We start from the raw sequence: 121,896 nt of genomic DNA, 5'->3' as shown, positions 1-121,896 counted from the left end.
ATGACAGGTGGTATTTGCCAGGCCAACCAAATCCACTAAAGAAACCTTGCCACGTTATCATAACAGTTTTGCAATTTGTATTTATTATGAGAAGTTTTGTGCATTGAATTCAGAAGCAATGAGTCCATTAACACCTTTAGAGGTTTTAAAAATTAAATTAAAACATTTATTAGCAAAAGCAAATAATTAAAATATATACACAAGATTATGGTTACACGGTTACTTAATATTATAACAAATTACAAAATTCCTAATTAACCTCACTCTCAACTACACAACCCCTTTAAGGCAACAGTCCAAAATAAATTTTGTATATAGAGAGGCAATCCAGCAGGGTTGCCACAGCACCCACTCAGCAGTGGAATTCCAAAGGCTTTTAAACACAACTTTGGTTACTGGAACAGCAGGCTTCTGTAAAGTGGCTAGAGGCTATTTCCCCAAATCTGTTTCACACACTGTGTATCTTTTAGATCTTACATGACCACCACCCTGATACAATCTTCCATCCTTCTTTAATTACATTCCTTCCTCTTTAATCTGTAAATGCTGTTGTTTCCATTTGTCTTTGGAATTTACTTTTCTCATTCTATAAAAATTTTTCGTGTTGTCAATATGTCCTTTTCCTTTTGGGAAAAATAAATGACATAACCTTGCCCTATTTATCCTGTTAGTTGTACAACTTTATCAAATTTCTTTGAAAACCAAACACTTATCTTAAAATGCAAATTTCATTCACACCGTATCTACTGATTTTACCCTAGATCACTCATTTGCTATTCAAATACCCTTTTTACACCTAACTCTTTTGATAATTTCAACCTTGCAGTCTATCCAACTCTAATTCAATTAAATCAGCCACACAGACAGAACCATCTACACACACAAACATACCCCACAATAATATGAAAATATGGTAGTTTTGTGACAACAACTATTCAAGAAATAAGGGAGACTTGGGCCAGTTAGTCTAACTTCTGTCATTGGGAAAATGGTAGAATCCATTTGGTAGAAATGGACCAATGGTAGAAATCATAATACATTCAGGCAGGGTCAACATGGTTTTGTGTTTGACTAAGTTATTAGAGTTCATTGCAGGTGTAACAAGCAGGGTGAATAAAGGGGAACCAGCAGATGTGTATTTGGATTTTCAAAAGGCATTCGATAACATCCCACTGAAAAGTTTACTGCACAAAATAAGAGCTCATGATGTTGGGGGTGAAATATTAGCATAGATAGAGAATTGACAAACTAACAAGAAACAGAGAGTTGGGGTAAATGGGTCATTTTCAGGTTGGCAAACTGTAACTAGTGGAGTGCTGTGGAGATCATTGCTGAGTTTTAACTATTTAAATCTATATTAATGACTTTGGTGAAGGACTGTAGACAAATTTGCTGATGATACAAAGATAGATAGGAAAGCAAGTTGTGAAGAGGATACAAAAATTCTGCAAAGGGATTTAGATGGGTCAAGTGAGTGGGCAAAAAATTAGCAGACGGAATATAATGTGGGAAAATGTGAGGTTGTTCACTTTGACAAGAATATAAAAGCAGAATATCAGTTCAATTGAGAGAGTGTAGAATGCTGTGGTACAGGGGAATCTGAGTGCCCTTATACATGAATCACAAAAAGGTAGCATGGTGGTATGGCAGGTAATTAGGAAGACGCATAGACTGTGGCTTTTATTGCAAGGGGAATGCAGTATAGAAATAGGGAGGTCATGCTACAGCTATAAGAGCATTGGTGAGACCACACCTGGAGTACTGTATACAGTTTTGGTCTCCTTACTGAAGGAGGGATATACTTGCATAGGAAGTGGTTCAGAGACAGTTCATTAGTCTGATTCCTGGGATGAAGGGGTTACCTTATGAGGGAAAGTTGAGCAGGTTGGGCCTATACTCATTGGAGTTTAGAAAAATGAGAGGTGATCTTATTGAAACATATAAGATTCTGAATGGGCTTGACAGGGTAGATGCTGAGAAGGTGTTTCCTCTCTTGGGGAGTCTGAACAAGGGGAACAGTTTACAAATAAGCAGTCTCCTGTTTAAGCCAGAGGTGAGGGGAATTTCTTCTCTCAGAGGGTCGTTAATCTTTGGAATTGTCTTCCACAAAAAGCAGCAGAGTTTGGGTCATTGAAGATATTTAAGGCTGAGTTAGACAGGTTTTTGATGGACAAGGAGTTAAGGGTTAAGGGGGACAGGCAGGAGAGTGGAGTTAAGGCCACAATCAGATCAGCCATGATCTTATTGAATGGCAGAGCAGGCTCAAGAGGCTGAAAGACCTACTCCTGCTCCTTTTTCTTAGGGTCTTATGATCAATTCATGAATATGAAAGATTACAAAATTCATTTTTCTTATAAAAAATTGAAATCTTTTCCAATGATGCTCACTTCCTGCTATTATGCCTGCACTGATTTTTATAACATTTTCTCATGTTCAGGAGGAATGTTTTATAATCATAGAATCATTACAGCACAGAAAAAGGCCATTCACCCTATTGTGTTTAGTGCCAGCTGTCTGCAAGAGCAAATCAGCTAGTCCCACTTCCCAGCCTTTTCCCTTTAGTTATGTTTTTTTTTCTACAGATAATTAGCCATTTCTCTGTTGAAAGCCATGATAGAAATTGCCTCCACCACATTGTAAGGCAATGCATTCTGGGTCCTTACCACTTACTGTGTGAAAAGGTTACCCCTTATGTCGCTTTTGTTCTTTTGTCATTCCCTTTAAATCTGTGTTCTCTGGTTGTCGACCAGTCCACCGATGGCAATAGTTTCTCCCCATCTAATCTGCCTAGGCACCTCTATAAAATCTTCTCTTCTCTGAGGAGAAATGGCTTTGTTTTCAAATGAAGGTTTCTGCTTACTGTATTTCAAAATCATTGGTTCACGCCATGTGTCTTCTCATATTTTGCATCTAGCAGCAGGCTTGCTCCTTGTAAATTAATTTCATATTCTCTTCAGTCATCAGGCAGTTTGTCCACAAGTTCCAAGCAGAGAACAGTATTTTATTTCTCTTTTCCCCATGTTGCCAGCTGCAGGCTGGTGCATTCTTGACTCTGTTCACTTAGCTGCGGGCTGATGGCATTGGCTTTTCTTCTGTAAAAAGTCACCTCCTCCTTCAGAAACTTATGAGGATACTATACTGACAGGGATTTAAGGTGAGGACACTTCTAGCAGTGGCTGAGGTCCCTCGCTTTGCATGAAGAAGGTGTTATGGAGAAATAGCTGGTGCTGCAGCATAAGGTTTTCTCATGCATTAGGTCCTTAAAAATGCTCTGCTAAATTTCACTATCTAGATTTGAAGGAGGGCATTATATTGTAGGATGGGACACACTGGATTGTGGCCATAGGCACAAAAACAACTTTATATTTGTAAAGTGCACCTCTCTTACTTTTCCCTTTCTGCTTGCAGCAGCCCATTACTTCCACCTGTATAAAGTGTATGAGAGAAAAATGGAGATGAGTTCAATGATCATAAATGGGAAGAAGTGCATACTTCCTCTGGACAATTGCGTTGCGCTGGGAACTATCCAAAAATGCGGTTTAAATTACATACTTCAGGTGGTTCCGCCAGGGTTATACCAATAGTTACCCAGAAAAGGTTAGAAGAATTAAAACAACTTCTAACTTATCAATAACTATTGTAAAGACCCAGGATGACCCCACGGGACTCCCCAACAGCCTGAAACCCCCTTGTCCCATGGGACTTCCCCAAACACCTGCGGGCACTGAAATGGAACAATGATCCTTCAGGAGGAGATGCTTCTAGTGGAGGATAGGTACATTCCAGCAAGGGGAAAGGTAGTAGAACCAAAGCCAAGGCTCTTTGTATGATGAGAGAGATAGAGAATATGATGAAACAAAAAAGAGGGTGAATAATTCATGTCAGGTGAATTCTTCAAGTGAGAACCAAGTCAAATACAATAGATTGAGAGGGGAAGTGAAAAAGACAATAAGACTGGAAAAGGGAGTTAGGAGAATAAAATGGCAGTCAACATAAAAGGGAACAGCTGGTATTTTACTAGTGGTGAGAGGTGTCCGCACCAGATGTTGAGACCACTTGTTACCAGCTTTGGGGGGGGGGGGGGGGGGGGGGGGGGGGGGGGGGAGGAGGAGGGGGGAGGGGGGTGGGGGTGGGGGGGTTGGGGGGGGCGGGGGGAAGCTGGTGTGCGTGCGTTATTTTTGGTCACCCTGTTTCCAACAGAGACAGGTGGTGCTGCTGGGACGAGAGAGCTGCCAGCACTTGAGGTGGGGCCTCTTCCTGTATTGGGGCGGAAGTCCTGCCCTGAACCAATTCACTCCCTCCGTCATTGGTGCACAACAACAGCAGTTTGTACCATCTGCAAAATGCACTGTGGCAACTTGCCCAGCCTCCTTCAACAGCATCTTCCAAATCTACAACCACTATAACCTAGAAGGATAAAGACAGCAGGTGGGTGGGAACATCACCACGTGCAATTTCCCCTCCAAGACACTCACTATCCTGACTTGGAAATATATCGCCGTTCCTCCACTGTCACCGGGTCAAAATCCTGGAACTCCATTCCTAACTTTCTTCCAAGAAGTTGTATATATGCCATCATGACATTACAATCACTGAATCCCCTACGATCAACATCCAGGGGGTTATCATTGACCAGAAACTGAACTGGACTAGCCATATAAATACTATGGCTACAAGAGCAGGTCAGAGGCGAGGAATCTTGTGGTGACTAATTCACCTCCTGAGTCCCTAAAACCTCTCCACCATCTACAAGGCATAAGTCAGGAGTGCGATTGAATACTCCCCACTTGTCTGGATGAGTGCAGCTCCAAAAATAATCAAGAAGCTTGACACCATCCAGGACAAAGCAGCTGCTTGATTGGTACCTCTTCCACAAACATTCATTCCTCCACCACCAACGAATAGTGGCAGCAATGTCTATCCTCTACAAGATGCATTGCAGGAACTCACCAAGGCTCCATAGACAGCACCTTCCAAACCCACAACTGCTACCATCCAGAAGAACAAGGGCAGCAAATACATTGGAACACCACCACCTGGAAATTCCCCTCCAAGCCACTCACCAACCTGACTTGGAAATATATCGCCATTCATTGTTGCTGAGTCAAAATCATGGGACCCCCTCCCTAACAGTACTGTGGGTGTACCTACACCACATGGACTGCAGCAGTTCAAGAAGGCAGCTCATCACCACCTTCTCAAGGGCAATTAGGGATGGGCAATAAATGTTGGCCTAGACATTGAATTCCATGAATAAATAAAAAAATTAAAAACAGTACTGGTAATGTAGTGCATGGTATAAATCAGGGAATTAGAGGTGGATATAACAAGAGTAATACAATAATCATGGGGGATTTCAATCAACATATAGACTGAGTAAACCTAATGCTATGGAGGGCAAATTCCTGGAATGTATACAAGAAGCTTTTCTGGAACTGTGTGCCGATCAACCAACTAGAGAATGGACTATTTTATATCGAATATTGCGCAATGAAAAAGGAATAACTAATAATCTCATTGTAAAGGAGCCTTTAGGGAAGAATGATCATAACATGATGGAATTTTCCTTTAAGTTTGAAAGTGACATAATTCAATCAGAGGGTCTTAAACCTACAAAGGTATGAAGGGCAAATTGACTGTGATAGGTTGGGAAACTACATTACAAAGCATGATGGTAGATGTGCAATAGCTAGCATTTAAAGAGTTTACATATATTTTACAACAAATTTACATTCCTTTGAGGCACAAAAACCCAGCAGGAGAGATTATCCAATCATGGCTAACAAGAAGACTTAAAAATTGTATTTGATCAAAGCAAGAGGTTTATAAAGATGCCAAAAAGTAGTAAGCCTGAACATTGGGAGCATTTTAGAATTCAGCAAAGGAGGATCCAAGAAACTCATAAATAAAGAGAAAATAGAATATAAAAGTAAACTACCGAGAAACATAAAATGAACTGACAAAGCTTCTATAGATATGTAAAAAGGAAAAGATTAGAAAAGACAAATGTGGGCCCACTGTTTCCCCTGGGGACCGGGGTGGGGTGGGGGGTGGGGTGGGGGGGTGGTCTAGAACCAGGGGACACAATCTCAGAAAAAGAGGTAGGCAATTTAGGACTGAGATGAGGAGGAATTTCTTCACTCTGAGAGTGGCAAATCCTTGGAATTTTTGACCCCAGAGGGCTGTGGAGGTTCAGCCATTGAGTATATTCAAAACAGAGTTTGATAGATTTCTAGATATTAAAGATATCAAGGGATACGGGGATAGTGTGAGAAAATGGCTTTGGGATAGAAGATCAGCCATGTTCTAGTTGAATGGCAACCCAGGATCAAGGGGCTGAATGGCCTACTCCAACTCCTTTGACCTATGTTCCTAACAGCATTGCAGGTGTACTTACATTACATGGACCATAGTGGTTCAAAAAAGTGGCTTACCATGACCTTCTCAAGAGAAATTAGAGATGGGCAACAAATACTGACCTTGCTAACGATGCTTTCAACCCATGAAAGAATTTTTAAAAATGCTCACATGAGGGTCACTGAGAGGCTCATGGGTGATGACTGCTTGGAGTTCAAGTTTGAAGAGTTCCACCGCAGACTTCAGCATTTCAACTGCTGACAGGGCAGTCTAGCTCAGCTAGTTTTATAACACCATGGCCATTGGTTGAATGTTTGGTCATGAAACAGATCTACTGTAATGATCTATTGTAATTTTGATTGAGGACAAAATGTAAAACAACTATCATGGGTCTGTGGTTCCTCAATCCTAGAGATCTGTGGGAGGGTGGAGTGTCAAAGATCCATAAAGTAGACAAAGTGGATCAACACATTCACAAAACCATTCAGAAAGTACGCTGTTCTGTCCTTTTAGGTCCAAAGAGGATGATTTCACACTGCCTTTATTGACATCCATTTACCACAGCTTTTCTCGTTTACTTAATCTATTAATACCACTTCATAATTTGATGCTTACCTTAACTGGGTTGTGGTCACCTTCAAGGCTGAAGGGTGTTGATGTCTTGCAACAGAACACTATACAAGTTGAAAGCAAGTTCTTTTATACTCTCCAATATACTTCAGCAGTTTCTTGGACACCCTTTTCAGTATTTTATACAAACACAGCTGTGCATGAAGGTTTCTTTTGCTCACTTGTGCTCTGTGATTCCCCATGTGGTGATCCCTTTAATTGTTATCCATCCCCCAGGGATGCAAATTATTGTGCTGCTGCATGGGACGGATGGAGTAAATGCCTGTGTAGGAAAAAATGATCATAAATTTTAATCTTGAGTTAATTATTTTATTGATAAGATTTTACTTTTGTGTTTGACATTCACATTAAAGCAATATAAATTAGAGAAATTCTTTTAGGTCTACATCTAACATGAAAAACTCAGATCTGATTGTATAATATTCCCTCCATAAAGCACTGAAGTGACAACCTAGTGCTTGAACCTTCTGACTCTGGTCAGAATACTACAGCCTGAGCTATGGCTGATATTCTAAGGGAGATTTCCCTAACACTTATACTGTTTGGTACATGTGAAGTGGGTATAACTAACCAATGAGAAAAAAATGGTTGGAGATCTGTTACATCACATCCAATTTTCATTTGGAATTTGTACTATAGCACGGTATGATAGCATTGCAGTTATGGGTACTGGACTAGACACGTCAGTCTAGGAATTCATAATTTTACCAGATCACCAAGTTATGAAATTGAATTCCATCTAGTTATTTGCAGGCTAGCATCAGAAATAAACTATAATGCTACAGCCCTAAATATTGAACGTGGTTCACTAATGTCGTTAAGAAAGAAAACTTAACTTACATGCCATGACCTACATGTGGCCCAGTCCACACTATATGGTTGACTCTTAATGCCCTCAGGGAATCTGTAATTGGGTAATGAATACTGATGTTGCCCACATTTCAAGGGGGTGGGGGTGGGGGCGGGGTGGGGGAGGAATAAAAGGAAATTTGATCCTAGAATTATTCATCAGTAGAATTACTCTCTAGTCATTCACACATTTCTGGTGTTTATGCCAGTAGGGCAGCTATATTATCAATGAACATCTGTGGCTGTGGATATGTGGCGCTTGTGCAAAAGCTTTTAAAGAGACCCAGTGTAAGAGTTTAAAAAGCATTTTAAGGCTATTTTTGGGTTTTGTTCTTATATTGGTCATGGGCCTTTATGTCAAGTAGTCTGCACCTATCATGTAATAAAAGTGTCAGTGGTGCCAGTGGCAGTTACAAGTAGTTTCAATCCAAAGTCCTCTTCTTCGAGCTCCTTCATATAAATACATGCTCCAAAGCCATTCTGTTGAGTGCATGCCCAGGATTGGCAACAGTCTGTCTTGCTATCTGAGTCATCTCCTCTATTCCCAGTCACTTGAGGATTGGAAAACTGTACTGCTCCAGCAATTAGCAAAAGACTTGGTTTCTTGACTCCACATTGATTATCCACATTTGTGATTTGCTAGGATTTTTGTTACCCAATTTGAAAATGCTAATATATATATTAAAAATGTTAGCAGCCTATGTGAAATTATTGCTTATACTTTTAAGGGGTTTTATCCCATTAAATTTCCTTATTACCCTTCATAAGACGTTTTTTCTAAGCAATTTTGCCCTCTTAACAAACTTCTCAATTGCGGCGGGAGATTTCCGATAAGTGAGATTAAATGTACGTAATACATGGAAGCATCAAATGATTTCCTAAAATTTTATTAGGGATGAACTTGAGGATTCTATTACCGTTCCCAAATCAGACAAAGCAGTTGGTATGGATTCCTTTTAACAAGTGATAATTTAACCCCATAAATGTGATTGGTCACGCGATTTGGAGGCTTCACAGTTCAGTATGGCGGTAGCAAAGTCGGTGAGTGAGTTCCTCTTATTTGCTATGCGCTGGGAGGGAGGAAAAATTCGGTAGAGTTAGGTTAGTGTGTGGTGGGATAGCTGTGAATGAGTGTTTTTCTGGGGGAAAAAAGGAACACCTGCAAATGCGGCATTGTACCTTCTCATTTAAATTGTTGGAAGATTTTTTTCGGCGTTACCTTTTAATTACACCAAAGTTTCGCTGCCCGAGGGACAAATACATTATAACTGTTAGAATGTAATTTTACACCTGTATTTTTGATTGCCCGCCTGAAATACACTTTCAAACTCGCTAAAGCAGGCCTTGGATGGAGTTGAACAAGAGAATAGACTGGTCTAATTTTACATGGGGCACATCAAAGTAAACTTTTGTCTTTTGCGCTTTACCTTCTCTTGATTTTGACAAACATTGATTTAAATTATTTCCTGTAGTCAAGAACAAATCGCAAATTACATGTATATTGTGTTTCATCACACTTAAAGCAGGAAACCGAGTTTAATTAGTTACAGATGCCACTATTTCGGCGGTTAGTCGTTTTAATGCAAAACCAAGCTAAATGGGTTGAGGGAATGGTGAGGTTAAAGTTGAGAAGTGGCGTTGTTCAATGTTTTTGTAGTGAGGAGTGACAAACGTACCTGTATTTGAAAGGTGTGCAGCACTATCACTAAAAGGAATTAGACTTAACATCATTTGGTGGGGAGAGAACTGCTGAATATAGCTTCTGTTTGGTCTCTAAGTACCACCTTGTCTGAATTCTTTCTGAACTGAAGGAGGAATTTATCAAATAATTAAAGGATTGAAATCCTGTTGGAATTTAGGTGCTTGTAGAAGAAAACCCATTCCCACTTTTTCCTTAGATAAAAGCAAAAAACTGCGGATGCTGGAAATCCAAAACAAAAATACCTGGGAAAACTCAGCAGGTCTGGCAGCATCTGCGGAGAGGAGCACAGTTAATGTTTTGAGTCGGAATGACCCTTGAACAGAACTAAGTAAAAATAGAAGAGAAGTGAAATATTTCATTTTTGTATTTCATCTCTCTTCTATTTTTACTTAGTACTGTTGAAGAATCATTTGGACTCAAAACGTTAACTGTGTTCCTCTCCACAGATGCTGCCAGACCTGCTGAGTTTTCCCAGGTATTTTTGTTTCTGTTTTGCCCACTTTTTTTCCTTGAAGTCTCTTCATTGGGGATGAAACAACAGTTATGTGGAGTTAATCTGCTTTGGGTCTAAATAAGAGCAACTTTGTATGGAAATCACTTTTGTTGCAGCAATCCCAGGACTAGAAGGGAAGGATGGTAAACTAAATTAATTTACTACCATAAGTGAGGTATGGCTGAAAAAGGATTTAATGAGTATATCCATAAACAATCTATATTCCAACTGAGCTTCGATTTTAATACATGATTTCCTGGTTTTTGCCTTTGTTATCCTACCCAGGGATGCATGCTGAACTTTATTGTTCAAGATGAAAAAACAATCTTTTGGCATATGTTCTGGATTTGTCTTTGGAATCCATTCCCACTTTTTCCTTGAAGTCTCTTCATTGGGGATGAAACAAGACAGTTACATGGAGTTAATCTGCTTTGGGTCTAAATGAAAACAACTTTGTATGTAAATCATTTTTTTTGTTGCATCAATTCCAGGTCCATAGTGCAATGTACAATATAATGTTCTGAACACCCTCAATGGGGCTGCTCTGTCCTATTTTACCTTTCCATTCCCTATTTGCTGTCTGTTCTTTGTTCAATTTGTTCTTCATGGGGCTGTTGGTAAAGCAACATCTCTGTCAATTGCATGTTGGCCTGAGAATGTGGTGGTAGGTTGTCTTGAATGCAGTTGCAGTTCTTCCTGAAGGTACAATCTCAATGGTGTCTGGTAAGGCATTCCAAGATTTTGACTTGGATGATTGATTTGAAGTAAAAAAAATGTTGTTTTAGATATATGTAGAGTTCATATTCTAATAGTTTATTCAATTTTCTATGTGCCTTAAGGTTTACTTAGCAGTTTTTCAAGAGTCTGAAGAAACTAAGAAGTCCTCTGGGAAGGAAAATCTAACTATTCAACCATATATGAAGCATCCTTTGCAGAACAGGTATCACCTTGTTATGCTCTGCTATTAACCTTTTATTCTGCTTGGTTAAATATTTAAATGGGAAAACTGCTATTTGCTACTCAAAGTAATGAATGTTTTTCTGTTTCTCACAAAAGATGGGCTTTTAATAGGCATAATTATATGGATGCAAGCCAAATGGTATGTACAAAATCTAAACCTAGACAATGAGTACTAATATGCTGTTCATTTTGTGGGCTATCACAGCTCAGTACAATGATGGCCTTGCCAGGCATCTGCACAAGAATTTTCTAGTGTGGGGTCACTGAGTTGTGATCAAGAGCACTTACCATTTCTGTTTCTCCCCACCTCTGTCAACTGCTGTTTTGATGTAGAGTTGGATGGAACATGTGCCTATCTGATCGCTAAATCTTTTAGTACACCATGTAAGTGAACTCTTCTGACAATGTTGACTTTGGTCTGTGATTGAATTTGCCACCATTTTAAACCAAGTGCTACTTTATATATAGTTTAGTGGCCAACTGTGATGTACAGCTAGCAATGTACGTTTATATTGCATCTTTTCTTGTAGTAAAACACCCCAAAGCACTTCACAGGGACATTTTCAAATAAAATAAAACATTAGGACAAGTGACTAAAAGTTTGGTGCAAGGCATGCCTTGAAGGACTGTCTTAAAGGATAGAGTAGTTTATGGATAGAGTTCCATAAACTTGGGAATTAGTCAACCAAAGGTAAGATGGTGGGATGCTGATTATGGATGTACTAGAGGCCAGATTGGAGGAATGCAAAAACCTTGGAGGGATCTATTTATCCAGTCAAATAAGATCATCAAAGCTGATTTGGTTCTTTTGGCATTCGGCAGGCATGCTGCTCCTTTCTTTATTTCTGGACATTCCTTTCTGTAATCAGTTTTGTGGTGCTGCCATTACAATTTAAAAGTAAAATCTGAGATTGTGGCACACTTAATGTAGGCAAATCTAAAGAAACTTTAGTTTCAGTTGGAGAAGTAGTGAAACTAAAAGGTACATGTATATTTTCTTCTGTGGATCATTTGAGTACACCTGAATCAGTTGGCTGAAGTTGGATGGTGCAACTTTTTTTCATCTTTGGGAAATATAGCAACTGTGAACGTGCATACAGAAACTAACTCCCGTGCTTTTGTGCTAAATTGAACAAAGGACTCATAGTTACAAACATGTGAAAAAGACTAACTACTCTATCAAACCTGCCCTGACACATCATCTCCCACATGATGCAACCTAAATGTACCATCTGCCACTTTTCACTCCCACACAGCCTTCTGTTAAATTTATTTCTTGCCCTTGAAGGATCTAGTAATCGCCAGGTGAGCAGGGTAGTTATGACTGGTTCCAATTATCTTGCCTACCTTCTATAACTGAATTCCTGAGAGTTCAATACATTCAGCACTACCTCCACTACCACCCTCTTTTCCTGACCTGCAGTGAATATATACTTGCTGCATACACTGACAACTCCTACAGAAATTGCTATCTATTTCCTGGACTCTAATCTAACTGCTTTTTAAAAAAAATCTGTGAAGGGGATGTGAGTGTAGCTGGTGAGACTAGCTTTTATTGCCCATCCCTAACTAACCTTTAGAAGGTAGTACTGAGGCACCTTTTTGAACTGCTGTAGTCGAGGTTGTGTCAGTGTACACATGGCCCTAAAACAATCAGTTAAATAGTCCACCAGGATCTTACCCAGAGTCCCCCTCCCTTGCCATGTGAGGGGATCAAACTGAACTGAATTCTAGGTGCAGCCAATCCAAATTCTTGCCGAAGGCAGGAATTGTATTTCTAGGACAATTAAATGATATATGACTGTACATGTGACTAAGATGGTGAGTATTTTATCTTTTTTGAGCCATTGGTATACTTGTAGAAATTGTCTTCCCAAAAGCACAATGGCTTCTGATTTAAGCTGAATTTCACTTATCTCAAATGTAGGGTTTTTATTATGTTGATACCTTTTGTAATTTTACTCATTTTGTGCAAACTAATATTTTTATGCCTATTTTAAAACAATATTTTAACTGTTCTTGAATATTCTACATTGTTTAGAAATGGATATTGCATTGGTAGTATTATTAGATGTTATAATCTGTTGCACCATTGGTTGACTAATCATGGCTTTGAAAGATAAAATGGTTCTAAGTTGTCTAGAATATTTCACTCTACGTTCTTCAATTACAGATGGACCCTCTGGTTTTACAAAAATGATAAAACTAAACCCTGGCAGGCAAATCTTCGTCTTGTTACTAAATTTGACACCGTGGAGGATTTTTGGGCGTAAGTATTGATAGTATTTTAATTAGAACAGAATATGGAGACTATTTTCCACTTCTTCTGGAAACCATTTCTACTAAGGTTTAATTTTTGAGCTCTGAATTTGGAAAAATAGACTTCTTGCTTCCGCTCTAGGTTGAAATATTGTCTGTGTGAATTGCGAGTAGCAAAATATTTGTTGTAGCAACAGCTGATCTTGTTGGCAGGTGCTACAGCACCTGCTCCATCAACTGATCTGAGGTAAATGAGTCCAAAACAGTGCTACCTCTAAATCTCTATAATTCAAGTTTACTTGCCTAAAAGCTTGCTGCATTTATGGAGTTTGTCCTTTAGGCAACCACCCCATGAAGTTGACCACTTTGCAAAGTCCCATATATGCTAAATGTTCTGTTATGTTTCTTGTCTTTTTAAAGTTGTTACTGTTACGGACCGTGATGGGAGCAGTGTGCAGTTAATTCTAACCCCACTTCTTCACAGGTTATAACAATAGTTTTAACTTTTAATTCACCCACAAAACTAGCCAATTATTTACCTTTGACACTGTTAATCCCAGCATAAAAAGACTTTAACTAGGCTTATTTAAGTAAACACAAAAAGATTTATTATAAAACAAACATCTTTTTAAAAAAAAGTTAATAAACTGGTTAACATACAAGTTGTAGTTTAGAAGTGTAATGATTGCCCCCTTTTAAAAAAAAACACAGATATTTGAATCCCCATACACTCACGCACAAACACAAAACAGGACAAAACTAACAATCCCCTGCAGAGGCTGAAGGCTGGACATGTTTCTTTTTAAAGGATAAAATTCAAAGTGATCTTGATGTTGTTGATCTAACAGAATTTTGGTCTATGAAGTTCTTTTCAAATGGATTTTATGGTCTAACTGCCCTTGACGACTCTTACTTATTGCAACTTTGCAGCTTTTTTTTTAAAAAAAGCAGATGAGGTATCCTGATGAGATATTTTTGAGGAAGGTTTAACACAAAGATGAGGGCAAGAGTCTGTTTCTTGCAGTCTGCTTCTAAGGCGTGCACACTCTCTGACTGAGTCTTAAAAGACTAAGATATTCAAAGAATACTTCTCTTAGGCCAGGTGTTTCTAATCAATCAGAAGAGTCTTTAGCCTGGCAATAGCAGTTTTTTGTTAACCTAGGTATACAAAATATCTCTTCCCTCCCCAGGTGTTCTTCACTGGACATCTATCTTGACATGTGGTTTCTTGAAGAATGGTATATTCACAGCCCAAATTAATATTGGAATTTTTAAAACAAAACTCCAGAGCAAGAATGTCAAATTCAATGTCCTAAAAATGTTCCAAAAAAAACAGGTTCCTTCCCTTACTTTGTGCTACAGTGCTGCTGATGTACAAGAACTTTGAATGGGTTTACAGCATATTTTGACTAGATTAAAATTTTGATCACTACTTGTGGATGGGGTGAGACGCAAAGCCTGTAGTAGTATTTGATATATTTTAAGCTCCTGCTCTTATCACCAAGATCATAAGTGTAATCTCATGCCAATTGAAATCACTTGTTTGGCTCTGATTTGTTTCCTGCATGTCTTTCCAGCATTCCTTCTCCCTTCTAGTTTTTGTTCTGGACAGGTTCTTGTCTCTGTCCAGTGTGCTGAGTTTGCTAGCCATGGATTGCTAGGATGGTGAAGGTTACTGCAAGCCTTGACTGTTCTTTTGACTACTTTGATCCATGTGTGGGTGTGACTACTTTTTGTTTACTGCGATCAACTTCATGTCAATGCTGAGGGCTACTGTTGCAGTTTTAAACTTGTATCAAGTGTTTTTTTTCTCTCTAACTGAAACTTGCCTTCTCTTTTGCTTCAATAGATTATACAATCACATTCAACTTGCCAGTAGGTTGATGTCAGGTTGTGATTACTCTCTCTTTAAGGTTTGTATGTTTGATATCTTTAGGCAAAGTTAGCAATTGTTTCAAAGGAGCCAGTGTTATATGAAATGTAACTTAGTTGCAACCTTGAAGACCTCGCTGAAAGATGAATGCTGAATGTGATTCACCTTGTTTGCAGTGCCCCCATGAGGAAGTGTAGCAAAATGTAAATTACTTAAATAATGAAGATTTTCAGTAATAGATGTTTGAGAACCAAGTGTCCAGTCCTGTCTGCACAAACAATGTATCTATGCCTAACATTTCATTGTCTAAGCAAGAGTTTCTCTCAATAGTGTCTCAAACCTTATGATCTGGTGCAAATGCTTTCTCTGTTCTATGGCAGTAGAATTTTACAAATTAGAGGTTTTCAGCCCAACTGTCACTCTTGCTTAAACTGACATACTGAGGAAGAGGAGCACATTATTGCAGAGCAAGCTGTGGCAATTGGATACCCTCAATGGGATTAAAACTTTGTTGGAAAATTTCCTTCATTAGGTAACCTGAAGCTCTTTGTGCCATCCCTTTCGTCAAATCCCATCTTATTTAAAGTAGGTGATCTTTGTAAAATTTTAACTTTTGGCAACAAAGTTGAGATTCAAAATAGGATGAAATAATTAAGCTTGGACTACACTCGTATGGCCCACATGTGAACCAAGTGGGACAGCAGGCTCATCACTTGTTGTCTTTTAATATAGTAAAAGTAAACAATGCTTTTTTTTTTTGCAAATATACTTTCCTTTGAAAATGTGAGTTTTACTATTTGAAGTCTTGATTAAGATTTAAAACTCCTTTAAACTGGATCTGGTTTAACATTTTTTAATTTGTATTGTTGCATAGGATGGTATTGAACCAATGTGGGAGGACAACAGAAACAAGTGTGGTGGAAGATGGTTAATCACACTGTCCAAGCAGCAAAGGATGCTTGAACTAGATCAATTTTGGCTAGAAACGGTGAGTTAATAAGATTGCAGCCAATGTACATATGTGGTTTAGGCAGTGCATCAGTGATTTTCAATCATGCCAGTTTCAAAATGTTTATTTTTTTTCCTCAATTGCAACAGCCCTTTTAGACAACAAACGCCATTCAATTTTCTATTGTTTATTGGCATGAGTTGTTGCACTTGTTATATTTGAAATGTATGTGGTTAAAATTTACTTAAAAGTAGAATTGCTCAAGTTTAAATCTTTGCCAATTTACAGCACTTGTGATTGTGGAGGGACTCATTTTTAATCAAATAGTAACACACTCTCATTTCTGAGTCAGAAGGTTGTAGCTTCAAATCCCATTTACAGAGACTCAGTCACTACAATCTAGGCTGATATTCCAATGCTTTGCTGAGGGAATGCTGAACTAGAGAGAGGAGATATTAAACAGAGGCTTGTGATTGTGGAGGGACTCCTTTTGGCCTCTTGGGTCTTGTGAAGCTATTTCAAGAAGGGCAAGGCAATTAAGCCCAGCATCCTGGATGACATTTATACCAAATTAAAACCACCAAAGCAGGTTATTTGACCATGCTTGCATTCCTGTTTTGTGGGAGCTTTGCTGTGTGCAAACCGGCTGTCATATTTCCTACATTAGAACAGTGACTACACTTCATTGGTTGTAAAGCATTTTAGGATGACCTGAAATTTTTTTTTTGTCTGGGTGTTGTAGTTAGATTGGACGAAGTTTCTAAAACTTGATTCTTTTTCTATTTGAAAAGTTGCCAACAGAACAATTAGCATTCAGATTCTGTTACTTTTATCATCCCATCAGTGCAGATTACTTGATTTTGTATTGATATTTGCATTTAATATCTTTGCAAGCTGCTATGCCTTATTGGAGAAGCTTTCGATGATTATAACAATGACGTATGTGGTGCAGTAATTAATGTCCGAGCAAAAGGAGATAAAATAGCAATATGGACCCGTGACACTGAAAACCAGAAAGCGGTTTTACATATAGGGTAAGTTAATACTTTAAGGATATTTTCCTTGTTGAAAATTGATCAATTTCTGATCACGCTTGGGCCATTGCTTAACGAACTGTGTAAATTTTGCATTGCCTGAATTCCCACCCAATGCAGTCAATGAGTTTTCTTTTGATTTGCAGGTCATTTTAAACCTTAAGACGTGGTATCACTACTTATATATTTTTTTCATTTTTATGGAAAGCTTGATATTGTGAAACTTGCTAGGAAAACACCTGTAAAGTTGAGGGCAAGCTCCAGTAAGTTTTATTTTAGTGCCTGATCCATAATTATTTTCATTGCTATCTTTGACAGTTCAACTGTAGATCTATTCAGCTTTTACACCTTCTTGCTTTGTAATGGTACTTACATATTGTTTTGATAATTGAAACTCTTACAAAAGATTTTTTAAACTTGCACTTGTATAATACTTTTAACAGTACAAAATAGCAGATATAACATGAGCATTATTGACCAGAATTTGATAGTCACAAGGATATACTGGGACTGATGTGAGGTAGGTTTTAAGGAACACATCAAAGGTGAGAGATAGAGAGTTTAAAGTGGAATTTCTGGAGAGAATTCCAGAGCTTGGGTTCCAGGCAGCTGAAAGCACTAATCTGTAGTGCAGTTTGGAGTACAGAAGAAGCTTTATTAGTGCTATCGGTTAGAGATGGCAGGGATGAGGCTGAGGAGGAATTTCAAAACTAATTGAGTTAATATACAGGCAGCAGAGTTTTAGTTTTGGAAGATGGGAGAGCAATCAGGAGAGCACTGTATACTCTAAACTAAAGGAAACACCAGCATTGATGAGGGTGTCAGCAGCAAAGGGACGGTATAAGATCCAAAATTGACAATGTAACAGAAGTTTGATATTCTTGAGGCTGGATGTGTCATTAGAAGCTCATCATTTGGCTAAACATGACACCTAAAGTTGTGAATGTTCTGGCTCAGTTTCACAGATTCATGCTGTTATCATTGAGAAGGATAGAATTGGTGGCCATGCAGGGGGCAGTTTGCGGTGGGTGCCAAATACAGTGGTTTTGGTCTTTCCTCTAACTAAGTATTGAGTAGAATGACTGACTGACTTTGTCGCACAGTCAGTGGTGAGATGGAGTTGTGTGTTGTCTGTATAGATGTGGATGTGGCACCTGAGGATGATGTCAGCAAGGAGTTGAGAAATTAGCCTCCAAGGGTCTATTCTTGACCTGAGGTACCATTGTAAATGATTTTCTGGATATGGCTGCATAGCTGAGAATGGAACTGGGGAGGGCAGTTCCAGCCAGCTGAAGAGAAGACATGATGATTTTTCTTTGGGGTGGTGGCAGTGACGAGAAGAAGTGAGGGGAAAAATACAAGAAAACTGTAGAGCAATGTTTAGCTTTTAAGTTGAACAACTGAACTATTACATAATGATAACTGACAGGGGCACTCAGAACACATACTTCTGCCACGTTGTGTTAACTCAATGTAATTACAATAATGCAGCTCTCCTTGAGACTTTTCCCTGCCTGGTTGAAACTGTAACTAAAGCTGAAAAATTCGGGCCAATCCACATCCAACAATTTTGACAGCTGTGGCTAATTGCACCATGGCAGCTGGGATGATCCACAATATGCTTAGTCATCAATTCATCCTTACTCCTAATGTTAACAATCATTTTAAATTCCAAGATTTGGATCTGTACCTTTGTCAAAAATGATCTGTTCTTCCTTGGGCCATACTTACTACCAAATTTCGATGAAATCTGTCCATTAGTTTTTGAGAGATAACTGACAAATGGGTGGAACATTCACCTCTCCTGCTCCTTTAGTGATGGAGGTAATTACAAATCTAGTTGCCTTGGACACTGTTGCCAAGCAGCTTATTTTAAATTGTAAATATTTCTCAATTGAGGAAAATATTCTTGAGACTTCCAGAATTATTGTTTAGCCAGTTAAACATGTTACTTTTTAATGCTCCCTTTATTAGCCATAGTCTGTGAGGGACTGTAGGCATCTCTCAGGATTGTTACGTTGTAGGAGGAGGCCATTTGGCCCATCATGTCTGCACCAGCTCTCTGAGCATTTTAATTTCAAGCCAATCTTTTCCCTGTAACCCTGCACATTGTTTCTATTTTAAATAATCATCCAATATCCTCTTGAATGAGTCAATTGAACCTGCCTCTGCCACACTTCCAGGCAGTGCATTCCAAACCCCTAACCTCACTGAGCGTTTTTCTTGGTCCATTTATGAGCAGGAACTGTTTCTTCCTATCTACTCTGTCCAGACTCCTCATGATTTTGAAAACTTCTATCAAATCTCCTCTCAGCATTCTCCTCTCAAGGAAAACAGTCCTAATTTCTCCAATCTTTCCTCATAACTGAAGTCTCATCCCTGGAACAATTCTTGTAACCTTCTCTCTACTCTCTCCAATGCGTTCACATCCATCCTATAGTGTAGTACCCAGAACTGTATACAATACTCCATCTGAGGTCAAACCAGTATCTTATATAAGTTCATCAAAACCTCCTGGGTCTTATACCTTATGCCCCATTAATGAAGCCTAGAATACTGTATACTTTACATATCTTTATGCTTTAAATCCAGCTATCTACCTGTCCTGCCACCTTTAATGACTTATATACATATACACCCAGCTGTCTCTGCTCCTGCACACCCTTTATTTTGTACCGTGTCTGTTATTTGTGCCAAGGTGTATCACCTCACAGTTCTCTGCATTGGACTTCATCTGCCATCTATCTGTCCACTCCACCAATGTGTTACTGTTCTTTTGAAGTTCTACACTGTCCTCAGTTTACACTTCATACCGACCCCTGGGGATTTCCACTATAAACCTTCTCCCAGCCTGAAAAATACCTATTAACCATTACCCTGTTTCCTTTCCATCAGCCAGTTTTGTATCCATGTTGCTACTGTCCCTTTTTATTCCATGACCTATAACTTTCCTCAAGTTTGTTGTGTGGCACTGTATCGAATGCCTTTTGGAAGTTCATATACACCGCATCAATGGCTTTGCCCTCATCAGCCATCTCTTTTACTTCAAAAAAAATCCAGCTAGTTAGTTAGACACAAGTTTCCTTTGACAAATCCATGCTGACTCTTCTGAATCAATCCACGTTTTTCCATGTCACTATTAGTTCTATCCTGAGTAATCGTTTCTAGAAGCTCCCCATCACCAAAGTTAAACTGACTGGTCTGTAACTGCAGGGCAGATCTTTACATGCTATTTTGAACAAGGGTGTAATGTTTGCAGTTCTCCAGTCCTCCATCTCCCCCCCAATCCAGGGAACATCGAAAGATTATTGCCTGTGCCTCTGCAACTTCCAGTTTCACTTCCTTTATTCTTGGATGCATCTCATCTGGTCCCATAGCTGAGTGGTCATAGCCTGAGGGGTACTACTCCACATCAAGCATAGCTGATCAGGAAACCTCCCACTCTTGCAGCCTGCCATAGATGTGCATGTTGGAAAGATTAGTGGGGTTTGTTGTAATATGGGTTCTTTAGAAAGTCTCAATGATGGGATTTTGTGATGTATGTTTAAATGTGAAACCTTTTTTTCCTACCTTCATGGGATGTGGGTGTCACTGCCTAGGCCAACATTTATTGCTCACCCCTAATTTCCCTTGAGAACATGCTGGTGAGCTGCCTTATTGTTAACCTTTTTAACTATTTACAGATCCTAGGTTACTGTCATGCAGGCTGCTTCCAGAGTGTTTCTAGACTGTTCTGTCTATTACTATGTGACTTTATACATCATACCATGGGCAGTGCTATTCTCCAGTCCCAGGTTCACATTTGCTCTGCTGAGCACCTTTACATTACAGTGGCATGTAGGCACATATAACAGGGTTGATTATCAACCTGTTTGGTGAGGTCATGAATGCTCCTTCCACAGCCAACGTGCCTTGTAGTAGGATTTGAGCTCCGAGGTAGGGATGGTTCCTACTGAGCCGCAAAGTTTACAACTTTTAATCAAATAATGAATATTAATTGCACAAATCCTGTGTCCATCGTGAAGCAGTACTAATTGGAATTGGAATATGAGTGCCAAAAAAGAAGTTGAATGTACTTTAAATTTAGGCTAAAGCTTTTTTTAAACAATTTTTTTTCTTCTTTTAGAAAAACCTACAAGGAAAGGCTTGGTCTTCCCATGAGGATTGTGATTGGTTATCAAGCACATGCAGACACTGCTACAAAGAGTGGATTTGGAGTGAAAAACAAATTTGTTGTTTGAGGTGTTGAATGTGTTTTTTGAATTGGGCCAAGCTTTAAAGCTGTATAAATGGAACATGCAGCACTTGAATCAGTATTGTACTTAACTTTTTTAATTAAAAATATAGCTGTTGCAATTATCTTTGAGACATTATTTTGGACAGGAAAAATATTTGTGCAAGGTGTGTTTAAATCATGGGATTTCAATGTTCACCAATAATTCTCTTGAATATTCAGTTAGATAAATAGACCAGTCCATTGTTTGAGATGAGTATTATCTGGAAATGAAACTTTTTAAATTACCGTGTGCAAGATTATAATTGATCTCAGTTCATTATAATGTACACTGGGCCATGGACACTTTTAATCTTCTCCAATTCCATGGTAGTTCTAACACAAAATTGCCAATAATTAGAATTCTATTTTGAATTCCTCTTTTTTTCCACTGTAATTGAATGTATGGGTGGGAACTTGAACTCTGTGTTTAAATGCTGTGTTCTATTTCTAAACTTTGAATTAAAGCATTACTTACAGATTGGCTGATGAAATAAAATCCAAATAACTCTGATTAGAGAAGACAAATAAATTTCATGATCCCTGAATATTTGGATTTTTTCCTTCTGACTAACTGCAGAGAATCACTTAGTGAACTTTGAGAGAAGTTTTGAATTGTAGTTATCCCTACAATGGTGCAATAAAATGTGAGCTGTTGTTTCTCTCAGCACATGACTGCTTTAAATAGTATCTTCACTTCTAGCTCTGGAGATGAGCGAAGTCACTGCATTTAATTTAATGCCAATTAAAATTTGACCAGTTCTATGGGCAAATGATCTGTTCTTCTATGTTACATACCAGTGAATGGGCTGGCTCAGATGGTCATTTCCCCTTGTCTTAGAAGTCCCAACTAGTTGGTCGGGGGGGGGGGGGGGGTACTTCTCTCTTTTTAGCCTATCCTATTCATTTCAAAGTCCAGATATCAAGCTCAAAAATGATTAACTTTATTCTTGGCAGTCCTGGGTTAGGATAGGGGACATTTTGAAGATTATGGAAAGGGAAGGAAGTTAACATGGACTGCAAAGACTGGCTAACTATTGATTGGAAAACAAGAAAGCAGGCTTGGGAATACTAGTTACAGTATGCAATCAAAACAAGATTGAAAAAGGCAAATAAATTTGCGGAACAACTAAACTGAAATTGCTAAAGGTACATCTGCTTGCCAGTACTGATACATTTTGTGCAGCCTGAGTTAATGTAGTGTTCCAATCTGATAATTGTGCCATAGCTCTAGTTATTAATTAACCAATGCCTAGTGTCATGGGCAGAATATGTTCTCACTGTAAGCAGTATGTTTTGTAGGGAAAGAGGTGTTTTCTTACACTTGGTGTGTATTCTAATTAAATAATTCAGCAGCAAACTTCTATGTGTAAAGGTTATTTTCACACTTACCCCAAGTTAAATGCAACATCTCATGCACACATGCACACTCATGCACCCATACAGAAAGATTGGATATAGATGAAGGTTAAGCACTTCAGTTATCCCAGTCTCTGACTTATGGACTCCCATGTGGCAAGCTTATGGCCTATTGAATTGATTTGATGACTTATTGAAGGGTTCATAGCAGGTTGTGATGTTTCTTGTGTGACTGGGAGATTGGTTAGTTCTCAGGTGAACCTTAAACTGTCACTGGTTATGTATTCTAGCTGCCTGCTGCCTCGCAGCTTGTTTTGGAGTCTGGTTCACAGACCGGCTGCATTGCTTCTGGTTTTGGTGAAACTACCTGCACACAGTTTCTAGCTAATCTTTTAAACCGACAAAGGAAACATGGATGTTTCCATGTGGCTTTTCACAAGTGCAAGGTCTTTGCCACAAGGTATGGTGTACGTGTTGATTCCACATTCCCAATCTTGTTTGGATGAGAAAAACAATGTGAGGTTGATGGTGGCCATTTGCTTCCATCTGCTGGAAATTGAGTTTCGATCTTTCATTTTATCCAATTTGAGATGTATAGAGCAGCAGTCTGCTAACTCCATAGTCGGATGCAAGTTCCCTAGGTGGCTGTAGATGTCCGTATTTAATTAGTTATTTGACTGTGGCCTAAATGCCCGAACTCTCATGATTTGTAGCAGCTATGTCAACAGCTGGTTTGTGTCCAGTTTTTAGAAGTACTGACACAGTTCATAATATAACATACTGGGCATGACACTAGCTCCCTGGGAGAACAAGGTACAGCTCTCGAGTGTTTCCCATTTAACAAGATCCTGTGTTAGCTTTGTGCAGAGAAACTCTGATGCTTGCACTTCCATGCTCTGCACCTGGAATTTATCATGAAAAGTAACAAAATGATAAGTTAAAGTCCTGTAAGACTTGATCTAGATGGTTAATGTAATATGGAATCTGCTGATTTTTATTTGTCTCGGTTAAGGTTTTATCAAGTTGCAAGCAAAATAAAACATGAGGGGAGGTGGTGGTATTGTCATTGGACTGAGACACAGGGTAATGCTCTGGGACCCTGCATTTGAATGGTGAAATTTGAATGCAATAAAAATCTGGACTTAAGTCTGATGATGACCACAAAATACTTGCTGATTGTTATAAAAATCCATCTGGTCCTTTTAGGGAAGGAAATTTGCTGCCCTTACCTGGCCTGGCCTATGTGTGACTTCAGACACAAAGCAATGTGGTTGACTTTTAAATGCCCTTGGGGGCAATTAGGGATGGGTAATAAGTGCTGGCCTAGCCAGTAAAGCCCACATCCCATTAACGAATAAACTAAGTAGTTGTAAGTAAACTGAAGGATTTAAATTGAAACAATGTCACGTGGGGTTGTTAGAGAGGGGGGAGAAGTTTTACTTACAAAAAACATGCTATTCCGTTGGGGCTATAGAGGATTTCCAGTCCTCTTAGTAGTACCTAGTGTCTTTGACTTGCACCGTTTTCCTTGCTGAAAAACATGCCATGGTAGCTCCTGCTCTCTAATGCACTCGTTGCTAATTAATTGTACACAGGCCCACAAGTAGACGTCATTGATTAACTGTGTTACATCATTACATTAACGAATTATTACATGAATGTATTAACCACCGCAGTATTATAGGAATGGATTAACTAGATATTTATTTTGTTGGTGGGACCTTGCTGCGCCGATTGACTGCTGCCCTTGCCTATTTGAAGTTGGCCTGATAGAGTATAATAGTGTTAACTCTAGCATAGAAACGGGAATCACTGATGCAGTTGGTAACGATGCAAGTGATTGCTCTTCTGCAGCAATTGATTGGCTGAAATCCGCTTTGGGAATCTCCAGGACGCGCCCTTACATCAGGCACCCCGCCCGCTGAGGCGCGCGCGCACACCCCCACATTCTCTCCCTAAACCTCGCGCCCCCACACACATACACTCCCCAGCTCAGGCGCACGCGCGCCCTGAGTGGCCGTGATACAACGCTCGCGCCCGCGCTCAGTTTGGAACTGAGCACACGCGGCGCAGGCGCAATGGTGAGAGGGTCGGTGGTGGTGCCGCTGGTGGAGGCCGGTGAATAGAGGCTAACGGGATGGAGCTGTGAGCAGGATTGGTGTCGCTTTTCCTCCCGGCTTGAGTGAAGCCCGGATGTTTGTCCAGTCGGTGTCCTGATGTGGCGGCCGAGTCTCGGTTCCAGGTTTCTTATGTTCGCTGCTGAGCCTCAGTGAAGGCGGCTGCCCGGCTCCCGGTTTTACTGTTTATCTCCCGTGGCCCCCAACTCACCATGTCCGGGAAACATTTCAAAGGACCTGAAGTTAGTTGCTGCGTTAAATATGTTTTGTTTGGCTTCAACATAGTGTTTTGGGTAAGTGTTGCAGGGTGTTGTTGACTGGGCACTCGGAGCCTTTTGTTTGACTCCGGCCCTCGGTGCTTTTCCTTGTCTACAGGACCATGTCAGAACAAAAAAAAACTTGTTCAAATCCCTTGCCTTCAAGCTGATCTGTATTAAAAGTCCGACGTTCATAGGTTGTGGAGTATTTTACAACCGGTAACAGCAGTAGTTTCCGATAATTTTTAGTAGAGAGGTGACAAAAGCCCGGTTAAAGAAGGGCCATTATTGCCAATGTTCCAGTTTGGAGTTGATTTTCTTGCTCCTCAGTTACTCGAAGCTGTTGCCCGTTGACTTTCTCACTTCGTTTGATTTCATCCGACAGGGCCAGTGGTCAGAAGGAACATAATTCGTTTTCTTTAGTCCCATAACTGCTGTATAGATTTCATCAGCCAACTTCTCTAAAATGCGAATTTTCTATTTTAAAATAATCTGGTCGGTGATTGAAATAGTAGGGACAGCAAAGTGTCACTTCACTTTGGAAATGACAGCATGAATTCAGTCACTTGTGGGTTTGGCATTGCCTAATTTTAAGATTTGGGTACAAATTAATGACAAAATAATTGTAAAAAGTAGAGGTTTTTTTTACAAATTTTAAGGTGTAAGCTTAAAAATTATGAGTAGATTAATAAAAAGGCTTTTTATAACAGCCTGTAAAGAATTCGATTTGAAGATTTAATAAAACAGCTGTTTTTGTTTGTGAATAGGATGCACATTTGTGTATGTGTCCTCTTATTAAAATGTATTGTCAGGAAGTGGTGCTGCTTGATTATTTACATAGGTTACTTAATAGATTTGAATTAAAATGTAAACTTTTTAAATACAGAAGATTAAAAATAGATGCATTACAAATAACAAGCTTTTGAGGGTATGGTGGTGCATTCCCACTACTTGTCTTTCTGCAATGATTTGTAAAAGCAAATGAACCTTCTTGTTTAACTAACTATTTTATAACATAGAAGTGTAAGGATAACATCCATATCTTTAGTATTTTAATCTAGAACCTTTCATCAGTTTGCTAGTTTTGTTCGTTGGTGGCATCTTCTTCCCAGAAGTTTGACTGCCATGACTCCACCTCTGTCTGTCCTGTGCTGTTCTTACACATTCCATATAGGTCAACTGCATGCAGTCCATTGTGCCCCTCTCCTATGTTTTCTGTTGATCTTTCCTTTCAAATATTGTCTGTCTACCGTCTGCTCCAATTATGTGACCAAAATATTGTATCTTTCTCTCTTTTGATGTTGTGCACTAATTTCCTTTTTTCTCTAGCCATTTCCAGCCGCTCCTTATTAGTTCTTCTGTCTGTGTACGATATGCAGACCGTCCTCCTACATGTCCACATCTCAGATTAATTCATCTTATCAATAGACTGTGCCTCCGAGGCGTATAACATAGATGACAAAAGGTAACAACTTGGCATTCTTTTCCTAAGATTCAGGTCCAGATTCTTTGATGTTAACATGTCCTTCATTTTGACAAAGCTGGTCTTGGCTACCTCAATTCTCCTTTGGATTTCACAATCACATTGCCCATCATCTGTGATAATCTGCCCAAGGCATGTGAGCCTTTTCACTTGTTCCAGGACTTGCCCATTTACTTCAGTTTTTACTAACAGCATTAGGTGCCTGCTTATCACCATTCTCTTGGTCCTCTTCGCATTCATTCTTAATTCATATTCCACACTTTCACTTCGTTTACAATTTCCTGTAGTGCCTCTTCTGACTCTGCAATCAGTGTAATGTCATCTGTGTATCTCAAGTTGTTGACATTCAACCCACCAATGTTTGCTTAATTATGTGGTTGGAAATTTGGAGTGTAACTTCCCTGCTAATACTGACAGCAATTTATGGGTTATCATGATAAGTGTATATGCATATGTTTAGATGCATTAAACAGGTAAGGAAAAGAACAGGGAGACCATTTGTTGGTGACTAAAATGGTAAGGATATGAAGTGGTCTATTTTCTTTGGAAATAACAGTATGCTTTTAGCTACCTGACCGTTTGTTACTGCCCAATTGTGAGCTCTTGTGTCCGAGCTAATGTTTTAAAATATGTAGGTTTTTTTTAAACGAAGCATAGGATTTAAAAATGAATATCAGTCGACTAGGAAAAATGACAGCATACAGACTAGCCAAATTTCTGTCGAATTAATTATGGGATCTCATTGATCCGTGGTGTCACAGAGTAAGCGTGGATCAATATTTGGAATTGAATAGCTTGTAGTGTCATGTAATTGTTATTGTGCAGTTATCATGAACCAGCAGATGCTGTGAACTTTACAGTTTGCTAAAAATACAGCTTAAAAATTGCCTTAAATTATTAGTGAAGATATAGAGATTCTGCACTCTCAGGTAGTTGCTGTTTAAAATTGTGTAGTTGTGTTTAGTGAAATATGGGCAAATAATCCCTGAAACTTCCAGGTTCAGTTGGTCTGCAGTGAAGACCTAGTAATAGTAATATGTGGTAATTTCAAACTGGGCCACTGAACCTGATCAACTTTGAAGGCATACAGAGGGAATATAGAAAGTAACCTGGAATCTGCAGTGAGATGGGGGTCATTGTGGTACTTGTTCAGAATTGGTTGACTTCATGTTCTAATGTTCTTTTGGGGTTTAGATTGTGGAGCCGTATAGTAATGGCTGTCTCTGTGTGTTTGATAAGAGCTGGGCTGATGATTCTTAGCTCATTTCAATATCTTTATTGACTTTTCCAGTAGAAGATATTACATAGTGTTACTGAGGTGTTCATATAGTGTGTTATTAAAAAGTGCGTTGTTCCACTTCAATTTATAATGCATTTTATACTGCACCAGAATGGCATGCTATTTCAGACAAAAGTCTGTAGTGTCAGCTGTGGCTCTGTGGGTAGCACTCTTGCCTGAGTCAGTAAGTTTTAGATTCAAGTTGCACACCAGAGATTTGAGCATAAAAATCTAGGCTGATACTCCACTGTGGTACTCCCATGGCACTATTTTGAAGAAGAGCAGAGGATTTATCTCTGGCCATGTTTACAATTGACATCCAAAAACATATTGCTGTCTTTGGGACTTTGATGTATGAAAATTGACTTGTGTTTCCTACATTACAACAATGACTACACTTAAAAGTACTTCATAGGATATTCCAAAGCTCTTTACAACCAAAGGCCATGAAAGGCATTATACAAATGCAAGTCTTTCTTTGCAAAAGTCCAGACAATTATGAATGCCGTCAACTACCTCTGTGCTATTTGTTTTTTTTTTAATCATTACAGAAAGGCATAAAAGAAATGGGCACTATACATGCATCATAAAATGAGGCTGAAATAGCTAAGGGCGTATCTGGCAAAGATCTATGGGATTAGTATACACTGTTTTACATGCTGAGACGCTGTGGAGCAGCAATTAAGCAAATAAAATATTGAACTATATAGGGAATAAGGTACAAATCGGAGGACATCTGTGTTTAATATTATGCTAAAACTGTGCAGTATTTTGCTCAGACTGTATGATGAGTACTGTTCATTTTTGGCTATTTGAGGAACAAGGGAGACATTCAGTCTCTGGAGGACAGCCATGAAGCTTATCTCTAATGTCAAAGGACTGATTGTGCAGAAACAAAACAATATTCGTCCCTTGGAGAATAGAGTGAAGTATTGGAAGAATTCACAGGCCTTGATGTGAAAGCTCCTTCCATGGCCACAACCATCTTTCAACCAACTGTTTGGTTGGTTATTCCTATGATCACAGGAGTGATAGGTAAATGAGACTTGATACTGCTTAGATTACAGGCAGCAGAGGTTTGGGAGTTCATGCTGGATGGAAGATAGGAAGCTAGCCTCCACATAGTCAAATCTTGAGGTAACAAATGCTGCAAAATGGGCTGCAAGAGTGTGAGAATAGCCTAGCCTAGAGATAGCAAACAATGAGTTGGGGGTGAGTGGCATCCATACACCTTGAATGTGAGTATCCTGCTGTATGTAAATCCATAATTTAGAGTCAAAGCTTTGGTTTCTGCTCACCATTACTAAGCTGACGGCAGGACGGAGGAAAAACCTGGCCTTCTCAATCTTGAAACAAGGTGATTGGGAGGGGCTCCATGGAATATAGGATTATAAAAATAATTTGTGTTTTCCTTTTAGAGTAATGTCTTCTGTTATATCAGAGAAAAATGAGGGAGGAAAAAGATCTTTGTATGATGTGGTTCTAGTAATAGATGTGAGAGATGGTTTAATTGCTTTCAGAAGAAACCCTATATTTTATACTAGGTGTGGTTGCAATACTGCCAACTGGCAATATATTACAATGAGGTGGTGCTGTGATTGCAATGCAGATGGACCTGTGTATTCAGATATACCAATCTAAATAAGGAATATTAATATGGTAGTTTTAAAGCATAAGGGCCACGCCTAAATGGTTTATTTTAATTAGGAAAACAAAGAATGAATTTAAGAGAACAGTGCTTTGCAAAAAAAAAAATTGAAATTTCAGGACAATACTAAATCAAATTAGAAAAACATTTTATTTCACACTGCAGCCATTAGTATTAGTAATGAAATATTAAAATAATTTGTGTGCTAGCAAAACAGTATCTCATGCTTCATTCTGAAATATTCATTCTTATTGAACAGCGTGTAGTATAAGCTATGCAGGAAGGCCTACTAACTCATGGGGACTGAAATAAGATTCCTGGATTTTTATTGGTGTTTTGAGAATTGAATTCTGGGATTTTGTCCATTCTGTGAAAACCATGCAATTGGTCTTGATCATTGTAAGTTATTTGTTTCAAATGCTTTACTTTGCAAAATTACTTACAGCTCATCCTATTGGAGTGAGAGCAAATAGCAAGTTGATCATGGAAAATGGAGAATGTATTGCTACATTTATGGTATTGTTTTCATTTCCCTAAGTTTTATAGTTAAAACAAGGTATTGGAAATACTCAGCAAGTCAGGCATCATCTGTCAGGGGGAATCCAAACTAATGTTGCAGGTAAAAGCAAAATATTGTGGATGCTGGAAATCTAGAACAAAAACAAAAATACCTGGAAAAACTCAGCAGGTATTCTGTGACATCTTTGGCAGTCTCTTCTTGGCCTCCACCTATCACTGGCCCCCTATCTAGCTCTCCTGGCCCACCCTCTCCTACCAGCCTATATTTCACCTCATTTCTATATGTCTTAGTTCTGATGAAGGGTCATACAGAATCGGAACATCTAATATTGCAGGTAGATAGTCTTTCATAGAAAAAGTTAGAGATGTAACATGTTTTAAGCAAGTTTGGAGACAAGGAAAGAGGGAAAGGAAACAAAGAACAAAAAGGAAAGTCCATGATAGGGTGCAAGGCAGAGAAATTAAAAGACAAAAGGGATGATGGTGCAAGGCAAAAGGGGATGGTAATGGGACAAGTAAAGAAACAAAATTTGGGTCTTGGGGAGGTGTAAAAAGCAATAGCAGAATAATAATCAGCTGATTTCTGAAAAAGATGAGAGCAGTGGTTATGATGTGAAATTATTGAACTCGATGTTGGCTGGAAAGTGGCTAATCAAAAGATCAGGCCCTGCTTCTCACCAGTTTTTAAAAATTCATTCACGGGATGTGGGCTTCGCTGGCTGAGCCAGCATTTATTGTCCATCCCTAGTTGCCCTTGAGGAGGTGGTGGTGAGCTGCCTCCTTGAACCATTGCAGTCCATGTGGTGTAGGTACATCCACAGTGCTGTTAGGAAGTGAGTTCCAGGATTTTAACCCAGCAATAGTGAAGGACCGGCGATATATTTCCAAGTCAAGATGGTGAGTGACTTGGAGGGGAACTTCCAGGTGGGGGTGTTCCCATCTACATGCTGCCCTTGTCCTTCTAGATGGTAGTGGTCGTGGGTTTGGAAGGTGCTGTCTAAGGAGGTTTGGTGAGTCCTTGCAGTGCATCTTGTAGATGGTACACACTGCTGCTACTGTGCATCGGTGATAAAGGGAGTGAATGTTTGTGGATGTGGTGCCAATCAAGTGGACTGCTTTGTCCTGGATGATGCTCAGCTTCTTCAGTGTTGTGGTAGCTGCACTCATCCAGGCAAGTGGGGAGTATTCCATCACACTCCTGACTTGTGCTTTGTAGATAGTGGACAGGCTTTGGGGATTCAGACAGTGAGTTAATTGCCGCAGGATTTCTAGCCTCTGACCTGCTCTTGTAGCCACAGTATTTATATGGCTAGTCCAGTTAAGTTTCTGGTCAATGGTAATTGATAGTCGGGGATTCAGTGATGGTAATGCCATTGAATGTCAAGGGGCAATGGTTGGATTCTGTCTTGTTGGCAATGGTCATTGCCCGACACTTGTGTTGCATGAATGTTACTTGCCACTTGTCAGCCCAAGCCTGGATATTGCCCGGGTCTTGCTGCATTTGGACATGGACTGCTTCAGTATCTGAGGAATTGCAAATGGCGCTGAGCATTGTGCAATCATCAGCGAACATCTCCACTTCTGACCTTATGATGGAAGGAAGGTCATTGATGAAGCAGCTGAAGATGGTTGGGCTGAGGACACTATCCTGAGGCATCCCTGTGGTGATGCCCCAGAGCTGAGATGACTGACTTCCAACAACCGCAACTGTTTTCCTATGTGCTAGGAATATGTGCTATGTGGAGAGCTTTCCCCTGATTCCCATTGACTTGAGTTTTGCTAGGGCTCCATGATGCCACCCTTGGTTGAATAATGCCTTGATGTCAAGAGCACTCACCCTCACCTCACCTCACCTCGGGAGTTCAGCTCTTTTGTCCACGTTTGAACCAAGGCTGTATTGAGGTCAGGAGCTGAGTGGCCCTGGTGGAACCCAAACTGGGCATCAGTGAGTAGGTTATTGCTAAGCAAGTGCCACTTGATAGCATTGTTGATGACCCCTTCCATTTCTTTACTGATGATCGAGAGTGTACTAATGGGGCGGTAATTGGCTGGATTGGTTTTGCCCTTTTTTTTCCACATTGCCGAGTAGATGCCAGTGTTGCAGCTGTCCTGGCACAGCTTGGCTGGGGGTGTGGAAAGTTCTGGAGCACAAGTCTTAAGTACTATTGCTAGAATATTGTCAGGGCCCATAGCCTTTTCCACATTCAGTGTCTCCAGCCGTTTCTTGATATCACGTGGAGTGAATCGAATTGGCTGAAGACTGGCATCTGTGAAGCTGGGGACCTCTGGAGGAGGCCAAGATGGATCATCCACTCAGCACTTCTGGCTGAAGGTTGTGGCAAATGCCTCAGCCTTATCTGTTGCACTGCTGGGCTGGGCTCCTCCATCATTGAGGATGGGGATATTCGTGGAGCCGCCTCCTCCAGTGAGTTGTTTAATTGTCCACCACCATGCACGACTGGATGTGGCAAGACTGCAGAGCTTAGATCTAATCTGTTGGTTTGGGATCGCTTAGCCCTGTCTTATGCTGTTTGGCATGCAAGTAGTCCTGTGTTATAGCTTCACCGGGTTGACACCTCATTATTAGGTATGCTTAGTGCTGCCTCTGGCATGCCCTCCTGCACTCTTAATTGAACCAGTGTGGATCCCCTAGCTTGGTAGTAATGGTAGAGTGGGGGATATGTTGGGCCATGAGGTTACAGATTGTGTTCGAGTACAATTCTGCTGTTGCTGATGGCCCACCGCGCCTCATCGATGCCTAGTCTTGAGTTTCTAGATCTGTTCAAAATCTATCTGTTTAACATAGCGGTTGTGCCACACAACACAATGGAGGGTATTCTCAATGTGAAGGCGGGACTTCATCTCCACAGTGACTGTGCAGTAGTCATTCCTACCGTTACTGTCATGGACAGATGCATCTGCAACAGGCAGGTTGGTGAGGATGAGGTCAAGTATGTTTTTCCCTCTTGTTGGTTCCCTCACCACCTGCTACAGACTCAATCTAGTAGCTATATAATTTAGGACTCAGCCAGCTTGGTCAGTAGTGCTACTGAGACACTCTTGGTGATGGACATTGAAGTTCCCCACCCAGAGTACATTCTGCACTCTTGCCATCCTCATTTTTTCCTCCAAGTGATGTTCAATGTGGAGGAGCACTGATTCATCAGCTGAGAGTGGGGTAATCAGCAGGAGGTTTCCTTGCCCATGTTTGACCTGATGCCATGAGACTTCATGGGGTCCGGAGTTGTTGTTGAGGACTCCCAGGACAACTCCCTGTATACCCCTGTGCCACCACCTCTTCTGGGTCTGTCCTGCTGGTGGGACAGGATATACCCAGGGATGGTGATGGTGGAGCCTGGGACATTATCTGTAAGGTATGATTCCATGAGGATGGCTATGTCAGGTTATTGCTTGACTAGTCTGTGAGACAACTCTCCCAATTTGGCACTAGCCCCCAGATGTTAGTAAGGAGGACTTTGCAGGGTCGACAGGGCCGCGATTGTCGTTGTCGTTTCCAGTACCAGTGTTGGGAGGCCAAGGCCAGAGCGGGAGTGAGATGAAGCATTAGAATAACAAGCGATGGGAAGCTGAAGTTCACGCTTGTGATTTGTACAGAGGTGTTTCCTAGAATGATCACCTAACCTCATTTGGTCTCTCCAAGGTAGAAGAGACTGTTTCTGAACAGCAAATAAAGTAGTACAAGTAAATTGCTTCTTCTCCTGGAAGGTGTGTTTCGGCCCTTTGCGACAGCAGAATGAGCAACTAAATAAAGGCATCGCAAAGGATAGAATCTACCCTAGAGAAGTGTGTTTGAGTGGTTCTTGAGGAATTATTCTCATTTGTCCTTGGGATGTGGGAAATGCTGCTAAAAGTGTAGTTATTACCTGTCTCTTGTTGCCTTGTGAAAGTGGTGATCTGTTGCTTTGAACTATTGCAGTTCTTTTAATGATGGTGTTTCCATTGTGGTGTTTGGTAATTGTAACTTAACGCTGAAGGAACAACAGCCGAGGTAGGGAGTTGAGTTGGAAGGGACCTTGAAGCTGGTGTTTCAATGACATTTTTTTCCTTTGCAATGATAGAGGTCATAGGAATGGGAGGTATTGTTTCAATGTATTCTGTACATAGCCCATAAGGTAGCCGTAGTTTGTCAGTGGCAGAAGCATTTGTTGAATTCAATGGCAGGGACATAAAACAAATACATTGCTCTCATAGAGTCATAGAGGTCTACAGCACAGAAAAAGGCACATTGGCTCATCGAGTCTGCACCGGTCAAACAAGTACCTAATTATTCTAATCCCATTTTCCAGCACCAGGCCCATAGTGTTGTATGCCATGGCATCGCAAGTGCACATCCAAATACTTCTTAAATGTTATGAGGATTTCTGCCTCTACCACCCTTTCAGGCAGTGAGTGCCAGATTCCCAACATCCTCTGGGTGAAAAAATTCTTCCTCACAATCCCTCTAAACCTCCTGCCCCTTAGCTTAAATCTATGCCCCTTGGTTATTGATCCCTCCAGCAAGGGGAAAAGTTCTTTCCTGTCTGCCCTGTCTAGGCCCCTCATAATTTTATACACCTCAATCATGTCCCTCCCTCAATCTCCTCTGTTCCAGGGAAAATAACCTCATCCTATCCAATCTTTCCTCATAACTAAAACTCTCCAGCCCAGGCAACATCCTGGCAAATCTCTTCTGCACTCTCTAGTGCAAACACATTCTTCCTATACTGCAGATTCCAGAACTGCATGCAATACTCTAGCTGTGGCCTAACCAGCATTTTATACAGTTCCAGCATAACCTCCTGATTTTATATTCTATGCCTCGGCTAATAAAGGCAAGTATCCCATATGCCTTCTTAACCTCCTTATCTACCTGTCCTGCTACCTTAAAGGACGGGTGGACATGCACACCAAGGTCCCTCTGATCCTCGGTACTTCCCAGGGTCCTACCATTCAACGTGTATTCCTGTGCCTTGTTTGTCCTGCCCAGGTGCATCACCTCACACTTATCTGGATTATATTACATTTGCCACTGATCACCCCATCTGTATCCTCCTGTAACCTAAGGCTATCCTCCTCACTATTTACCACTCCACCAATTTTCGTGTCAGCCACGAATTTACTGATCAACCCTTATATTCAAGTCTTATTGGTTTATATATACCACAAACAGCAAGGGACTCAACACCGATCTCTGTGGAACCCCACTGGACACAAGCATCCAGTCATAAAAATACCCCTCGACCATCACCTGCTTCCTGCCACTCAGCTAATTCTGGATCCAGTTTGCCAAATTGCCTTGGATCCCATGGGCTCTTACCTTCGTTATCAGTCTTTCATGCGGGACCTGATCAAAAACCTTGCTGAAGTCCAAGTAGACTACGTCAAATGCATTGCCCTCATCTACACACCTGGTCACCTCCTTCAAAAAGTTGAATCAAATTGATCAGACATGACTTCCCCTTAACAAAACCATGCTGACTGTCCTTGATTAATCTCTGCTTCTACAAGTGTAGATTAATTCTGTCCCTCAGAATTACTTCCGATAGTTTCCCCGCTACTGAGGTTAGACTGACTGGCCTGTAGTTCCCTGGTTTATCCCTTCCTCCCTTCTTGAATAATGGTACCACATTGGGAATCTAACTTCAAGCACATCAGATAAAGGGACGACAGTGAGAAAGGGGACGGGAAATACAGGACTGAAGGTGTTGTATCTGAATGCACTCAATATACGGAATAAATTAAATGAGCTTGTGGCGCAGATTGAAATTGGCAAGTATGATGTGGTGGGCATCACGGAGACATGGCTGCAAGGGGATCAGGACTGGGAGCTAAATATCCAAGGATATACATCCTATAGAACATATAGACAGGTTGGCAGAAGGGTGGGGTTGCTTTGTTAGTAAGAAATTAAATTAAATCGATAGCAAGAAATGATGTAGGGTCAGATGATGTAGATAATCTGTGTGGGTAGAGTTGAGGAACCGCAAAGGTAAAAAAAACCGTAATGGGAGTTATGTACAGGCCTCTGAACAGTAGTCAGGATGTGGGGCACAAGATACACCAGGAGATAGAAAAGGTGTGTAAGGAAGACAAGGTTACAGTGATCATGGGGGATTTCAATATGCAGGTAGACTGGGAAAATCAGGTTATTAGTGGATCCCAAGAAAAGGAATTTGTGGAATGTCTACGAGATGGCTTTTTGGAGCAGCTTGTGGTATAACCCACTTGGGAACAGGCAATTCTAGATTTTTTGATGTGTAATGAGGCAGATTTGATAAGGGAGCTTAAGGCGAAGGCACTCTTAGGAGGAAGTGACCATAATATGATAGAATGTACCCTGCAATTTGAGAGGAAAAAACTGGAATCAGATGTAATGGTATTACAGTTGAATAAAGGCAACTGCAGAGACATGAGGGAGGAGCTGGCCAGAATTGACCGGGAGATGAGCCTAGCAGGAAAGACAGTGGAACAGCAATGGCAGGAGTTTCTGGGAGTAATTTGGGAGACACAGCAAAAATTCATCCTTAGAAAGAAGAAGCGTACTAACGGGAGGATGAGGCAACCATGTAGAAGTCAGGGACAGCATAAAAGCTAAGAGGATCCATACAATGTGGTGAAGAACAGTGTGAAACCAGGGGATTGGGAAGCCTACAAAGACCAACAGAGGACAACTAAAAAAGAAATAAGGAGGGAGAAGATTAAATATGAGGGTAAACTAGCCAGTAATATTAAAGAAGATTGCAAGAGTTTTTTTTAGATATATAAAGGGTAAGAGAGAGGCAAAAGTGGACATTGGGCCGCTGGAAAATGACGCTGGAAAAGTAGTAGTGGGGAACAAAGAAATGGCGGAGCAACTGAATAGGTACTTTGCGTCAGTCTTCATGGTGGAAGACACGAGTAACATCCCCAAAGTTCAAGAGAGTCGGGGGCGTGGGGGGGCAGAGGTGAGTATGGTGACCATTACCAAGGAGAAGGTGCTAGGAAAACTGGAAGGTCTGAAGGTGGATAAATCACCTGGACCAGATGGATTACCCCCCAGAGTTCTGAAGAAGATAGCTGAAGAGATAGTGGAGGTATTAGTGGTGATCTTTCAGGAATCACTGGAGTTAGGGAGAGTCCCAGGTGACTGGAAAATCACTAATGTAACCCCACTGTTTAAGAAAGGAGTGAGGCAAAAGACAGGAAATTACAGGCCGATTAGCCTGACCGCGGTTGTTGGTAAGATTTTAGAGTCCATTATCAAGGATGAGATTTCAGAGTGCTTGGAAGTGCATGGTAAAATTGGGCAAAGTCAGTGTGGTTTCATCAAGGGAAGGTCATGCCTGACAAATCTGTTAGAATTCTTTGAGGAGGTAACGAGTAGGTTAGACAAAAGAGAGCCAGTGGATATTATCTACTTAGACTTCCAGAAGGCCTTTGACAAGGTGCCGCACAGGAGGCTGCTCAGTGAGATAAGAGCCCATGGCGTTACAGGTAAGGTACTAGCATGGATAGAAGATTGGCTGTCTGGCAGGAGGCAGAGAGTGGGGATAAGGGTGTCCTTCTCAGGATGGCGGCCGGTGACTAATGGAGTTCTGCAGGGATCAGTGTTGGGACCACAACTTCTCACTTTATACATTAATGATCTAGTTGAAGGAACTGAGGACATTCTGGCTACGTTTGCAGATGATACAAAGATAGTTAGAGGGACAGGTAGTATTGAGGAGGTGAGGAGGCTGCAGAAGGAGTTGGACAGGTTAGGAGAATGGGCAAAGAAGTGGCAGATGGAATACAACGTGGGCAAGTGTGAGGTCATGCACTTTGGTAGGAAGAATAGAGGCATAGACTATTTTCTAAATGGGGATATAATTCAGACATCTGGAGTGCAAAGGGACTTGGGAGTCCTAGTCCAGGATTCTCTTAAGGTTAACTTTGCAGGTTGAGTCGGTAGTGAGGAAGGCAAATGCAGTGTTGGCATTTATTTAGAGAGGACTAGAATATAAAAGCAAGGATGTGCTGCTGAGGCTTTATAAGGCTCTGGTCAGACCATATTTAGAATATTATGAGCAATTTTGGGCCCTGTATCTCAGGAAGGATGTGCTGGCCCTGGAGAGGGTCCAGAGGAGGTTCACGAGAATGATCCCAGGAATGAACGGCTTAACATATGAGGAACGTTTGAGTACTCTGGGTCTGTACTTGATGGTGTTTAGAAGGCTGAGGAGGGATCTGATTGAAACTTACAGAATACTGAAAGGCCTGGATAGAGTGGACGTGGGGAAGATGTTTCCATTAGTAGGAGAGACTAGGAGCTGAGGGCACAGCCTCAGAGTAAAGGGACGACCTTTTAGAACTGAGATGAGGAGAAACTTCTTTAGCCAGAGAGTGGTGAATCATTGCCACAAAAGGCTGTGGAGGCCAGGTCATTGAGTGTTTTTAAGACTGAGATAGATAGGTTCTTGATTGGTAAGGGAATCAAAGGTTACGGGGAGAAGGCGGGAGAAGAGGGTTGAGAAACTTATTAGCCATAATTGAATGGCAGAACAGCCTCGATGGGCCGAATGGCCTAATTTCTGTTCCTATGTCTTATGGTCTTATGGCTGTCCTCCATTCCTCTGGCACCTCTCCTTTGGCCAGACAGGTATTGCAAATTATTGCCAGCACTCCTGCTATCTCCTCCCTTGCCTCACTCAACAGCCTGGGATACATTTCATCTGGGCCTGGAGATTTATCTATTTTTAAGCCTGCCAGACCACTTAGAACCTCCTCCCTTTCTATGCTAATTTGTTCAGTTATTTCACTGCCCTTCTGCCTGATTTCCATACCTACATCGTCCCTCTCACTTGTGAACACCGACACAAAGTATTCATTTAGAACCCTACCTACATCTTCTGGTTCCACACACAAATTATAACTATGATCCTTAATGGGCCCTACTCTTTCCCTAGTTATCCTCTTGCTCTTAATGTACTTGCAAAATAAATTTGGATTGTCCTTTATTTTACCTGCCAATGTTTTTTCATGCCCCCTTTTTGCTCTCCTAATTTTCTTTTTGAGTTCCTCCCTACACATTCTATGCTCTTCTAGAGCTTCTGCTGTTTTGAGGCCTCAGTATCTGCCATAAGCCTCCCTTTTGCTATTTATCCAATCCTGTATGTCCCTCGACATCCAGGGTTCCCTGGATTTGTTGACCCCACCCTTTATCTTTACCTTTTGCTCTCTTCTGGTTTAACTTCAGCTTGTTGAGTGTTGTTTGAAGCTGCACCCATCCAGGTGAGTGTTCAGTCATGCTTCCATTTTGAGTCTTGAAAAGAGTTTCTTCCTCCCATTAGCTGATTGTCCAACTTGGGTCAGGGGCCTAGCCATTCTTAAGATTATACAGTTTCTGCTCTGCTTTTGCAGCTGTGATATTTACATGGCTGTGTTTGCTGCCAACACTGTGCATGTGCAGTTGTGCTGTTTTACTCCATGATGTCACTGCGAGCGATGGAGTATTCAGTGGAAAGGAGCAGAGATGCTTATCAAGCAACTATTAAAGGCAGTGATTAGAAAAGCCTCACCTTCTCCGGATTGGTGGACGGAAGGGAGAAATGGAGTCTTGGATCAGGATGGGGAGAGAGGGGAGGTTTCTGATCCGCCTAGTGACGGCCGCAATTCCAGATTACAAGCTCCATGTCCTGCCTTTGCAGCTTCGGGGCCCGTTCCAGTCCTGAAGCTGTTCATCCAGTTTTTGAGCCCTGCGGCAGGCGGGCGAGGCACGGCCTTTCCCCAGTTTCTGAATCTCTCGCTCTGGAGCCTCTTTCCCTTAACCAAGGCCTGTCACTGGGAAGAAGCCTCGGCGCTACAAATGCGGGATGTGGAGGTTGTAATCAGGAATTGCAGCCGTCAAGGGGTGAATCAGAACCCTCCCCTCTCTCCCTATTCTAATAGCACCTGGTCTGCCTGCTGTTTGTGGGGTTCAGAAACTGCGTGACTTGCTTCAGAATCCAAATATGATCCAACCAGCAATGTGTCTCCTGCAAATAATGTTCTTGTTTTCAGTGCATATGCAGTTGGGTTTCGGTGCCCAACTTGTATTGGCAGGAGACAGTGTATTTCTATAACTGATTCTTTTAAGCCTCTGATCAACTATACTTCTCGCAATGTTGATGGGCGACTCAGTAATAGTGATGTCTTTGAAGATCAGGGACTGGTGATTATTGCCTAGCACTTAAGTGGTGTGAATGCCACTTGTCAGCCCAGGCCTGGATATTGTCCAGCTACTGCTTCATTATTGGAAGGAAGCTAAATGTTGTGTAGTTGTCAACAAATATCCTGTTAAATGAAAATCATTGAAGCTGACAATGTTTGAGAAAATTATGCTGCCCAGTGAACTCCTCCTGCTGTGTCCTGGGGCTACAATGTTTGACCTCCATCAACCATGGTCATCTTCCTCTGTGTCAAGTATAATTCCAGCCATTGAAGAGTTTTCCTGTTGACCCCATTGACCTCAGTTTTGCTTGAGCTTCTTTGGGCAATGTTACCTTCATATTGATGGCAGATACTAACAACTCTCTCAGCATTTAGTTATTTATTATGTCTGTCATTAAGTCAGGATCCAAGTTACTGACAGTGGGATCTGAACTAAGCATCAGTGATGTAGGCACTGCTTGATGGCACTGTTGATGATTACATATACTTCCTTGATTATTAGGGCAGGCAGCTAGGTTTGTAATTGTTATGGCTAAATTTTTCTATGAATAGGGTGTATCTGAAGAATTTTCCACATTGTCAGGTAGATGATTGGCAAAGCTGCGCTGAATTTTTTTTAAACAAAATTTGTTCTCTGAATGTGACAATGCTGTCAAGGTCAAATTTATTGCCCATCACCTGTTGCTCTGAAAAGATAGTGGTGGGCCACCTTCTTGAACTACTGCAATCCTTGTGGTAATCGTGCTCCCACTATAATGTTAGGCAGGGAATTCCAGGGTGTTTACCAGTGGCAACGAGGGAACTTGGAGGAACAGAAATGGGAATGATTATAGAAATTTGTTATCAAATATGTACCAAAGGATACATTCCAAGTGACTTGAGACATTCATTATTTGTTGAGATACCTAAAGGAGTGCAATTAGTTTAGAGCTATAACTTTAAATGACTCATCTCATTAAAGTGATCTTGAAAATTATAATAGAATAATACATTTGAAGTAGAAATTGGTGAAATACAGTCTGGATTTAGACCTGGAGTAGGAACAAGAGAGGGAATATTTAACCTAAGATCAATCTTTGATAAATATCTTGAAGTAAGCAAGAACACACATATGCTTCATAGGCTGTGGAAAAGCATTCAATCGTGTTTATTGCCAAAAGTTAATGGACGTGCTGCTGAAATGTGACAATGGTAAAGATGTATGATTCATCCAGAACCTATATTAGGGCCAAATAGTGAGCATCAAGCTAGAAGAGGGACAGTCGGGCATATTTCAAGTGAAGAGAGGAGTAAAACAAGGCTGTGTACTGTCGCCAGAATTATTCAGTCTGTACACAGAACAAATGTTCAGAAAGTCAGATTTACTTCGAGGGATTAAAGTTGAAGGCAAGAATATAACAAACTTGTGCTACACTGACAACACAGTGCAACTTGAAAAATTAAAAGTTCCTATAAGTATTGTAGATCAGATAAAATTGAGAAGCTTAGAATATGGATTGAGTATGAACACCAAAAAGATAAAAACAATGCTAGTCAGAAGAAATACATTAAAAGAAACAAGAGTGAAGATTGAAGTGAGTGGTGTTATACTGGAACAAGTAAATAAGTTTGTCTACTTAGGGCAAATGATAAGGAAAGGTAGTAGATGTGATCCTGAAGTCAGAAGGACAGAGATAGCCAGAATTAATTTTGTGAAGGTGAAGGAAGTGTTAACAGCAAGAAAACGGCAGCTTGTAACAAGGGGAAAAGTTATGATGCTACATTCTATCCACTTTCCTGTATGCATCAGAAACGTGGACAATAAATAAAGATCTGTGGAAGAAAATAGAGGCCTTTGAAATGCGGATGCCAAGATGTAAGCTAAAATTTCCACACGCACACATATGACAAATAAAGAGGTTCTTGAAATTGCTAGAGCAATAAATGACATCCAGAAAAGAAAATGTTTGTATTTCAGCCATTTGATCAGAGGGAAAAATGGAGAGCAGCAGCAAAGAGGGGTTGACCTCTTTGGTTGGATGGTGGACATCGCCAAGTAGTTGCAGCCGAGTTACTGTGGAATTGTCAGGATGGCTCAAGGCAGATAATATGTACCATGATAGCAGATCTCCAGGTAGGAGTAGCTACAAGAAGAAATAGAGGGGAATGAGGGAACAGCAGTTAAATGTCCAGGTCAAGATAGTATGTGACAGAGAGTACTTTGGGGATGATAGTTTTTCCCTCTTGGTGGCAAAGGATCTTTTATGTCCCCCTTACAGGCAAATTGAGATCCCCATCTTACCCAAAAGTCAACAGTTAGGATAAAAGTAAAATACTGAGGATGTTGGAAATGTGAAATACAATCAGAAAATGCTGGAGAAACAGCTGGAGAAGAGCTCTGAAGAAGAGTCATATGGATTTTAACACTGTTTCTCTCTCCTCTGATGGCTGCCAAACCTGTTGAGTTTTTCCAGCATTTTCTGTTTTTATTTCAACACTTAAGACCACTTCTTAGTGTCAGCCTAGATTATGCCTCTGGGTTGGGGGTGCAACCTGCTGTTTTTTGATTTTAAGATACCATGTCTAACATTACTTCAAAAGTAATCGTTTTGATTGTAGAGTGCTTTGGTGCATGAGTGCCAGCTTTTTTCGATAAAATTTGAGAACAGTATTACGTATGCCATTAAACAGTTAAAAGCATTTGCAATACATTGCAACCATTACACAATATTGTAATACTATAGCTGAGTGTGTGGTTTTGTGTATGGAATACTTAGGACAGGTATTATCTAGCTGGGACAATTTTTTTAATCTATATTGGCACATATCCCAGAGAAGAATCATTGATTTTTAAAATTCAAGTGAAAAAAATTGCATTATACACGTTTACTGAAAAAATGAAACAAACGTTTAATATAAATGCAGTTCGTTGTAATTCAAGTAGAATGTAATTATGTATTGCAATGCCAACTGCCTTTGACTTCCAAGCACATTTTTGAAATACATTAAAGTACTATCAATGCTTTTCATGATAAATTTCTTCTTTAAATCTGAATGAAAAAAAGTTTTTGTAGTGCTCACTTTAAAACATGGATAAATGTTGTGTACTGTTAACTCCAGTATAATTGCTGTGGTTAACTCTTCATCTAATAGAAAGCAAGTTGTTCTATTCTAGACCTGTACTGTCTCATAAGGACATAATATAAGAAATAGGAACAGTAGACCATTCGGCCCCTCGAGCCTACTCCGCCTTTCAATAAGATCATGGCCGATCTTCTTCTGTTTCGATTTCCACATTCCCATCTACCCTGATAATCTTTGATTACCTTTGCCTAACAAGAATCTATCTACCTCTGCCTTAAAAATATTCAATGGCCCCACCTCCACTACTTTCTGAAGCAGAGTGTTGCAAAGTCGCACAGCCCTCTGAGAGTAAAGAATTCTCCTCATCTCTGTCCTAAAAGGGCAACCCCTAATTTTAAAACAGTGCCTCCTAGTTCTGGACTCACTCGCAAGAGGAAACATCCTTTCAATGTCACTTTGTCAAGGCCGTTCAGGATCTTGTATACTTAATCAAATCACCCCTCATTCTTCTAAATTCCGGTGGAAACAAGCCCAATCTGTCCAACCTTTCCTCATCAGACAACCCACTCGTTCCATATATCAATCTAGTAAACCTCCTCTGAACTGCCTCCAATGCATTTACATCCTTCCTTAAATGAGACCAAAAGCGTGCACAGTGTTCGAGGTGTGGTCTCACCAATTCCCTGTATAACTAAAGCATAACATCCTTACTTTTATGTTCAATCCCCCTCGTAATAAAGGATATCATTCCATTAGCCTTCTTAATTATTTGCTGTACCTGCATACTAACTTTTTGTGACTCACCTACTAGAACACCTAGATCTCTCTGCACCTCAGAATCAAGCAGCCGTTCTCCATTTAAGTAATAGTCTGCTTTTTTGTTCTTCCTGCCAAAGTGAACAACTTCATATTTTCCCACATTAAACTCCATTTGCCAGATTTTTGCCCACTCATTCAACCTATCTATATCCATCTGCAACCTCCTTTTCACAACATACTTTCCTACCTATTTTAGTGTCATCTGCAAATTTAGGTACCATGTTTTCACTCCTGTCATCTTAAGCAATTGATGTAAATCATAAAAAGTTGAGGCCCCAGCACAGACCCCTATGGGACTCCATTTGTCACATCCTGCCAATCCAAAAAACGACCCATTTATGCGTGCTCTCTGCCGGCCAGCCAATCTTCTATCATGGCTAATATGTTACCCCCTACACCATGCACTTTTATTTTCCATAATAACCATTGATGTGGCACCTTATCAAATGCCTTCTGGAAATCCAAGTACAGTATGTCTGCAAGCTTCCCTTTATCCACTGCGCATGTTAGTCCTTCAAAAAACTCCAATAAATTAGTTACACATGATTTTCCTTTCACAAATCATGCTTTCTCTTCCCAATTGCCTTGAGGTCTTCTAAGTGCCCAGTTATTACATCCTTAATGATCAACTCCAACAACTTTCCCATGACAGACATCAGGCTAACTGGCCTGTTTTCTGCCTCCCTCCCTTCTTGAATAGAGGGGTTATATTTGCTACTTTCCAGCCTGATGGAACTTTTCCAGAATCTAGCGAATTTTGGAAAATTAACACCTGCACATCAACTACCTCATTAGCCACCTCTTTTAAGACCCTAGAATGTAGCCCATTGGCACCCAGAGAATTGCCAGCCTGCAGCTCCATTAATTTGCTCAGTACCGTTTCCCTAGTGAACTCAATTTCACCAAGTTTCTCTCTCCCTTTCACTTCCTGATTTATAGCTATTACTGGAATTTTTTTGCATCCTCTATGGTGAACATGGAAGCAAAATATTTGTTCATTTCTTCCACCATTTCCTTATTATCTATTAGTAACTGTCTCTCCCTAGAGGACTAACACTCACTTTATTTTTCTCCTTTTTAAATACCTGTAGAAACTCTTGCTATTCATATTTACGTTTCTAGCTAGCTTCCTTTCATACTCTAATTTCTTTCTCCTGGTTAACCTTTTAGTCATTCTCTGTCGTTCTTTATATTCTGACCAATCATCTGTCCCACCAATCATCTGTCCCGCCACTTATCTTTGCGGAGTTGTATTCTTTTTTTCTTAAGTTTAATGTTTTCCTGAACTACTTTAGTGCGGATGGTGGGTCCTCCCCTTAGAATTTTCCTTTATGATAGGAATGTACTAATTCTGAATACTCTGAAATATCCCCTATAATGTCTGCCACTGCTTCCCTATTGATCTATCCTCTAGCCTAGTTTCCCAGTTCACTTCAGCCAGCCCAGCTGTCATCCCCACATAGCTGCCCTTATTTAAGTTTAGGATACTTGTCTTAGACCCACTCGTCTCCCTTTCAAAGTCGATGTAAAATTCAATCATATTGTGGTTGCTGCTACCTAGGGTCCCTTTACTCTGAGGTCATTAATTAATTATTCCTGTCACGCACTACCAAGTTTAATATAACCTGCTCTCTGGTTGGTTCCAGAATGTGCTGTTGTAAGAAACTATCTCGAAAAGCATTCTAAGAACTCCTCATCCAGGCTACTTTGCCAGTCTGATTTTTCAAATTTATGTGTAGATTAAAATCACTCATGATTATTGCTGCCCCTTTATCACAAGCACACAATACTTTCTCTTGAATACTTTGTCCTGCACTGTGGCTACTGATAGGGAGCCTATAGACCACTCCCACTAATGACTTTTTCCCCCTACTATTCCTCATCTCCATCAAAATGATTCTACATCCTGATCTCTTTAACAAAGGCCATCTCTAACTATTGCACCAAAGGCCTCTTTGATTAACAATGCTATCCCTCCACCTTTACCTAGCTCCCTATTCCTCTTCAATATGAAGGACCCAATCTATGTCATCCTGCAGCCATGTTGCTGTAATTGCTATCAGATCTATCAGATATTTATTTACTTCAGTGCGGGCCATCAATTCATTTACTTTGTCATTCGGATAGAGAGCCTCCAGTTTTGTCTATTTGTTACCTTTGTAACATCTAGTCTTGACTGTTGATGTTTTCTTAGGTTTTTTCTCTCTGTCCCTTCCTGCCATTCTCTGACCCTCATTTCTCATATTGCTATTTTGCTCTCCTGTCTTGACTCTACACCTTGAATTGCTACCTCTACCCAAGTTTGATCCCTCGCTTCTCTCGTTTAGTTTAAAACCCTCTCTACTTCCCTAGTTATGTGATTTGCGAGGACACTCGTTGCAGCATGGTTCAGGTGTGAATCGTCCCAACGGTACAGCCCCCACTTTCCCCAGTACTGATGCTAGTGCCCCAAAAATTGGAACCCACTTCTCCCACACCAGTCTTTGAGCCACATGTTTGTGTCTCTAAACTTATTTGCCCAATGCCATTTGCACGTGGCTCAGGTAATAATCCAGAGATTATTACCTTTTGAGGTTCTGCTTAATTTGGTACCTAGCTCCTAGTACTGACTCTACAGAACCTCTTTCCTAGTTCTACCTATGTCATTGGTACCTACATGGACCACGACAACTGGATCCTCCACCTCCCACTGCAAGTTCCTCTCTAGCCCTGAGCAGATGTCCCGAACCCTGGCATCGGGCAGGCCACATAGCCGTCAGGACTCTAGCTCTTTGATGCAGAGAAGAGTGTCAATTCCCCTTACTATACTATTCCCTACTATCACCATATTCTTTTCTTTGCCCCCCCCCCCCCCCTCCCCGAACAGCTTCCTGTAACACGGTGCCATGGCCAGTCAGCTCACCCACCATGCAGACCTTGCTTTCTTCCACACCGGTTGTGAGCTTCTCAAACCTGTTTGCCAGTTGCAAAGTCTGAGGCTCCTCCATGACTGTTTGCTCGGTCCCATCACCTGTCTCACTGACAGTCACATCCTGCTGTCCCTCACTGCTGACCAAAACAGATTACCTTCTTCTAAGAGGTGTGATTGCCTTCTGGAACAAAGTACCCAGGTATTCCTCCCCCTCCCTTATCTTGTGCAGTAATCCTGATCTGGAATTCCTCAAGCTGCTTACACTTCCTGCAGATGTATTTGTCATGGATCACCTTGACGTCCAAAAGTTTCCACATCCCACAGCTGCAACATAATACCTGTCCTGCCATTCTAAATTATGTTATTTAGTTAATTTACTCTAATTACTTTCTTCCTATGCGTGCTGAAATTAATGACCCCCAAAAGAAGAAATTCTTCCTCAAGTCCATCTTAAATGGGAGATCCCTTATTTAGAAACTGTGCCCCTAGTTCTGGAGTCCCACACCAGGGGAGGAATCCTCTGTGTCTACCCTGTCAAGTCCCCTCAGAATCTTATATCAATATGATGACTTCTTATTCTTCTAACCTCCAATGAGTGTTGGCCCAGCCTGCTCAACATTTGCTCTTAAGAAAAGTATTTTGTAAAATGTTTTTATTTAATGAACTCAAAACTCCACTTCTTCATCTGAGCCACTCCAGCTCCTAGACCTTGGCCAGCAAGCATCAGAAGTGCAGGTTGAGGGTCTTGGCCAGTACCACTGCCAACTAAAGGTTAAATGCTTCTTAACTACAAAGAAATGTGTTTTAGATGTTTCGTATAAATTACTTTATTGTTATTGCTTTTTTAAATCTTTGTTTTATTTTAATTTTAAAGTTTTCAAATTTTGGTTTATTATTTTAAAGTTTGAGTTCTTTTTATTTATGAACTACCTGAACTAACCTGTCCTAAGCTGGTTTCTCACATACTGTCCCTTAGACTGAGCACTTACTGGCCAATCAAGTTACTGACTTCCTTTGATGTCACAGTTGCACCCCCCCCCCCTCCCAAGCTGCCTCATAGCTGCTGCAACAGTGAAACAGCACGCTCCTCAACTTCGCTCCAACTGACTCCCGCAGGTTTCCTCCGACTCCCAGCGAGGTAGGCTGTTATGCAATCCCTGGTCTGTATTTATAGGCAGAGATAAAAGCAAAGAACTGTGGATGCTGGAAATCCAAAACAAAAACAGAAACTGAAATACCTGGAAAAACTCAGCAGGTCTGGCAGCATCGGTGGAGAAGAGCACAGTTGACGTTTCGAGTCCTCATGACCCTCTTCTCCGCCGATGCTGCCAGACCTGCTGAGTTTTTCCAGGTATTTCTGTTTCTGTTTTTGTTCTGTATTTATAGGTGCTCCTCCGCCCCCACTGTCTCCCGCAGGTCTGCTTCGATTCCCAGCAACTCCGACTCTCCTTATCAAAATATCAGGTTTGTAAGGTAAAAGCCAGGTGCCCTTGGGTTCTGCTGCGTAGTAAATACTTTTTGTTCTTTACACTTGATATTTCTTTGTACCATTTTATACTAATTTAAGATAACAGTGTTTTATTTAGGTCATGCACTGATAATATCTGTAATGTTATTGGAAATTATTTTTAAATTGGAATTGTGGAAGGGTCTGTGTCTCTGTGTGGCTTAATTGGATTAAAGCCAGTTAGTCTGGGTGCTTTGATGTATAGTAGTTTTGAGATGTTGATTAGTTACATGTAAGGAGGAGAAGGTAAAGTGTAAATTTGCATTTGTTGAATAAACCATTCAAAAGAATGGGTAAAATCCTGCAGCTAGTTGGGAGACGCCAAGCAAGGTGTTTATATTATTAATAAAATAAGTGGAATGAAAGGATATTATTGTTAGGAGAGGTAAAATTAGAAACCTAATAATACAATAGAAAATGTACATTCAAAAGGGAAGCTAGGTATAATCAGAAAGAAGTTTGTGTGTGTAAGTCAGGGGCATTTAAGATCTAACCAGCCTGTATGCCTACAACTGTGTCTGCAAAGGAAACAAATTGAAAGTAACCTCATTTTGAATTCGTAAGGTTAAATGTGTTTTGCCGGTATCTGTTTAAAGTCTATGGGTTACCTTGGTGAAGATTTACCTGGGAGTGATTAACTTGGGGATTTGTTTAAAAGTTATTATGGTAGTAATTTGTAGACATGTGTATGTGTTTAATTTGATTGTCATTAAATGAATAAATGTTTAATTTAGTATTATGTTTAAAAAGAAACCTTTCGAGGCTTGGTGGTCTTATTCCTGAATTCCGAACTGCATCTCGAACATACCAATTGAAAATTTAGGTTATGACAGTTTTTCAAGTTTCCCTCTGAAATTTAAACAACTGAGCCTTTGCCAACTGCTGTGTCATAACAATTGGGGGCTCTTGGCGGGATAATATTTGTAATTAAATTAAAAGCAAAATACTGCGCATGCTGGATTTCAGAGCTCTGGGGAAGAGTCATACGAACTCGAAACGTTAACTTTGTCTTTCACTCCCCAGAAGCTGTTAGACCTGCTGAGTTTTTCCAGCATTTTCTCTTTTTGTGTTGTTAATATTTGTAATTTCTTGATTGGTTTGGAATTGGTGAATCTTAAGGTTACAAATATGAGAAGCATCTTGAATTCAGGCATTGGTGAGGTATTTTTGAAGTGGTGAGACAGCAAAAATGGCTGTATCCATGGCTAAATCTTTTTCTAAATCAGCAAAGTAGAAGATATTTTCTAAATCTAAATCAGCAAAGTAGAAGATATCACTCTGGGTTACAAAAAGTAACCAAGAATAATTTAACAGTGTTGGCGGATAAATTACAATTGGGGTTACCTGCGGGACCTAGGAAATCAGATATAATTAAAGGTATAGCACAGCATCTACAGTTGGAAGTGAAACCTCACACTAGTGAGTCACAAATGAAGATGCTTGAACTTGAACAAGCAAAGGAACTGAAAAAAATTGAATTGGAAGCAAAGGAAAGAGACAGGAAATTCCAAAGGGGACAGGAAGAAAGGCAGGAGAGAGAAAGAAAACAGGAAAGGAAGTTAGAAATTCTGAAGATAGAGAAGGAGGAAAGAGAAAAAGAGGGAGAAAATTTCAACAGAAATTGTTGGCAGTTTAAAAAGAGATGCCGGTAGGTGAGGAAGGACTTATCTCCAGAGTAGAACACAGTGGGGAGATGTTTAAATTTGTACAAGCTCTTCCAAAGTTGAAGGAAAAAGATACTGAAGCATCCTTTATTTCATTTGAGAAGATAGCTAAACAGATGAAATGACCACAGGATAACTGGATGCTATTCTTAAGTTGGTGGATAGAGCACATGAGATATGTGCTTCGCTGACTGAAGAAGCATTGGTGAATTATGATATGGTGAAAAAGGCTATTTTAATTGCATATGAGTTGGTTCCTGAAGCATACAGGCAGAAATTTAGGGACTATGAGAAAACAGCCTGGATAAACTTATATTGAATTTGAGAGTGAAACAAAATAATTTTGACCAGTGGATATGGGCATTAAAAAGAGGGACAGTATATGCAACTCTGAGGGAAGTAATTCTTTTGGAAGAGTTTAAAGATTAAATCCTTTCGGTAGTGAAAACTCGGGTGGAGGAACAGAGGGTTGATTCTGTAAGACAAGCAGCAGAGACAGCTGATGATTGAGTTTGTTAATAGAACTAAACATTTTCTTTGTTACCCTTTTAAATCTGAAAAGGATAGAAAGTGGGAAGGTGAAAAGGTAGGTAGGTAGTCAGGGAAGAGTAGCAGCAGCTGGAAATTCCCAGGAAGTTTTTTCTCAGAGTAAAAAGGAAGGTGCTTAAGGTAGGAGTGACATTCGAAAATTGAAGTGTTTTCATTGTAATAAAGTGGGGCACCTGAAGTCAGTGTGTTGAAAATTGCAGGGAAAATCTGTAGGAATTATTGGGATGCAGAAAAGTTCTGGAAGTAAAAGTACTGTGGGTTCTGAGGTTCAGGCACAGGAGAAACCTGTAGTTTGTGTACAAGTAAGACGGGGAGAATCAGTGATAGGTAAAGATGTGGGAAGATGTTCACAGTTTACCGAAGAGAATTCCGAGGAGCATGAAAATTTTGTGTGTGAAGGGAAAGTCTTTCCATGTGTACAGGGTGGAGTAGGTAAAAGATCTTAAAATTTTAAGAGACATGGGCTAATAAATCCTTTATGTTGTGGGATACTGATATTTGTTGTTCAGAGGGAGTATTGCAGGAACAGGTGATAAGTAGGGTTCATGGAGATGTTAAATCTATTCCACTGTGGAAGGTAAATTTAAAGAGTAAATGGAAAACAGGTGACGTTATTGTTGGAGAAGTAGAAAAATTGTCCATTGCAGGGGTTCAGTTTATTCTGGATAATGATATAGCTGGATCACAAATGTGGGTGATGCCTATGGTAGTTGAGCATCCTATAGAAGTGTTTTCTACAGAGCTGTTACAGAGAGCGCGTCCTGGATTATTTCCAGATTGTGTGGTAGTGAGATCAAAGGCTCATAGGTTGAAACAAGAAAAACAAGGGCAGGCATTTCAAAGGTAAGAAGAAGGTGTCAATCCAATTAGCTGGCACTGTTTGATAACCTTGTTCAGGAGGAAAGACTACAAGACAATTCAGCTGAAGTGTTTAACTCAAGGAGGTTAGTGGAAGTACAGAAATGTGATTTGCAATTAAAACAGTTACATCCGACAGCTTATTCAGAAACAGAAGCTGTATGTATTACAGTATGTTATTACCTTAAGGGTGATATTTTCTTGAGAAAATGGAAGTTGGATCATGTTTCAGCAAATGAATGCTGGAGGGAGGTACATCAGAATGTTATCCCATTAGGGTATAGAAATGAGATTCTGAGAATTGCTCATGAAATTCCAATGGGACATTTAGGGATTAGACACAGGCAAAGGTACAGAAACATTTTCTTTGGCCAGGATTACATAGTGATGTAGTCAAATTCCTTAGAACATGTCAAGTAACATGCAAACCACAAACAGCGATTAAGCCGGCTCTTTTAATCCCAGTACCAGCATTTGAAGAACATTTTACATGGGTCATGATTGATTTTGTAGGACCCCTCCCTAAGACTAAAAGTGGAAATCAGTACTTACTGACAATAATGGATGTGTCTACTAGGTTTCCTGAAGTGATACCTTTAAGAAATATTGTGGAGGAGTTAACTATATATTTTTTCCAAGATATGGTTTACCTAAGGAAATACAATCAGATCAGGGCTCAAATTTTATGTCACAGCTGTTTAAGGAAGTAATGACTAGTTTTGGGAGAAAACTATTTAAGTCAACAGCTTATTATCCGGAATCACAAGGGGCTTTGGAAAGGTAGCATCATACTTTAAAAACCACGATGAGAGCGTACTGTCAGGATTATCCACAGGATTGGGATAGGGGAATTCCATTCTTGCTGTTCACTTATAGAGACTCTCCTAATGCATTGATTGGTTTTAGCCCTTTTGCACTAGTTTATGATCATGAGGTAAGGGGACCACTGAAATTGATTTGAGAAATTGCTGGGTCAAAATTCAGAAACTAAATTACATATCAAATTTCAGGGAAAGATTGAACAGAGCATATGAGTTGCCTAGAGAACGTTTAAAGATGTCACAGCAAATAATGAACATGAAGGCAGACAAGAAGGCGACAGCTCCCAGTTTTGTTTCTGGAGAGAAAGCGCTAGTTCTGTTACTAGTGTTAGGCGATTCATTAAATACAAGAGTTAGTGCGCCTTACAGGATTGAAAAGACACTGAGTGAAGTAAATTATTTAATAAATATTCCAGATAGAAGCAGAGGATGTGTCATGTAAATTATGCTTAAAAAGCACTTTGACTGGGAAGAAGACCAAAAGGAGGTGTTAGTGGTGGTAAATAATGAGAAAGAGGTGGAAATACAGAAATCTGAAATTGATTTTCTTCTAATCAAATTGGATAATGAGGGAGTGCTTGAAAATTTAAATGAAATATTGAGTTACCTTCCAAACAAGTGTTAAAGTGATTTAGAAAAGCTGTCGCAGCCACGCAAACTTATTTGTGGGAATACGTTGGGGAAGACAGAATTAGCTATACATGATGTGTCTGTACAGGTTTCATCTTCAATAAGGCAACATTCTTAGATCAGCAAAGTTACCATAAGTACAAAAAGAAATTGATTTCATGCTTCAAAATTGTGTAATTGAGTCCAGTTGAAGTAACTAGAGTTCATGTATTGGTACCGAAACAGGATGGAACACAAAGACTGTGTGTGAACTATCGAAAGGTGAATGCGGTGTCAAAAGCTGATTCATATCCTATACCATGGCTGGAGAATTGTATTGAGAAAGTGGGACAATTGAAATTTATCACAAAGAATAACTTGCTAAAAGGGTATTGGCAAGTACTGTTGTCGGAAAGAGCAAAGGAGATATCAGCTTTTGTGATGTCAGATGGATTATATCAGTTTAAAGTCATGTCTTTTGGTATGAAGAATGCACCTGCGACATTTCAAAGTCTAACAATGTAATTGCAGGTCTAGGCAATTGTGCTGTTTATATTGATGACCTGATAGCTTTAAGTTGGAAATGGGAGGAACATTTACAGCATCTGGAAGAATCATTTTCTCGATTACAAGAAGCTAATTTGGTGATGAACCTGACTAAAAGTGAATTTGCAAATGCGGAAGTTATGTATCTAGGCCGTACCATTGGATGTGGTAAAGTGGCTCCGAGAGGTGCGAAAGCCAAGGTTATCGTGGATTTCCCAGTGCCTACAACAAGATGAGAAGTTTTAAGATTCCTGGGCATGAGTAGGTTTTATTGGAAATTTGTACCAAATTTTAGCAATGTGGTTGCTCCACTGACTGAACTATTAAAAAAGAGCAAGACATTTCAATGTGCACTGGAGTGTCAGAAGTCATTCGAACGACACTGGAACTGAAAAAAACAATAGGATATTTTTCACAGAAGCTGAATGTACAACAGAGAAGATATTCAACAAATGATAAAGAGACCTTGGGTTTGTGTTAGCATTGCAGCATTTTGAAATTTATGGTGCAAACAATTCATCAGAAACAATTGTTTATACAGACCACAATTCTTTGAAGTTTTGGACAAATTTCGAGACAAAAGTGCAAGGCTTTTCAGATGGAGTCCATTATTACAGCCATTTAATCTATGTCCTTTTGAGGCCTCGAAACGTCAACTCTTTTCTTCTCCGCCGATGCTGCCAGACCTGCTGAGTTTTTCCAGGTAATTCAGCTTAAAGGGAAAATTGGACATTTTAAAAAACCTGAACACTGAACTGGAATGATTTCTGTTGATTCCAAGGACTTGTGTATGTATATTATGTTAATACATGCATCTAGTAATGTAATAAATGTAAGATAGTATGAGATGGGTTATTAAAACATGAAGCTGTCTTTTAAAATTATGACGGTTCATTTTTTGATATGGAGGGGTATGTCATGTGATATTAATGTCTATAATGTTATTGGAAATTATTTTTAAATTGGAATTGTAGGGCCTGTGTCTCTGTGTGGCTTAATTGGATTATAGTCAGTTAGTCTTTAGCTTTGATGTATAACAGTTTTGAGATGTTATTTAGATAAATGTAAGGAGGAGAAGGTAAAGTATAAATTTGCATTTGTTGAATAAACCATTCAAATGAATGGGTAAAATTTTGCACCTAGCTGGGAGATGCCAAGCAATGTATTTATAACACTAATAAAATTGGTGGAATGAAAGGATATTATTGTTAGGAGAGGTAAAATTAGAAACCTAATAATACAATGGAAAATGTACATTCAAAGGGGAAGCTAGGTATAACCAGAAAGGAGTTTGTATGTGTAAATCAGAGGCACTTAAGATCTAACCAGCCTGTATGCCTCCAGCTGTGTCTTCAAAGAAAACAAATTGATAGGAACCTCATTTCGAACTCGTAAGGTCAAATGTGTTTTGCCTGGTGTCTGTTTAAAGTCTGTGAATTACTGTTATTTTGGTGAAGATTTACCTGGGAGTGATTAATTTGGGGATTTGTTTAAAAGTTATTATGGTAGTAATTTGTAGACATGTGTATGTGTTTAATTTGATTGTTAAATTAATAAATGTTTAATTTAGTTTTACACAAAAAAAACCTTTGAGGCTTGGTGACCTGATTCCTGAATTCACAGCTGCATCTCAAACATAGCAATTGAAAATATAGGTTATGACAGTTTTTCAAGTTTCCCTCTAGGATTTAAACAACCCAGCCTTTACCAACTGCTGTGTTATAACATTAGATATGATATTTCAAAGTACCTCACAGTAAAAGAGGCTATCACCTTTTATTAAATTGCGTGATAATACATATCTGACCAGATTGTATAGACTGGTTGGGCTGATCATCAGCTGCTATCTGCATGACGATCAAAGAGCAACAGATTAAAAAAATAATCTTGTAGTCTTGCTCACAATGAATGAAGAAAAAAAAAATCACAAAGTTTTTATTTCATTCATGGAATATGTGTGTCACTGGCAAGGTCAGCATTTGTTGCCTACCTCCAAATGTCCCTTAAAGCGTTGGTGAGCTTTCTTCATGAATGGCTGTAGCTGTGCGGTGAAGGGAGGGAGTTCCAGGATTGAACCCTTGTTTACTGTAAAAGTAAAACAACTGTTTACTCTAAATGCAGTTTGTTGTAATTCAAGTGGAATGTAATTATGTATTCCAATGCCAGCTAACTTTGACTCCCAAGCACATTTTGGACCCAATGACGATGAAGGACTGGTGATATATTTGTAAGTTAGGAGGGTGCTTAACTTGGGGAATTTGGTGTTCCCAAATACCTCCTACCCTTGTCGTTCCAGGTGGTACAGGTCACCCGTTTGGGAGGTGCTATTGTAGAAGTATTGTGCATATTGTAGAGGGTATTCTTGGCACCCAGGATGTAGGGAGTGGTGGATGAGTTGCTATTTAAGCTGAAACAAAAACAAAAATACCTGGAAAACCTCAGCAGGTCTGGCAGCATCTGCGGAGAGGAACACAGTTAACGTTTCGAGTTCGAATGACCCTTCAACAGAACTAAGTAAAAATAGAACAAGGCAAAAGAGAGATACAAAAATCCTGACTGCGAGAAGAGCAATACTTCTTCAAGGTAGGCATTCCTTGAAGAGAAGTGGCAGTCAATTAAACACTAAGATAAAAGCAAAAAACTGAGGATGCTGGAAATCCAAAACAAAAATACCTGGAAAAACTTAGCAGGTCTGGCAGCATCTGCGGAGAGGAACACAGTTAACTACCTTGAAGTATTGCGCCTCTCTCCGTCAGGATTTACGTATCTCTCTTTTGCCTTGTTCTATTTTTACATAGTTCTGTTGAAGGGTCATTCGGACTCAAAACGTTAACTGTATTCCTCTCCACAGATGCTGCCAGACCTGCTAAGTTTTTCCAGGTATTTTTGTTTTTGTTTTGGATTTCTAGCATCCGCAGTTTTTTGCTTTTATGCTATTTAAGCTGGCTGTTTTGTCCTGGATGGCACTGAATTTCTTGAGCATTGGAGCTGCACTCATGCAGGTAAATGGAATGCGCTCTGTTACATTCCTAATTTGTGCTTTGTAAATGGTAGAATGGCTTTGGGGAGTCAGGAGGTGAGTCATTCCCCAAGGTGTTGATAGTGGAGGAGTTTACAATGGTAATGCTGTTGAATGTCAAGGGAAGATGGTTAGACTTCCCCTTTTTGGAGATGGTCATTGCTTAGCAGCTGCGTGGCAATGTTTCTTGCACATGCAAGCTATATTAAAGATTTTTGATATAGTGGTGTTGTTGCTGCTCATAGTGAGTTGATGAAGTGTCTGGCTTTCTTGTTCCTGACACATTCAGTCTGTCTCCTATTCCTTTTGTCTCTCATCTATTTTAACTTATCCTTTACCCCTCATTTGTGTGTGAAGTGGTGGATCATTGCTATGGGGAGGTAAGACACTTACAGTATTTGTAATTTGCCTGTTACTTATTCCAAACTGGATCACATCCTTTAGTATTTTCTGTCACTCATATCTTTCCACTCTCGAGGAACTGAAAGAAAGAAAAATGAATTTGCATTCACGCGGAATCTTTGTGCCCACAGGATGTTCCAAATTCCTTCAAGGCTAGTGAATTTCTTTTTAAATCGAGTCATTGTTGTTATGTAGGCAAAGATAGTGGCTAAAGATCCACTCAACTTGCAATGGCTTCTGGAAATTCAATTTCAAACCCTTTTAGGTTTGAGCAGTCTAATTCCCTTTGCAAATGATTAACTGGAAAAACCAATAGTGCATGCTGTTGATTGATGGAGAAAAATAACAAAACATGAAATTGACTGAGGAGAAAGGGCAATTTTTAAACCAGAAACTGGAAGGTGCCATTTCCAGTTCATGAGTACTAGGCCTTATCAGAAAATGGAAATGCAATACTTAAAAAAAAAACAAATGGTTAGGAGAGAGGTGTGTAAGGTTAATTTTGCCTTAGACACATTGCTTAAAATTGAAAGTATAGAGATCTTTCTTGCTCTATAATCTGGAGTATTGTGTCACTGATTTTTTTTCCATTTGTACTCAGCACTGACTCCAAAGACTCAACACTATTATAAGTTGATAACACTCATTGTTTGTTATCGTATGTATATGAACATCTGCTCTACATACCTAATGTCTTATTGTATCTTGTTTTGTTTTGCAGTTGCTGGGAGCAGCATTTCTTGGAATAGGCCTCTGGGCATGGGCTGAAAAGGTACGTTGCATAAGCATGGACTTTGCACAAGATGCACTTAAAGCTCATTTGTGTAACTTGTGTAAGCTATTTTCTGGAAAAAATGCATGATCTATTGTAAGAATTAGTAACATTTGAAGGAAGAAGCATCATTTGTTGCAGTACATATAAATTGGATTCTGTTCCTGTTAATTAAGCATTTTCACCTGAGTTTTATTATTTGTTCATACGTTGTGGGCATCATTAGGAGGCCAACATTTATTGCCCACCCCTGATTATCCTTGAGAATGTGGTGATGAGCTATTTTCTTGAACAGCTGCAGTTGTGCTGTTTAGTAAGGAGTTTCAGGATATTTACCAAGTGACAATGAAGGAATGGCGATATATCTCTAAGTCAAGACAGTGTGTTTCTTGGAGGGAAACTTCCAGGTGGTGCTGTTCCCATCCACCTGTTGTGCTTGTTCTTCTAGGTAGTAGAGGTCACAGATTTGGTAGGTGCACTTGAAGAAGCCTTGGAGAGTTGCTGTAGCATAGTGTATCATCATGGAGATGGTACACGCTGGAGCCACTGTGTGCCTGTGGTGGAGGGAGTGAATATTAAAGGTGGTGGATGGGGATCAATCAAATGGGCTGCTTTGCCTTGAAAGGTGTCGAGCTTCTTAAGTGTTGTTGGAGCAGCACTGATCCAAGTAAGAGGAAAGTATTCCATCATACACCTGCTTTGTGTCTTGTAGATGGTGGGAAGATGGCAGGAGTTGGAAGGTGAATTACTCACCACAGAATATTCAACTCTCTCACCTGTCTTGTAGTCACAGCATTAAGTGTCAATTTTCTGGCTAATGGTGACCCCAGAATTTTGATGCTGCCATTGAATGACATAACAAGATGGTTACCCTCTCTCCAATGGAGAAGGCTATTTCCTGACACTTGCTTGGAACAAACGTTATTTGTTATTTTGTGGCCCAGGCCTGAATGTTGTCCAGATCTTGCTGCAGACAGGAACTCACTGCTTCATTATTATGGAGTTATGAATGAAACTGAGCAATCATCAGTGAACATCCCCGCTCATGATCTTATGTTGGAGAGAAGCTCATTGATGAAGCAGCTGAAGACTGTTGGTCTTGGGACACTGCCCTGTGGAACGCCTACAGCAGTATCCAATGCTGAGATGATTGACTTCCAACAACCACAGCAATATTTCTTTGTACAAGGTGTAACTGTAACCAGAGGAGAGTCCCCCCAACCCCACCACCAACCCGCATCCCCCCCCCCCCGATCATCATTGACTTTTTCAGTTTTACTAGGGCTCCTTTATACCTCACTTGATCAAATGCTGCCTTAATGTGAAGGGCAGTCACTCTCACCTTACTCCTGGAAGTTTGTCCAGTTTGTCTCTCTTGTCCATCTTTGGACCAAGAATGTAATGAGGCCTGGAGCTGATTGGTCCTGGTAGAATCCAAACTGAGCATCAGTGAGCAGGTTCTTGGAGGCCAAGTGCCATTTGATAGCACTGTTGATGATGCCTTCCATTTCTTTATTAATGATTGAGAATGGAATGGTGGGGCCACATTTCGCTGGATTGGATTAGCTTTTTTTGGGCAGCACATATCTGGACAATCTTGTACTTTGTTGGTAAATTCTAGTGTTGTAGCTGTACTAGAACAGCTTAGCTAGAAGTATGGCTAGATGGAGCATAAGTTTTCAACACTATAGCTGGGATGCTGTTGGGCCCATAGCTTTTGCAGTATCTAGTGCACTCACTTGTTCCTTTTATCATGTGGATTGAACTGAATTGGCTGAGGACTGATGGGGAACTCGGGAGGAGGCCAAGTTGGATCATCCAGTTGGCACTGCTGGCTAAAGATGGTTGCAAGTCACAGAATCGCACTGCAGAAGAGGCCCTTCGGTCCATCGAGTCTGCACCGACATGTGAGAAACACCTGACCTACCTACCTAATCCCATTTACCAGCACTTGGCCCATAGCCTTGAATGTTATGACGTGCCAAGTGCTCATCCAGGTACTTTTTAAAGGATGTGAGGCAACCCTCCTCCACCACCCTCCCAGGCAGTGCATTCCAGGCCACCACCACCCTCTGGGTAAAAAAGATTTTCCTCACATCTCCCCTAAACCTCCTGCCCCTCACCTTGAACTTATGCCCCCTTGTGATTGACACTTCAACTAAGGGGAACAGCTGCTCCCTATCCACCCGGTCTATACCTCTCATAATCTTGTACACCTCGATCAGGTCGCCCCTCAGTCTTCTCTGCTCCAACGAAAACAACCCAAGTCTATCCAACCTCTCTTCATAACTTAAATGTTTCATCCCAGGCAACATCCTGGTGAATCTCCTCTGCACCCCCTCCAGTGCAATCACATCCTTCCTATAATGTGGTGACCTGAACTGCACACAGTACTCCAGCTGTGGCCTCACCAAGGTTTTATACAACTCCAACATGACCTCCCTACTTTTGTAATCTATGCCTCGATTGATAAAGGTAAGTGCCCCATATGCCTTTTTCACCACCCCAGCCTTATCTATAGACTTATCTTTTGCACTTTGTGCTGGGCCATCAATGAGGTTGAGGATGTTTGTGAAGCTTCCTCCTTCTGTTTGTTGTTTAATTATTCACCACAATTCTTGACTGGATGTGGCAGGACTGCAGGACTTTGATCTGATCCATTGGTTGTTGGATTATTTAGCTTTGTCTCTAATATGCTGCTTCTGCTGTTTAGTGTGCATGTTGTCCTGTGTTATAGCTTCACCAGGTTGGTAGCTCATTTTTAGTTATGCCTGCTGATGGTCTTGGCATGCTTTCCTGCACTCCTTTTGAACCATTTTGATCCCTTGATTCGATGGTAATGGTAGATTGAGGGATATGCCAGGCCATGAGGCTATGAATTATGATGGAATACAATTCTGTTGTTGCTGACTCATAGTGTTTCATGAGTACCCATTTTTGTGTGGCTAGATATGTTCTGAATCTATTTCAGTGCCACAAAACAATGGAGGGGGCTCTTAGGTGTGAACTTGTGACTTTGCCTTCATTGTACATTGTTCATTTGCACCAATACTGTCATGGATAGATGCATCTGCAACAAGTAGATTGATGAGGATGAGATTAAGCAGAGTTTTCTCTCCTGTTGGTGTTCTCACCACCTGCTACAGACAGAGTCTGGCAGTTCAGTCTGTAGTGGTAGTATAAAGCTATTCTGGAAGGACACAAGTCACCCACTCTCTCCTCTTTACTCTGTCTTTCTTCCAAGTGGTGTTCAATGTGCAGGACTACTGATTTATCAGCTGAAGGAGGGCGGTAGGTGGTAATCTACAGGAGGTTTCCTTGCACGTGTTTGACCTGATGTATGAGACTTCAAGAGATCCAGAGTAAATATTGAAGACTCCCAGCGCTGCCACCTCCTGATTGTACACCACTATGCTGGTTGCCAATTTTGGTGGGTCTGTCCTGTCAGTGCAACAGGCTATACCCAGGAATGACGATGGAAGAATCTTGAATGTTGGCGTTCTGTGGGTACGATTGCATTAGGCTCTTGCTTGATTTGTCTGAGGAACAGTTTTCCTAATTTTGGCACAAGACCCCAGTTGTTGGTGAGAACTACTTTGTATTTTGGAGCTGGGTGTGCCTTTGTCATGCCCAGTGCATAGGTTGTTGCTAGATGGTCCTTCTAGTTTTATCCTTATTGTTTTTGTTTGCAATTTAACACAACTGAGAGACTCGTTAGGCCATCTCGGAAGGCATAAGTTCAAGGTGAGGGGCAGGAGGTTTAGAGGGGGGATGTGAGGAAAAACTTTTTTTTACCCAGAGGGTGGTGATGGTCTGGAATGAACTGCCTGGGAGAGTGGTGGAGGCGGGTTGCCTTGCATCCTTTAAAAAGTACCTGGATGAGCACTTGGCACGTCATAACATTCAAGGCTATGGGCTATGTGGTGGTAAATGGGATTAGATAGGTAGGTCAGGTGTTTCTCACATGTCGGTGCAGACTCGATGGGCCGAAGGGCCTCTTCTGCACTGTGATTGTGTGTGTTTCTTTACGAATAACTTAGTCCTTTTACAACTGTGGGAAAAAATTTCCCCCAGTTGGGGGAGAAGTGTAGCAGTGGGCGCAGGCAGGTGCGCCTTGGTCGCGCTGCCATTTTATGTGGGTGGGCCAATTAAGACCTGCCCAGCATGATGTCCACCAGGAAGTGCTATGCATGCGTGCAAAAGAGTGCACTGATCTCCCTGAGACTAAGTGCTGCCCCAGGGAGATCGGCTCCAAATTAAAAAATGTTAAACAAGTGATAGCAAGATTTCCCTGACATGTCCCCTCATATGACACTGTCACATGAGTTAAGACATGTCCCTCACTTTTACTGAAATCTTAATTAAATATTTAAAAAACACCAATGAAACCTCATCCCGCCCACCTAAGGTTGGACGGGCAGGTCCATTAATAATGTTAATTACTTTTTAAATGGCCTCAATAATGCAGGCTGACGTCGGGAGTTCCACCCGACATCAAACTGCGTCATTTTACATGTCGGCAAGTGGGCCCCGCCCCCTGCTCACTGACCAGAAGATCCTCCCCCATATGCCAAATGAGTCTTGACTTCATTTGACATTGAGCAATTGGAATGTCTCAATATTAATTGTTTGCTTCTGTTCCACATTTCTGTAAATGCCTTCAAATCTGAATTAATTGTCTGTTAAATTCATAATCATGTGAACAAATTAATACACTTCATTTTTAGTTAGGTGTTATAGTCATAAGGTAAGACATAATTGTGCTGAGACCCCATTTTATTTTGACAAAACAAAATTCGCAAGGAATTCATCTTAATGTAAACCTCTGATTCACCCTTACCCTGCATTTGCTTCCAATACAATTCCTACAAGGGCCACTCTGTGCGCCCCCCCCGCTCCCCCCACCCCCTTCAGTATTATCATGGAACTGGCATAGGGTTTCATTGATAACCTGTGTCATCGAGTCCGGTTTCTCTCCCTACATGACTTATTGCAATTCTCTCTTGTGGGTGGATGTTCTGGAGATCATCCCTTTCCCACTCTTCCCCTGACTTATTGGACTATTAGCTTCCTTTATGTTAATGGGAATAAATTCTGGCTCCAGCAAGTGGTTAAATAGAAGGATCCTAACTCTTTGAGCATCCTTGGACGAATGCTGTCAGAACCAGCATTCTTTCTAGGATTATATTGCCAAACCCACTTTGGCATTTACAACTTCAGAGTCAGCTGGTCATTTCTTTAACTGTTAATAGTCATAGTGTACTGGTGCGAAAACTGACGTAAATTAGCTATTTAAAATCTTTAGCATGCCTTGGGCTTTCACCTGAATTTTCCTTGAGGAATCCTTCAATGCCCCAGTGCATTGTTTATTCTTTATTGTTGTCTGACTTGTAACTAAAATGGATTTTACTATTGTTGCTATAGTTATCTGTTATGATCCTGGACCACATCCCCAAGTTTTTGATATAATCAGGTCAGGGACCAGTAACTTTTTCTTGAAGTAGACAAAGTTTGAGATCCCAGGTACTTACTAAGAAAATAAAGCACAAGATTCCAGTTTTTGAACAAACAAAATAAACTTTTCTGTACAAGGTCAGAAAAATAACACTATTTACTATCTTGTACTCGCACATTCAGAATCAACAGGCAAACTGTGGTCAAATGCTGCACAATAAATGGCAGAGGCAACCAAGACACACATCTCAGATTTCTCAGCATCCCACTCAGACATCAGCATATAGTGTGGGTTACATAATCTCATTAAAACTCTGTCTCCCTCCATGAGGGATTTCCAATCTTCACCTCAGAACTAACTTCGGAATTCCCTCCAGAGGTTGCTCAGACTCTGACTGCCACAATGACTGCTCCGTCTCATCTCTTGAGATGACATTCCCCGGATTCCTGAATCTGCACTCCAGCACTGACTCAGACACAACTCCAGCTCTTCACACATGCTGAGCAGAATATCTGTCTGTCTGTTCCCCTCTCGCTGCTTTTCGCTCGCCCTCTCGCTGCCTTTCGCTCGCCCACGCCCTGCCTTTCGCTCGCCCACGCCCTGCCTTTCGCTCGCCCACGCCCTGCCTTTCGCTCGCCCACGCCCTGCCTTTCGCTCGCCCACGCCCTGCCTTTCGCTCGCCCACGCCCTGCCTTTCGCTCGCCCACGCCCTGCCTTTCGCTCGCCCACGCCCTGCCTTTCGCTCGCCCACGCCCTGCCTTTCGCTCGCCCACGCCCTGCCTTTCGCTCGCCCACGCCCTGCCTTTCGCTCGCCCACGCCCTGCCTTTCGCTCGCCCACGCCCTGCCTTTCGCTCGCCCACGCCCTGCCTTTCGCTCGCCCACGCCCTGCCTTTCGCTCGCCCTCTCGCTGCCTTTCGCTCGCCCTCTCGCTGCCTTTCGCTCGCCCACGCCCTGCCTTTCGCTCGCCCACGCCCTGCCTTTCGCTCGCCCTGGCGCTGCCTTTCGCTCGCCCACGCCCTGCCTTTCGCTCGCCCTGGCCCTGCCTTTCGCTCGCCCTGGCCCTGCCTTTCGCTCGCCCTGGCCCTGCCTTTCGCTCGCCCTGGCCCTGCCTTTCGCTCGCCCTGGCCCTGCCTTTCGCTCGCCCTGGCCCTGCCTTTCGCTCGCCCTGGCCCTGCCTTTCGCTCGCCCTGGCCCTGGCCCTGCCTTTCGCTCGCCCTGGCCCTGGCCCTGCCTTTCGCTCGCCCTGGCCCTGGCCCTGCCTTTCGCTCGCCCTGGCCCTGGCCCTGCCTTTCGCTCGCCCTGGCCCTGGCCCTGCCTTTCGCTCGCCCTGGCCCTGGCCCTGCCTTTCGCTCGCCCTGGCCCTGGCCCTGCCTTTCGCTCGCCCTGGCCCTGGCCCTCGCTCGCCCTGGCCCTGGCCCTCGCTCGCCCTGGCCCTGGCCCTGGCCCTCGCTCGCCCTGGCCCTGGCCCTGGCCCTCGCTCGCCCTGGCCCTGGCCCTGGCCCTCGCTCGCCCTGGCCCTGGCCCTGGCCCTGGCTCGCCCTGGCCCTGGCCCTGGCCCTGGCTCGCCCTGGCCCTGGCCCTGGCCCTGGCTCGCCCTGGCCCTGGCCCTGGCCCTGGCTCGCCCTGGCCCTGGCCCTGGCCCTGGCTCGCCCTGGCCCTGGCCCTGGCCCTGGCTCGCCCTGGCCCTGGCCCTGGCCCTGGCCCTGGCTCGCCCTGGCCCTGGCCCTGGCTCGCCCTGGCCCTGGCCCTGGCTCGCCCTGGCCCTGGCCCTGGCCCTGGCTCGCCCTGGCCCTGGCCCTGGCTCGCCCTGGCCCTGGCCCTGGCCCTCGCTCGCCCTGGCCCTGGCCCTGGCCCTCGCTCGCCCTGGCCCTGGCCCTGGCCCTCGCTCGCCCTGGCCCTGGCCCTGGCCCTGGCCCTCGCTCGCCCTGGCCCTGGCCCTGGCCCTGGCCCTCGCTCGCCCTGGCCCTGGCACTCGCTCGCCCTGGCCCTGGCCCTGGCCCTGGCCCTCGCTCGCCCTGGCCCTGGCCCTGGCCCTCGCTCGCCCTGGCCCTGGCCCTGGCCCTCGCTCGCCCTGGCCCTGGCCCTGGCCCTCGCTCGCCCTGGCCCTCGCTCGCCCTGGCCCTGGCCCTGGCCCTCGCTCTGGCTCTGGCCCTGGCCCTGGCCCTCGCTCGCCCTGGCCCTGGCCCTGGCCCTGGCCCTGGCCCTGGCCCTGGCCCTGGCCCTGGCCCTGGCCCTGGCCCTCGCTCGCCCTGGCCCTGGCCCTCGCTCGCCCTGGCCCTGGCCCTGGCCCTGGCCCTCGCTCGCCCTGGCCCTGGCCCTGGCCTTCGCTCGCCCTGGCCCTGGCCCTGGCTCTCGCTCGCCCTGGCCCTGGCTCTCGCTCGCCCTGGCCCTGGCTCTCGCTCGCCCTGGCCCTGGCCCTGGCCCTGGCTCTCGCTCGCCCTGGCCCTGGCCCTGGCCCTGGCTCTCGCTCGCCCTGGCCCTGGCCCTGGCCCTGGCTCTCGCTCGCCCTGGCCCTGGCCCTGGCTCTCGCTCGCCCTGGCCCTGGCCCTCGCTCGCCCTGGCCCTGGCCCTGGCCCTCGCTCGCCCCGGCCCTGGCCCTGGCCCTCGCTCGCCCCGGCCCTGGCCCTGGCCCTCGCTCGCCCCGGCCCTGGCCCTGGCCCTCGCTCGCCCCGGCCCTGGCCCTGGCCCTCGCTCGCTCGCCCCGGCCCTGGCCCTGGCCCTCGCTCGCCCCGGCCCTGGCCCTGGCCCTGGCCCTCGCTCGCCCCGGCCCTGGCCCTGGCCCTCGCTCGCCCCGGCCCTGGCCCTGGCCCTCGCTCGCCCCGGCCCTGGCCCTGGCCCTCGCTCGCCCCGGCCCTGGCCCTGGCCCTGGCCTCGCTCGCCCTGGCCCTGGCCCTCGCTCGCCCTGGCCCTGGCCCTGGCCCTCGCCCTGGCCCTGGCCCTGGCCCTCGCTCGCCCTGGCCCTGGCCCTCGCTCGCCCTGGCCCTGGCCCTGGCCCTCGCTCGCCCTGGCCCTGGCCCTGGCCCTCGCTCGCCCTGGCCCTGGCCCTGGCCCTCGCTCGCCCTGGCCCTGGCCCTGGCCCTCGCTCGCCCTGGCCCTGGCTCGCCCTGGCCCTGGCCCTGGCCCTCGCTCGCCCTGGCCCTGGCCCTGGCCCTCGCTCGCCCTGGCCCTGGCCCTGGCCCTCGCTCGCCCTGGCCCTGGCCCTGGCCCTCGCTCGCCCTGGCCCTGGCCCTCGCTCGCCCTGGCCCTGGCCCTGGCCCTCGCTCGCCCTGGCCCTGGCCCTGGCCCTCGCTCGCCCTGGCCCTGGCCCTCGCTCGCCCTGGCCCTGGCCCTGGCCCTCGCTCGCCCTGGCCCTGGCCCTGGCCCTGGCTCGCCCTGGCCCTGGCCCTGGCCCTGGCCCTCGCTCGCCCTGGCCCTGGCCCTGGCCCTCGCTCGCCCTGGCCCTGGCCCTGGCCCTCGCTCGCCCTGGCCCTGGCCCTCGCTGGCCCTGGCCCTCGCTCGCCCTGGCCCTGGCCCTCGCCCTGGCCCTGGCCCTCGCTCGCCCTGGCCCTCGCTCGCCCTGGCCCTGGCCCTGGCCCTCGCTCGCCCTGGCCCTGGCCCTCGCTCGCCCTGGCCCTGGCCCTGGCCCTGGCCCTGGCCCTGGCCCTGGCCCTGGCCCTGGCCCTCGCTCGCCCTGGCCCTGGCCCTCGCTCGCCCTGGCCCTGGCCCTGGCCCTCGCTCGCCCTGGCCCTGGCCCTGGCCTTCGCTCGCCCTGGCCCTGGCCCTGGCCCTGGCTCTCGCTCGCCCTGGCCCTGGCTCTCGCTCGCCCTGGCCCTGGCCCTGGCCCTGGCTCTCGCTCGCCCTGGCCCTGGCCCTGGCTCTCGCTCGCCCTGGCCCTGGCCCTGGCCCTGGCTCTCGCTCGCCCTGGCCCTGGCCCTGGCCCTCGCTCGCCCTGGCCCTGGCCCTGGCCCTCGCTCGCCCTGGCCCTGGCCCTGGCCCTCGCTCGCCCTGGCCCTGGCCCTCGCTCGCCCTGGCCCTGGCCCTGGCCCTCGCTCGCCCTGGCCCTGGCCCTGGCCCTCGCTCGCCCTGGCCCTCGCTCGCCCCGGCCCTGGCCCTGGCCCTCGCTCGCCCCGGCCCTGGCCCTGGCCCTCGCTCGCCCCGGCCCTGGCCCTGGCCCTCGCTCGCCCCGGCCCTGGCCCTGGCCCTCGCTCACCCTCGGCCCTGGCCCTGGCCCTCGCTCGCCCCGGCCCTGGCCCTGGCCCTCGCTCGCCCTCGGCCCTGGAAGTCGGGATCCTTAACATATCCATTCCCACCTATTCTAGTTATCTTTTGGCCATTGATATCAACATAGAGGCAAGGGTCTTGCATAAGCTTTTGGTGAAATCTGTGCCTAAGTGCTGAATTAAGCATATTTTAAACATGCTTATTTCAGCGATACTTTCCTTTCATATAACACTCTACTACGTTTCTTCCAACCAGAGCTAATCTGTTGCTTAACTTCCATTTCAGTACTTCCATCTTCTGCCACCACTGACCCCAGGCACTTGAAACTGCTCACTTTCTCCATGCCTGCACCCGTAATCTTTACATCTTCACTCTACTCCTCTTCCCTCAACTCAAACTGACAATCCATAAGTTGGATATTTGTGTACTGATTTTCATACCTTTTCTTCCTGTGCTTTTCTCCGGATATTCGGTCATGTTCTTATCATCCCCACCACAAAGCTCAGTGTCATCTGCAAACATCATTGACCATGGCACTTCCTGTCTCACTTGTTCAATTAGAGTATCCATTACAATCAGGAAGAGGAATGGGTTCAGTGTTGATCCTTAGTAATCTCCAGTGCCTCTCTATTCTTTTTATAATATGGTGACCAAAACTGTGTGGGCTAACCAAGGTTTGATACAAGTTTAGCACAGGGTTTGCTTTGCTATAACCTTATTGAGCTGCAACACAATTTTCAGTGATTTGTGTATTTGTACCCCCGGATCCCTTTCCTCCTCTGTACCATTTAGAATCTTATTTTCTGAATAATATCTGACCTTATTTTCTTACCAAAATGTAATGCCTCATACTTATCTATTTTGAAATTAGTTTGTCAATTATATGTTATGATTTCAGTGAAGGTCAGTAACTTCTAAAATGGAAATCAAACTCCCAGTTGTTAATGAAAGAATTACGCTACAAGGTTTCGCTTTTAAATAAAAAAAATACTGTGCAAGAGTTAAACAAAGCAAGTAACACTAACTCAACACTATATTTCGTAAACATGTATTCATTAGGCCCAAAATCTCAACAGGACACTCCCCATTCTACCTTTCTTTGCATCTAAGAATTCCCCTATACTTTACAGGATCTTAAGGGTTCCTTCATTTCTGGGATCCTTGGTTTATGATAGTCCTTTGCTTTTGTTCTCCAGCTTCTGGTAAATTCTCTCTTTGCTTCTCAAAGCTGCCCCCAAGCTCCAACTGCCTATTTCTGTGAGAAATCACACACACAAATCCCAACCTAAAAAATATGCCTCACTGCAACATATCCCCGTGGCAACGTGGCATCCCTGGGATTTTCCATATAGAGATTCAGGCTCATTATTACCCATTCCAAGCCTCCCTTTGTTTTGGGAAACCATATGAACAATTTAAACTCCTTATGAAGACAACTGTAGACATCTTGGGCTCCACCAGGAAATCCAGAAAAGGGGCTATCCATTGTTTAGTGTTTTCCCACTTGCAACTTCGATCTTATTAAATAAACACAGATCATCCTTTGAATTGTAATTATTTTAGGTCTGTTTGCCAGCCTTTCATCAGGGCTTTTCATTTATCTTGTATTTTAAAAACTTCAATCCCCAAACTAAAAGCTATAACCCTAAAACATATGAATCTTGAAATTAGACATTTTCCCAACACCTCCCTCAGGGAAAAAATGCCTTACTATTGTCATGTGTTTTTGTTCCTCCATCTAAAATATAACAACTTACAACATTCTACATGTTTTCGCAATCATCTTATGTGTAATACACATAACAGTTCCCCCATAGTCCACAAATCAGTTGTAAGGTTATTAGGTTACTAACTGGAATACTAATTGTTAAAATCTAACTTTATTAGGAATTTCTTAGTAAAGTAGAAAAACTTAGAAGTAGGGCACAGTATAGAAATGTCAAGGTAGTGGGACTGTGGGAAAATGATGTCGAGTCACAAAAGAACTTACTCGCAGCAAAAAGCTAAGACCTTGAGTCTGTCTGAGAGGCTGTTTCTGTATGTGCAAACACAGGATTGGAATGTCTAGGCTCCTCTAGAAGATAAAACCTTGAAACATTGAGATGAGACGCAGATGGATGTGAAAACATGTAATGATGTGGTGCTGACACGATAGATACCTCACTAATATGATGATGATTGGGGTGAGAAATTGGTTAAAGGCAGTTTTGCAAGTTTATTAATGCCTTGCAATTTGTTGCAGTCCTCTGCAGTGTTTGTTAACCCTCCTAATTTAATATTGATCTTAATTCCAAAGCCTAAATCCTTAATATAAATTGTGAACAACACTGATCTTTGTGGGATTCTACTTCCTACCTATTGTCACTGAATAGATATCCATTACTACTACTACTCTGCTTTCAATCTTGCAGTCAGCTAGCTATTCAATTTGCTGTTTCTTCCTGATGTCTCACACTAATGAATAAGGTTAGAGTATATCGTTTGGTAGCTTATCGAAGGCCTTTTGGAAATCTAGATATATTACATCCACTACATTACTCCTGCCTACTCTCTGTTACCTCTTCAAAAGATTAAATTATTCTGGTCAAGCAAGACCTTTCATTTTGAAATCCATTTTAACTATTCATCATTATATTTTTGGTTTCTTGATATTTTTCTATTTTCACTAGTAGGGATACCATTTTTCCCACTACTTTGAACATATTGAGGGAACTCGCCTTTATTTGAAAAGGGCGATAGGCTATCACATTGGCCTTTAGCCACTTATCTGGTATTACCCCTTTTTCTAACTAATTATTCAATATTTTAATATTGCCCCAGCAGCCTCTTCCCTAGATTTTTAAAAAATTCACAGATGCATTATGTCTAGACCAGGAGTTTTATCCTCTGAGTTAAATTAATTTAATATTTCTCCTTTATTTTAAATGTGGTTATATAATTTCTAATCTCAATTTATAGGTCATGTCTACCTGACTATCTCCCTGCTAAATACTGTTTTAATACTTCTGATAAAATAATTTAAAAATATTTTTGTGATTTTTTTTTTTGCTACTGCTGCCTGTGATTTTTATCCTGACTGCTCCTTAGTGTCTCAATTTCATGATTTTTCCCTTGTTTCTTGAAAAGGAAAGTTTAGGGCAAAAAGTATAAAAAGCGAAAGCTAGTTAGAATGTATACTGTATCTTTGACTAATAATAATGGTATGCAATATTTTCTCTTTCAGGGTGTGCTTTCCAACATTTCCTCTATTACAGATCTGGGAGGGTTTGACCCAGTATGGTTGTTCATTGTGGTAGGTGGAGTGATGTTCATTCTTGGATTTGCTGGCTGTATTGGTGCACTCCGTGAGAATACATTCCTGTTGAAGTTTGTAAGTATGTTTACATTACTGTTAATATGTTGGAAAATTACAACATAGGTGTTTTCTTAAATTTTGATTAGTTACAAGTAAGTTCTTCAACAGTCCTTGAAAGAACAATTCTATTTTAGGTGTTTTCTCAAATTTAAACAAATTTGATGATTGTAATTTATTGTTTTCTATAAATTTAGTAAGTTAGAAAACAAACCAAATAGTGCATGTTGGAATTCCTCCATATATTTATTAAATGCTTTGTGAAATTTCATCCACGCATCTTTGAACATATTTTGGAAAATGGTTTGGAATTGTATGCATTAATGTTATAAACAGGTTTTAAAAGGGGAAAATATATCATTTTTGGAGATTGCTTGGAAGCTAACTACTTTTGACAAGATATGCATACACAAATTGACCATTGTGGCTGTGAGCGTTACAATCCAATGCATCAACGAGCCATTCAGCAATGCTACCTCTGGCTCCATGTGTTATAGAAATCACTGTGCTAACTATTTGTAGTTAAACTGCTTCTGACAAAAATGAAGTTTTTATTGAGTTGTGATTTAATGGCTGTGCCTTTATACCTATTCAAAGCACACAAATGATTAAAAACTCTCTGCAATTCAAATTCTTGTTTCCAGCTAATTTTGATAGTGTGGCAAGTTTTGTCAGGTGAATAATCAATGTTGTTTGATGGCTCATTGTGTATAGGATTCACAGCTCCTTTTTAAATTTGAATGGTGGAGAATTTAAAATCCAGATATCTCAGTAATACCTTTCTGCACTAATTATGGACTGATTGTTGTATGAATTGGAAGCCAGTGTAGCTTAAAATTTCAGAAGGAACTGGTCAGTTCAGTAAAAGATTCAAGGAAAGGCAGACCAATTATTTCCAACTTATTTACAAATGGTTAGCTTAGTTTTTAAGAGTTGAAATGCTTTTATAATTTTGTCCACTTGAGCTAGATGGAAGTACATCGCCTGCAAATATGCAACTGTGTGACGTTTCACTGTTTTCAAAATTGGAAATCTTATAGAGACAGGATAAATCCAGCACCAGAAAGTTACATGATTACAGGTTATGGTTTGCTGTTTATTTCCTGACCATGTTACTGAAAACTCTCAAGACAAATGCAGACCATTTGAATGCATGGAAAGTTGGAACTCTCACAGGAAAGTAGCTTCTGATAAAATCTAGAATAGGAAGATTAGGAAAGGCTTTACTATCGCAGGTGTCAACTTCAACCACCCAGGTAGTGCAGATATAAAACATAACAAGTAGAAGATGTTATGTAACTATAGGAAGTTCAGCAAAATGTGTATTTTGGTATTCTGTGTGGTTTACTTTGTGTGGTTGGTGCTAATGTCAGGCTGTTGTCTGCAACTAACCAACAAAATATATGATTCGTAAAGAAACAATGGACCTAACTTTGCTTTTAAGGAGGTGTGCCAGTTTATTGTTCTGACAGAGGGCTATATCTGATACCTTAATTTTATTTTATCCATAGATGCTACCTGACCTACTGAATGCTCCCAGCATTGCCTATTTTGGTTTGACTTCCAGCATTTTCAGTACTTCTTTGCCAGTTTATTGTGTATGTTACCTAACGGAGAAATTGTTTAAAAATAAGCTTTGATCGCTTTTATGCACTTTCAATTCTTTTGAATCTTCTGTGTTTTTGGTATTTATTTTCTATCAGTGGCAGGTATTTGATATTAATGGTCAAGTTGCACATCCTTGACTTGTGGTGTTTACAATATTTGCAGATTTAGTGAGAGGTAGACTTTGAATGTGTTATTCCTAAGAAATATAGTCTGCAGTTTGTTACAAAGAAGCAGTGGAATGAAGAGGTTAAGATAACGCTGTAAACCAAATGTAAAAACCTAAAATAGTTGACCAACATTATTAATCAATTGGAGCACAGTCAGTTGTACCTCAGTGTATCGATGCACTGAATATCATAAGTGAGGGTGTCATGAGAGAAAAATAATGAACCGATGGCTTTTCCATTTAGCATCACTTTGATAGTTTGTGACTTTGTGACCTTTTATCACAAAATTTAAAACTCATCAAGATTTAGTTAATTGAGTGATGCAGTTGGCTCGTATTCCTTGCCTCCAAAAATAATCTGCACAATTCTTTTATTCTTTTGGGGGAGGTGAGCATTGCTGGCAAGACTAGCATTTGTTGCTGATCCCTAATTGCCCTTGAGAAGGTGGTGTTGAGCTCCCATTTTGAACTGCTGCAGTCCATATGGTGTAGGCACACCTATAGTGCTGCTGGAAGGAAGCTTCAGGGTTTTGAAACCCAAAAACAGCAATATGGTTCCAAGTCAGGATGGTGTGTGACTTGGAGGTGGTGGTGTTTCCATGCATTTACTGCCTTTGTTCTTCTATGTGGTGGAAATTTGGAAGGTGCTATTGCAGGAGACTTGATGAGTTGCTGCAGTCTATCTAGTATATGTACACACTGCCACTGTTTGTTGGTGGTGGAGGGTGTGAATTTTTAAGATGGCGAATTTGGAGCCAATCAAGCAGGCTGCTTTGTAAGTGTGAAGTTTTATCCAGTTAGCCCAGTTTAGGTAGCTGCAGACAATATTGTTTGGCATGTACCTTTTCTTGTAATTAAAGAAAGCACATCATATTTAATTAATAAAATTAGAGAAACTGTTACAGCCTATTGCTAGTCAAAAATACTTAATTGGAGAAAGATTTTTTTAAAGTTGTCTAACTTTAATTTCTGGATAATTCAGAGTTTTTAAGCAAGCTTCACTGGCTTTACCTACCAGGAGAGAGCTGGACTTTCTATAGTCTTTTTCATGTTCTGTGGATGCCACAAGCCCAGCACAACCAATTAAGTAGTTTTCTAGGGTAGCTACTATTGTAATTGATGTGATGGTCACACAGCAAAGAGCAGTGGCCAAATAATCTGCTTTATTAGTTTTAGTTGAGGGGTAAACATTGGTTAGGACAGCAATAAAACTCTCCTTTTCAGATTGTGTCATTGGATTTTTGCATACACCTGTGCAGGTAGAGGTTCCGTGAAAGAATGTGTTTAAACATGAGGCTAGCACAGTCTATTACATAAACTCTGTTTGGATGTAGGGAGGAGTAAGAGCTATGTGCTTCTAATATTTGGAATAGAAGAAACTCAAAAAAGAAGTTCAGACAAATCAAAAACAGAAACAGAAATACCTGGAAAAACTCAGCAGGCCTGGCAGCATCGGCGGAGAAGAGCATAGTTGACGTTTCGAGTCCTCATGACCCTTTAACAGTTCTTTTGAAGGGTCGTGAGGACTCGAAACGTCAGCTGTGCACTTCTCCGCTGATACTGCCAGACCTGCTGAGTTTTTCCAGGTATTTCTGTTTCTGTTTTTGTTTTGGATTTCTAGCATCTGCAGTTCTTTGCTTTTATAAGTTCAGACAAATGCTCACCATAGGATTGATAAAATAGAGAAAGACAAGGAATGCTGTATTAGAGGAGAGTAAACAATTAAAGGCTAGATTTGATAAATGGATTATACTTGTGGGTGGCAAGGTTCTTGTATGCTATCAGGAACTCAAAGAAGGTATAGTAAAAGCCTCTAAAGTCCAAGACTCAGTATGAACTTGGACACTAGAAAGTTAAAAATTGATGAGAAGCAATTACATATTTGGTTTAAAAAAAAAATGCAAAGCATTTGGAGGAAGCTTTAACAATTGAAGCCACAGGAAATGGTGCCTTCATAGCCATTAAGAAAAAAGACTTTCACTGACTCATTAGAGAGATCAATATTCAGTGAATCATCTGAGAGCGTACTGGAAAGGGTAAGTTGTGTGGATATAGAGTCTGAAGGAACTTTATAGTGTATAGAATGGAATCATAGGAAAGAGTATGGTTGCATGATGAATGAAATATGTTCTATGAATTTGATTTATATTCCTTTGAGTTTGGAAGGTTAAGGAATGATCTATCCAAGGTCTTTAAAATGATTAATGAAACCGAACACTAGGTGCAGAGAACCTGTTTCCACTGCGGGGTAGGGAATGCAGAACAAAGGGACACTACCTTAAAGTTAGAGCTAGGCAATTTGGGAAATAAACAGAGAACACTTTTTCGCCAAAGCCTAGTGGAACCTGGAACCCTTTTCCCCAAAAAGGCTGAGAGTACTCAGTCAGTTGGAACTTTCAAGACAGGCTAATTTTTGTTCTTTTTCATAGGATATTAAAGATGGAGCAAAGGTGGGTAAATAGTGTTGAGGTGAAGATCTGCTATGATCTAATTGAATAGTGGACCAGGCACATGAGGCAAAATTGCCTACTGATGTTCTTATATTATTGATGTAAAAAATAGGGAGAGGGGATAGACCTGTATGAAATCCTTGAACTTTTGAAAAAAGACAGTGAATGAGTCATCAACTACAGCATTAACACTTTGAGGAACCTATTTGGTCAAGAACTTAATTTTTGTGGAAAGCCATATAATGGTAACTTACTCAGAAGTGCCTACTGACAAACAGAACAAATAACTTGGAATTCACCAAACTATTAAGAATCTGCATTCAAGTGTTCTGTGATTTAGGGAACTAAATCTCAAGGAATTAAACAAAAAAGTACTGCAAATGTGGTAAATATGAAATAAAAACAAATAGCTTGAAACATGCAGGTGGTCAGTTGGAATTTGTGGGAAGTGAAGACACGATAAAAGACAGACAGGCAAGCTAATTAAAGGACCAGTAAAAGGGACTTTGTGAAGGAGGAGAAAGACCAACATTGTGAGGGTATATCAGTTGTTTAATTGTTGGGTGATCTAATAGAGCAACACAGTAGATTGTTAGAGAATCATTAAGAAGATACAAATATGTGAGATAGGGAGATTGAGGGAAAAGATGATAAATAAGTGATGGAATAAGGTAGGGCACACACGTGGCCTGAGAGTGGTGAAAAATATACCGTTAGAACCAGAGACCAAAGTATCAGACATGGAAAAATAAACCTGCCAGTTGTAATGATTACAAAAAAAACACTAGACAGATTTATTTGTTACTGTCTTGGAAATTTAAGTTTGAGGAAATAATGTTACTTTCCTCTCTTCTGAATTGTCAAGATTGGAGTTTGGATGGGAGGATTGAAAGAAGCAGACTTAGAAAGGGCAGCAAGAAGGAATTGACATTTTTTTTGGTAAGGTTCTGATTGGCAATGATAATAAGAGGCTTGTAGAAATTACAAGTTGTCTCTGGATATTTCAGACTGTTGAAGGCAGAATTTGCACAGGAGACAGCAGGAAACGGTTGTACTAAACCTGGTAAAAGGGAGTGAGGAACAAAATGTTCTGGCCAACTAGAATGATGCTGGTTACTTTGATGGCACAGATAGAAGGATCCAAATATGAAAAGCAACATTTGGACTTGAGAACAAGGCAAAGAGTTCTGAAAGGTCTTCCCATTCAGTCGGCTTATATTGGACTAGTTTACTATGGTTTGTTGCAAGGTTTTCTGTAAGGGATACATGAGGGCCAGCGATCATAGCAACTGGGCTATGACATGACACCAACAGTGGTAGGTTTCTGAGTCTTCATTTGTGATGAGGCACCTGATGTGTCTCAAGTGGAAATTGGAAAATTGCAGGTGCACTGTTGTGATTTTCTGATTGATTCATATGTTAAGTCAGGTACCTTGCCATTTGCAGGACATGGAAAATCTGCCATGCAGTACGACACTAGAAATTTTCCTTGCCTCCAATTCCAAACAATTAGCAGGATTGTCAGGAGCATATGGATAAAAATTAGCTAATTGACATTGTTTGCTATCATTCAAGAAGTTTGCTATTTTAATTTAGTGCTATCCAGATCAGTGATGGGGAGAACTGGAACATCCGATAGTGAAAATGGAAATTCTAAAGAAAACTCCTTTGGTATCCTAATCAAGCAGAAGGGAAGCGAGAGTTGATGGATTTGATTTTGCTTGAGAATGTTTGAACATTCTCCAGGGCTATCAAGATAAGATGATATTGCTTAGAATATACAAAACAGAAACCAGCTATTCACCTCAACTTCCTTTTTCTATCCTGTACTTGGTACCTGTTTCAGCTCATCTGCTGAAACCCTCTTCTATGACTTTGTTACTTCTAGATACAACTATTCCAACACACTACTGGTTGCTCTCACATTCTACCCTCTGCAAACTTGAAGTGATCCAAAACTCTGTTGCCTGAATCTTAATTCGCAGCAAATCCCATTCTCCTATCACCCCTGTGCTTGCTGAACTACATGGGCTCCTGATCTAGCAATGTCTTGATTTTAAAATTCTGTTCCTTGTTTTCAGATTTCTCCATGGCCTTGCCCTTCCCTATCTCTATAATCTCCACAACTCTTGAAATATGTGATCCTCTAATTCTGCACCTTAGTGCATTCCCAATTATAATTGCTCCATCATTGGTAGCTGTGTCTTCAGGTGACTAGGCCCCAAGCTCTGCAATTCTCTCCCTGTACCTCTCCACCCCTCTACTTCGCTTTCCTCCTTTAATACATTGCTTAAAACATATCTCTTTGATCAAGCTTTTGGTCATCCAACCTAATATCGCCTTATGTCAGTGTCATACTTTGTTTTAGAATGCTCCTATGATGTGCCTTGGACGTTTCATTGCATTAAAGGCATTATATAAATAAAAATTGTTGTTGTTGTTGTTGTAGTTTGCTTTTGAAAGTATCAAAGCTGTTTGACTCAACTACAGCGAGTTCCACATTCTAACCATCTGGGTAAAAAAATTTCGCTTTATTTCCTTATTTACTGGCAACTATCTTGTATTTATTGCTCTTAGTATTGCAATCTCCCATAAGTGGAAACATTCTCCCCACATCTAACCCATTCATAATTTTAAAGACCTCAATCAGTTCTCCTCTAAGTCTCTTCTAAAGTGAAAAGCCCCAACTGGTTCAGTCTTTCTTGATGGCTATAATCTTTCAGTTCTGGTACCATCCTTGATTTTTTTGCACTTTCTCCAGTGCTTCTATGTTCTAGTTTGTAGTATGGAGGTCAGAGCTGTGCATAGGACTCATTAAGTGTGGCCAGACCAGGGTCCAGTGCAAGTTTAACATAACTTTACTACCTATACATTCTATACATCCTAGAAATAAATCTGTGCGCTTTATTCGCATTTTAATTGCTTTGTTGACCTGCATACTACTTTTAATTATTTTTTAAATTGTACCCATAGATTGGTTTGCTCTTCTACCCCTGTTTTTATTTACTGAGGTGCAGGTGATATTTCTATGTTTCCTATCAATGTGCATCACATCTCATTGATCTGTGTTAAAACTAATTTCATATTTAACTGTCCAGGCTGTAAGATGAATTTAGTGGGGCGAGGTAGAAACATTTCTATCGAATGATGTAATTAAAAGAACCTGAGCTTGGGAAGTAACAGGAATGATTCTACTCATTGATCAGGAAAAACCTGAAGGAGAAAGAATTAGAAAAGTGAAATTTTGGTGTCAATATAATCAAAAGATGGAAATGGATAGAATTAAGCTTGGAGATGTCAAAGGTTGGTAGAATTGCAGGTTAAAGCAAGAAGAGGAAACTCTTTGGCATTCCAATCTTGTTTATGCTGCAGATGAAGTTTCTTTTGGAACACTAGTCATTGCCATGCTCTGGCTAAGTTATTTTTTTGAAGGTAATCTTTTTGTAGCTCAAGGAATCTGCCATTCCGGGTATAGTTGCATAAACTGAAACTTCCTGATTTTTTCCTTCCAATGGGTGTTTTGCTTTTACTAATTTTTGTCCAGAGCACCATCAGCCAAAAGTTGAATGATCTGGTCAGTTGTATGCTATTGCAATCGGTTAAGGGACATGAACAAAACTGTCCTGTAACCACTTGACCAATGAGATTGACAAAAAGTGACACAAGCATTTTTAAAGGTCACTCATTATTTTGGGCAGTAACATTTCCAAACAGCAACCCTAACAACAATTCGAGCGGACCACACAATTGTTAGTGGCTAACAAAATTATTCAGAATTAATATCATTTTTCTCCTTCCTTTCTTTAAAATTTGAGTTATGGCAAATGCAGGGTGGTTTTCCTGTTAGCAGAAGGATGAACTGCTTTCAGTTCTATAGATTGGAGAGTTACCTTTTCGATGTGAAAATGTCAATGAGGCCAATATAAGCATAAGTCTATAAATTAAAAAAAGAGCATGTTAAGAATAGAAGTGCTAAATTTGAAATAAATTGTATACTCTGTTTTTCAGTTTTCATTATATTTTCAGTTAACAAAATACTTTATAATTGGATTTGCGATAATTTGAAAATTTCCAAAATTAACATGGGAAATAAGATGGGAAGGAACAGTAGGCAGCAGGGAGGATTTTGGTGAATTTAATTTGGGGAGCAATTGCACCATATGTTAATTTTCTCTCCCAGTAATAATTATAGCCAACCATTTCTTTTTAATGTATTTAATATAAGAAAAATACAGCTGTTCTGATGTTTTGAAATTTTAAATATGGAAATATGTTGTGCCAACTGAGAAAACATGCCACACTTCTGTATTTATTATATTTTGGTGTAAGGTGAATTCTATTAAAAATGTTATTTTTCAGTTTTCAGTATTTTTGGGTCTAATTTTCTTCTTGGAGTTGACGACGGGGATACTAGCATTTGTCTTCAAGGACTGGATCAAGGACCAGCTCAATTTATTTATCAACAAAAATGTTCAAGCTTATAGGGATGACATAGATCTTCAAAACCTTATTGATTTTGCACAGGAATATGTAAGTAAATTGAATCATCTGTGTATTAGCAGGGTAAAATTGATTAAATAATTTCACGTAAGCTTCAAACTTGCTAACAATGTAGGAATTGTCTTGAAGTTGCTTTGACAACTACTCACCCCTTTCCCATTTGTACATGCAGCTAATGAAAAAAAAATAGTCGTTTGTTAGTACAGAACTTGAGTATTGCTGAAAGATTGTTGATTGGTTGGCAAGTGGCATTGCCATGGAGAATGCACCACTGATGGTGATTTACAGTTAACTGCCAAGCATTGTTTGAAATTTAAACTCGGCAACTTGACTCTGATTGGTCAAGGCATTGCCCTGTGGAATGAGTCTGCCATGCAATGCCACTTGCCAACCAATCAGCACTCTCTTCACATACAGCATAAATTGTTATATTGATATTCTTAAGAGTGTCCTGATGTGTGCAAGATGAAAAACTTAGATATGTCTCTCTTTTCAGCAATACTTACTCAAATAAATAATTGTTGGTCATGAACCAACAGAGTTTCATCTCTACCTTCAATTTCCTATTACTTACCTTTCCTCATGTTTATACTATTTGTCTGTTGGAGAGAACTAGGTGTCCTTGTGTACAACTGACCTTCCGGTTACATTTCACTCATGAGATTACAGACAAAACTAGTAAAAAAATCTACTAACTATGGGACTGATTTGGAACAGGTTCAATCTAATTCCTCGCAGGCTGTCTAGAACAGTGTTGTCAAGTAGGATTTCAATGCTTGTCAAACTTGTAGCAACCAAGTTTGTCGTATGATACAAATGTATGCAATATTAATAAAAACATATGTGCAGTCTTTTGGGAATAAGTTTGAGGTTTTTAATCATCAGTAATTGATATTGATATACACAGTATCAGAGCCAGGAAGGCAACTTCAATAAGATTTTGCGATCCAATTGTTTGACAAAGCAAGTCCACTTTTTACACACTCAAAGGATGGTGGCAATCTGTTAATTTAATTGTTGTGTTTCTGATGGTGTGTCCCAGCTTATTCTAAATACATTTCTTCCAAGAGTAAGCTATCTCTATTTTATCAGAACTAGTATATTGGGAGACATGGGAAGGATAAAAAATTGACAAACCTCTACATACTGGTTTCTGACTCTTGCCTTGACTCTGACTCTTGCCTTGCCTACCCTCTGATTCTTGCCTTGCCCTACCCTCTGCTGTTTTCCATTTCTGAAAACGGCAACTGGACAATTAATTTACCTTTGGCTCATAGCTAACTTCCTATAATCTCCTTTTAAGCCAATAGTGTCATATCCCTTTCAATTGCCCATTTCAACTAATCTATTAAGATGAAGGCTGAATAGGTTTGGATGTTGCTGTAACACCCCAGTTTGCCAAAATTGCACATTTCAGCCCTCATTGGCAGTCACGAAGCGCAGTCTGTTGCTCAGACTCAACTGTTTTGTGAAAACCACAAACTACCAGCTAAGCGTAACCATGCACTTCAATTAGCATCCCGTGTCTTTAGATTCCCTCCCAAAATTTTGAGAGCAATCGGTTTCCTTCTGAAAGCCAGCCTTACTTTTACAGTGCTTCACAGATTGATCCTGCAGATCTAAATGTATCATCATATAGAAGCATCCAGAGAAAACAGGGACAGAGACGGGAACTAACAGAGGACTATTGTTCCATTTGAGCAAATAGCCCATCAGCTTCCAGGTCACCAAAAACCCGACAACTGAACTATATTGTAGTAAATATAGCTGCAGTCTAATAGATATGTGATTCCTGTCTAACAGCAACATGGTTAATTCTTCGAGTCCGGACTCGAAACATTAACCCTGTCTTTCTCCCCACAGATACTGTCAGACCTGCTGAGTTTTTCCCAGCAATTTTTGTTTTTGTTTCAGGTTTCCAGCATCCACAGTATTTTGCTTCCATCTTAATGGCTAATTCTTCCTTGCTCAGAGAAGGACAACAAATGGCAGTCTAGCCAGTGCATACTAATACCCGCTGCTGCAACTTTTTCAGACTCACTCAATACTGAGTTGTGTTAATGAACAGTTTCAAATCACCACACATCTATGGCCAATTTGCCGCAAGTATCAAGTGACAAGTGTATTGGTCAACACTGGTCTAGAACTGTACAGTAGTAAGTTTATATTCTTATTTTAACTTGAGACTCAAAGATGTTCTGTGAAGAAAATGGGTAAATAAAGCATACAGGTACATTGCAGGTGCTCTTTTGGGATTAGTTTAAGGCATGTTGTTGAAATAGAGTAGAGGAAGTTTTGTTCTGCTTTTGAACCATGCTATTCGTGACCTGGGAATGCATGATCTAATACTGGCGGTTCAGAGAAATTATTGTATTTATATATACAAAGCTGTTTTAAAAACAAAGCAAGATGTTTTCCAGATAGCCACATGAGCAAAAGCATTACTTGGTCTAGTATTAAACCATACAAGTTAGAAGGTCCAAGATTCAATTCCACATCCAGTTATGATGAATAGTATAATCTGACAAAAGAATATAAAGATAAGGGTATTATAATGAAGCAATGGTTAGTCCGTTCATCTTTTCAGGCACCCTTTACATCGGTTTGCAAGTCTGCAGAGTTTCCAATTTTAATGGCCCTTCCCATTTTTTCTGGTCTATTTTTCTTTTTATTTATGTTTATTTTAAAAGTAAGTATTATATTTTTTTTAAAAGTAAGTATATCAACAGATTTTCATACCATAAGGGTGTAAGAAATTGGAGCCAAGTGGAGGCCACACAGCCCCCTGAGTTTGCTCTGCTGAACTGATCTTGCCCTCAACTCCATTTTCCTGCCTGTTCCCCATGACCCTTGACTCTCCTATTGTTCAAAATTCTGTCTGTATTCACCTTGAATATATTCAGTGACTCAGCATCTGGAGCGCTCTGGAGTAGGGAATTCCAAAGATTCATGACCCTCAGTGAAGAAATTCTTCCTCAAATCCATTTTAAATGGGTGACCCCCTTATCCTGAAATTATGTCCTCTAGTCCTAGATCCCCGCACAAGGAGAAACATCTTTTCAGCATCTACCCTGTCAGAACATTGCCAGAATCATATAGGTTTTAATAAGCTCACACTCATTCTTCTATCTAAACGCCAATGAATATAGGTCCAACCTGCTCAACCTTACCCCTGTACCCAGGAATCAACCTAGTGAACCTTCTCTGAATTGCCTCCAAAGTAAGGATGCCCTTCCTTAAACAGGGAGACAAAAACTGTACATAGTACTCCAGCGTGGTCTCACCAATACCTTGTTATAGCTGTAGCAAGACTTCCCTATTTTTATTTTCCACCTCCTTTGCAATAAGGGCCAACATTTCATTTGCCTCCCTGATTGCTCTATCTGCGTGCCAATTTCTGTTTCATGTGCCACAACACCCAGATCCCTCTGTACTGTAGCATTCTATAATTTCCCTTCATTTAAATAATTTGCTTTTCTATTCTTCTCACCAAGGCGAATAACTTCACTTTTTCCCCCATTATACTCAGTCTGGCAAATTTTTGCCCACTTGCTTAACCTATCAATGTCCCTTTGCAGACTCCGTCCTCCTCACAACTTGCTTTTCCACTTATATAAAAACAAAAAACTGCGGATGCTGGAAATCCAAAACAAAAACAGAATTACCTGGAAAAAATCAGCAGGTCTGGCAGCATCGGTGGAGAAGGAAGGAGTTGACGTTTCGAGTCCTCATGACCCTTCCACAGAACTGAGCGAATAAAAGGAGAGGGGTGAAATATAAGCTGGTTTAAGGTGGGGGGGGTGGGGGAGAGAAGTTGGGGGGGGTGGGTGTTGGTTGGTGGTGTTGTAGGGACAAGCAAGCAGTGATAGGAGCAGATAATCAAAAGATGTCACAGACAAAAGAACGAAACACAGAGGTGATATTATCTAAACGAGTGGGCTAATTAAGAATGGATGGTAGGGCATTCAAGGTACAGCTCTAGTGGGGGTGGGGTGGAAAGACTAGCGGGGCATAAAAGATTTACAAATAATAGGAATAGGTGGGAAAAGAAAAATCTATATAAATTATTGGAAAAAACAAAAGGAAGGGGGTAGAAACAGAAAGTGGGTGGGGATGGAGGAGTGAGTTCAAGATCTAAAGTTGTTGAATTCAATATTCAGTCCGGAAGGCTGTAAAGTACCTAGTTGGAGGATGAGGTACTGTTCCTCCAGTTTGCGTTGGGCTTCACTGGAACAATGCAGCAAGCCAAGGACAGATATGTGGGCAAGAGAGCAGGGTTTGGTGTTAAAATGGCAAGCGACAGGGAGGTTTGGGTCATTCTTGCAGACAGACCGCAGGTGTTCTGCAAAGCAGTCGTCCAGTTTACGTTTGGTCTCCCCAATGTAGAGGAGACCGCATTGGGAGCAACGAATGCAGTAGACTAAGTTGGGGGAAATGCAAGTGAAATGCTGCTTCACTTGAAAAGAGTGTTTGGGCCCTTGGACGGTGAGGAGAGAGGAAGTGAAGGGGCAGGTGTTGCATCTTTTGCGTGGGCATGGGGAGTTGCCATAGGTGGGGGTTGAGGAGTGGACCAGGGTGTCCCAGAGGGAACGATCCCTATGGAATGCCACCGGGAGGGTGAAGGGAAGATGTGTTTGGTGGTGGCATCATGCTGGAGTTGGCGGAAATGGTGGAGGATGATCCTTTGAATGCGGAGGCTGGTGGGATGATAAGTGAGGACAAGAGGGACCCTGTCATGTTTCTGGGAGGGAGGAGAAGGCGTGAGGGCGGATGCGCGGGAGATGGGCCGGACACGGTTGAGGGCCCTGTCAACAACCATGGGTGGAAAACCTCGGTTAAGGAAGAAGGAGGACATGTCAGAGGAACTGTTTTTGAAGGTAGCATCATCAGAACAGATGCGACGGAACTGAGAGAATGGGATGGAGTCCTTACAGGAAGTGGGGTATGAGGAGCTGTAGTCGAGGTAGCTGTGGGAGTCGGTAGGCTTGTAATGGACACTGGTGGACAGTCCATCACCAGAGATTGAGACAGAGAGGTCAAGGAAGAGAAGGGAAGTGTCAGAGACGGACCACGTGAAAATGATGGAGGAGTGGAGATTGGAAACAAAATTAATAAATTTTTCCAAGTTCCGATGAGAGCATGAAGCAGCACTGAAGTAATCATCGATGTATTGGAGAAAGAGTTGTGGGAGGGGGCTGGAGTAGGACTGGAACAAGGAATGTTCCACATACCCCATAAAGAGACAGGCATAGCTGGAGCCCATGCAGGTACCCATAGCCACACCTTTTATTTGGAGGAAGTGAGAGGAATTAAAGGAGAAATTGTTCAGTGTGAGAATAAGTTCAGCCAGACGGGGGAGAGTAGTGATGGATGGGGATTGTTCAGGCCTGTGTTCCAGGAAAAAGCTAAGGGCCCTCAGACCATCCTGGTGGGGGATGGAGGTGTAGAGGGATTGGACATCCATGGTGAAGAGGAAGCGGTTGGGGCCAGGGAACTGGAAATGCTTTTCCACTTATCTTTGTATCATCAGTAAATTTGGCCACAATGTTCTTGGTACCTTCATCTAAACCATGAATGTAGATTTTAAGTAGTTGTGGCACCCCATTTGTTACAGTTTACCAACCTGCAACTTGCCTGTTTATCCTGACTCTTCCCTGTTAGTTAGCAAGTCTTTAATTCATGCTGGTATATTAGCCCCAAGACCATGAGCTGTTAGCTTGCACAATAACCTTTTATGGTGCTACCTTATTAAATGCCCTTTGGCAGTCCAGCTACAGAGTTTACTGGTTCTCCTTTATCCACCCTGCTCATTACATCCTTAAAAAACTCTAACAAATTTGTTAAACACAATTTCCCTTTCATAGAACCATATTGACTCTGCTTGATTGTATTATGATTTTCTAAATGTATTGCTACTACCTCCTTAATGACAGATGTTGGGCTAACTGCCTATAGTTCCTGCTTTCTGTCTCTCTCTTTCTTGAATAAAGGCATTACATTTGCAGTTTTCCAATCCACTGAGACCTTTCCAGAATCTGGGGAATTTTGGAAGATTACAACAGATGCATCCATTAGCCCTGCAGTCGCTCCTTTTAAGACCTTAGTATGCAGGCTATTAGGTTGAAGGTACTTGTCAGCCTTTAGCCTCAAACATTTTCTTAGTACTCTTTCTCTATCAATAATTGTTTTAAGTTTCTCCCTCCCCTAATTTTCTATTTTTCGGACTCCTTTTGTGATTTCTACCTTGAAGATGGATACAAAATTTGTTCAAAGTCCCTGCCATTTCCCTATCAGGACCTTATGGAGTATGAAACAAATGTTACTGTTGTGCAAGTCTAATTTACTCTGAAATTGTCAAATGTGTTAGACATCCTATATCTGCTCCATTGCTAAAGTTGCCTCCGAGAAACTTGGTTTCCATTTACATCACAATTACTTACATTTTACTTAAGAAATCTTAACTTTCTCTAAGGCACAAGTCGAAGACTTGAACCAAAACACAAAATGCTAGAAAAACTCAGCAGGCCTGACAGTATCTGTAGAGAGAAAGACAGAGTTAACGTTTCGAGTCCGTATGACTTCTTCAGAGAGTTGTACAGATTCGAAACATTAACTCTGTCTTTCTCTCCACAGATGCTGTCAGATCTGCTGAGTTTTTCCAGCATTTTTTTGTTCTTGTTCCAGATTTCCAGCATCCGCAGTATTTTGCCTTTATTGAAGACTTGAATGCTGTTCTCCTATCCGGGATGCCCTTCTAGTGCCTCTCTCAATCTTGGGCTATGTACAAGGCCAAGCTTGTTTGTGTCATGCTGTTATCTTCCAACCTCACAATAGTCCTTATTTTGTCATTACTGCTGTGATCAGTGCTCCTGAATTTTCCTTTTATTTATAAGCTTCAAATAAACCGTCTTACGAGCTTTTTTATCCCCCCTTTACCCTTGTTTAAAACTTATACTCATCAAGCAGTCGTCTCCTCTCGTGCTCTTTCCATGTACTGTGCAACTCTTCTTTCAGCCTTTCTTTCCTTCCTTTTACAATTTTCAGGCTTTTTACTGTTCAAGGTTGTCATCACTACTTTCTGATCAGCCTCATCTCTTCACTCTGGTCATGTTCTATACTGAACACCCTGGGTCTTTCATTTTTTTCTCTCCTCAGTTTAATAAGAGGAAATATTTCCTAATTTTTTTTAATGCGAACCCTGGTTAGACTATTGTTCAAACTTTTAGGTTCTAGGTTAGCCTTGGCTCATTCTCCGTTTAAGGTAGGGGGCTAAGTTAGGGAGCTGAAATTGTCATCTACTCCACAATTTAAAGGTCCATGCCATAATGCAGTAAACGGAGGGAAGAAAAGGGTGAAAATGCACGGTTTTTCTGGCTGTAATCAGGTTGAGAATTAACTTATGTATTCAATAGAATTTGGTTATTCTAGTATTGTAATATTCACAGTTGGCAATTAATAGATTTAGGGCAAACCTTGAAACTTAAGACTTCAAATCACACGGAGTCCTATTTATTACCTAGAAGCTTCATCTCATCAAATGCATTTGGGAGCTATTTGTTGTTAAATTTGTGAAACTGCAAGTTTTGCATTTGATAATGCTATACCGTTGCTTACTTTTCTTAATATAACTCAGTAATACAAATTGTGAGATAGCAGCTGTTGTGCTATTTTGTACATTTTGAAGCCCTCAAAAGGGTTCTTAGCCATATGCTTTTCATATTTAAGGCATACAATTTCTTAATCTGAGTTTTTAATCTTGTAATGATTTAATTCTGAAGTAATGGAATCTTCATGCAATGTTCTTAACCAAATATTAGCAGTAATAGAATTGGCCCTTCATTTGAAAGATTTTCACAAGTTCATCCAAGTATAAAATATATGATGATACAAACTTTGAGCTAAAGCTTGCAGTGCAGATGTGAATGGAAACTTACGCATTTGACTGTGAGCAACTTAGAATTGGCAGCAGCATTTCTGCATGAAGAATAATGCAGGTTTGTCACGAAAACTCTGTCCTTTTAGGCAAAGCTAGGCAAATGTTCGTTTAAACATTCGTAAACTTGGCCACTTCATTCTGAGCGCAAGCTCCCACCTACGTTTTGTGACATGAACAATAGAGATTTGCTGCACTCTTACAATCTTTATATTTGTAACATCAGGAATGTGCCAGATTGGGAAAGCTATATTTCAGCTTATTACAAAGAAATATTGTTTTGAGTTGAATCTAAAATGTGTGATGGATTCTCACATAGATTGCTTGCTTCGGAAAAAGTGGAGCAGCCTGTAGAAGGATAGATGTGCTGCATTGGTAGTTAATTTGCTGATCAAATAAGCTGAATTAGAATAATGCAAATCAACTTTGAGTAAATATATACAGGATGTTAAAGAGTGAGGGTTTGAAAATACTTTGTCTGTATTCATTCAGTGTTTTCACAAATTTGCTGATAATCCCTGTCCTTGGATTAAACTTTGGTTTCCTTTTATAAAAAACAAAGCCACAAATACTACACTGTTCTTGTCCTTTCCTGATAATAGCCTTGATGAAATTTCCTGCTGGAAGTACTGATGCCTTGGCACAGATAGTTATGTTACACTGAAGATGAAATGTTACTTGGATTATCCTTCATGGTGTCTGTGATTTGTAGTTTTTAAAGATATTCCTTTTACTTGTTTAGTAAATTTTAATGACTCTGGTAGTGGGGAGGTGAAGGAATATTGGCGTCACGTGCTATGTATTTGAAAGTAAACAGCTGTTTGCAGCATTACTTTCCACATACTGTGTTAGTAATTATAGCTCTGCAATTGTGGAGAGTTCGTTGAACAGAGTTGAGATGTCCTTTCAACCATTTAAATCTTTTTAAATCACAGTAGGTGTCCAAATGTGGTTTAAAGCCTCAGTTGTGATGACATGGAAGTAGGTTCCCTTGCTTGCCTTATGGGTTGGGAATAGTACCAAAGAAAGTGGAAAAAGATGGAAAGTTTTTTTAAAAAAATGCCACCTGCAACGAAAATGAGTTGAGAAGAGGAATGGTTTAAGTACTGACAGGAGTTTGGGCTGTTGGGCAATTTAAAAACAAAATAGTTTCTCATTCTCCCAGAAATACTTCTTTCCCTGACAGTGAGTGCGCCTTACATGTGACGCATGTTCTTTCATGATGAAGTATTTGCTACATCAACAACTCTGACATAAGCTGGATCAGATTTTTGCCAACTTGTTTTCCTATTAGAAGATGAAAAGAATTGAAAGAAATTGACTCTTTCAACACTAGACCACTCAGGAGATAAATTACAAGCTACAAATAGGAATACCCTCTGTCTGAACCAGGTTTCATGTCTTGACAGAATTTAGCACAGCTATTTTACATCTGTAGTGCGCTTTAGTGCCATCATATTTCAAGGATGACATTGCCGTCTCATGCTTTAATGGAACTGATATTTCATTTTTATTTTATCGTTTATTTTTAGTGGTTGTGCTGTGGTGCTCGAGGACCCATCGACTGGGACCTAAATATTTACTTTAACTGTACAGATTTCAACCCAAGCAGAGAGCGATGTGGTGTTCCATTTTCCTGCTGTATCAAAGACCCTGCGGTATGAATATTTTATAAATTTGGGGTTAAGTGCACTGTATTTAGGTTATAGCTAAGCTTGGTGGTACCGACATTGCATCCACGGAGTGGAAAATGAACTGGTGATTAAAAGTCTTTACAAGATTTTTGAACTTTCTACCATGACAGTTGATTATGAATCCTTACATATTGTAATATAAAAGTTTTGCTCAAAGAAAAAGGAATGCTGCAACAATGAATACACTTTAATGATCTTACATTAAGTTACTGTAGGTAATTTAATTTTTTAACTTTCAAATATAGTAAAGTGCCCTGTCCCACTAGACTAAGAGTTAGAAATTGCTGCTACATACTAAAAAGAGGCAGAAATTACTTCACAGGATGCCGTAACATCATTTTTGCTTGATGTCACTTCTGAAATTTTGCAGTGGTTACTCAATGAAAATCATAATCTGGAACAAAAATTGAAACCAGAAAATTGCTGAAACTTCAACTGGTGCACAGTGTTCATCATCCAACTTTTAAATACAATCCTGTACTTCATAGAATTGTGTATTTTCTCTTTTCATCACCTGTACTGATGCCGTGTGGGTTTTATTATGATGAAGCCTGAACTGGCTATTTTATAAAATTATGAACAAATCAAGGGTTTGTCATCGATTTAACTTCTAGTATGCTTTCATGTTGGTCAATATTCCTCGTGTGAAGAAATAATGTTGTAAGGTGTTTCTGTGACTGCTGCTCAAAATATGGGATATTTTACAGTGGTTGTGACCTGTATGAATACTGCTCAATCTGTTCTGCTGATTCTGCAAAACCTCAGTGGAAACCTCCTGTTGCTGTTTGATGTAGCTCTGCTCTCCCCACTGTGGAAAACTGCAGCTTATTCAAATTTCCTGAATTCTGAGAAGGCTCTACATTTAAGCCTAGAGTTTTGGGTGCATAAAACTCAGTCATATTTCTGGATATTGATGGCAATTCTATGATGCATTTTATGTTTATTTAAGCTCTTTCCTTGAGCCTGTAACTATTTGTATTTATTTCCACTTGTTTTGCACTTTTTTATATGTTCCAGTGTATGTTAGTGAGATTTTCAGGAAATTTTGGCATAATTTGTGAATAGGAAGATTGACGTAAACTTCAGCATAACTTGCCGGTAATGCAATTTCACAAAATTCCTGGCCCAGATATAGTTTCTGGGCCCAACCATCTTCAGCTGCTTCATTAATGCCATACTCTCCATTGTAAGATCAGAAGTGAGGATGTTTGCTGATTATTGCACGATGTTCACCATTTGCGACTCCTCAGATACTGAAGCAGCCTGAGTTCATATGCAGCAAAGGCTCAGGCTGACAAGTGGCAAGTAACATTCTCACCACATAAGTGCCAGGCAATGACCATCTCCAAGAGAGAATCTAACCTTCTCCCCTTGACATTCAATGGGATTACCATTGCTGCATCCTCTTATCTTAATATCCTGGGGGTTACCATTGACCAGAAACTGGACTGAATCAGCCTTATAAATACTGTGGCTGCAAGAGCAGGTCAGAGGCTGGGAATTCTACAGTGAGCAACTCATCTCCTGACTCCCCAAAGCCTATCCACCATCTACAGGGCACAAGTCAGGAGAGTGATGGAATACTGTCCACTTGCCTACATGAGTGCAGCTAGCACCGTGGCACAGGAGGCCATTCAAGAGGGGGGAGCAAAAAGACAAATGGTAGTTGTAGGGGATTCTATAATTAGGGGAGTTGATAGCATCCTTTGTAAGCAGGATCGAGAGTCCCGCATGATATGTTGCCTGCCTGGTGCCATGGTGAGGGACATCTCTGACCGGCTTGAAAGGGTATTGGAGTGGGAGAGGGAAGATCCAGTTCTTGTGGTCCATGTCGGGACAAATAACATAGGTAAGACTAGGAAAGAGGACCTGTTTGGGGATTATCAGGAACTAGGAACTAAATTACAGAACAGGTCCTCAAGGGTTATAATATCTGGATTACTACCCGAGCAACGTGCAAATTGGCGTAGGGACGTGAAAATAAGGGAGGTACACACGTGGCTAAAAGAGTCGTGCGGGAAAGAGGGGTTCCATTTCGTGGGGCACTGGCATCAGTATTGGAACAGGAGGGATCTGTACCGTTGGGATGGTCTCCACCTGAACCGATCTGGGATCAGTGTTCTAGCGAAAAAGGTAAATAGGGTGGTCAACAGGACTTAAGACTTTAAACTAGAAAGTGGGGTGGGGGGGGAAGGGGGATGGGAAGGGTAAAACTCCAAGAAGTATGGCTAATGGGAAACAAAGCGGCAGGTTAGCGTGTTGGGGGGGGTGGTGGTGGTGGTTGGTGGGGGTGGGGTGGGGGGGGGGGGGTGGATTCAACTTCATGGAAAATTATGCAAAAACTGAAAAGTACGGAGAGCCCAGGAGAGGCTATTAAAGTCTCCAGAACACAAAATAGGACAGTGTGTTTGGAAAGGGTTAGGAATCTAACTTCAAGCACATCAGATAAAGGGACAACAGTGAGAAAGGGGACGGGAAATACAGGACTGAAGCTGTTGTATCTGAATGCACGCAGTATACGAAATAAGGTAAATGAGCTTTTTAGATATATAAAGGGTAAGAAAGAGGCAAAAGTGGTCATTGGGCTGCTGAAAAATAACGCTGGAGAAATAGTAGTGGGGAACAAAGAAATGGCGGAGGAACTGAATAGGTACTTTGCGTCAGTCTTCATGGTGGAAGACACAAGTAACATCCCCAAAGTTCAAGAGAGTCGGGGGGGTGGGGGACAGAGGTGAGTATGGTGACCATTACCAAGGAGAAGGTGCTAGGAAAACTGAAAGGTCTGAAGGTGGATAAATCACCTGGACCAGATGGATTACACCCCAGAGTTCTGAAGGAGATAGCTGAAGAGATAGTGGAGGTGTTAGTGGTGATCTTTCAGGAATCACTGGAGTCAGGGAGGGTCCCAGGTGACTGGAAAATCACTAATGTAACCCCACTGTTTAAGAAGGGAGTGAGGCAAAAGACTGGAAATTACAGGCCGATTACAGATTACTGAAAGGCCTGGATAGAGTGAATGTGGGGAAGATGTTTCCATTAGTAGCAGAGACTAGGACCTGAGGGCACAGCCTCAGAGTAAAGGGAAGACCTTTTAGAACAGAGATGAGGAGAAACTGTTTTAGCCAGAGAGTGGTGAATCTATGGAATTCATGGCCACAGAAGGCTGTGGAGGCCAGGTCATTGAGTGTACTTAAAAACCGAGATAGATAGGTTCTTGATTGGTAAGAGGATCAAAGGTTACGGGGAGAAGGCGGGAGAATGGGGTTGAGAAACTTATCAGCCATGATTGAACGGCAGAGCAGACTCGATGGCCTGAATGGCCTAATTTCTGTTCCTAAGTATTATAGTCTTATGGTCCAACAACACTCGAGAAATTCAATACCATCCAGGACGAAGTAGCCTGCTTGATTGCCACCCCGTCCAACACCCTCCTCATCATTCACTCCCTCCATCCCAGCACAGTGGCAGCAGCGTGTAAATCTACAAGATGCGCTGCAGCAACTCACCACCGCCTTCTCAAGGGCAACTAGGGATGGGCAATAAATGCTGGCTATCCAGCAATACCCACATCCTGTGAAAGAATAAAAAAATTCAAATTATTATCTTCACCTCTTTATGGGCAGGTTGCATGCAGCACTTTTTGGTGGGCGAGGTTTGAACTGCTATACTCTTATGCTACATTCCAACTGTCTTGAGTGGGAATTAGGAATCCAACACTTTCAGAATCTGGACTGGGCTAAAGCTAGGCTGTGTGATAGCCCCCATACTATTTATAGTCTACATGATGGTGGCTATTCACCTCATCAAAGATCAACTACACTCTGGTGTCGGTATTAAATTATGCCTTGATGGAAAACTCTTTAACCTCAGTCGTCTCTGTACCAAAACTAAACTGATCACAGTAGACATACGTAACTTACAGTTTGCAGATGACTCTGCAATGTTGTTGTCCGTTCTGCACCAGGTTTGCAATCCATTGTCAATCTCTTCATTTCTGCATAAATGACACCCAGCCTGTCCTTGAATGTTGCCAAAACAACACCCATGTCAACCCACAGCTAGTCAGACAAATATTCCACCTTCCATATATGTTGAAGGAGAGACTCTGGGATATGTTGAGCACTTCCCATAACTTTGCAGCCACCAATGACTAGCACTACCTCAGACTTCCACAAAGGCAGTGAGTGTTCGACAACAAAACCTCCGTAAGTCAACAAAAGTCCTGGTGCACAGAGCAGTTGTCGGCACCACATTTCTGTACTGCATTTCTGGACTGTGTATCAGTGATACATAAGAGTGCTAGAGAAATTCCATCAGCAATGCCTCCGCTGCATTCTCCGGATTCAATAAGAGGACTGTCAAATAAACACTTGTGTCCTTCTTGAAGCCGACTCCAAAGCATTCAGGCCAAACTCCTGCAAAATCAGTTTTGGACTGCACGCTGTCTCTGTATGGCCGAAGAGTGTCTCCTCTGCCGGGTCCTGTTTTCCCAACTCTCCAATGGCTAACAGAGACACTCTAGAGCTCTCCTTGAAGTGTAGCAGCATTTTCATAAATGATTGGGAGGAGCTTGCTGCCAGCCGTTCAAAATGGTGACAACTTGTCCATCAAACTGAGTTATGCTTTGAATCACAACATCTTAATGATGAGATACAGAGACTGAAAGAAAAGGAAGCAGAGTCTTTGCTCCAGATCCCACTACTTCACAGAACAACCTGCCTCGTGCCCAGAGATCTGTGGGTTGAGAAATGGCCTGCTCAGTGACATGAAGACCTGTGGCAGAAATTCTTGACTCTGAATAGACATCATCCTGAAAGTGAGGGACAGCCGCCGCTACGCATACTTTTTATACCATAATGCTGCCTAAGAGTTCTGCCATTGACAGCTTATTACCTAGCTCTTAAACAGATGTACGAAACTAAATAACTTACTGAAATGTATCTCCTAAATATTTTGTTAGGACGATGAAACATTTTAATGATTTTATTTTCTGCAGGAGGATGTCATTAATACCCAGTGTGGATATGATGTTAGGTTGAAAATGGTAAGTGTTTGCAATTCATTTCTTGGTGAAGGGAGGGACAAAGGTTACAATTTGCTGTTTTTATTATTGAGGTCAAATAAACAACATTTCTTGTTACTTTGGGAAATACATTGTTTTAGTTTTACAGGAAGATTGTGTGTGCATATCATTCTCTTAAAGGCAGCTTCAGGTTTCATCCTATCTGTAGTTTTTCATTTCTTCTCTCAGCATTGTTGAAAAATATCAATATCGGGTTAGCTGGAAATTTCTACCGTTTTGGAAAAAAAATAGGCATTACTGTGTGATGAAGCACAAAATTCCACAAAGCAATTTGTTTGCGATGAAATGGTAAAGTTCAGGGAATTCATTTCCTTTAAATTTTGTTTCACTTTAATCATGTAAGCCATACAAAAAAAATTGACTTCAAAGCCTAAATTGGGAAAAGCGCTCAGTAGTTTTTCTCTTCCTCATTAAAAAGCTGGGCAGTAGAAATTTTCAGCTTGTGCAGCCATTTCAGTGTTGAGCATATGCCAAATTAAAGTTTCAAAATATCTTCTACACTCTTATCCCAAAATCTGAAGAACACCTTGCAATTATACCATTTTCCAAGCTAGCCATTCTATGATGTAGCTAAGCGATATCACCACTCTAGTGCTGAGTTCTATGTAATGATATATTTGTCACAAGGAATTGGATAGGAACTGACCAAAATTTTTTTCAGACATTAGTAGCCAGTAGCGAGGAAATTTTCTTCATAATTCCTGGAAAATGCAAATACAAGTGGATAATGCAATTTTTTTTCAAATAAAAGTTTTAACTGTACTTGGAGTTTTATAAATAGAGTTTAACAGGGAGATGGTGACATAGTGGTAATGTTACTGGACTAGCAATCCAGATGCCTAGGCTAATGCTCTGGGAGCATGGGTTCACATCACACTACAGCAGCTGGGGGTATTTGAATTCAATTAATAAAATCTGGAATTGAAAGCTAGTCTCCATAACGATGACCACAAACTAATCACCGATTGTTGTAAAAAAAAAAACCCATCTGGTTCATTAATGTCCTTTTGGGAAAGGAAGTCTGCATTCTTGCCTGGCTGACATGTGACTCCAGAGCCACTGCAGTGTGATTGATTCTTAACTATCCTCTGAAGTGGCCCAGTTCATTGGCGATCAGGGATGAGCAACAAATGCTGGTGTTGCCAGCAACGCCTATATCCCAAAAAAGAATAAAGAGAAGAAAATAAGAATAAATAAATACATTTATACAAAACATCAGTTAGGCTAAAGTTAGATAACTATTTGTAGTTTTGGGCATCCCACTACAGACAGGATGTTAACATAGAGAGCATACAGTGTTAATTCCCTAGGATTATGCTAGAGATGGAAGTTTAAAATTAGAAGAGGCTGGAATAGAGAAGAAAATTAATAAAGCTTTTAAAACAATTAAAAGTTTTGACACTGAATATGTAAAAACTATTCTAGTTGAGAAGCCAGTGACGAGAGGTTAAAAAGTTAGGAGGCATTTCTTTATGCAAGAAGTTTTTGAAGTATGGCATCCTTTGACACAGGAGTGTTTGGGCAGAGAACTTTGCAGCCTTTGTGGGGAAGTTGGATAAGTATTTGAAGCAGTAGATGCTACAGGACAGTGGAGAGAGGAGGGCAGTTTGGATTGTTCTCGGCAAGGAACATTGCAGGAAGTTCTATAAACTTCTGTGGCTCTAATTCAAGCCCAGATCCTGGAGATACAATGTAATGACACTTTGCACCATCCACTCCTATACCGAATATTATTTTAAAAGAATAGTTTGCAGTTAATAAATTTGAATGAACAAAGTATTTTGCAAATGCCGTGTTTTTTTTACTAACCATTAAACAGAGGTAGTTATAACAGCACCATGAACAGTGAGATATCACGAAAGCTTTTCCCTTGTTTAACAGTGATATATGTTGACTATGAGAAATTGATCAAGTGAAGAGAAAATTTTGATTCCAGTTTATATTTTTTCCAAAATTTTGAAAATATTTTTCTCTTCATTTTAATATCTTGTGCTTTTCTAAGGTCTCCTTTCTTCTCCTGTTGTAGTTGCTTTGTTTGGGGTTGCATGAGTAGCCAATTTTCTCTCATTTTTGGGGAAATTTCTGGTCTTGCATGAGACCCTTCTAAAACCCATGTAAGAGCTGGAAATAGTTATCAGCCCTCCAAGTCCTACTAGTATGTAATGATTGAAACATAGAACTATTAGCTGTACACAACTGGCTCACTTAATCCAGTATAGTTCTATTTTCACTGAAGGAACAGATCAAGTTCCTATTAATGGGATTTGCAGACAGTGAAATTGATTTGTATTATACTGGTATTGAATATGTCAGCCAACAGGTTGGAATAAAAGAAAACATAATTGCATCAGATGCACAGAAGTAGATTACATTACAATGTCACCACATCATGGTTTTGATTTGGGGCATGTAAAGTAAAATCCACGGCCATACTTTTAAAGTTTAGAACAAATCCAAACCTCAACAATATTGTGGTGTATTTATTGCATTGTAGTTGAGGCTGAAGACTTACAGCTATTTTTAGTCTGCCCAATCGGTTGCCTTTATATGATTTATGTTACTGACTTTCTGGTATCTTGCCTTGTGTAATATTACAAATAGCCCACAAACAGATTGGGAATACCTCCTCAATTAATTTATTTTATTTAGTGGATGACTTGATCGAATTAATTGAAGGAAGCAACTTGTGTCAAAGCAGCATTGATATTCTTTTCCATGCCCCATAATGTACACCTCAGAGCAAGATGTGCTTCCTCGTGTGCATTTTTGTCTACAAAAATATTCCTTGCCTGTTCATCACATCATCCCTGTTCCATAGATGATAGCTTCATTTCTATGGTATCATGGGAGAAAAGAGCTGCAATTATTCAGAACTGAGGGAAAAATATTTAAAAAGAACATCACACTTATATAAAAAAAGACACATGGCTTAAATCTTGTTACAAGGCTGTTCTCCTAGTGTAATATATTCACAGAATAAATCACTCATGCAATCAGCATGGAGTTCTAGTACAAAAGCTAACTAGTTTAAACCGGTTTAGTTTATAAACAATAGGCAAATGGCTATAAGAGGCCAACATTATACTCACAGAATCACAGTGCAGGAGAGGCCCTTCAGCCCATCGAGTCTGCACCGACACATGAGAAACACCTGACCTGTCTACCTAATCCCATTTACCAGCACTTGGCCCATAGCCTTGAATGTTATGACGTGCCAAGTGCTCATCCAGGTACTTTTTAAAGGATGTGAGGCAACCCTCCTCCACCACCCTCCCAGGCAGTGCATTCCAGGCCATCACTACCCTCTGGGTAAAAAAGATTTTCCTCACATCCCCCCCTAAACCTCCTGCCCCTCACCTTGAACTTATGCCCCCTTGTAACTGACCCATCAACTAAGGGGAACAGCTGCTCCCTATCCATCCTGTCCATGCCCCTTATAATTTTGTACACCTCGATCAGGTCGCCACTCAGTCTTCTCTGCTCCAACGAACACAACCCAAGTCTATCCAACCTCTCTTCATAACTTAAATGTTTCATCCCAGGCAACATCTTGGTGAATCTCCTCTGCACCCCCTCCAGTGCAATCACATCCTTCCTATAATGTGGTGACCTGAACTGCACACAGTACTCCAGCTGTGGCCTCACCAAGGGTTTATACAACTCCAACATGACCTCCCTACTTTTGTAATCTATGCCTCGATTGATAAAGGCAAGTGTCCCATATGCCTTTTTCATCACCCCACTAACATGCCCCTCCACCTTCAGAGATCTATGGACACACACACCAAGGTCCCTTTGTTCCTCAGAACTTCCTAGTATCATGTCTTTCATTGAATACTTCCTTGTCAAATTACTCCTTCCAAAGTGTATCACCTCACACTTTTGAGGGTTAAATTCCATCTGCCACTTATCTGCCCATTTGACCACCCCGTCTCTATCTTCCTGTAGCCCAAGACACTCAACTTCATTGTTAACCACCCGGCCAATCTTTGTGTCATCCGCAAACTTACCAATCCTACCCCCCACATAGTCATCTATGTCGTTTATATAAATGACAAATAATAGGGGACTGAGCACAGATCCCTGTGGTATGCCACTGGACACTGGCTTCCAGTCACTAAAATATCCTTCTGTCATCACCCTTTGCCTCCTGCAACTAAGCCAATTTTGAATGATCAAATTACCCTGTATCCCATGTGCATTTGCCTATCTCCCATATGGGACCTTGTCAAAGGCTTTGCTGAAATCCATATAAACTACATCAAGTGCACTACCATCATCTACACACCTGGTCACCTCCTCAAAAAGTTCATTCAAATTTGTTGGACATGACCTCCCTCTGACAAAGCCATGCTGACTATCCCTGATCAAACCTTACCTCTCCAATTGGAGATAGGTACTCTCCTTCAGAACTTTCTCCAATAGTTTCCCTTCCACTGACGTGAGACTCACTGGCCTGCAGTTCCCTGGCTTACCTCTACAACCCTTCTTAAATAGCAGAGCCACATTAGCTGTTCTCCAGTCCTCTGGCACCTCCCCTGTGGCCAGAGAAAAATTAAAAATTTGGGTCAGAGCCCCTGCGATCTCCTCCCTTGTCTCCCTCAGCAATCTGGGACACAAATCGTCTGGACCTGGAGATTTGTCCACTTTTAAGCCTGCCAACACCTCCAATACCTTGTCATTCCCTATATCATTTGCCTAAGAACCTTGCATTCTCTCTCCCTGAGTTCGATACCTTCATTCTCATTCTCTTGGGTGGAGACAGATGTGAAGTATTCATTCAATGCTCTGATGATGTCCTCTGGCTCCACCCATAGATTGACCGTTTTATCCCAAATGGGCCCTACTCTTTCCCTGGTTATCCTCTTCCCATTGATATACTTATAGAATATCTTGGGATTTTCCCTACTTTTACCAGCCAGAGCTTTCTCATATCCCCTCTTTGCTCTCCTAATTGCTTTCTTAAGTTCCACCCTGCATTTCTGTACTCCACTAATGCCTCTGCTGATTTGCTTCCCTTGTACCTGCTAAAACCCTCTCTTGTCCTTCTCATCATTGGGAAAATGTTAGAGTCTATTATAAAGAGTGTAATAGCAAAGCATTTAGAAATGCATAACATAATGAAGCAGAGTCAGCATGGCTTCATGAAGGGGAAACCATGCCTGACAAATTTATTAGAATTCTTTGAGAAGGTAATAAGCATATAAATAAAGGGGAACCAGTAGATGTAATATATTTGGATTTCCAAAGGCATTCTATAAGGTACCGCGCTTAAGGGTACTTAATAAGAGCCCATGGTTTTGGGGTAGTATATTAGCATAGATTGAGAATTGGCTAACTAATAGAAGACAGAGTATTGGGACAAGGGGGACATTTTCAAGATGGAAACCTGTAACTAGTGGAGTCCCACAGGGATCAGTGCTGGGGCCACAATTATTTACAATATATATGAATGACTTCGATGGGAAAAGTGAATGTACTATTACCAAGTTTGCGGATGACACAAAAATAGGTGGGAAGGCAAGGGGTGAGGATGACACAGTCTACAGAGGGATATAGGCTGGTTAAGTGAGTGGGCAAAAAGCTGGCAGTTGGAATATAATGTGGGAAAATGTGAGGTTATGCATTTTGGCAGGGGAATAGAAGAGCTGAATATTATTTAAATGGAGAAAGACTGCAGAAAGCTGCAACACAACGGGATTTGAGGGTCCTCATACATGAACCACAAAAAGCTAGCATACAAGTTCAGCAGATAATAGGGAAGGCAATTGGAAAGTTGGCCTTTATTTCAAAGGGAATGGAGTACAAATATGGAGAAGTCTTGCTAAAACTATACAAGGCATTTGTTAGACCATACCTAGAATACTGTGAATAGTTTTGGCCTCCTTATGTAAGGAAAGGTATACTGGCATTGGAGGCAGTCATGACAAGGTTCACTAGATTGATCCCGGATAAGGAGGGATTTTCTTATGAGGAGATATTGAGTAGATTGGGCCTGTACTCATTGGAGTTTAGAAGAATGAGAGGCGACCTTATTGAAACATATAAGATTCTTAGGGGGCTTGACAAGGGAGGTGTTGAGAGGCTGTTTCCCTTTGTGGGAGCGTCTAGGACCACAGGCCATAATCTCAGAGTAAGGGGTCGCCAGTTTAAGAAAGAGATGAGGAGCAAATTTCTTCTCTGAGGGTAGCGAATCTGTGGAATTCTTTACCGCAGAGGGCTATAGAGGCTGGGTCGTTATGTATATTCAAGGCTGAGATAGACAGATTTTTAATTAGTAAGTGAATTAAGGGTTATGGGGAAAAGGCAGGAAAGTGGAGTTGAGGATTATCAGATCAGCCATGATCTCATTGAATGGCGGAGCAGACTCAATGGGCCAAATGGCCTACTTCTGCTCCTATGTCTTCTGACCTTATGACCTATGAATATCTCTGGTCATCTATGGTTCTCTGGGCTTGTTACTTCTTCCTATCACCCTAGAGGGAACATGTTGATCCTGTAACCTCCCCATTTCCTTTTTGAACACTCCCCACTGTTCCTCTGTAGATTTCCCCACAAGTAACTGTTCCCAGTCTACCTTGGCCTTATTTTACTAAAATCCACTCTTCCCCCAATCCAAAACTCCTTCCTCCTTTAATGAAAAAATTACAGTATGTTTGAGTTCCACATGCTTTTATACATTTCCATGACTCTTCCTGGTTGCCATTTCAATCATTTGTGATCATGATTCTTCACTGTAATCTTTTGGTTCAACTTCAGGCTTCTTTTTCTCACCCTACCCCTGCCATGACTCTCCTGTCTTGATTGTTTCTCTTCTACTGACTGTGTGCTAAGTGTAGCTTCAGCAATGAAAACCTCATTCTTGCCTGCCTGCTAAGAAACAATTCAGCGACATTCTGCCAGTAGTTGTGTGAGGGGTACCATGATAGTAAACAAAGTTTGCCAGTCTCTGAGATCCAATGAAACCTGAGGTTAGATACAAATCTGAAAAAAAAATTGTTTTATAAGAGCATGCTCAAGAATTTGTACTGTGCACTTCACTGGAAACAGGCTGATGTGGTTTACCCCATTCATTCTCATGAATTGTGCAAACTCTTCTGAACAAAATTGAGGTCCATCGTCGAACACAATATCCTCTGGAAACCTGTAAGCAGCAAACAAACTACGCACAGTATCTAGAGTTTTGCTTGTTGATTGATTCATCAGAAACCCCTCAACTTACTTCGAATGACCATCTATCACAGTGGATATCTGTTGCCCATCAAATTCTGCAAAATCTGTATGTAGCCCCTGCCACACTCTAGCTGGCTATTTCCATAGTTGTAAAGGGATAGATGCCGGCTTCTTCACTGCATGACATACTCTTCAGTGTTTCACTCTGTCTTCCACGTCTTTATCGAACCCTGGCTGCCAAAGAAACGTCCTTGCTAGACTTGTCAAACACACCCCTAGGTGTTGATCTTGTAGACCACATAGTAATTGCAATCTGCACTTTTCAGGAATTACAATTCTGGTTCCACGTATGATGCAACTCTTATCAGTTGAACTAATTCTTGTGCATAAAAGATGGCCTGATTCCTAAATCCATTATCTATGTTAGTCCCCCCATTTGCAATATAGTTAAACACCCTTGCCAATACAGGATCCCTACTAGTTGTTTTTCCAATGTTAACTGCTTTGACTGGCAACTCATCTATATGCAAAAATTAAAATGCATCTTCCATGTTGTGTTCTGTCTCTGTTGAAAGTAATCTAGACATCACATCGGCATTACAATGATCTTTCGATCATCTATATTTAACGTACTTATAGCCAGACAAAATGAAAGCCCAGTTCTGCATTTGGGTTGTAGCTAAAATCGGTACAGGAGACTTTGATTTTAGAATAGCTGTCAGTGGCTTATGGTTAGTTTCAATCATGAAGCTATGACTATACAAGTGCTTATGAAATCATCTTACTCCAAAAATCAAGATATCTGAGCATAATTTCACTCACAGGCATTGAAGTGTGTGAGAGGCAAATGTCTCTCCTCACCACTATCGAACACCTGAGAAATCATAGCACCTACTTCATATGGAGAGGCATCACATGCTAGCCTATTCACTTTGGACACATTATCATGCATTAGCATCGTACCTTCTTTGGGCTAGACCTGTAGAGGCAGTACCAATTACTCTGCTCTACCTTAGAGATATAATGTTCTCAGACTCCAGTCTTTTCGGTTCTTGCTCTACCTTCACTCTTGCAGCGTAGGGAACTGGATGTGGCCTGCAATGAACTCGTCTTGTGTGCCTCTGGATATGTACATTAGTCTTGTATCATTGAATCGGTTTTCCAGTTTCACTGAACGCCATAGAGTACTTTCGACCAGATCATCTTGTGTTGTGGATTTTGCTTCAACATAAAAATTATTTTCAATTTAATTTGAGTGCTGTAACCTATTTCTTCCTAAAAAGGCTGGTTTTTCACCTTGCACAACAATGATGGGCAATTTTGCAGACGCCTTATTGTATGTGATTGGAACTGACACACTTCCAATTGTGGGAATTTTCTCTTCTCCATAACTGCGTAACTGCGTTTGTGATTTTTCCAGCTGATATTGACTCTACTCATCTCAATACAGCAACTCAAATTGTTGTCTTGTCCTTCATTGATGTGTATGTATCAATCAAACACAAGGATCGAAGCTACAATAATGTGGTTTCTTATTTGAAAATAAGACTATATTCAGACAACTTTCAGCAGGAGGCTGTGAGGCACATGTAACCTGGACCATTGCTGCTTGCAGACTGACTACAAATCATGGGACTATTACATCTTATCTTGTTGAAGTGTGTAGTGATTGACAGTGTTTTCAGATATGCTTCTTAAAGGTATATGCATATTAAATCACAATAGAAATAACACTAACTGATTCACCCACGTCGACTCCATGTATACCTGAACTCCATCCAATGCTACTTGGACCATGATGCCATGCTAATTTCCATTGGACGTCCTTGTGCTTCCGATCGTATGGAACTCACCTGACCTGTGATCCAAGTGTGGCTGTTCGACAACTGTATGCAGCAACTGACAGTTCCTCCTGTCAGCATTTCCTTTGTTGACCTTGCAACATGCTTTGCAAAGATGACCCTCCTTGTAGCTGTAGCACCTGGATACAGAATTGTCCATTTGTGAAGGCAATGTTGGCCTGAGCAGCAGCAGCAGGACTTTGTCATACTATTGCTACTACCAACTGCCTTGATCAGGGCCTTCTGCTTACTCTCCAGCTTATTTACTTCAGCAGGCAACTGGTAGTTGTTAACTCCAACTTGAGTCATGTTCTGCTATGTCTATGGACAATGTTGTTTGGCAAGTTATGTTGAAAGATAACTTTGGCAATGTCATCAATAAAAAAAAAATGAATGCATTCACTTTTTAAACCTTGAACAAATCTGTCATGCAACGCTCTCTTGAAATTCTGCAAAATTGTAATGAAGTGACAGCTTTATTAAGGCCTCAAACTTTCCCATGCCTTCACTAGGCAGCTGATTTCTTGTTCCAAAATGATAACTTTTTGCAATCTCCAAAGGCTTAGGATTGTAGTGCTGCTCAAGCTTAATTAAAATTACTATCCTTTGAGCTTGTTAGGGGTGAGAAAATTCTTGAGTGTCTCCTACACTTATGGGCCTGCTTCAGTTAAAAATATTGCCCATTTCCTTTCCCAAACTGCCTGGTTGACAGCTAGAATATCAGAATCTTTGAGGATATTGTTAGCAGTGAAAAACACCTTTTAAATACTGTATGCCCCCTAAAAAACTCGCGACAGTACTCCCCCAGCCGCCTGACTAATTCTTGTTGATGCAGCTATCTTGAACATTCAGCCACCATTTGTGTGTACACACCTTTTTCTTTAGAGAGGACCTTTAAGCCTTTCATCAACAAAAGAACACTTAAGTTCCTTGGTTGGTTAGCTAAGGACTTCTCCAACCTAATTTTTCAACTAGGGAATCGGTGATCCCACCCTCATCACCAGACTAATATTGTTGCTGAATAAATTACTCGTGTGGACAGCATGGAGGTCTGGTATGAAAGCTAATTAGTTTAATCCGGTTTAATTTATATGAATAAATACATAAATGACTATAAAGGGGTGCCAATACACAATTCCTCTCTTAAAGACTTACGTTTATATCCAGAAACCTTTGTTCTCAGTCATGATTGAGTTATGTCAGCACTTGCATTGAAAATTATTGCAAAAATGAATTGACAAAACTGATCCAAATAATATATATTTTTAATAAACAAGGCTGACAAAAACTAGCAGAGAAGACCGTGATCCAGTTTATTTTGTCCTGTTTTCATCCCTTTTCCTTCAATCATGCACTCGTCAGATGTATGAAGGGTGTATGCTTTAGAATTGCAAGAAGAAATTGACATGTTCACTACAGCTCATTTGCTACAGACACAGAAAATGTAAATAAGTAACGATGTAAATTGCATAATTTACAGATTTTTAACTGATAATTTATTCAAAATTTCAGACACGTTTTGACATTCCAACATACATCATCCATCAGTTTCCATGCTATTGTAATGAAGTGGAGCATCATGGCCATTAGACCAAAGCCTCAATAGTATTAGGTGATAGAAAGAGAGGGATATAATTGAAACATAATGCTTTATAATTCCTTCTAATATGTTCAGCGCCAGCTAGCTAAATCTTAACTATAGAAAATGTTTTTTTTTAACTTTTTAGAAATTGAGGAATGTAATAATTCATCCATTAATTCTACTGAAATCTGTTCTAATTGCCTGGCAAGTAGACTGTTACCAAATACAACAAATTGAGATTGAATTTGTGTTGCATTGTAAAAGTCTTAATCCAATCGTGTACACTTTTTTTTGTTGTCGTAGGAAATAGATCAACAAGATTATATTTATACCAAAGGATGTGTTGGGCAGTTTGAGAAGTGGCTGCAGGAAAACTTAATAGTGGTTGCTGGAATCTTCATTGCTATTGCTTTATTACAGGTAAGCAAATTATACAGAAAATGCAGAATTCAAAAGATAAATGTATTAATCTACAAAAATAAAAAAGATAAAACAAAATATGTTACCCAACATTTAGAAAAAAAGCAGCTTAATTTTTTGGGGGGGTGTCTCTGCATTTGCAGTTTTTTTTTAATCTGCATGTGCAGAATCAGTATATGGTCATATATCATGAGGTCATCTCAATTCTTACTTTTCATATTGGAATTGCAATAGTGGTTGAAGTATATATATTTATTTGATTTGCTTTTTTCAGATTTTTGGAATTTGCCTGGCGCAGAACCTGGTGACTGACATTAAAGCTGTCAAAGCCAACTGGTAAAATTTTACTGAAAGTTATCAAGTCAAGTAGCAAACTTTTCAGAGCTGTGGAAAGCACATATGTAAAAGCACAGTGGATGAAAGTCATCATTATGGCACTACTTCATCTCTGATGCTATGAGACCTGTGGATGTAAACCATGAGGCTGCTGTACAGCAATTAGACTTTTACTGTAACAACAGGAAAAACCTTAAATTTTGTTGTTAACCGATTTAAAGGGATCATTAGCAATTTGTAGTTGATGGATATTTTGAAATGTTACTTGTCTCTCGTGTATATACTACCACAAATGTATTAAGTTTGTTACTGTTAAAGATAATGTGGTTTAGATGTTTTCTAAGGGTGGGGGGTGGGGGGGGTGGTGGCGCAACTAAAGGGAGATACGACTGCTGACTCAGTTGCAGGTAACAAAATACTCTTGGGCTATCAAATAGTCTTGGGCTATCAAATCTTGTCTGTGTAATGTGAACATTTTGCAAGATTTGTTACATTAATTATCAATGTAAAAAATCCAGTGGCAGAATAATTAGCCAATGCAGATTTAAAGGTTTAGATCCATGTACCTGTAGTACAAATTAATAATGTTTTTCAGACAGTGAATTTGAATGAATATTGTTTGAACCTACATTTTTGACTATGCCTCTTTGTTATATAATAGAAAAGATGACTCTTCAGCATTAACTTTGGTTATTGCTGATGTTTTTTATTCTAATGGGCACTGGCAAGATTCACATATTCAGAAGGACTGCAAGAAAGTCAACAATGTCAGATGCTTATTAAAATAGATTTACAGATGATAAATATCTAAGTGTTACTTGTTTGTTTCTTAATAACTTTACCACATTGTTTGCACTAAAATGTCCTTTAAACGGATGGTGCAAGCTTGTCTACTCAGGAAATTTACTTTAAATTATTCTACGTGGTATTAAATGCTACAATGTTGTGTTTAGTCTCCCAAGACTGCAAAATGAGAAATACACAAATGCCTATATCTTGGCTGCTATTTTTAAACAACTGAACTTTAAACTGTCTAGGATTTGCATGAATATTTCATGTTTCTGTCACTACAAGTTTCAATTTTAATATATAGGCCTAAAATTTCCATGAATGGTGTAACTAGTAAGTTACACCAAAATTTACAATTTTGTAATCCGATGTTACTGAATGATATTGGTAATTTCTTGAGAATCTTACTCTCAATCGCTGGAACATAAAAGTCATGGTAAACAAGCAAATTTGGCATGAACAGTTGGGTCCCAAGGAAAGCATGTATCTTTGGTTATATTTCTTTTAGTCCTCCTTTATGCATGATAATTAAAGTTTGTAGCCATTAAACCATTGTTAATGCACATTAGACATGACATGTTTAAGATGACTTTGTGTTCTGTTGTACTTAAAATTTATTAAAAATCTAATTTACAGCCTGGCCACTTCTGGTATTAATGTGGAAAATTTGCCTTCTTTGGTCTTTTGCACGGTGGTGGAGTCATGTTAATAAGCAGCAGTTAGCAAAGGTTTTGTTGAATTAACACAAATTGAAGCAAACTTGGGCATCTAAGACATAAGACATAGGAGCAGAAATTAGGCCATTCGGCCCATCGAGTCTGCTCCGCCATTCAGTCATGGCTGATAAGTTTCTCAACCCCATTCTCCTACCTTCTCCCTGTAACCTTTGATCCCCTTACCAAACAAATCTCTCCAAAAGCTGGTTTAACTTCCTCAACCTTTTGCACTGACAATGCTATGCTATATGAATACTGCTGTTCCAGCATAAGATTAGAGTAAATTTTGGACAGGAGTATTTGTATTTCATGTTTAACCTTTTGATTTTACAGTATCCTTTCCGATTTTTTTTAAGCAAAAAGCTTGGTGATGGCATATGGTAAAGCAGACAAAGACAGACTTGCATTTATCTGGCGCTTTTCATGACGACCAGATGTCTCAAAGCACTTTGCAGCTAATGAAGTACTTTATGAAGTGCCGTCATTATTGTTAAATAAAAAACAGGGCAGCTAATTTGTGTTCAGCAAACTCTCACAAACAGCAATGTGATAATGCTCAGATAATGTTTTTTTGTGATGTTGGTTGGAGGATAAAAATGGGCCAGAACACCAGGATAACTCTCCTGCACTTCGTTGAACTAGTGCAGTGTGATTTTTTAAGTCCACCTGAGTAGGCAGATGGGGCCTTGGCTTATTGTCTCATCCAAAAGCTGACACCTCTAGTGCAGTACTGAGGGAGCATCGCACTGTAAATCCCCTTGATTTTTGTGCTCAAGCCCTGAAGTGGGACTTGAAACTGGAACTGTGAGATTCAGAGGTGAGTGTGCTACCATTTGAGCCACAGCAGACAAATAATGTTCATCAAACTAGGGTATAAGCTTTCTGGCTGAAGAATTACTACATGGCTTTAATGATTTATATTTCAGTCATTATGCAATCCTGTAAAGAAATTAGCCCTGTTAATAAGTCAGTTTGAATGTAAATAAAATCTTTCCAAAACACTTTTATCCAATTAATGAATTTACATTGTGGAATAAGTTACTGTTGTACTGATTGGGGATTTGTCTACATTGATGAAATGTAAAAAATGAACTGCCATACTTACCATCCATCTCCAGTTAATATTTAAGATTTGGTTAAAGAAGCTTATTAGATCAACCCCCCTAAAATTAGTCACATAAATCCATAGTCATCTACTTTCAAAAATGTGTCCCTAAGCAGTGTTAAGTTGAAACTGTCTTTTTGACACCTGTTTCTCCTTTGGAACTGAATTGTAAAATTTTTTGAGTACATTTATAGACTACTGTCATGTTTTAAAAAGATTTTTATGTTCGTAAATGTTGAGTTTTGCATCACAACCAAATTGCAAAAAAAAAATGTGGGTCTGATCTACCACAATGTTAGAACAAAAGCATTCTCGTTTTGTATTCTATCACAGATACTACCAGTCCTGTCTTTCACAAGCCTGGTTCATATACTTGTACTTCTCACAATCGTTCGTAGGATGTTACTTGTATTGTTGTTAATAGTATTAATGCAAGTTGGTAGAGCTGCCTCAGATTTTGTTTGAATTGTTGCATAGCTACATTTCTAAGTGGCAGAAATTGATTCCTGATCACTATTATCAAATTTGGCTCCACTGCATGTTCTAATTGATACATGAGTCAGAAAATTAGTGATCATGGTGGTCCTGTCTTACCATGTGTTCTAGGGTGGTCGAGTTGTGCTATTAATGATAGAGTTGATCTGCAGACGCTTCTTGAGTGGAAACACTAAGTTTATTTACAATATACTCAGCAGCAACTACACATGTGCTTTCAATTCCAACTCTATCTCGATACTGACTGCTGAGGTAGCCCGCAATACCCTCCTATTAGTTACTGCAGATCATATGATCTTGCCTAACAAGTATTATTATTAAAGGTACATTACACTAAATAAAACCATAATTACTGCATTCCTCCACCTTTAACTCGGCAATACATATATTTACAAGTACATATATTTCAAGACAACATAATATTTACACTGAGTAAGTAATTTACAAGTTCAGTCTTTCAGGTGGTTTCCTGGTACGTGTGGAACGTTGCAGCTCCACAACTTCAGATTCTTTGTCAGGAACCTCCTTTTCTGGAGTTGCCTGAACATCAGGTGCTTTGGTAGGCACTTGCAGTTCTGTATCCTCAACTCTTACAGGAACATCAAACATATCAGTCCTAGATTGAGTATCCTCAGCAGGAAACGCAGATCCGATCATGATCACTGGTGCAACTGTACCTTGGTGATTTGTGTCTTTCTTCCTTAAATGGTCCACATGTTTACAAATGATCTGGCCTTCCATCTCCACATGGTAAGATAGAGGCTCAATCACCGCACTTACTTCACCCAGTAACCATTTTGGTCCTTCCCAAATTTTTTTCACACATACTGGCTCTCCAACGGTAAATTTCCTCTCGTGACTGTGCCAGTCGTGTCTAGTTTTCAGACTCCTTTCCCCTTCCCCTCTATATTTGGCATTATTAGCTCAATCTCGCCTTGAGACAGTGTTTTAACAATAACTCCATAGATGTGACACCTGTTGTGTAAGGGGTAGTCGTGTGATGAGAAAGAAAGCATGCTAGCTTGGTTGGCAAGGAATTACCAGTTAACTTTTTTGTGCCTGCCTTGAACATTTGAACCACCCTTTCGGCCAGTCCGTTTGAGGAAGGGTGGTATGGTGCAGTTTTCACATAAGTGATACCGTTGAGGCTGATAAACCATTGAAACTTAGCACTCGTAAATGCTGTGCCGTTATCGGAAATGCCCGCTCCTGGTAGTCCATGAATGGCAAAACTCTAATGTTGTTTCTCAATTGTAGTGGTCAACTTTGGTGACTTCGCCTCATATATGTCCAACTATTTTGAATGGGCATCGACAATAAGCAGAAACATTGTGGCCAGGAAGAGTCCAACATAGTCAATGTGTAACCGCACCTAGGGTTGACCTGGCCACTCCCGTGGGTGTAACGAAGCTGTCGCCAGCAACTTTTGAAGTTGCTGTTATTGCACACAATGCCTTCCTAAGCTCTCTATTTTGCCACCCATCCCAGGCCGCCATAGCTGCATGCTACGGTCTTCATTCGAGAAACTTCTGGATGGGCACTGTGTAGTTCAATTAAAAGTGGCTCCCTTCCCTTTGGAGGAACTATCACTCGTGCTCCCTACAATAAGATGCTTTCCTGGCTGGTATTTCATGTCTCCTGTTGAAGTACGGTTTCATTTTGTCAGATGCAGGCTCCTGTGACCAACCATGCAGCACTTGTTCTCGTATTTGAGATAGGACTGGGCTCTGACTTGTCCAGTCTCTGATCTGTCGAACACATACCAGAGAGGAATCTAAGAAATTTAACAGTAAATCAAGTTCCTGCAGAACTGGGACGTGCTCATCATTTTCTTGTAAAGGCAAATGACTAAGGGCATCAGCGTTTGTGGTTTGATTGCCAGACTTATATATGAAAGTGTGTTCATATGCTGCCAGAATTAAAGCCCTATTAGTATTTCTGTATCTTCTTTCTACCTGCCGCCTTCTTTCTAGCGCAGACTTTAATCTTGGCCTTCTTTTTGACTTCACTGTTGGCCAGACTTCTCTCAGATACAAGCTGAACTTGTCTGAGATCAGTGGCTGATTCTCCCAAAATTTCATTATCTGTCTGCTTCTTGGAAAATTCTGCGACTTTTGCTTCCAAAGCCTCAGGCTTCATTTAGCTGATTCTTCAGCTCTTCCATCTCTTTTTTGTATTTTTTTTTTTGCTGCCTCCTGGAAAATTGAGCATTGTTGTGTCTTCTCTGCTAGCCTGTTCTCCAGTTTGTTCAGAGAAGTTCTGTTTATCTTCATACTTTTCCAGAGGTACAAACTTTGACCTAAGGGAATCTTGTAGTGTGTGAAGGTCTTTCAACAGGTTTTCTTTTTCCCTTCAAAGGTTGCTCACCTTGTCTCAAACTCTTGTCATCAAGCAGGGTCTCTCCGAGTTTCTTCTGCTGTTTTGGCTGAAGACAGCTGGTATTTCTTCGGGTTGTTGAGTCCTTACACACTCCTTTTTCAAAACAGGAACACTTCCAGCTTCGTTTTGGAATCTCTGGCCAATCAAGGTTGATTTCCCTTCGCCAATTTCTCCCTGGAAGGCTTGGTCCTCTGCCTCTCAATATTAACACTGGTAGCTTTGCCAATTGGCTTCCAAAATGGAGAATTACTCTGCTTATCCCTTTTACTTGAATGTCTTCACCCATTTATGTTTTTAGCTTGGCACCTGTTTCTTCTAAACTTAATTGATGTTCACCATTATTCAAATATCCGAAGGTATGTTCCCCAATTACTGTAGTGGAAACTCCCATGTCCACTTCCATTCCAACAGGTTTGCCATTTACTTCACTGTGACAAGTATTGGTTCTGTCTTTCCAACTTTCAGATTAAAAATAAGTAAATGTCTGAATTTGTTGTTTCAGGCTTTTCTACATTGTGGATTTCAGTGGGCTTCTTTGTTTTACAAGCCTGCTTGAATCTTTCTTTGTGTTGTCTCATCGTATGTTCATTTCTATGACAATAGTAGCATTCGACTTTTTTTAATTGGCCAGTCGCTAAAAGACTGATTGTTTCCACCTCTATTAAAATTATTCTTCAATTTTACTGCTAAGTTATTTTTCTTCATTCTTCGGCTAGCAGGGACTGTTTCCCTCTTCTCAACAGAGTCTCACTTTTTTGTGCCCCTTTCATTTGAGGTTTCTCGCCAAATGTGAAGGATGGTGCCATTTTGCATGTCCTGTATTGCTTCTGAATCTCTAGCACCGGTCATGGGAAATGCACTATCTCTGATACCTTCTTGAAACCCAGATTGACTTCAGACAATAATCTTTTCTGAAAAGCATCTTGTTTCAATTCGCACACTAAATGATCTCTGAGCATGTCACTCAGAGTCGTACCGAATTCACAATGTTCCGTTAGCTCCTTCAGATTTTCCACGTAGCACACAATTATCTCACCCATGGCTTTATATCATGAATTAAACCTGAACCTCTGCATTGTGACTGAGGGCTTTGGTTGAAAATGACCCTTCAAGAGGCCCAACAGTTCATCAAAATTTTTTGAATCTGGGGCACTGTGCCATCAAACTTCAAATCAAGCTGTAAGTTTTGCTTCCACAAGTACTCAAGAGGATCGCTTGCCTCTTCCCCTGTACTCTTGTTCGCTTGAAAAAAAAAATGTGTGGAGTTCTATGTATTGAGACCAAACGTGTGTGGCAGGTTCAAAAGGATCAATTCTCTCAAATTGTGGCATTTGAGAGAGGGTAACTTCTTAAATTCTAACAGCTTGCTACTTACAATTATGAGGTACAGTGCTGATTTATTTTTAACTTGATTTCTTCTGTTCAATCCTGTTTTATCCTCATCGCCAATTAGTTGCAGGGTGGCCGACTTGTGCTATTAATGATAGAGTTGATCTGCAGACACTTCTTGGATGGAAACGTTAAGTTTATTTGCAATAGGTTCAGCAGCAACTACACGTGTGCCTTCAACTCCAACCCTAAATCTACACTGATTGCTGAGGTAGCCTCTGCTACACTCTTATTGGTTGCTACAGTTCACGTGATCTTGCCTAACAAATATTATTCTTAAAGGTACATTACACACTAAATAAAACCATAATTACTATGCCATGACCTGCTTACATCAGTGTTTTTTTTTATAAACCACTTTGGGATGACAAAATGGATGCCACAGCTACCTGAAGATCGTTAAAAAATCAAACTCCATTCCAACTGTTATAAACAGAATACAGAGGAATCTAGTGCAGCTCTAAAGCCTCACTGGTAATTTATTTGGGAATTTTGCATGTGATGTACAATAATTAAAAGTTGTGCTGAACGTGATAGCTTCATTTTGAAGCTTCTAGAAAACTCTTAATTTTACCATTAGTATTACAAGATATTGTCCTGGTCTCCTAGACAAAAATGATGTAACTAATCCTCATGCTGTCCTTTCTTAATTTGTACAGAGTATCTAGATAATTGTTATGAAGTCTATTGTCTGGTTTTGGTAGTCCCAAATCCTGGAAAGACTGTTACATCTTTTTTACCCAGTATTAAAGTTCTAGAAAACCTTCGTTGTGTTAACAACATTGTGTATGTTGTGTGATTACTGAGGTTTCAGGATTATAATAAAGCTGTATCATTATTTACTTTGTGTCCTGTCAGCCAACCTGTTTAGCTTCTGTTGAGTCAATTGTTACAATATGGGCATAAGAATGGTTGCTTTATACACTGTTCTAGAATGGTGATACAAATGAAAGGATTTTCAGCTGAATGTGCATTTACTTTTGTAACTATCCCAAGTTAGACAACCGTAAAAACCTGCTTTTCATACCCAATTTGTATTCTTCATTGTCACAGTGGACTCTATCTTAAAGGCTTACCTTCCTCATTTATGTAAATAATTTAAATTCCAATTGCTTCTGACAAAAATCCATTTAAAAAGTAGTTTGATTTGAATTACAAATTTTGCTTCTCTAACACCAATGTCAAATGTAGTCTTTGTATGAACTGGTAACATGGAGAGAAATTAAAATCATCATAATCAAATTAGTCAATAGTTTATAAATCTGCATGAGAAATCTTAGGTAGTCACTGCCAGAGATCCTCAAGAATAAGGAACCGTGGGAGGAAAGATATAAGTTAAAATTCAATTGCTCTTCTTAGTTTGGCATCCTTTGCAAATTTTTAATTTCTGAATATAACTTATTGAAACTATATTGGTCCTGTTGCGACCTAACTCCTTCATCTTGCTGTTTATATACCATGCATTTTTAAAATCCATTTCTAAACTTTGTCCTGGGTCCACACTCATGATAAACCTTTTTCAGGAGCTTTTGGAAGGTTTAATACACTGCTGTGAAGAGTATCCATAGATAGATTCTCCAGAAAATTGGCGACGTGATCTTTCCCCATTGAATCCATGTTTACTGCTATTTACTAAATTATTATTGTACAGATTATCTCAAGTTTACTTCTGATGATTCCAGAACATACACTGGGAAATGAATATATGCCATTTGAAGCATAACACTTTTGTAGACTCCATTTAGGCTAATAATCACAAAACTAAGATATAATTTTTACAGTTCTAGTTTGAGGACAAAGGCAATAAAGAATGCACACTCAGGTGGAGGTTTTTAATGCATTGATTTCTCCATCCCAGTTCCATGTTTTGGAATCCGAGGAAGCCAAACATTTTATTGCCATTGTTCTGATCAGATATTGTTTTATTTGGCTTTCAGTAGGTAAATATACAGGAAATGCTTAAGATGGCAGAAGATGTGGTATTCCAGTATTCCATGGATAGCACTATTGTAATCATACAATTATTTTCCATAATTAACATTGTTTCAAAGTATTCAACTATATGTGCTGATGGGAACATTTTTCACTAACAATAGTAGTTTGCCCTCAGTCAACTGGGCCATTATGTAGAAATCTTGTCCATATAAGAGTTCAATATTTCTGAACCAGACTACCATGGCACATCAACTTTCATCTGTTTCCACTTCTGACAGTAATGGGTTTGTATAATTATTTAACTTCCCATCCGACAGGCTTTTGATACTGGATTACTATTTAAAAAATTGTTGCCAAAGGTATCAAAAGGGCCCACCTGTACCATATAGATATTTGAATACTTGGCTAACGTTTTATTCTGCTGTGTGTGGGGCTTCAACCATATTTTAATGGAGAACTATTCCAGATTGCTACCTGAAGCCAATCGAGGAACTTGCCACACAATCTCACAGTGCAGAAGGAGGCCCTTTGGCCCATCAAGTCTGCACTGACACGTGAGAAATACCTGACCTACCTACCTAATCCCATTTACCATCATTCGGCCCATAGCCTTGAATGTTATGAAGTGCTCATCGAGGTACTTTTTAAAGGATGTGAGGCAACCCGCCTCCACCACCCTCCCAGGCAGTGCATTCCAACTGTCACCATCCTCTGGGTAAAAATATTTTTCCTCACATCCCCCCCAAACCTCCTACGCCTCACCTTGAACTTATGTCCCCTCGTGACTGACCCTTAAACTAAGGGGAACAGCTGCTCCCTATCCACCCTGTCCATGCCCCTCATAATCTTGTAAACCTCGATCAGGTCGCTCCTCAGTCTTCTCTGCTCCAACGAAAACAATGCAAGTCTATCCAATCTCTCTTCATAAATATTTCATCCCAGGCAACATCCTGGTGAATCTCCTCTGCACCTGCTCCAGTGCAATCACATCCTTCCTATAATGTGGCGACCAGAACTGCACACACTACTCCAGCTGTGCCCTCACCAAGGTTCTATACAACTCCAACATGACCTCCCTACTTTTGTAATCTATGCCTCCATTGATAAAGGCAAGTGTCCCATATGCCTTTTTCATCACCCCACTAACATGCCCCTCTGCCTTCAGAGATCTATGGACACACATGCCAAGGTCCCTTTGTTCCTCAGAGCTCCCTAGTGTCATGCCGTTCATTGAATACTTCCTTGTCAAATGACTCCTTCCATAGTGTATCACTTAGATTGTGAAATTTACATTAAAATACCTAGAGCTTATTTTGAGCCATTATAAGAAATAGTGACTCTGCTTCAGTGATTCTATTAATGCTGACTACATGTCAGGACTCTGCCAGAAATTATGTAATGCCCTGCCAAAGGAGATGAATTACTTGTATAACATAAAACTGCATTTTTCTCCAACAAAGACAACAAAACACAAGTGCTCTAGGGAGCTTTGGCTTCGTTAACCCCGTATTTATATTATGTAGGCCTCCAGAATAAATTTTCAGGAGAAAGTTGGTTAGAGAGATAAATCAGTTTAAAACAAGTGCAGATTCACAAAAGGGGAGCCTAAATTTCCAGATTAAATAGTTAAGTGCAGAGATGGGGTGACAGTGCACTTGTTTCAGTACCACTTCCCATAAGAGGGCTTATGCAAATCTAATTAAGAACTATAACAGGTTGCAGCAATAGTTTAGAGGCACTTGGTCCCATTGGACAGATGTAGCTTGAGCAAATAAGGAAAAAGTTAGTTCCATTTAAGTTGTAAATAAACAGGAAATTATAGAATTAGTGGGAAAATACAAAAACATTAGGGAAGGTACCTTGATAGAAGCCATGGTGGATAAATACTCCAAAACATCATTGGTAGAATGTTCTGAGGAGTGACAAGCACTGTGGGATTGTCACTATTCTCCTATTTGCTTACCTTGGAGCAAGAGCTCCACACTTCTTGCCTGGACCTCTGAACCGTGCTGCTTGAGCAATGTGGAGCATACCTGCTTCTGGAGTCTTTCCTTCATAGTGCAGGTGCATTGGGGGAAGCCATGCCATGCCTCCTTTTTGTGGCACTACTTCCATATGCTGGTAAGTTTAAAGGTTCCAAAGCCAATCTGACAAGCTATGGAGAGAAGGTAAGTGGGTGAGGAGGTAGGGTAGTAGTATAGTTACCGTGAGTTAAAACTGATTTTAACCCTAGCACTTCTATTCTGTTGAATATGTTGGAACTGTATGAAGTTTCCAACTCACTCAGAGTTTTGAAAGGCTCCAGATGCAGGGTAATTGCCCGAAGGAAGTTGAAACTTCCCAAGCAATTCTCGCGGAGTTTTGCAATGGGAGTTCCGAGGGGCCTCAACGCATCTTCTGGGATACCTTTGCGGTACGACCATCCAGAGAACGGAAGATCTGTTCCTATGTGAATGATTAGCTATTGCCAAGAAAGCAATTGGAATGTTAGATTATATAAAAAGAGGATGGAATGTAGACTAAAGGATATTATCCTGACATTGTACTAAGTACTGATCTGGCTGTATCTAAGTCTTTTTACATTGAAGGGTACAACTGAACTTTGAAAGGTACATAGTAGAGTTAAGTGAATGACAATTATTCACATAGAGGATAGAATAGAGTATAAAAGCTTTGCTTGGACCCATTGAAGAAATGGTGATATGGAGATATTCGTAATAAGTCAAGGGATGTAAAGGATTAGTCAGTGATCCTAGTTTTGCTACATGGATAGAATGAAGAGCAAGGTCATCTTGGATGCAACAGAATTATTTCACCATAAGGTTTTTGGACTCGTGTATCAAGAGATGTTGTAATATCAAGTAACCTCAAACTCTTCTGAGGAAAATTAGGCAAGTACATTGAAGACAAAAAAGCCATTGGTCACAACTGCTAGAATGGTGAAATTATTTAAAAAAAAATTCTTTGATGGTATGTGGGAATTGTTGGCAAGGCTGGCATTTGTTGCCCATCCCTAATTGCCCTTGAACTGAGAGACTTGCTGGGCCATTTCAGAGGGTAGTTAAAGTCAACCACATTATTGTGGATCTGGAGTCTTATGTAGGCCAGGCTAGGTAAGGCTGGAGGATTTCCTTCCCTAAAGGACATTAGTGAACCAGTTGGGTTTTTATGACAATCAATTATGTCACCATTACTGATTTTTATTCCAGATTTTATTAACTAAATTTAAATTCTCCCAAGAGCCATGGTGGCATTTGAAACTGTCATCAGAACACGAACCTGGGCCTCTGGATTACGAGTTTAGTGACATTAACACTATGCCACCAATCCCCATAATTTGGGCCCATGATATTTTTCAGGCTTGAAATTCAGTGACTTTAATAAATTGTTTATGGAACGAATTGTATCCAGGTTGAGCGAATTCTGAACATCAATTCAACTAATCTTAAATATTTTTTTCAATTCGTATTTGATAAATGCCTCAAGTTCTTGCCACTTCTTGACAGAAGAGGGAGACATTTTACATCCAAATGTTGAGCAGTGTTTGTACATTTCAAGTTACTAGGCAGGTTATTAGAAATCCAAATAATTCTTCACACCATATAGTACTTAACGTAATGGACAAAATCAGACCATAAATATAATAGGCTGCACACGTACATTTTAAGAGTATTACTGTTGCTACTTCTTTTCAAAGCTCTAACTCATTTAAATTCTCTGCCCTGTGATATAACTTATATCCTGAACTTTAAAAAGAAACACCAAGATATAAAACTAACTACTTAGTTAAATAAGGTGTTAATACTAATCAAGACCCATTGATTTACAATTTCCATATAAGTATGACCATAATCATAAAATCCAAGCCAAAAAACCCTGAGTATTCTTGCAATCTGTAACAAAAATATAAGTTAGGAAAACCTACAAAATGTATTTTAATTCATTTATGGGATGTGGGCATAATGGGCTTGCCGAGCATTTATTTCCCATCCTTAATTGCCCTTGAGAAGGTGGTGGTGAGATGCCTTCTTGAAGTGCTGCAGTAGGTACACCCATTGTGCTGTTCAGGAGGTCGTTCCAGGATGTTGAACCAGCAGCAGCGAAGGAACAGTGATATATTTCCAAGTCAGAATAATGAGCGACTTGGAGGGGAACTTCCAGGTAATGGTGTTTCCATGTGTCTGCTGCCCTTGTTCTTCTAGATGGCAGCAATCATGGGTTTGGAAGGTGCTGTCAGTGGAGCCTTGGTGAGTTTCTGCAGTGCACCTTGTAGATGGTACACACTATTGCCATTGTTCGTTGGTGGTGGAAGGAATGAATATTTGTGGAAGGGGTGCCAATCAAGCAGGCTGCTTTGACCTGGATGGGTCAAGCTTCTTGAGTTTTGTTGAAGCTGCACTCATCCAAGCAAGTGGAGAATAATCCATCACACTCCTGACTTGCGCTTTGTAGATGGTGTACAAACTTTGGGGAGTCAGGAGCTGAGTTACATGCCACAGGATTCCTAGCCTCTGACCTGCTCTTATAACCACAGTATTTATGTGGCTAGTCCAGCTTCTCATCAATGGTAATCCCCAGGATGTTGATAGTTGGGGACTTAGCAATGGTAATGTGATTGAATGTCAAGTGGCGATGGTTAGATTCTCTCTTGTTGAAGATAGTCATTGCCTGGCACTTGTGTGGTGCATATGTTACTTGCCACTTGTCAGCACCAGCCTGGATATTGTCAAAGTCTTGCTGCATTTGGCCATGGACTGCTTCAGTACTTGAGGAGTCGCGAATGATGCTGAACGTTGTGCAATCATCAGTTAACATTCCCACTTCTGACCTTATGATGAAAGGGAGGTCATTAATGAAGCAGCTGAAGGTGGTTGGGCCTAGGACACTATCCTGAGGAACTCCTGTAGTAATGTACAGGAACTGAGATGATTGGCCTCCAATAACCACAACCATCTTCCTTTGTGCTAGGTATGACTTCAACCAGCAGAGAGGTTTCCCCCTGATTTCCATTTACTCCAGTTTTGCTAGGGCTCTTTGATACCACACTTGGTCAAATGCTGCCTTGATGTCAAGGGCAGTCACTCTCACCTCACCTCTGGAGTTCAGCTCTTTTATCCATACTTGAACCAAGGCTATAATGAGCTCAGGAACTGAATGGCCCTGGTGGAACCCAAACTGGGCGTCAGTGAGCCGGTTATTGCTAAGCAGGTGCCGCTTGATAGTACTGTTGAAGACCTCTTCTATCACTTTACTGATGATTGAGAGTAGCCTGATGGGGCGTTAATTGGCCTGATTTGACTTGTCCCGCTTTTTGTGTACAGGACATGTTTAGGCAATTTTCCACATAGCCAGGTAGATGCCAGTATTGTAGCTTCACTGGAACAGCTTGGATAGGGGCGTGGCAAGTTCTGGGGCAGAAGTCTTCAGTACTATTTCTGGAATATTGTCAGGGCCCATAGCACCCAGTGCCTTCAGCTGTTGCTATCATGTGGAGTGAATCGAATTGGCTGAAGACTGGCATCTGTGATGTTAGGCACCTCCGGAGGAGGAGGTCAAGGTGGATCATCCACTCGGCACTTCTGGCTGAAGATTGTTACGAATGCTTCAGCCTTATCTTTTTCACTAAAGTGCTGGGCTCCTCCATTGAGGATGGAGATATTTGTGGAACTTGCTCCTCCAGTGAGTTGTTTAATTGATCACTACCATTCAAGACTTGATGTGGCAGGACTGCAGAGCATAGATCTGATCTGTTGGTTGAGAAATTGCTTAACTCTATCTATCACTTGCCCTGCTTTTGCCGTTTGGCACGTAAGTAGTTCTGTGTTGTAGCTTCACTGGGTTGACACCTCATTTTTAGATATGTCTGGTGCTGCCGCTGGCATGCCCTCCTGCACTCTTCACTGAATCAGGGTTGATCCCCTGACTTTGTGTTAATGGTAGAGTGGGAGATATGCCAGACCATGAGATTACAGATTGTAGTTGAGCACAATTCTGCTGCTGCTGATGGCCCACAGTGCATCATGGATGCCTAGTCTTGAGTTGCTAGATCTGTTCGAAATCTGTTTTAAATCTATCCCAATTAGCATGGTGGTAGTGGCACACAACATGATGGAGAGTATCGTAAATGTGAAGATGGGACTTGGTCTCCACAAGGACTGTGCGATGGTTATTCCTATCGATACTGTCATGAACAGATGCGTTGGGCAGGTTGGTGAGATATGACGTCAAGTATGTTTTTCCCTCTTGTTGGCTCCCTCACTACTTGCAGCAGACCCAGTCTAACAGCTATGTCCTTTAGAACTCGCCCCACCTCCATTTCCATCTTAAGCTATTTTCAGTGGAGCTGCAAAGAGGGCAGATAGGGAACCCTATGTGCTTCTGTTTAGAAGTTATGTGATGCATATCTAGTTCATGGTTCATGTTAATATTTTGGAGAGAATTTTTAGTCCTGGGAAAATTAAAGTTTAACTGTCAAAAATGGGGTAAATTAACTAAAGCAGTTTGGAGTCTATTACACTTATAAAAAAAAGTTGGGCCATGTTGACTGAAGGGGCTTACAGCTAGAGAGATAAGATCCTGAAACAGCACGTGGACTTACTTAGCTAAGAGAGTTGGAGACACGGTGTCTACACTGTTCACAAAGAAGAGCTGTCCAAAGAGATGTTTTATTTTGGGAGTTAGAGCTAAATTAGTTTAAAAGCATTCAGTGAATCCTGGAAGGCTACATCTTAATGGAGATGGATAGAGCTTAAGGTTTTCTGTTTTCAGTATATCTGTGTTTGGGTGAGGTGGTCTGTTGCAATTAGGAGCTCATTGTTTGCAACTTACTGAAAAGCCATGGGAGCGGTTAGCAGGCTCCAGGCAGTTCTGGACCCGTGAAGTCTTGGGGAGCTGAGAAGGTGGTGGAAGGTTGCTGGTTACGTCCTGGAGAGGGTTATGGCTCAAAGAAGCCCTGGGAGCCATTTATGGGTAGCTGCTTCCAGGAGACTGGAGTTCAGAGAAACCCAGGGGCAGTGTCAGCTTAGTAAAGCGCTCTGCAAAGAGTTGGAACTGTGCTGGTAATTAGAGGTGGGAGTGCAGCTTTGTGGCATTCGAACCTGGGTCTCAGTGCAATCTCAGGAGAAACGATTGAATCATTAGGAGGTGAACAGTTGTTGAAGCAGTCAGAGTTGGAGCAGCTTTTGAGGGAATTCTGAGGCTAGATCTCCAAAAGTGAAGAGTTGAAATCCCTCCTGAGGGAAAGTTTTCTCCTGTAGAAAGAGAAATTCTAAAAGTGCATTCAGGGTCCTGTGGCAGATGATCAGTCTGAAATATTTTGCATACTGAGGATGAATGAAGATAAAAGATCAGATTAAATGGAACCATACATAATCGGGATATATTTTGTGACTCGCAGTGGTCAGTGACACCTGGGTGGTTTGCTGACAAATTCCTGGGATCTGTCTTGGTTGCATCTGGCATTTAGTTAGCAGTGTGGCGTTTGACCAGTTTATCTGTTAATTCATATTTACCTCCTGTTAATTCTGAATGTTAGAGTATGAGATAG

At 41.1% G+C, this 121,896-nt stretch overlaps 2 protein-coding genes across 5 annotated transcripts; both read left to right on the top strand.

Annotated features, from left to right (window-relative positions):
• Positions 1-10,900: 10,900 nt before the first annotated feature.
• On the top strand, positions 10,901-21,347 carry LOC121281132 (eukaryotic translation initiation factor 4E-1A-like). Its single transcript, XM_041193843.1, has 6 exons — positions 10,901-10,971; positions 13,165-13,260; positions 15,100-15,163; positions 15,998-16,111; positions 16,967-17,106; positions 21,233-21,347. The coding sequence occupies exons 1-6, from the start codon at positions 10,949-10,951 to the stop codon at positions 21,345-21,347; spliced, it is 552 nt and encodes a 183-aa protein (XP_041049777.1). The 5' UTR covers positions 10,901-10,948.
• A 3,436-nt stretch (positions 21,348-24,783) lies between these two features.
• tspan17 (tetraspanin 17) lies at positions 24,784-105,881 on the top strand. Of its 4 annotated transcripts, none has more exons than XM_041192845.1 (8): positions 24,784-25,148; positions 57,698-57,748; positions 70,628-70,696; positions 79,340-79,510; positions 88,946-89,071; positions 94,104-94,151; positions 105,090-105,206; positions 105,481-105,878. In XM_041192845.1, the coding sequence occupies exons 1-8, from the start codon at positions 25,068-25,070 to the stop codon at positions 105,544-105,546; spliced, it is 729 nt and encodes a 242-aa protein (XP_041048779.1). In that variant the 5' UTR covers positions 24,784-25,067; the 3' UTR covers positions 105,547-105,878. The 4 variants fall into 4 exon arrangements, with proteins under 4 accessions (XP_041048779.1, XP_041048778.1, XP_041048780.1 ...); XM_041192844.1 differs by having other exon boundaries at positions 24,784-25,097; positions 70,628-70,774; positions 105,481-105,877; XM_041192847.1 differs by having other exon boundaries at positions 25,008-25,148; positions 70,628-70,774; positions 105,481-105,877.
• Positions 105,882-121,896: the final 16,015 nt, after the last annotated feature.

Source organism: Carcharodon carcharias, chromosome 8 (assembly GCF_017639515.1).
Source record: "Carcharodon carcharias isolate sCarCar2 chromosome 8, sCarCar2.pri, whole genome shotgun sequence".
Lineage (NCBI taxonomy): Eukaryota > Metazoa > Chordata > Chondrichthyes > Lamniformes > Lamnidae > Carcharodon > Carcharodon carcharias.
This window is presented reverse-complemented; position numbering and strand designations above follow the sequence as displayed.

What these genes read in the sequence shown, in the direction of transcription:
- LOC121281132 (XM_041193843.1), top strand. Translation starts at nt 10,949, where the DNA reads ATGAAGCATCCTTTGCAGAACAG. An exon ending in AAGCATCCTTTGCAGAACAG is followed by an intron (nt 10,972 to 13,164) that starts GTATCACCTTGT and finishes CTTCAATTACAG; the next exon opens with ATGGACCCTCTGGTTTTACA. An exon ending in AAAGCGGTTTTACATATAGG is followed by an intron (nt 17,107 to 21,232) that starts GTAAGTTAATAC and finishes TTCTTCTTTTAG; the next exon opens with AAAAACCTACAAGGAAAGGC.
- tspan17 (XM_041192847.1), top strand. Translation starts at nt 25,068, where the DNA reads ATGTCCGGGAAACATTTCAAAGGACCTGAAGTTAGTTGCTGCGTTAAA. An exon ending in TTGATTTTGCACAGGAATAT is followed by an intron (nt 79,511 to 88,945) that starts GTAAGTAAATTG and finishes GTTTATTTTTAG; the next exon opens with TGGTTGTGCTGTGGTGCTCG. An exon ending in GCTGTATCAAAGACCCTGCG is followed by an intron (nt 89,072 to 94,103) that starts GTATGAATATTT and finishes TATTTTCTGCAG; the next exon opens with GAGGATGTCATTAATACCCA.